General features: G+C 40.9%; 1 protein-coding gene across 1 annotated transcript; it reads right to left on the bottom strand.

Moving 5' to 3' along the window:
* Window positions 1–1,013: 1,013 nt before the first annotated feature.
* Window positions 1,014–62,058, bottom strand: LOC126092646 (nascent polypeptide-associated complex subunit alpha, muscle-specific form-like). The gene is given in 12 exon segments (XM_049908368.1): window positions 1,014–4,859; window positions 17,755–18,194; window positions 27,680–27,815; window positions 28,499–30,772; window positions 35,297–36,710; window positions 44,634–45,752; window positions 45,755–46,186; window positions 46,282–46,487; window positions 55,343–55,513; window positions 58,976–59,104; window positions 59,715–59,797; window positions 62,010–62,058. Coding segments are annotated over 10 exon segments (6,378 nt in total). The 5' UTR covers window positions 59,103–59,104; window positions 59,715–59,797; window positions 62,010–62,058; the 3' UTR covers window positions 1,014–4,800.
* Window positions 62,059–144,179: the final 82,121 nt, after the last annotated feature.

The raw sequence follows: 144,179 nt of genomic DNA on the forward strand, positions 1-144,179 counted from the left end.
AACTTCAACTGAGTTATCTTCACAATTTGCCCGCTCAATGAGATACCACATTAATAAAATCTGGGTACACTACGATTAATTTTTGGATTGCGGATTGCTGTGAAGTGTGGTTTGAGGGTGTGCTAGCACAATGGCTGTATGTATTACTGATGATGAACTGATCTCATCTGAGCAATAGTGCTCTTTCTTTCTTACTTTAGTAGCGTCTATAGAAGAGTATATTGGTTATGTGGTACTGAGATAACTATTTTGGGAAAAAATGATAAAGACATTACAATAAAACTACCATGCCTTATATGTAAAAACCAACCATTTTTCAAAGATTCTATGTGACATAAAAGAAGTTACAGCCCAGAATCTGAAGTCTAATAAAAACCTTGCTAATTTAATGTTAAGATATAAGCAAGAGGCTGATGGTGTCTCCCTGACAATTTTGAATTATTTAAATATCTTAAACAAGTGACTGTTTCTTTATCATTTGGTTTTGTGACAAAAACGAAATGCACTTCAAAAGCCATTAAATTACTTATTCATAAGCCCAGTCAATATAAGGTGTCAGAGAAGAACAATAAGCATGTGAATGTTCTGATGAAGAGTGTAAGCTCAAACATTTTTTATGTCCATGTCTATAGTTTACCATTGCCTCACAATAATGTTTTGCCTTCGATCCAAAATTTTCCCATAGCACATATAAATTTAAATTATCAACTCTAACTGTGCTCAAAATTTTGACTTTAGAATTCACCCGTCATCCTACATTTTCTTGTTCCACATGCACAATGATATCAGAAAATACTTGATTTGCATTTCTAGAATGTGTGGTTAAGCTTCTCTTTCAAATTCCTCCTCACTCCTGCCTTGTCACACCTTCCTATGCCATATTCTACTACTTTTCCCTCTATGATCAGTCGAATTACCAGAAATTGCAGAATATAACTGAACTATCCAGTATTTGCCGTGATAATTCAAAGAGGTTCTGTTCATATGCAATCATGAAAATTAAGGACACTACATAGGAATAACACAATTTCATCTTTCTATTAACAGAGAACTATAAGCTACAATGAGGTACAACAATCGCCACCATCTTTTGTATTTTTTATAGTTTAAATTATTTCTTTTGGACTCCACGCTACAAGAGTAATAATGACAATGTTCGTATGTACTAAAATACAAATAAACCTATAGAGCACTTTCTCTCTGTACAATATACATAATTTTTGCTTTTATCTTTTGAAACTAGCTTCACTTAATTATTTACAACATTATGTACATATTATTTCACAAGACTATATATATAATATATATATATAGAGATATACAGTGTTATGACAACTGAAATGACAGCAACAGAACAATGACTTAAAAGTTTCTGAAACAAAAAAATAACACACATGCAGCAATTACTCCAAGGACACACAGAAGACCAAAAATTAAAAATGCACCCATCCCCAATATTTCTTGGAAATAAGGGTCATGAGATGTATCCATCACATAAATGTATGTTTCTCAAAATATACAAATACTCAAACAGATGTAGTTTGAAAAATCTATCACAACTCTGAGGTGGGCATTTAATGACTATACTAATTTTATCCAAAGAAATATAATAAAACATGTAAAGTTGGCTAGTTTTTTTTATGAATTTACTCAGATATTTATCATTGTATTTTTCATAATAATATATATTAATAATAAAATTTATAAACCGCACAAGTCACTAATTACATATGTAAAGTTCGCTTCTTTTTCATAGAAAACTTTCGTTATTTACAGGTGTCTGTTACTTATCGCAAATTTTATTTCCTTTGTACAGTTCTCATATATATTATATATATTATTTATAACTCTCAACACTCATAAAAATGTCCAACAAACAAGTGGGATGAATTCACTGAGACAGAACAGTGATGAATAGTGAATCCCTTGTTCCGAACGCAAGACAAGTAACTAATTTACATGTGTTAACTATGTATCACAATTTATTTTTCCTCCATAGAAATGTAAATATAACAACATACATTTGTTACACACTGTGGTCCACAAGTGAGGATTGAAGGGTGCTTCCATCAACTGATGACTATTACAAAATATGTAACAACAAACTGTACAATCAAAGTCATCAGATATTACAATCACAGCATTAACAAAACAATCATGATCACAAGAACAACAAAACTAAATTTGCCAGTAACTTTCTTTACAAATAAATACAGATAGCTTTGTACAGATAGCATGAAAGTATCAAGAACAATAACATACTCTAAGTAGATTGCACGTCAAATCAACTAGACAAATAAAACAGATTAAATCAGACTGTTTTTTTCCTTCTAAAATTAAATATACAATGGAAGTTCTGGGCAAAGAACAAGGATAGCTGCTGAAAAATATTGTTTTCTTTACCAGTATGCTACCAAGCTGATTTAAAGCACATTCATGTAAAAGTGAGACAGGAATTTGTCCCCACACTAAGGTGTGTAGAAATTCAATTACAATTTCATTCACTCTTGATTTACAGCTACATATGCTCTCTCTCTCTCTCTCTCTCTCTCTCTCTCTCTCTCTCTCTGACACACACACACACACACACACACACACACACACACACACACACACACACACTAGCAATATTAATCCTTTGTCAGCTATCCTAGCTCAAACCCAGAAAGTCTCCAAGTTCCTTCATGCACCTACACAGCTCACAACACACAAAGACTCATATAAAAGGTATGAAACTAGAAGACTTGTAAACTGCTCTGAAGCAGATCATGGGCTATGTGCTCATGACATTTACAAATTCAGCAATCAGTTACTTACTTTGCATTGCTCAAACAAGGTGTACATAAAAATATTATATTGTTTCCATTTGTCCAATATACCCCTTAAAACATGCCTCGCCATTTTAAAAGCAACAGCAAAAAGTTTTCACTGTCCAAAATAATTTGAAAAGTATATTCAAGCAGACAATATCTGAATAAATGAAAAACACCACAAATAGAAGAGATAAGATTGCTAAAAATAATTAAAATACACAATTTTTACAGCCGAGTATACAAATAGCTTCATCCATATACATATATTTTAATGCGCAAATACACTCAAACATACCAACATACATTCTATAAGTTAATTGCTTGCAAAACTTCCTAACAGCCATATCAACAACAAATGTCAAAGTAAATAAAATTATCTGTATGTGTGGATTTATGTATGCTTGTATATATTATACAACATGTGTACGCATTTTACAGTACAAAAGTCTTATCACAAAAGCAAAATGTCACCGCACAAACATTACTCTGCGGAAAACTATTTAACATCTTGCATATATATATTCAGAGAAAATATCTCCTGTTTTAGCATCAGTTCACATGTATACAATATATATGTATGTAATATATATATATCTATTTAGTTTTATTTAAAGTTTGTGAATGTTGTACTGGCCAAAATAATCATATCCCCACCATAATAACACAAGCCACTAACTCTATTACTAATAGCATAAATGTTAAGAAAATAAAAGAAACCGAAGAAAGTGGAATAAAATCTGTCAGGTGATATGCATTTTCATAATGTAAAATTGAAGGTCTGCACTCATAAAAGTACCACAATTTTTTATTTTAAGAGGAACTAATGTAAGAAGCTATATACCTGTAGATTCCTTCTTTGATTACTTATCAGCACTGACTTTAAATTTAGGTAGGATTAAAAATATCAGAAACAGCATTCCAAAGAAAAAACAACGATGGTCATCAAATAAAGTGGTAAAACTAGGAGAAAACTGTACCCTCACCACTGCACAATACAGAATCAACATGTAGAAAGAAAAAAGTCAAAACATGCTGAAGTTACAGAACTGAAGAACAAAAGACTAAAGAAGCAAGAAAACATATCAAACCTGTCCATGTGAAAAACATGTCCGTCTTTTGGGGGAAGGGGGAAGGAGCAAAAGTTAGTTCTACACATCGAAATGTCAAGGAAAAATTTCAAAAACGAAATTTGTAATTATAGTTCATCCCAAAATCAACTTCATAAAAACATGAATATTAAAGAACTCTTAAAATGGTAACGCTGCACATATTGGCACAACCTCAGGACTAAAAGTTAATGCAGATGAACATCTAAAATTATTTTACAGTTCTGCAACAAAATCTGTACATAACCTGAATACAAAATCTGCAAAGCAAATAAATTCTGCCATTTTGACAAAGGTCACACTTCTCAAAGAAGCAATGCTATTGGTATATTAAAAACATTTTAAAAATTTTAAGCACTTTAACTTCATCTTGAATTAATATTGTGATTACTTTTTAGAGTCCTCGGAATTACAATGAACCAAAAAATAATTTGAAAGGAAGGGAAAAAATGACTAATTCATGTAGCGCACTGGCCGATTACAACTGTCAACATGGCATTAATGTATGGAACAGTCACTGCTGTTAACTGCGTACAAGACTATACATTTATATGAAAACATTTGGATGAAGATACCATTGGATAAAAATAGTGTTCTTAATAACTTTTTCAAAGCTATTTTCTTTTCACAAGTTTAACAAGAATTAGCTCATTTCAAGCAATAGTCCGTAACACGAATAATTCTTTGTAAGTAATGCACTTCCTTTAAAAAATTTAACACACAAGGTATAAGGCAATTGGTACAAGATGCTGTTTTTGATATTATAAAATCCATTCATGCAATTTTTTCTGCCACTAAAAAGCAAATATCCTTCAAAAGTAACTGTTTTACAGCCACAGATTTAATGTGTCCGTATCTGTGTCACTGTCAAACTCCAGCAATCATTTTCCATCTCTTGAAGATCTCCTCCTCTTACTCAGCATCATCTCCGACTCAGAAACTGAAAGAATAAAGACATCATCAATAGTCCAGTTTTTGTCCCTTTTGCATACTGTTTATATTAACATTTTATTTGTGATTTAAAGTAAAGTTTACAAATTAAAATATTTTCAGTGAACTGTACACTACATGCGTATCATCCTTAATGCGGAGAACAAATTTACTTGTAACAAAAAGATGTAACAGACTGCGCTTGAAACTTTCATTACATAACTTCTTGAACTTTTGGTTTGGCTGAAAAACAATTTGTATTTACTTTCTCAAATGTATGTATATATTACAAGGGCAGTTCAATAAGTAATGCAACACATTATTTTTCTCGGCCAATTTTGGTTGAAAAAAACCGGAAATTTCTTGTGGAATATTTTCAAACATTCCTGTTACGTCTCGTATAGTTTCATTGACTTCCGACAGGTGGCAGCGCTGTACGGAGCTGTTAAAATGGCGTCTGTAACGGATGTACGTTGCAAACAACGGGCAGTGATCGAGTTTCTTTTGGCGGAAAACCAGGGCATCTCAGATATTCATACGCGCTTGCAGAATGTCTACGGTGATCTGGCAGTGGACAAAAGCACGGTGAGTCGTTGGGCAAAGCGTGTGTCATCATCGCCGCAAGGTCAAGCAAGACTGTCTGATCTCCCGCGTGCGGGCCGGCCGTGCACAGCTGTGACTCCTGCAATGGCGGAGCGTGCGAACACACTTGTTCGAGATGATCGACGGATCACCATCAAACAACTCAGTGCTCAACTTGACATCTCTGTTGGTAGTGCTGTCACAATTGTTCACCAGTTGGCATATTCAAAGGTTTGTTCCCGCTGGGTCCCTCGTTGTCTAACCGAACACCATAAAGAGCAAAGGAGAACCATCTGTGCGGAATTGCTTGCTCGTCATGTGGCTGAGGGTGACAATTTCTTGTCAAAGATTGTTACAGGCGATGAAACATGGGTTCATCACTTCGAACCTGAAACAAAACGGCAATCAATGGAGTGGCGCCACACCCACTCCCCTACCAAGAAAAAGTTTAAAGCCATACCCTCAGCCGGTAAAGTCATGGTTACAGTCTTCTGGGACGCTGAAGGGGTTATTCTGTTCGATGTCCTTCCCCATGGTCAAACGATCAACTCTGAAGTGTATTGTGCTACTCTTCAGAAATTGAAAAAATGACTTCAGCGTATTCGTAGGCACAAAAATCTGAACGAACTTCTCCATCTTCATGACAATGCAAGACCTCACACAAGTCTTCGCACCCGAGAGGAGCTCACAAAACTTCAGTGGACTGTTCTTCCTCATGCACCATACAGTGCCGATCTCGCACCGTCGGATTTCCACATGTTTGGCCCAATGAAGGACGCAATCCGTGGGAGGCACTACGCGGATGATGAAGAAGTTATTGATGTAGTACGACGTTGGCTCCGACATCGACCAGTGGAATGGTACCGTGCAGGCATACAGGCCCTCATTTCAAGGTGGCGTAAGGCCGTAGCATTGAATGGCGATTACGTTGAAAAATAGTGTTGTGTAGCTAAAAGATTGGGGAATAACCTGGTGTATTTCAATGCTGAATAAAACAACCCCTGTTTCAGAAAAAAAAAAATGTTTTGCATTACTTATTGAACTGCCCTCGTACTAAGGTGAGGATGATGTGACTTACCAAAAGAAAGCGCTGGCAGGTCGATAGACACACAAACAAACACAAACATACACACAAAATTCTAGCTTTTGCAACCAACGGCTGCTTCGTCAGGAAAGAGGGAAGGAGAGGGAGACGGAAAGACGATAGGATGTGGGTTTTAAGGGAGAGGGTAACGAGAGCTAGAATTTTGTGTGTATGTTTGTGTGTCTATCGACTTGCCAGCGCTTTCTTTTGGTAAGTCACATCATCTTTGTTTTTAGATATATTTTTCCCACATGGAATGTTTCCCTGTATTATATTCATTACTAATGTGAGGAATGCATATGAAACAGGGAATCACAACAGTTCTAGAAAGAACATGAAGCTCAATGAAACCAGAAAGCAAAGTTATAATTCAGTCAATGGTGACATGAAGTATTCACAGCCTATGTAAGTGTTACACTCTGAAGCACATCCTGGTACCTGGTAACATGTAAAAGACAGATGTGAATCCAGAATGTAGACTGAATGCTTCAGTAATTACACTGCAGCTTGCCCTTTTCTCACATGATGCCGTGCAAATCGTGGATGAATGGTAACATGCGGATTTCATATTCCTAGATTTCCGAAAGCATTTGAAATGGTGCCCAATTGAAGACTGTTAACATAGGTACAAGCATATAAAAAAGGTTCCCAGATATCCAAGAGGCTCGAAGACGTCTTAAGTAATAGAACCCCGTATGTTGTCCTCACAGCGTGTGTTCATCAGAGACAAGGGTATTGTCAGGAGTGCCACAGGAAAGCGTAACAGGACCACTCTTTATTCTCAGTATACATAAATGATCTGATGAACAGCATGAGCAGCAATCTGCAGCCAGCTGTTTGCCGATGAAGTTGCTATATGTTGTCGTCGAGTGACTGTAGGATGATACAAGATGACTTATACAAAATTTATAGTTGGCGCAATGAGTGGCAGCTTCCTCTAAATGTAGAAACTAAACGCAGATGAGTATGAAAATAATCCCTTTATGTTTAAATACAGCTTTAGTAGTGTGCTGCTTTACACAGACACGCCAATTAAATATGTACGTGTAACATTGCAAAGCGATGTGAAACGGAACGATCAGGTTAAGGACAACAATAGGAAAGGCAGATGGTTGAGTTAGGTTAATTGGGTGAATTTTCGGAAAGGGTTGTTCATCTGTACAGGAGACTACAGAACACTACTGCGACCCATTCTCAAGTACTTTTCGATTGTCCGAGATCCACACCAGGTAAGATTAAAGGAAGACATCAAAGCAACTCAGACGAGGGCTGGTGGGCTGTTACATTTGTTACAGGTAGGTTTGATCAATTTGCGAATATTAGGGAGATGTTTAATGAAGTCTAAATGGAATCCCAGGAGGTCGATCAACACTCAAATATTAGGGAGACATTTCATGAACTCTAAAGGGAATCCCAGGAGGGAAGACGACATTCTTTTTGTGGAACACTACGGAGAAAATTTAGAGAAACGACATCTGACGCTGACAGCAGAATGATTCTACCACCACCAACGAATATAGCGTAAGGACCAAGAAAATAAAACAAGAGAAATTAGGGGTTGTATGGATGCACATAGACAGCTATTTTTCAATTGATTTTTGTGAGGGGAACAGGAAAGAAAATAACAAGTAGTGTAAAAGGTACCTCCACCACGCGAAAAGGTACCTTCACCAGGCAAGATACAGTGGGTTGCTGAGAATGTATGTATATGCAGATTCCACAAATCCTTTGAGGAATCATTTGTGGAAAGGTTCATCTTGTCCTGACGAATCTATCTCTTTATACAAATGTAGATCCTTTTCTCCCTTGCCTACATAATCCAGTACAACACTTCTCCTCATTTAGCTTTCGGGTGAAACCCTTCTTCACCAACACCACTGTCACCTCTAGGCACTAAGGCCTGACTGCGACTGCGTCTGACATGAGTATCTATCTAAGTGGGTTGGATAGTGTGGACACAGAAGATGTATGGAACGGATAACAGGACAGAGGTGAAGGAAGATTCTAGTGCTGTCCATGGGCATGGAATTTGGAATGACATGGTGGAGACATGATAGGACTGCTAGGTGGTAAAGGGGGGAAGGATGGGATTGGACAGAAGCAGAGAAGGACGAAGGACTATTTTGGTGTGATGACGGGATAAAAGGCAGGTGTGCTACTGGACTGGGAGCAAGGAAGGGGGTAAGCCGGTGGACGAGCGACTAAAATTAGGGAATGCCTGGTGTGCTGCTGGCATTCGGCTGACAGTGGAAACCAAACACGAGATGTCCCTCGTTTGCTACTTTCGAAATACCATATTGGATTCATCATGTTTAGTTGTTTCTGTATTATAACGTGTGTTATGACAGTATACCTTTTCAAGGCAGAGCAATGAAGATCTGTCATAAACACATCACTCTAGGTTCACCAGCTGCGACATAGTCGTGAATACAAACAGTGATCCAGGTACAGTCAAATGTTTTTTTATTCCAGTCCTTGAACACAATATAAAGTCCTTTGACGATGACTGATTTCAGTCAGTAATGACCATCTTCAGATCTGTTCTACACCATATCCTAATGTGATAAAGTAGTAATGGCATCATCAAAACATATAAATGTACCATATTCTTTGCTGAGTGTATTTATATGTTTTGTTGATGCCATTATGGCTTTATCACATTAGGACATAGTGTAGAACAGATCTGAAGATGGTCATTACTGACTGAAACCGGTCATCGTTGAAGGACTTTACCGTATTTACTCGAATCTAAGCCGCACTTTTTTTTCCGGTTTCTGTAATCCAAAAAACCGCCTGCGGCTTAGAATCGAGTGCAAAGCAAGCGGAAGTTCTGAAAAATGTTGGTAGGTGCCGCCACAACTAACTTCTGCCGTCGAATATATGTAGCGCTACACAAGCATGCTTTGTGGGCACAAAGATAAATACTGGCGCCAAAACCTTTTTTTTTTCTCCGCCCCGAGTTTCGACCACTGCATTTTCATACATTATCCAATGAAGTAAATACAAATTCCGTATTGTTCACCTTCGAATGTGGCGGAATTTCAATGTACTACGAAAATCCGACTGGCAAAACTGTTAGGGATGTTTGTCAATATGGCTAAGTCTACGTTCCGAGTTTTTTCCTACCTGTGAGAAGAGATGGTTGCTAATACCAACCTGATGAAATGTGAATCACATGCAGTATTCTCTTCACCATAAGAATAATACGAATATAAACATTTTGCCATGTATTCTTTCATGTTTGCTGCTATCTCATTTAAATCCTGTCTGCCTAATAAACTACGAAACTAGAGTGAGGCAACAGCAAACGCGGAAGAATATACGTATCGTGTCATGTTTATGTTCGTATTATTCTTATGTCTAATAGTGATATAGTCAGAAATGAAGCACGGCAACTGACTAGATTTTAAATGTAAGATGACTAATTTCTGTGAAGAATTTGATGTACTAAAGAAGCGGCCGCAAAGATTTTCAAACGGAGAAAAATTTGCGCCTAACTCTCGTTCAGAACATGTTCTATCATACGCAGTCTATTATTTGGTTATTGTTGATCATTATCAAAGAAAGCAGCAGTGTAAGTAACAACAAATAGCAGTCTCTTGCCATTGTTTCGCTAATGAGACGATTCCTCTTTTTTTTTTTTTTAAGCGGCGGTAGCGCGCACAAAAGCAAGTCATGCCGCGAGCGGCGACAGGCCGTAAACACGCACTATCAGAATGCGACAAACAATGCATGACACAGTACAGTAATGCATTTTCAGCTTAAGAGTGCCGCAAACACCTATAACAAAGAGAACGGCAATTATCAGATCAAAGCAAAATAAGCAATCGATTCAAACCAGACGAAGCACGTGAAAAAGGAAGGGCACCCGTATAAATACGGACGGAGGTCCTGACGCATAATAATGGCTACCTGGTAAAGCTTAACTGCTAAGCTTACGACTCGAACCAAACTACTGTAGCTGTATCGTCTTTCATTCGACCTAAATTGTGTCTCATGTCACAATGGACCAACTTTGTTTCGATTTGGAGGTGCGGCCTAAAACTTTTCTCTCCCGTTGAATTTCGAGTCTCAAATTTCAGGTGTGGCTTAAGATTCGGGAAATATTTTTTTCTTTTATTTCGAGTCTCATTTTTCGGGTGCGGCTTAGATTCGAGCGCGGCTTAGATTCGAGTAAATACGGTATATTGTAATCGAAGACTGGAATAAAAAACATTTAACATCACTCTAGGTGTGATTTGTTATAATTAAATGTTAGTTAATGACACACTGGTTGTAAAAGTTTTTAGGAGATGTTAAGACGAACAGCAATAATGCTCAGAATTGTATGTGATCACTGTGGTCACATTGGTAGACACGTGAAGTTGCAAAGTTGAAGTGTGTATGTGTCCTGCTATATACTAATATTTCTTTCATCTTCATTTTGTAACACATTCTGGGACTTTATTCTTCATGTAAGAGAAGTATGTTTTGCAATATTCAATGTTATTTACATAGTAAATGCGAACCCCCTCAGTAATGAGTTTCTTCAATTTCTTGACTTCAGTCTGACTAAAGAATAAAAAAGTACTGTGAGTGAAACAAACTGCAGGAACATTTATATCCTTCAAAGAATGGGGACTCCAGTTTGGAATATGAACAATGTTAGGAAATGCGGAGATTGCTTCTCACCGTGAAGGCGACACAATGAGTTGCAGACAGGCACAATGAAAAGACTGTTACACATTTAGCTTTCGGCCAAAGCTATCTTCAGGAAACGACCCCCCCCCCCCCCCCCCCACACAAGAAAGCACACCTCAAGCACAAAAAATGACCACCACCTCCGACAGCTTACTTGTACGAATATGTGTGGTTTCTTATCTGAAAAAGGCTTTGACTGAAAGCTTAATGGGTAACAGTCTTTTTGTTGTGCGCATCTGCAACGCTAAGTAGTAATCTATCCTTTTCCTAACATTTATATTCTTGCTTGTCACAAATATCTCACCACTTATTCCTCCGAATACATTGCAATTTCTGAGAGAATAGTTAGGCAGGAAATTAACAGCACACCTTACATGGCTGTGAATGAATCCTCAACAATTCTTCTATAAATTTGTTGTCCAACACAAAGATTGCACAATACAGTGAGTGAGGGAAGTTGTATGACTAATTACAGGTGAACACCATAGTACTTCCTGATTTTAGTCACTCGTGAGGACAGGACTAGAGAAAGTTGAGGCCAGGTGAGTTACAGGCTGAAGGAAATGTTGTAAGGAGAGTTCCCACCCGCACCGTTAAAAAAAAGTTTGTGTATGTTGTGTAGCAGACAACAGAATGTAGCATATCATGCTGGGCAGCTTGCTCTTCAACTAGGTGGTCCAGCTGCCTCTTGGCCACAATTTGGCAGTGGTCACTCATGCGAACATAAAATGCAGCACAGTTATTGCAGCTATTGGGCTTAAAATCTTGTCAACATTGAGGTCATTAGAGACAGAGCACAAGCTCGAATTTTGTCAATGTTGGGGGAAGAAAATCAGCAATTCCCTTTCAAAGGAACCATCCTGGCATTTGCCTGGTCTGATGTAAGAAAATCACGGATGGCTGGATGTGGGTTTGAACTGTCGTCCTCCCGAATGCAAATCCAGTGTGCTAACCATGCGCCACCTCGTTCAGTGTAGTAGATGCTTGTGACAGGATTGGCGTAGTTGGTTGTGGGAGGATGTAAGGGAGAGGTCTTGCATTTAGGTATATTGCAGAGATATGAACCATTAAGTAGGAAACTGAGAGCAGGGTTCGAGTATGGAGGGACAAGGATATTGTGTAGACTGGGCAGGCAGCAGAATACCACTGTGGGAGGGGTGGGGAGGATATTTCTCATTTCAGTATATGATGAGAGGTAGTCAAAAACATGGTGAGAAATGGCATGTGAGATCTGTTTCTGGTCAAGGTTGGCAGGGTAATTTCAGTCTGCAAAGGCCTTCCTGAGACCCTAGGCATATTTCGAGAGGGGCTGCTCATCACTACACATGCGACCACTATGGGAGGATAGCCTGTATGGAAGGGACTTAGTTGTGTGTAATGTGTGGCAGCTATCAAAGGTAGATATTGCTGACGATTGGTAGGTTTGTTGTGGACAGAGGTACTGATGTACCCATCCTTGAGATGGAGGCTTGACATCAAGGAAGGTGGCTTTTTGGGTTGAGGAAGATCAGGTGAATCAAATGGAAGAGACGGTGTTGAGGTTTCTGGAGGAAAGTTGACAGGGAATTCCCACCTTCGGCTCAAATCATGACAATATCTTTGTGAATCTGAAACAGGTGAGGCATTTGTGATTCTCTATGGTTAGGAATGATTCCTCTAGATGGCCCATGAATGGGTTGGCATAGGATGATGCCATGTGGGTGCCCAGTGACTAGGGGATGCCTTCAAAATAGAAGTAACTGTGGTTGAGGATGTAGCTGGCCATGGTAACCAGGAAGAAGATTGTACGTTTGGAGTCAGTTGGGCATTGGGAAAGGCTGTGTTCAACAGCAGCAAGGCCACAAGCATTAGAGATGTTCAGTTATGGCCACACTGGATGCACCTCACTTGTTGCCTAGGTACCCTGCGACTCGCATTGTGCCAAGTGCTCGGATGCTTGATGACCGCATCTGAGCACCAATGCCAGTCACCAAAGGTGTACGTCTGTTCCAATTATGAGTCAGGAAATGCTTCTGACAGAAAATATTTATTTGAAATATGATCTGGTGCAGAAACTGCCATCACGCGGGTTACATAGTATTAATTATGAGAGGTGAACATTGTGAATTCAACATGTTGTACAGACAATTTTGCGAGTATTGAGGCACAACTTTTGGTTGTTTACAAATGACTGTAAAATCATTCGACATCCTTCTCATTGCTATTGCAGAAGAACTACAAAAACAAAAGACTAATTATGGAGCTAGTGTATCTGCAGTTACATCGATACTCCACAATCCATATTCTGGCACGTAGCGGAGGGTACCCCATACCACTAATAGTCGTCTCCTTTCCTACTCCACTCACAAATAGAACGAGGGAAAAACGGCTGTCTATATGCTTTGATTTGATTTGATTTTAACTGGGAAGCTAAAACAGCTTAAGGTCCAACCCGCCACTGCCCGCACCGAAACTAAGTTTATTGTGTAGTATCGCTCCCTGTATATCTAGTAAAGCCAACCAATGCCCTTAAATAGTGCAAGGAGTCCCTCTACCAGTTTTTTGTTAGACACAATTTCTTCAGGTCTAGTTGTCCCGAAGATTCCGCATCTTTTACTCTCCAATGCCATGCATTCGAAGATTAGGTGTGATGCAGTCTTCACCCTCATCACAGATCCTACATTATGGTCCTCTTCTGTCATACCCATTGTGTGTAGGTGTTTTTTTAAATTCCCATGACCGGTCATCAGTCCAGTCATGAGTTTGATCTCTTTTCTGTTAAATCCAGGATTACAGAGCTTCTTTTAAAACATGGCATGGGCATCATTACCTTACCATGTTTTTGTTTGTGGACCTTGGTCCAATATCCTACGTGCTGTTTCCTAAGCCAGTTCCGTAGTTCCAATTTGATCATAGCCTTGGTGATTGTCAGGACAGGTTCCAGTCCAATAAATGGAGTTGTTGCCTCCATCCTAGCCAATCTGTCAGCTTGTTCATTACCACAGATCCCCGAGTGGCCAGGGACCCACATTAGGTTTACCCTATTGCTTCCCCCTAGCTCCACCAGAGCCCTGTGGCATTCTTCAACAATCTTAGATCTTGCTGCAGGAGCTGCCTGGCTGTCTGAATAGATGTAGATGCTACAGTCCTTGTGTCTATATGCCTTTCTCATATCTTACCTTCATGGTCCTTACTTGCAATATATGTTGGTGGCAACAGAAATGTTCTGCAGATTGCTTCAAATGCCAGTTCTCTAAATTTTCTTAATAGTGTTCATCGAAAAAAATTTCGCCTTCCCTCCAGGAATTCCCTCAAGTTCCCGAAGCATCTGTGTAACACTTGTGTGTTGTCTGAACCTACCAGTAACAAATCTAGCAGCCAGCCTCTGAACTGCTTCAATGACTTCATTTAACACAATCTGTTACGGATACCAAACAGTCGAGCAGTACTCAATAATAGGTCGCACTAGTGTCCTATATAGGATCTCCTCTACAGATGAACCACACTTTCCTAAAATTCTCCCAATAAAACGAAATCGATCATTCACCTTTCCTACCATAATTCTCACATGGTCATTCCTTTTCATACTGATTTGCAACGTTACATCCAGATAGCTAAACGGCACGACTGTCAAGCAGAACACAACTAATGCTGTAAGAACATTACAGGTTTGTTTTCCCTACTCATCTGCATTGACTTACATTTTTCTACATTTATAGCTAGCTGCTATTCATCACACCAACTGTTCGTTTAGTGACTAAATTAGTCACATGCTGCTCAGTGTGTCTGTACTCTTTTAAGTTCACAGATGTTTATTTAGCAAGGCGAGAGCCTTGTGTAGAGGGAGTTGGCATAAACAGCGGCAAGAAGGACACTGCGTGGTAAAGGAATAATAACTATGGAGAGTCTGTGAGGAGGTTAGGTTACAGGTAGGCTGAAGGTGTTGGTCCCCAAGGGCAGAGATTCTCTCTGTGGGGGCACAGTTACTATCTACAACAGGTCATCCTAACTGGTTACTTTGACACCATAGCTCACATCCCTGCAATACACCTAGATGCAAGATCCATCCCAAACATATCCTCCCAAGACCACCTATTCCAGTCCTGTCGCAAGGATCTACTACTCCATCAAAAGGCAGGGCCATCTGTGAAAGCAGCCAAGTGATCTACCAACTTAGCTGCATTCTACATGGGCATAACAACTAACAAGCTGTCTGTCTGCATGAATAACAACCACCAAATTGTGGCCAAAAGATAGATGGACCATCCAGTAGATGAGCAAGGTGCCCAACACAACACTTCACTTCACTGACTGCTTCAGAGCCTGTGACATCTGGGTTAATCGCACCAACACCAGCTTTTCTGAATTGCACAGGTGGGGACTCTCCCTGTAACATTTCCTTCATTACTGTACATCCCCCCCCCCCTCCCCACGGCCACAACCTTCGCCAGTCCCAGTCCTCCATCTGTCTACCCCCTTCCACGCTCCCACTTAAGTTACTACATATGCCTCCTATCTGACCAACGAATCTCTACTCTCCCATTTCCCGCCTCCTGCACAGCCTCCCAATACCACACCTAGCAGCCCTACCCTGTCCCCACCACGTCCATGCATGCTGCTACAGGCACCACTAGCATCTTCTCCCACCCGTAACTGATATTCATCCCACACCCTACCGCACACTTCTGTACCCCTAGTTACACTGCTGCTCATGTCAGATGCAGTCACAGTTGGGTCTTAACACCCAGAGACGACAGTGGCCTTGTGTGAGAGTTGTGCTCATGCGCATGCTTTTGTGTGTGTTTGTGTTTTCCAATTCTGTAGAAATGGTCTGCCTGAAAGACGAAATATTTCTAGCATTCTTTTTCGTTGTGCTTCTTCTACGTGGAGAATTGCAATCTGTCCTTTCTATTTGTTGTCATTAAATCTTTGACTATTTCCCTCAAGAATCCAATAAATCTATAATTAACAACAAACGCCAAAGGTACCCAAAAGAAAATTCTCATGCTTCTTAATGCACTGAGCAGTTTCAACATCAGGCTTACTGCTGGAGAAAAATAGGTTGAGAATAGGTCTCACTCAAAGAATCACCCGATTTTCTCAAATATACGAGAGATGTTTAAAGGTATGTTTAGATGAGCCCTATTTGGCTGTAACAGTCCTGCCATCAACACTACTGCAATGGAAGGCAATTTTACAATATAGCTGGGCAACATCTGCTGCTACACAATGTACTGCCGAGGGACTGACAGTGTTGTCCCCTCTAGAATGGAGACTATTTCATAGTGCAGGGCAATGCCTCTCTCTGCCCTCAGCTGTAAATGCTTCCCTCTAAATCTCACCTTTGTTTTCTACTTCTCTCACTGACAGTGCTGCAGTCACGTGTCTGAGTGAAAACAATACGGTTTCACTATATTTTGAAACGTTACACACATTAATAATGTAGCCACACATTTTGTAGTTGTTATGAGTTTGTTGTGTGCAGTAATGGAGAAATGGACAAAACAAGAGAACTACGAAGTTTATAAATGCAATTCATCTACGACCAGAGCTATTTGATGTTGTAAGTAACATATACGGAGATGTCTATCTGCAAACATCACTGGCAACCTGTTGCCGATGAGCTAGAATCACATCTGATGAAGCATACAAAAAATTCTGAACTCTGCAAACCTATGCCAAATACAAGGCAAAAAAGTTGCACAGGAAGAGTTCTGCCACACGGTTTGCATTTGTTGCCATGGGTCTCTTACCATGTCGATACATACCTGAAGCAGGAACTGACAGTCTAAACGAGGTGTGTGCTGGTGGGGGGTGGGGAATAAAAAAATATGTCCTTATTTCAAACTTCCCTTAATGAAATCTTTCAGTCCTATCACCACATTGCAGACATATGGTGTGAGGTTTATCGATAATAGTGAACTTTATAAGAGGTACATTAAACTTTTGTACGAGCTCTGGCAGCTAAAAACTGAAGGGTGACCATCAATCATGTTGTAACTGTTGTACAACCTCTCATACACACATCAGTTTTAGCAATTCTCAACCAACCAAAAACGTGTGACATTCTGGTAAATCCTGGAACAGGGGTGTATACAGTATCAGTTTGCAGGAAATTTTATGAAGCATTCTGCTTACTTAAAAATAGAATACATCCACGAAGCCCGATTACTCTCGTTCTTTCTAACTTGATTCCTGGTGTGATGTAGAAGCTCTAATGAACACTCACTTCCAGTGTTCGTCAATTTTGAGGTAAAAGGGTGACCCCTCATAAAATCTTGTGGCCTGGAAATGTATTGCTGCAAACAATGACAGGAAATAATGGCTGGTAATGCTGTTGTACATATGGCTGCAATGTTGCCAGACAACATTGTCATGATGTACTGTTAACAGTAAGCAATTTTTACGTCTCATGTAAACATACCTTAAGTCTATTACATCCTTAATATGGGTACGACACATAGAAACGCTGTCATTTATTTTCAGGAGCTACTGTCTTACAGTGTGTTCACAAACATAAGCTGACAGTTTTCTACTGATACAATATATCAAAGAAAGTTATATTGCACACTCCACTCACCTGGGCTGGCAGCTGCTCCACTTCTCGTTTTCCTACGGCTAAGTTCTTCACCGGTGTTACTTCCACTATTAGTTGCAATACCAGCATTACTGCTGCCAGTCTGCACCTGACGAATAACCGATTTAGTTGCAGTGCTTGCCACAGTAGGTGCGGTAGTAGTAGTTGTCACAGATGCTGTTGAAGTGCAGGCAGCTGTAGCAACAGATACCGTGGTGGCAAGCCTAGTGGGAGGAGGTGAAGCTCGTGCTGGTGTTCTTCCTGCCATTCCAAGTGTCTGGCGTACAGATCTCCGAGGTGTATCCTCCCCTGTCCCTGTGGCTCCAGTGCGCCGTACAGCGTCTTTCGAACTTGGAGCCACAGTCCCCAGTCCTGATCCACCAGGGGAGGATCTCGAGTTCACAAGGCGGTTGTTTGTTCGAACTTGCAGTCCCGCGGTGCTTCTGGAGGTAAAAAAAAGAGTTATTCTGTAAAATATACTTGACAATGTCTTTGAGGCTTACTACAAAAATACATCCTTATTCTTTCTTTTGATCAGAACATTAATATATGCATTTCAGAGATTGCCTCCTTTGTACATTGTTTACAAAGTACAGGAATAATGATCTGCAAGTATTCAGAATAACTTACTATACATACTTTTTTACTATAAACAAACAAACATATGAACGAGCACAAGTAATTTTGGTTTACTATGTGGAGACTGCTTTCAGAAATCCAGGAATGAAGCATTTACTGGTGACACTATGGATGTTAACAATATCAACCATTAGAAAAAAGATCCCTATTACTTTCTTGTCAATATAAATGATAAACTGCTAATCCATCACATTACAATCTAATGTAATAGGATAGATAAAAAAAATCTACTCACAGGAGAAAACACATATAAAGATATTGAAATTTGCGAGTATTTGGAGTTGGTGGCTCCTTCTGGCAGAAAAGCTGAAGGGAAAAGAATAGCGGTGAAGGAAAAGGTTAATGGGATGAGAAGGGAAGACTGATTATTGGGAACTGCACGAGAAGGGATTTGGAAACCTGAGGTCCAAAAGGTGGAAGACAGGGTGATATGCAAGACTGAGACTACTGACAAAACATTGTGCACAAGTTAATAAGAGCGTACAGCTAAGTGCACTGTATGTGGTAAGGTGGGGGACAGGGAAAAAAACAGGCAGGTCAAATAATAAAAGATACAGGAAACTAAAAGGAAATGAAGAAAGGAATAATTACTAAGAAGAAATAGTGAGGCCAAATAAATTAACATAAATTGCCTAGCCTTCATTTATGTTAATTTCTTTGGTCTCCAAATTTCTTCTCAATAATAATTCCTTTCATCACACCCTTTTAGTTTTCTATATCTTTTATTTTCTGACCTGCCTATTTTTCCCTGCCCCCTCCATCTCTACCACATACAATGGACTTAGCTTTATGCAATTTTTAACTACTGCAAAATGTTCTGTGTGTGTGTGTGTGTGTGTGTGTGTGTGAGAGAGAGAGAGAGAGAGAACTCTGTATTATCCTGTATTCACACGCTTTAGATCTCAGGTTTCCAGACCTAGTCCTGAGTAATTCCCAACAATCACTGTTTCCTTCTCATCCCATCCAGTAATGCCTGACCTGGGGTTCTGAGCGACTTTTCTGAACTCTCCCATTTCCTAAACCTCACCAGTCCTTTTCCTTCACCTCTCTTCTTGCCCCCTTCAAACCTTCTGTCAGAAGAAGGAGCTGCTGACTCCGAAAGCTGTGTTTCCTCCTGCCATTGCTTGGTGAACAGATCTTTCTTCTATCCAATCACATTATATTTTCAAAAATTGATTATTTTCATTGATACATTAAAATCTAAGGAATAAAAGTACCCCCCCCCCCCCCTCCAACACAGCATTACTATACGCACACTACAAGAACATAGTTGGTGAGGTGGCTACTGAGAGTAGATGAATTGATTGAAATTGACACATATCAATCAATATTTGGTGTTTTCTGGCACCACTGCCAAACTTAACTATCAGACAACACTGTTTTCACAGCCATCATGCCTATGAAAACAGAACAGATTCACTAAAATGTTATACATAATCAGTTTGAAATCATGTTATTTACTGAAATGTTACATTCATCAAAACTTTGGTACCTACTAGAGACTGAAAAGAACTCAGTAACGGTTAACGTACTTTGATCATTATTGATTATTCCGATAATTCCATCACTAGCTTGACGAGAGTTTTTCTTACATTCCCCTGGCACTGCAGCTCAATGTCTGAACTATATGATTAGTAGTTACCTTTGCTACCCCTAATGCTTGTATTCCAAACCTGGCCTGTCCCATACCACCAACATTACAAGCTTTTGATTGCCCTTGTTTTTTTTTTTTTTTTTTACTTATGTGCCCTTAATAATGATGAATTTAGCAAGAGATTAACGCAGTGAAATAAACTTTTCATGGGAACGTAGTCAAGTTTCTGACAGTGTATCCGATAACATTATAGAGGATGTGGTAGTTCAAAACAGCAAAATTCTCTATTTGCAATGAACTGTTAGTAGTGAGCATACCACCTGCTATCTGTACCACCAGAAAATGCTTAATTTAATTTAATCTATCCCTCCAATCCTATGACCACATTTCACTAAATATATTTTAGTACTGGCTATGCATTCGGACAATCAGCTGTTCATTCTCGTTCAAGCTAACATTGCCGCTTTCTCAGCGGGAAAAATAAGCCCAAGGGTGGGACATGTACTGCAAAAATAAGCACCAAAGCTGGAATGGTATGAAAGGCACTTGTTTGTTTAGAGAACACTCCACAAACATCAGTTCAAAAATGCTTTCTTCTTCAATAAGACGGTACTATTTACTCTCATAACAGTGGAACTGATACATTATTTGCAGTTTTATTAAAAAAACCTTTGTGGCTGACAAGACTGCTGTGGCAGAGGGCAGTGCCGCTGGCATGCAGCCAGCCATGTTTGACAAAGTGCTACATGCAGCTACGAAATGGACAATACAGTGAGTGTGTGGTGCTCAAAAAAGAATTACGCTTCACTAGTGGCTGACCCCCACCACTCAACTCACAGAAACATAAATCACAAACTCACTGTAATTGAACTATAGCATTGTAAATGCTGTAAACAATTCCTGACATGTTCAGTGAACAGAGTGTTTCTCAACAAATTAGTTTTCATCCCACAACTCATCAACAAATTCTAATTTCAATTCTCAAATTTCTACCACCCATATATTCAAAGTTACACAGGATGAATGCTGTTTCCAATAATGGACCTGGACTTAGGAGATATAATAACAGAGAGGGTGAGGATGCAATTATAGCACATGGGGTGATGGCCTCGTTGAATTACACCGATTCATTTTGACTGCAACAGAAGAGTGAAATACCAAGTGGTAAAGTCTGCCTGAAGAGTACAAAGGTACAGACTATTATTGTGAGCAAACACACTATTTCTCATGGATAGCTACTACTGAACCAGTGTACTGCCTCCATTTAATTGAATTTAATGACTGTCAATGTCATATGTTTGTTGTACAACAACAAAATGTATCTCTCAAACTCGTTGCACTTGCAGAGGGGGTGGGGAACTAAACACTAACTTCAAATTTTATAACTGTTGTAGATTAATGCTTCGTATCTTCTACATCATTTTCTTTACATATGTAAATGGTTACAGCCATAATTTAGTGTTGTGTCATCTAAACAAGACACAGCCAGGACAAAAGCATCACAGGCGCAAAAATGTGAGCTGATGCCAGTGCCAAAGAGACTTGCGCGAGTTCCACCAGTGCCATGGGCAGAGCTGAGGATGAAGGTCCAATTGCCGGCCGAGTACAATCCGTCAATGACCGGACTACAACGGACACAAGCCTACTCGGCAGATAGAAGGGCAGCTCTCGTCCACTTTGTTATAGATCATTATCCAGGACTAACTTAAGACATGGAAAATCATTTAGTGAACTCTTAGAAGTGAACAGATAGTAGTTGTAAATAGCACTCGCTATGTGCTGTGAAGTTTACCTACAATTATTTGCACTTACCACTGAGGGCCTTTTTTGTGTTATATTACATGCAGTGTTTCAGACATCATTACTCAACGAGTTGCAAAGATAAGTAAACCTTTTTAACTCATTTGTGTGACTTTGTTATTAATTTGTTGGAGTGTTGTAGAACCTGCATTCTCCTATCCTGTTACCTGACCCTGGGGCACAGCTGGGTAACAGTGGTAGGGAGAAATTGTCTTAGTTGTGTAGTGCACCAGAAGGCATTTCATGAATGCACAAACATGACCTACCATAACAACAGTGGCAAGTCGGCCTCCACAGCAGTAGTGACGAGGCCTTTACAAAACTGGTGACAGAGGTTTACATAATTTAGAGTGCCTGCTTAAAGCTCTAACATTAAGTCATGTGTTATCTCATTTTTATTATTCTGAGAAAAACTTAAAATCTTGAGTACGCTTAGACAACCTAGACCACAAATTTGAAAAAGTAAAACATCGTTTATACACATTTCAGTGCTGATTGTTTCGTATTCGGTCACTAGAAAGTACCTTGCCAAGAAACCACATTACATACATGGTACGACTTCATATTTACAAAGAAATTAAAAATGATTGAGTTTGAGGATATTTCAATGTCTAGTTCTCAAGTATACTTGGGTATTTTATTAATGATGATCTTCAAAAATTTGTAATTCATTATTTTGAGCTTTTAAAGTTATATTTATTTGTCTATATGTAACATAATTCAGTGAATGACATATTCAATTTATAAAAAGTACTATTTTTTGGAACACAATTTGTATAAACATCAAAATGTTTATAGGTGAAGTCCCCCCCCCCCCCCCCCCCCTCAAAAAAATCTTCAAATGTGAGTGAAATCTTAAGGGACTTAACTGCTAAGGTTATCAGTCCCTAAGCTTACACATTACTTAACCTAAATTATCCTAAGGACAAAAACACACAACCATGCCCAAGGGAGGACTCGAACTTCTGCCGGGACCAGCCGCACAGTCCCTGACTGCAGCGCCTTAGACCGCTCGGCTAATCCCGTGTGGCTTTCCCCAAAAACTGCTACACTTTTTACTGTCATTCTCCTGTACACATTCAGACATGTCTCTCATATTTAATTAAGCTATTGCTTTCAATTAACGCAAACAGTGATCTTAAGTTTAATGGTTGCATATGTAAGAGAATTCTTGTTCAACAATTGTCGATTTGATTTGGTGTGGAATGCGAATTTACTGCACTGTACCTGTATGCATATATACATAAGGAATTATCGCCAGGTTGAAAGTTGTAGGCACTGCGGTGTTCATACATTTACCACTACAGTATGTTTAGTTGTTTCTATCAAAGAAGTGAGCTCCACTGCCTAATGTAATGCTAAGGCACTAGATTCAAACTGAACATCTTGAATTCTTGTCAACAAATATAATCAATATAAACTGAAAGTTGTAGGCACTGCGGTGTTCGTACATTTACCACTACAGTACGTTTAGTTGTTTCTATCAAAGAAGTGCGCTCCACTGCCTAAGGTAATGCTAAGGCACTAGATTCAAATTGAACATCTTGAATTCTTGGCAACAAATATAATCAATATATGTTGAGAAATATCTTTTGTGTGGAGGATAAACTCTGGTTTGCACACTACTGTCAGTTATCTGCAACAGCGATAAGATTTCACAGTTCCTCTGATAGTGGTAAACTCATTAGTGTAGTCATAAGGTAGCTTTAAACTGATCATGTCAACTCCTCAGCATCAGCAGAAAGAAAGGTAACCAATATTATGTCAAAAACATCAATTTTACAATGAAAAATTGAAAGTTACATGCCAAGCACCAGAAATCTAGAACTGTTTCTGTCATGAAATTAAAAGAAAGTAACAACAACAATCTTTAACTAGTAGAGAAACCATGCTCCACTGGCAGCAAGGTTTATTTAACAGATTAGATAAAAAGTTTTTCTCCTGTCAGATTTCTTATTGCTATGCTTTCGTAAGCATTCATTTATTAGTGAGACAGACACAGCATATTATATACTATATCTATCATTATAATGTCGGAAAGTTTTAATGAAGCACAGTATCACACAAACCATACATGGCTCATGGATTATGGACATGTAATGAGCAGTATCCTCTGCACTGGTGTGTCACCTAAGCATGAAGCATTCACAATATACTAGCTTGATAATTAACAGTCCAAACATGCACATCTCTACTACAGTGAAACTGATATGTCAGACACTGTATAGGATGTCCACATAAAATCTCCCTCATTTCCAAATGCAATTTAAGACAACTATGAGACAAAGATACTTGTGGTTTGTGGTATCATGTAAAGCAACTCAAGTTTTGTGTAGATTTTTCTTGTCAATTCCTGTTCTTTTGCTTCAGCCGCTTGATAATTACCAGAAATACCTACACCTCGAGAGAGCACCATATCTGTGGTGTGGTATGTGGGAACGAAAATCCTCATTTCCATCCAAAGCAATTTCCGACACAAATTTCAAAGGGAGCCACAAGACACTACAACTTGGTATGATTAGTTTCCAGCCACTGGGAGCGTAAATAGGCAGTCACGTTCTATTAGAGAGCAGAGATCTGATAAAATGGCACAGGAAATCAGAGATACCTTCCAAAGAAACCCATCAAAGTCAGTTCGTTGAGCATCACAAGATCTAAGTCCCCACTCAACAGTTTACAAGATACCACATTAATGACTTAGTTTACATGATTACAAAATTAAAATCATGGAAGAATTGCAGCTTCACCGTCAATTTGCTACCAAAAGGGTTCACTGGATCAGGCAAAATCACAATTGTCAAGGAAATACCATTTTCACCGACAAAGCAGCCTACTATAACGTCTACATCGGGATTCAGAAAACCCCCACAGCTTTTGGGAAAGTGTCAGAAACAGTGAAAATATGAATGTGTGGTGTGTACTGATGAAAGATATCATATCTGGACCATATTTCTTCATGGAGCAAACAGCACCAGCAACTGTTTAGCTGGGCATGTTTGACGTATTTTGTTACCCTCACCTTGTTACCCTTCAGCTAAATGTGATCTTCCAGGAAGATGTTGCATCACCGCAATGCAGTTAACATATTTGTGTGTTCCCAGACCAAACATTTTCATAGCGGTGGATTGGACCGCAAGTAGCCACTGCACTTTACTGACAAAACCCTTCTGGCTCTCTTCCTGTGGAGGTATATGAAAGACACTGCAGATGCAACAGTGCCCATTACCTCAGACATTTTTAAGCACACACGGGTTGAGATAGAGTATTGATATCTAAGTGGTTTACTGGTTATGAAAGAAGTGCACGCAGAAGTGTACTAACTTTCAAAGTTATTTTACATGATGCTGCAAACCTAAAGTACCTATGTATCATAGTTTTTTTTAACTGCATTTGGAAATCAGGGAAGTTTCATGTGGACATATTGTCTTCTCTGCAAAAACACAACACAAAAAGCATCAATACATCAAGAATTCAACATCACATCATCACATAGCAACTCTGATCACTAATTTGTTAAAGTTAAAACAATGCAGCTCTTTGTTACACGATATACTAGTATGCAAATCTTAAATCTTCTCTGCCAGCAACATGAAACCTAAAAGGTTTTTCCCACCTTCTGGCCTCGAAAAGTGCAGCTGAATGCACAGCATTGTGGCATTTTGAAAATAGATAACATGTACTGTACTACATGCACAATATACCTCGAAGTGTCACACAATGTGAATTCAGTCAAACACAAATTGCAGAAGGCAGCAACCAAAAGGGAAAAGGATGGCCGTAATTTCCCTTTACAGCACTTTACTCCATACCTTGTTTCTTGATTAAGCTCTTAATGTTCTGTTTGTTTTCAAGCTCACACATATTATCTACCATTTTTTCCTACTCTCCATCTCATCTGAGTATACTGTGAATTTACACATTAACTACTCGAGTATGTCCTACGATGAAATATGTCACTTTCCTCTATCACTGACACCCCCCCCCCCCCACCCCCTGTGCTGATCTTCCATTTTTCAGGCAAAGGAGACAATCCACTGTGAGAGGATTTTACATTTTTTGTTAACGTGTAGACGAAATATTTCCACAAGCTATCACCCAGCAAAGTGCAGCAGGATGCCATGTGTTACACTAGTATCTAAGGGGCTTAAGTCTTAAGATGTGAAAAACAGGAGAAGCAACAGAAAATGCTATAATTTTTCTGTAGATAATACAATATGTTTAATGAAACAAACTGTTTTCTGATAGTAAGCTATGTAAGTTGCAGTGACATGAATGTTTTCTTATCTCCCTCGAGGGTTGTTCATGATGCACTGATGCCAGAGCGATGACTTTTCAATAGAAATGTCTGTCATAATTCATCACTATTTGGTTTTAATGAAGTACACTACAATTAGTCTGTTTCTTGCATTATACAAATGTGATTCAACAGAAAACTTCTTCGCAATTCAATTTTGTGTGATTAGTATCACCAGAGTGGTACTGTGATTTTCCATGCATTAAACATCTATTCCACTGTAACTGTTTATTTTATCTATGCTTTAATTTAGTCTTAAGTAATAGAATCAGATATAAATTCCACATAAATTTAACTACAGGGATCAGTAGTGGCAGGCTCCAAATAGTATTTTTATCTCTTGGCACTGCAGTCCCATTGCAACAAAAACAAATTAGAAAATCTTGCTCAACCTAAACTCAATGACAACATGAGTGATACTATTAACTAACAGTGGTGAAATATTGAAAATCAATTACAAACTGTTTGATATCTATACTTCTCAAGCATGCATCACCTAAATTTAAGCTGAATGAAGAAGGGCGACTTTCACAACAATCTTACAGATGTGCCTTATGTCATCAGGATTTCTGCTCAGCTGTTGTTCCTCCCCAATAACTGAACAAAAGCAGACAGTAAATTGAGAAAACTGAGTAAACACTGAAAAATTCAGGCAAATTACCACATCCCATGATTAATGTATCACTCGTAAAAGCTTCCATGCAATTGTGGGTACAGGTTAAAAACTTCCATTATTATACACTACGCAAGTTTGTAATTTAAGTTGCAGCCCAAGTTCTTGAAAGAATCACAAGTAATCACTTTTAAGTCCTATACGATTATTTTTAGTCATGATGTGAATGCCTGACGATCTATCTTTTAACTGTTTACAATGAGGTTCTGCTAATTTGTCAAAACCAAAAATGTGATGCACTATGATATTCTACTGTTTCTGATAAACTGTCTCCAAATACCGACAGATTACACATTAGTGAGTTATGTACAAAGCATCAATTAATATTGTACAGAACATCCCTCAGCTTTCACGTGTACACACAATTCGATTGCATATCTTAGGACCAAGCTTCTTTCCCCATTCACAGCACAATAATAATTACATAATCTACAACCTATTGTACAGGGAAAAAAGGCAAAGAAATTATGAATGAAAATAGAAGTAACTATCATATAAATAAAATGCTTCTGGGAAGGATGTCTGACAGTTTTCTAATAAGGTAGTGGTGTCAAATACAATCTCTTTTAATTAGTGCTGTGTGATAGCAAATAATGATACACCAAGTAATATATCCTGTAGCTGATGTGAGACAGCCTTACTCATCCCTGCCGCAGCTCAACAAAAGAAAAATGAAAAGAAAAAAAGATGGAAGAGGATTAAATCAAGGATTTAAAACTAATTTGTATTAAATTAAAGAACTGGTCCCATACAGGAAAGAACTGACGGGTACGATGAAACTTAACATTTTCTGCACAAGGCCAAAAGCTGATGCTTTTTAAGCTGGTAATTTTAGCATTTGTGCAATAATTTTCAAAATTACTGCCTTTAAGTTATTAAGCCTAACATACACAAATTTCGTTGGAATTACGGACAGCATGTAACATACCTGTTATCCTCATCCTGAGTCTTATTATTTATTCTGTTTTTCAGCTTCGGAGATGCCCTCTCCTCAGAGGCACTTCGCGCTCGACCCTTGCCAGCAATTTCAATGAGTGGTTCATCGTCTGAAGATTCCACGTCAGCTGAATCCAACAACATTATACTTGCTAAAGGCTGCAGTCACAATGCATATAAAATGTGTAAGAATAATTACAGTAAGTCTGGCAAAGACTGCACTCTGCAGTTGGACTGAGACATGTTATTTTGCCCTGCTCTAGATCACTTTAAGAGCACAATAACGGAAGCAGTGCTTTGTCTCCGTTAGGCAGCACATTCTAGGAAAATCTTGAGCACTGGTGATCTACTGTTAATAGAAACCTACAATTACGATGAAATGGCCTTCCAAATAATGTGTGATTATCATGACTAAATACAAGTGATGTCAAGGGTTAATGCTGCTAATTAGTCTGAGGAGAAGGGTTAAGAAACAAAAACAAATTAAAAAAGAAAAAAAAAATGAAGTTGAGAAGGATAATTAATGTAAAGAATAAAAAAAGTGTCTAATGCATACTGGGACTGAACATTCCAACACTGGGGTGGTAACTTGATAAATTCTGAACTAGACTGACACACAATAGTTCGCCAACTGAATCTTGCAGAAAGATCTTCCTGTCAGCAACTTCATCTATTGCTGAACTAAACCATTCACAATTTAATTTAAACTAATTCTTTATCTTAAGTTTGTTATTCATCAACAAAACTAAGCAGAATCATTGTATCACTTATAGTTGTGTAATAAACACAAATGTATGTTGCTACGACTCACCCCTCCGATGAGGTTTGCCAGAAGTCCTGCGGATCTGCATCTGGTCAGGCACGGACAGGTGAGACGGACCAAGGCTGGCAGATGGTCTCTTGCTGGGAATGTCCTCTAAACCCATGCACGCTTTAATGAGCTCAGCAGCATTTTCAGAACATTTTCGTTTTCCGGGACGTGGTTGAGGTTCCTCAGCAGCACTCTCCGATCCGTTGCGCCGCCTTTTCCCGAGGTTTGCAGTACGTCCAGAACCAGGACTCGCAGCAGCATTCGGAGGTGGTCTGCTTAGTCTCGCACTACGTGTTCCTGGGCCCCTTCGACTTGCAGCTGTTGAAATTGAACTTAATCCTTCACCACTTGCACCCTCTCCTGGAATTTCGACAAGAAGTTGTTCCAGTAACGATTTTCCACGAATGGGTGCAGGAACCTGACTTTCCTCTGGTGAAGGATCAACATCGTGGTCATCAGGTAAATTAGGTCGGCGCTTCCTTCTCCGTGGTACTGGCGGACCGTCTGGATCCTCTTCTTCGTCTGGTCCCAGTGCTGCTGGTGATGGGGTGTCTTCACGATGTTTTTCTGGATTTGAATATGTGTACAAGGGAGGTGTGGTGCGCACAGGTTGTGGATCACCAGGCGTTGGGGAACATATTGGATCAGGCACTCGTGTGGGAGATGCAGACATCCTGGATGGTACTCCAATGTCGTCTGAAGAAACTGCCACTGAACTTTCCGCATCAGTTGTAACTGCAGTCTTATCACTCCCTAATTCTCCTTCTGCACCACTGGATGGCTCTAACTGGTGATCTGTTGGTAAAACAGTAGAACTGCCTGCATCTTCTTGTTTGGAGTTGTCACTTTCTCCCAAAGCTAAAGACAAATCCGCATCATCTGGATCTTTATTTTCAACTTGAGCGGAAGGCATACCTGACCTGCAAGTCTGCTGCTCCTTCTGTGACTCTGGAGATTTTATGCTATCTACCACAGGTGTAAAGTTACCCTGATTTTGTGAGGCAGTGTTGGACCCAGAGAAAGACGAATCAGTCAATGAACTATCTTGGGGCACTGGGCTGTGTGCAGGGCTTGTAGAATCAAGATTTACAACTGGATTCTCTGAAACCCTGTTTTCAGGTTCTGTATTTGTACAGGTACTATGACTATCATTTTGGGAAAGATATTGTTCAGAACACCCATCATCTCGCCTTTCGACCACAGGTGTTTCTGTAATCGTGGTGACGGAATCTACAGAAACCTGTTGTATGGAACACTTTTTACTGCTATCGTTGCGAGCACATGGCTGTTGCTCACCATCTTTCTCTTCCTTACGACATGGGCTTTCACCTTGGTTTGGACTTTTTTCTGATAATGCGTCCATTGATTCTATACCAGAGTCCTCACCTTGAGTGTTTCCCTGTTCCCCTGGCACCCCTGGACCTGCAGGGCTGTCAGCACCACTCACACGACTCACACTTCCATCCGTAGGTGTCACACTGCACTGTCGCTCACTACTTGGATCTACAGGTGGACCGTCATCACTGTCTGCAGAAGCAGTTCTTGAAGCCACAGACACATCACTATCTTTTTTGTCTTCTTTTACAGCTGGCAACACTGTGAGAACTGTGTCTGTCCGAGGCCGCTTTCTCGGAAGAGGTAGAGGGTCATCTTCGAGCAACCTCTGTTTCACTTTGGCCTCCGATACATCTAACTCCCCAACAGGAAGAGTTGTTGCAATTTTGGGGGGAATACTGGAGTTCATTTCATTCTCTTGTTTGGCATCTATCTGCACCCTATTGACAGTCACTACACTTCTCATTACATTGTTCCTTTCTTCTGTGCCTGACCTATCTGCAGCAGGTTTTTTGATAGATAAGCTGCGTTTAGAATCACAGTTTGGAAGGTCACGATGCTGCTTCTTTAAGCAGTTAGCAACTAGAGGATTCTGCTGGAGATAATTCTCAACAAACCGAGTTCTCTCCTGCTTTATGGCACTATGCACAGCACTCTGTTTGCGATGGACATCATTTGAGATCTTTCCTGTGACTGTAAGCCTACCTGTGGGACTCGACTTGCCTGAAGTAAGCAGTTCTTCTCCCTTGCGGGGGACAGTACCGCGCTTATCACTAAGTATCACAGAATCACTGCCCACTTGTTTTGCACTTGATGACACTGGAGAGTTCTGTCTTACTACCCCACTGTTGAAAGTCTCCTGAGAAAGTCCATGACTTTCAGACACAGTTAACGTAGGGCGCAGCTTTGGTTTCACAGAAGATGCAATACCCTGAGACTCTGGAACAGAAAAACCAAGCAGATGTATTAAACTATTTTCAAAAAGCTGCATTTTTAAGTAACAAAAGCTATTATTTTTTAGAACTAATAATGCTTCTGCAAAGTTTTGATTCTATTCTGGCTTCTAAGTGACAATTAAGGATAGTAAATTTCATGAAAAACAGTAACGCTAAAAATTATACGAAATTAGCAGTTTTTGGCGAAATAAGGAGAAATCAGTAACTTTTAGGGCATATTGTTAAACTTGTAATTTTGCAATGTATAAAACTGTTTAAAAACAAGAATGTAATTAAAAAAACACCACCAAATTTGGCAAATGAACACCACTGAACTTGGGGGGGGGGGGGGGGGGGGGATGTACAGCAGCAAGCACACTGAATTTTCCAGTAAATAATACTGAATTTGGCAAAAAACAGAACTATTTTTTCCTGTCCCTGATGATAATATCATGGTAAAAATCACAGTTTTTACCCCTTGTGGAACCATTCTTTGGTTGCTTACTATCAAATCTTGGACTTCTGATTCATGTTTGTGTGTTAGACTGTTTGGACCAGTATTAGGTGCTACTGTACACAATTACTGTAGTGTAATTTAAGACATTTATGACTTACAGAATTTACACACAAATAACATTCTTATTTCACAATCTTGTGCACTATGATGAAGTGTTAAAACAAATTAATTCCTCATCTTTAAAGGACATTAACTGCAACTTACTCTGCAAATAATGTAAATGACACGAACTGTGTTATAGCATTTTCAAAACATTAGTTTTAACATTTAGAACTTGTTCTTGAGAATATCATAAATAGTTACTGGTATTATCCAACAATGTCTCGGACCACTTATCCACAACTGGTGATTAAAAAGTCATTATGTCAGTGCATCCCTTTTTCAGATATATGTTCAGTTTTTTGAAATGCCCACAATATCAAGTGCAAACAAGATGTGATAAAGAAAGCAACGACAAAAGTATTTTGTATCTTCAGTTTATTCACAATGAACAGGACCAACAACACAGACTTGGAAGAGCAGTTGAACGGAATGGACAGTGTCTTGAAAGGAGGATATAAGATGAACATCAACAAAAGCAAAACGAGGATAATGGAATGTAGTCGAATTAAGTCAGGTGATGCTAAGGGAATTAGATTACGAAATGAGACACTTCAAGTAGTAAAGGAGTTTTGCTATTTGGGGAGCAAAATAACTGATGATGGTCGAAGTAGAGAGGATATAAAATGTAGACTGGCGTTGGCAAGGAAAGCGTTTCTGAAGAAGAGAAATTTGTTAACATCGAGTATAGATTTAAGTGCCAGGAAGTCGTTTCGGAAAGTATTTGTATGGAGTGTAGCCATGTATGGAAGTGAAACATGGACGGTAAATAGTTTGGACAAGAAGAGAATAGAAGCTTTCGAAATGTGATGCTACAAAAGAATGCTGAAGATTAGATGGGTAGATCACATAACTAATGAGGAGGTATTGAATAGAATTGGGGAGAAGAGGAGTTTGTAGCACAACTTGACAACAAGGAGGGACCGGTTGGTAGGACATGTTCTGAGGCATCAGGGGATCACAAATTTAGCATTGGAGGGCAGCGTGGAGGGTAAAAATCGAAGAGGGAGACCAGGAGATGAATAAACTAAGCAGATTCAGAAGGATGTAGGTTGCAGTAAGTACTGGGAGATGAAGAAGCTTGCACAGGATAAGAGTAGCATGGAGAGCTGCATCAAACCAGTCTCAGGACTGAAGACCGCAACAAGAACAACAACAACAACAACAACAACAACAACAACAACGACTTCATCCACAATCTCTCTCTCTGCTTTTATTATTCAATTTATTGCAATTTTTTCGACTGTAAAGCATCACTGTGTTGAAGGCAAATAAAGAGAAAACATAGAAATTTATACTACTGTTGCTCTCATTATTCCAAAGCTTTCTGCACCAGAACACAATTGTTTCTCTTGTCAAGATTTAAGAGTTTTTGGTATTGACTGAACAGCCATCACTGATCTTCTTCATCATTTGTGGGATCATTTTATATCTGTTCACAAAAACATTATATGAAAACAACTGTCCTGAAAAATTCTTGGTGCAGTAAGGTCAGATTTATATATGCCACACAGATCATGCTGCTTTGTGTTTCTTATGAGCAAGTGGAAAATAGCGACAGCAATGATGTTATTAAAAGTGGAATGCAGCACATGCTAAAGAACAGGCAATTAAATGCTGGTTAGTACTTTGGTTCAACAACACTGTTCAAAAAACTGCCAATTTGCCAACATTTCTTAACAATAAAGAGACATTAACTACTCGTTCAGATGACTCCATTTTTTCTTCAAGTCTATTTGTAACTATCATTGGACAACAGCTCACTGTCATTATGGTAAGCAAAGATCAGTGGACAGAACATTTTATTGATCACAGGAGTGAAATCATCTTTAATTGGTTGAAAGAACTGTTTAATATTGATTTGACAAGAAGGAAAGGAAGTGAATGTTTTCGGTGAATCCGTGTTTCATTACACAACTATTCTGCTTAGCATGGAGATATGAGATCAGTACAGGTTATAAAATATCAAAGAGGGAAGTGACGGGCCAAAAGAGATAAAGATAGACCATAACTCCTTTATGAAAATTCTTTATGAGTTAAATCACATAACTGATACCTTGGATTTCTGGGAAGTTGTTTTATCACCCAAGAATTGACAGTAAGTGGACAAAAGGGGCCACCTTGCCAGTTACATGTAATTTCTCTTATTTCTTGAATATATTTTTGCACAAGAGGTAGCAAAATGTACTGTAAAACAAGAATTATTTTGTAATTAAGGAATACAAAAAAAGTTCAGTGCTATACTCCACTAACCCATCAGAGACAAAGTCTATGCTCAGAACGAAGAAGAGGGAGTACATCAATTCAATACGACGCCATCCACAATTTGCTAAAAAGATTTAGGGGAACAACCAAAATCTAATGTTGCATAGCTGAGCAGATTTTCAAACATTATCTGCCAAAAAACAAATCATGCCTTTAACAACAGTCATGTCTCTCTGTTTCCCAATTAGGGTTCAACCATGTTACAAACCAGATTGTGAGTGGTACACCAAGATTTATCTTATAGCGTGATAAAATAATTGTTGTATACAGTCATTACTGACAATGATAGATATTCACAATTACAGTACAAGACAAGGAACACCTCTATCTGCTTTACAATATAGGGGGAATCCAGTAATCTGACAGTGACACATTCTACGGAGACAATTAATGTATTCTCTGTTTTCTTAATCACTCCAGCATATGTTGGACATCACATAATAAATTTAAAAAATTCATAGACAAGCTTTTAGATGAAATATACCTAAATAACTGTGGAAGGCAAATTGGTTTTGGAAATACCTGTTACAAGGCAAAGTGACATGTCTTACAGAGTTAAGTGCACCTTAAGGGGTCTGATTTTTTGAATGATACAATTTACTGAATCTGAAACGTGTCATCACTTTTTTGATAAGTGTGATCGTAATTGTACTTCAGGTAAAATGGTACCCTGCAGAGATATTCCTGGAGTTCGATAAACTTAAGTTTTTCCCAAAGAGAGTCAATCAGACATCTTAACTAAACACACTAAATCTTATGTGATTTATGCTGAAAACATACGTTTGGTGGATCAATAGGTGTAAGACTGAAAATACACTGGACTGATAGGCAGTTGTTCCCAATTGTTCATACTCCCCCCCACCCTCCCCCTCCCCACACCAAAAAATTATCTTTTCTCTACCACTTAATATGAATCTCACCTACATCATATAAGAAACATTGAATTTGGCAATGATCGGATGCATGATATCATGACCTGTCCCTCTCCACGTAATAAGGCTGAACAGAGGTGATGTGCTAGTCATTCCACCAACATGTCAACAGGTGTTTGTATGTCCAAGGCTTATGTAGTTATAAATCAATATGGGATAGAATGAAGGGACAAGAACAAAAATAGCCCGTTCCTCTTAAAACTGCATGAAACTGTTGGATCATAATATCCCCATCAAAGTGGGCAGGACACCACCAACATTGCAGCACTGAATAATACAGTGCAAACAGATAGATAATTCAATACAGGACATTCAGTTACAGTCTAGTGATAAGGAACTTGGTATCTTAAGCATTCCTCCCATTCACAGCCAAACTATGCTAAAAATATTAGGTTTTGAATGATAAATCAACAGGATGATCACCCTTGCAGTAGTGTTTTGTGTGTGTGTGTGTGTGTGTGTGTGTGTGTGTGTGTGTGTGTGTGTGTGTGTGTGTGTGTGTGCGTGCGTGTGTGTGTGTGTGTGTGCGTGTGTGTGTGTCTGAAATACTACTTCCAATACAACCATATTTGCTAAAACACTGTAGTCACAATCCAACCTACAGATGGAGGATTATTCTTATTTACACTGATGATTTTGATTAAGTTACACTGCTCTTTTTTCTATATACAGCAGTTTCATAAAAACAAGTAATTCTGCACGAACAGTGACTTACCTGTGAATCCGAGTTCCCTGTCATCTGCATTGTGCCTGAGGCTTTGTGAAACACCATTTTCTACCTCAGGCACTGGGATTCGAGATGTCCGCCGCAATTCTTCAACTGCTGTGTGCCACTTTCCACTTGGAAGTGACTCCACATCACGATCACGATCCCTGTCCCTTTCCTTGTCTCGATCCCTCTCCAATGCATGATGCGATTTCTTACGTGACTCCTTGCGTTTCAACTTGTGTGGTGAAGGTTCAGGCCGACCTGGTCCGGTTTCAGCAGGATCGGGGGAAAATGCAGGAGACTTCCTCACTACACCAACATCTACACTTGGAGAACCATCTTGTTCTTTCAATCGCGCTTTCAATGGTACATCTTCAACATCGTGTTCATTCCGTCGTTCTTTGCACTTCACTTTCACTTTGCCTGCGAGATCACTGCCACCGACACTTGCAGCTGTCCTGTCATTTAAGAAATTACCAGTAGTATCCCTTTTTGATATATCACATTTTGAATAAGTTTTTGTTGAAAGTTTGCTAGTGAGTGCGGGTGATGTAGAAGGAGAATATGTACACGAGATAGCACTTGAATTTGGGGGTTTCTTGATGCGTACAAAAGGACCTGGTGAAGTTGGTGCATGTCCGTCTAAAATTTCAGCACTTTCTTGAGCCTTCTTGATCCTCATTACTGAACCAGGTGCATTCAAGCCATCTGGTACAGTGGCAGACAAGGTTCCTGGTTTCTTTAGTCGCACCAGAGGAGAAGCAGTTGGAGCAGATGTGTTCTCCAAACTACTCAAACTACTAGTGCTTGGCTTCTTTATCCTCATAATTGAAGACGGTGACACATGGTTGGTATTTTCGCTTGGAACTGATAACCCAGGCTTCTTAATTTTAACTACTGGTGGGCTACTCACTTGATTCATACCATCTGGAACCCCAACAACTTTCTTGAATTTTAAAGCCGATCCTGTGCCATCTGCTGCCAAAGCATCACGCACTTTTGAAGAGGAACACTTTAATTTGCCAGAAGAGGATGAAGACGAACGTTTTCCAGAAGCAACACTGGAGGCAGTCTGTGATGAGCCATGTGGTCCACTTATCACATCCTTGTTGGTACTGCCCTGCCACTTTCTGTCCTTGCGGGAGCCTACAACAACAGCAGCATTTCGACCTCTAAGTGATATGTGCAGAGGGGGTACACGAGGCTCTTCACTAGTCTGCCCACTAGCTGCTTGTCCTCCTTGTGCTCCAAAAAGCCGCCCTTGCTGAGTGTGTGCAGCCCTCACCTCCGCTGCTTTTCGGGCTGGGGGTACATTGACAAATGAGACGTCTACCTTGTAAGCAGGTTCACTCTTCTCAAGTTTTAGGCGTAGCCTGATTGACTCTCCCGGTGCAGGGCTTTGAGCAGAATCCCGTGATACCTGTAACAATAAGAATACTGATTAAATACTCACCATGGCAAGGTAGGTATCAATGACCAGAAGTGACAGACAATGAAGAAGTAAAATTGCCTGTTGTAATTTTGAAAGGACTATTGTTACTCTTTCGCAGATAAATTATAGCTCTACGCAGTCGTATACAGTGGTTACCATTAGTAATAGCAGCAAGAGACTAGAATACGGACAGCACTAGTGAATGCCCTTTTTCTTTCATTTAAATAGATCGGCAATGTGTCAGTTTTGCATAGACAAAGGAAAAATGATTATGCAATGAAAGAGAAAATGCATTGAGAGTGCCAAAACAAAAATGATTCAACATTCCTAGCAAATAATGAGGATGGTTCGGAAAATAGCCTCTGTTTGGCTGTACAGAAAAAATTATTATATGTATCTCGAAACTACAGGTTTTTGCTATTTTTCGACATAGCCACCATTTAAATTTAAGTATTTGTCACAGCATTTCGCTAATTTACAAATTTCTCCTCCATAAAAGTCTCCCGCCCTGGCTCCTGGTCAGTCTATCAAGGCATGTTTATGTTCATCATCATTGGCATCGAAGTGCTGCAACACAAGCAACTTCTTCATGTGAGTGAAGAGATGGAAATCACTTGGCACCAAGTTTGGGCTATATGGGAGATGATAAAAAATGTCCCATTTGAATTGCCTCAAAATCTCGAGAGTTTTTCGAACACTGTGCGGATGAGTGTTGCCATGCCAAAACACAACACTGGATGTCGGCATACTGTGATGTTTGTTTTGAATGGCTCACTTAAGTTTCTTCCTAGTTTCACAGTAGACATTTTAAGTGACTGTCATTCCATGCTCTATAAATTCAACCAGCAAGACTCTCTTGGCACACCAAGAAAACCCAGCCATAACGGGGCGGGTTTTCTTCAACTTGCAGGGAGAACTCTTAGGGCTCCAAGCCATCAACTGAAATTCCATTTTTTGTGTTTGTGTATGCCACCCACGTTTCGTCATCATTCACAATTCTCTTCAAAAAATTTCCTTTCATGTAATAGTTTGAAAGCACCTCTGTAAGTAACTTCAATACCCACCAAGCACAGAACTTTCATCAGCCTAAGTTACCAGTAACATCATACAAAACAGTACTAGAAATCTGCGAGAACTGTTTCAGAAAGTTCAGAGATGATGAATCTTTGATTTTCACAAACTGTTTAGTCAATTTTCTTGGAAAGACCATTACTCACAGCTGAAAGCCTAGCACTCTTCTCTACATCATGAGTGTCTGTCTTCTACCACTTTTAAAAAATCGGACCCATTGTCACACCACACCTTCACTCATAATGCCTGGACAGTATACACTACAAAACTATATATGTGTGCTGCTGAAATGTTTTGCACTGAAAGAAATCTTATTACTGTCCACACTTCGCATTCCATGGGATTTTTCTTTTTTATTACAGCTCTCTTATTTTGAGGTTATAACAAGTGAATGTGCAAAAGAACGAGGTTCATACTTTCACATCTGGACGCTTACTGAATACGGGTACATGCAGATGTGACGATGGCACTCCGCGCACGAATACTAGTGCCACAATAAAATGGTGGTTACTTTCTGGAAAACCCTTATTTCTTGTTACAGTGGATAATAAATAGTAGTATTAAACTGATACTGATGCAGGTTAGATTATCTTGGATTAGCAACATATCACAAGAAACGAAATAATTTGTATGCTTTTGGTGAAAATCTTGCAACTTTTAACAGTCTACAAGCACATGCTTTCCTAGTACATTGCTCCACAAACTATGTAACAAATGGCATTGGTCCACTTCTAGACTTACAGGAAAAACAACAGTCGTAATTTAGAAAATGAGTAAACAGAGGAGGGCAAAAGGAGATGGGGAGAGGGAGGGTGGGGGGAGGTAGGGGATAGAGAGGTGGGAGAAAAGATAAGGAGGAAGCAAGGGGGTAGGGGAGAAAAGCGACGATAGGACACGAGGTAGGGAGGGGGAGCAGGAGAGGAGGGAGGGAGAGGATGGGGAGGTAAGGACCGAGGGGGAGTGAAGGACCGAGGGGGAGTGAAGGACCGAGGGGGAGTGAAGGACCGAGGGGGAGTGAAGGACCGAGGGGGAGTGAAGGACCGAGGGGGAGTGAAGGACCGAGGGGGAGTGAAGGACCGAGGGGGAGTGAAGGACCGAGGGGGAGTGAAGGACCGAGGGGGAGTGAAGGACCGAGGGGGAGTGAAGGACCGAGGGGGAGTGAAGGACCGAGGGGGAGTGAAGGACCGAGGGGGAGTGAAGGACCGAGGGGGAGTGAAGGACCGAGGGGGAGGGAAGGACCGAGGGGGAGGGAAGGACCGAGGGGGATGCATGGAGGGAAAGATGGGGAAGAGGGAAAGGGAGAGAGAGGGGGGAGAGAGAGCGGGAGAGAGGGTGGGAGAGAGAGGGTGGGAGAGAGGGTGGGAAGAGAGAGGGGGGAAGAGAGAGGGGGGAAGAGAGAGGGGGAAGAGAGGGGGGGAAGAGAGGGGGGGAAGAGAGGGGGGGAAGAGAGGGGGGGAAGAGAGAGGGGGAAGAGAGAGGGGGAAGAGAGAGGGGGGAGAGAGAGGGCGGGAGAGAGAGGTGGGGAGAGAGGGCGGGAGAGAGAGGGGAGAGGGGGGAGAGAGGGCAGGAGAGAGAGGGGAGAGGGGGGAGAGAGGGCAGGAGAGAGAGAGGGGGGAGAGAGGGCAGGAGAGAGAGGGGGAGAGAGGGCAGGAGAGAGAGGGGGAGAGAGGGCAGGAGAGAGAGGGGGGAGAGAGGGCAGGAGAGAGAGGGGGGAGAGAGGGCAGGGGGGAAAGAGGGCAGGGGGGAGAGAGGGCAGGGGGGAGAGAGGGCAGGGGGGAGAGAGGGCAGGGGGGAGAGAGGGCAGGGGGGAGAGAGGGCAGGGGGGAGAGAGGGCAGGGGGGAGAGAGGGCAGGGGGGAGAGAGGGCAGGGGGGAGAGAGGGCAGGGGGGAGAGAGGGCAGGGGGGAGAGAGGGCAGGGGGGAGAGAGGGCAGGGGGGAGAGAGGGCAGGGGGGAGAGAGGGCAGGGGGGAGAGAGGGGAGAGAGGGCAGGGGGGAGAGAGGGCAGGGGGGAGAGAGGGCAGGGGGGAGAGAGGGCAGGGGGGAGAGAGGGAAGGGGGGAGAGAGGGCAGGGGGGAGAGAGGGAAGGGGGGAGAGAGGGCAGGGGGGAGAGAGGGAAGGGGGGAGAGAGGGCAGGGGGGAGAGAGGGCAGGGGGGAGAGAGGGCAGGGGGGAGAGAGGGCAGGGGGGAGAGAGGGCAGGGGGAGAGAGGGCAGGGGGGAGAGAGGGCAGGGGGAGAGAGGGCAGGGGGGAGAGAGGGCAGGGGGAGAGAGGGCAGGGGGGAGAGAGGGCAGGGGGGAGAGAGGGGAGAGAGGGCAGGAGAGAGAGGGGGGAGAGAGGGCAAGAGACAGAGGGGGGAGAGAGAGGGGGGAGAGAGGGGGGAGAGAGGGCAGGAGACAGAGGGGGGAGAGAGAGGGGGGAGAGAGGGCAGGAGAGAGAGGGGGGAGAGAGGGCAGGAGAGAGAGGGGGGAGAGAGGGCAGGAGAGAGAGGGGGGGAGAGAGGGCAGGAGAGAGAGGGGGGGGAGAGAGGGCAGGAGAGAGAGGGGGGAGAGAGGGCAGGAGAGAGAGGGGGGAGAGAGGGCAGGAGAGAGGGGGGGAGAGAGGGGGGGAGAGAGAGGGCAGGAGAGAGAGGGGGGAGAGAGGGGGGGAGAGGGGGGAGAGAGGGGGGAGAGAGGGGGGAGAGAGGGGGGAGAGGGGGGAGAGAGGGGGGAGAGGGGGGAGAGAGAGGGGGGAGAGAGGGGGGGAGAGGGGGGGAGAGAGAGGGGGGGAGAGAGAGGGGTGAGAGAGGGGGGAGAGAGAGGGGGGAGAGAGAGGGGGGAGAGAGGGGGGAGAGAGAGGGGGGGAGAGAGAGGGGGGAGAGAGGGGGGGAGAGAGAGGGGGGAGAGAGAGCGCAGGGCAGAGAGCGCAGGGCAGAGAGCGCAGGGCAGAGAGCGCAGGGCAGAGAGGGCAGGGGAGAGAGGGCAGGGGAGAGAGGGCAGAGGAGAGAGGGCAGGGGATAGAGGGCAGAGGAGAGAGGGCAGGGGAGAGAGGAGGCAGGGGAGAGAGGGCAGGGGAGAGAGGAGGCAGGAGAGAGGGGGCAGGAGAGAGGGGGCAGGAGAGAGAGGGCAGGAGAGTGGAGGGGAGAGAGGGCAGGAGAGAGAGGGGGGAGAGAGGGCAGGAGAGAGAGGGCAGGTGAGGGGGGAGAGAGGGTAGGGGAGGGGTTAGAGAGGGCAGGTGAGGGGGGTGAGAGGGCAGGTGAGGGAGGAGAGAGGGGGGGAGAGAGGGCAGGTGAGAGGGGAGAGAGGGGGGATAGAGGGCAGGTGAGGGGGGAGAGAGGGGGGGTAGAGGGGGGGATAGAGGGCAGGTGAGGGGGGAGAGAGGGGGGGTAGAGGGGGGGAGATAGGGCAGGTGAGGGGGGAGAGAGGGCAGGTGAGGGGGGAGAGAGGGCGGGGCAGAGATGGCAGGTGAGGGGGGAGAGAGGGCGGGGCAGAGAGGGCAGGTGAGGGGGAGAGAGGGCGGGGGAGGGGGGAGAGAGGGCAGGTGAGGGGGGAGAGAGGGTGGGGCAGAGAGGGCAGGTGAGGGGGGAGAGAGGGTGGGGCAGAGAGGGCAGGTGAGGGGGGAGAGAGGGCGGGGCAGAGAGGGCAGGTGAGGGGGGAGAGAGGGCGGGGGAGAGAGGGCAGGTGAGGGGGGAGAGAGGGCGGGGGAGAGAGGGCAGGTGAGGGGGGAGAGAGGGCGGGGGAGAGAGGGCAGGTGAGGGGGGAGAGAGGGCAGGTGAGGGGGGAGAGAGGGCAGGTGAGGGGGGAGAGAGGGCGGGGGAGAGAGGGCGGGGGAGGGGGGAGAGAGAGGGCGGGGGAGAGAGGGCAGGTGAGGGGGGAGAGAGGGCGGGGGAGAGAGGGCAGGTGAGGGGGGAGAGAGGGCGGGGGAGAGAGGGCAGGTGAGGGGGGAGAGAGGGCGGGGGAGAGAGGGCGGGGGAGAGAGGGCGGGGGAGAGAGGGCGGGGGAGAGAGGGCAGGTGAGGGGGGAGATGGGGGGATAGAGGGCAGGGGAGGGGGAGAGAGGGCAGGGGAGGGGGCAGAGAGGGCAGGGGAGGGGGCAGAGAGGGCAGGGGAGGGGGCAGAGAGGCAGGGGAGGGGGCAGAGAGGGCAGGGGAGGGGGGGAGAGAGGGCAGGTGGTGTGGGCAGGGGAGGGTGGGCGAGAGGGTAGGGGAGGGGGGGAGAGAGGGCTGGGGAGGGGGGAGAGAGGGCTGGGGAGGGGGGGAGAGAGGGCAGGGGAGGGGGGAGAGAGGGCAGGGGAGGGGGGAGAGAGGGCAGTGGAGGGGGGAGAGAGAGGGCAGGGGAGGGGGGAGAGAGAGGGCAGGGGACGGGGGAGAGAGAGGGCAGGGGAGGGGGGAGAGAGAGGGCAGGGGAGGGGGGAGAGAGAGGGCAGGGGAGGGGGGAGAGAGAGGGCAGGGGAGGGGGGAGAGAGAGGGCAGGGGAGGGGGGAGAGAGGGCAGGGGAGGGGGGAGAGAGGGCAGGGGAGGGGGGAGAGAGGGCAGGGGAGGGGGGAGAGGGAGGGCAGGAGAGAGAGGGCAGGAGAGAGAGGGCAGGAGAGAGAGGGCAGGAGAGAGAGGGCAGGAGTGAGGGGGAGAGAGACGGCAGGAGAGAGAGGGCAGGAGAGAGAGGGCAGAAGAGAGAGGGCAGAAGAGAGAGGGCAGAAGAGAGAGGGCAGAAGAGGGAGGGCAGAAGAGGGAGGGCAGAAGAGGGAGGGCAGAAGAGGGAGGGCAGAAGAGGGAGGGGGAGAGAGAGGGCAGGAGAGAGAGGGGGAGAGAGAGGGCAGGAGAAGGGGGAAGAGAGAGAGGGCAGGAGAGAGAGGGCAGAAAAGAGAGGGGGGAGAGAGAGGGCAGGAGAAGGGGGAAGAGAGAGAGGGCAGAAGAGAGAGGGGGGAGAGAGAGGGCAGGAGAAGGGGGAGAGAGAGGGCAGGAGAAGGGGGAAGAGAGAGAGGGCAGGAGAGAGAGGGGGGAGAGAGTGGGCAGGAGAGGGGGAGAGAGTGGGCAGGAGAGGGGGGGATAGTGGGCAGGAGGGGGGGATAGTGGGCAGGAGGGGGGGATAGTGGGCAGGAGGGGGGGATAGTGGGCAGGAGGGGGGGATAGTGGGCAGGAGGGGTGATAGTGGGCAGGAGGGGGGATAGTGGGCAGGAGGGGGGGATAGTGGGCAGGAGGGGGGATAGTGGGCAGGAGAGGGGGGGATAGTGGGCAGGAGAGGGGGGGATAGTGGGCAGGAGAGGGGGAGAGAGAGGGCAGGAGAGGGGGAGAGAGAGGGCAGGAGAGGGGGAGAGAGAGGGCAGGAGAGAGAATGCGGAGTGGGGGAGAGAGGGCAGGAGAGAGAGAAGGGGGTGACAAGGGAGGTGGGAGGGTAAGGAAGGTGAAGAGAGGGCAGGGGAGGGGGGAGAGAGGAGAAAGGGAGGGGGAGAGGGTGGGCAGGGGAGGGTTTGAGAGGGAGGGCAGGGGAGGGTTTGAGAGGGATGGCTGGGGTGGGGGCGGGCAGGAGAGGGGGGAGTGAGGGAGGGCATGGGATGGTAGAGAGGGTGGGCAGGGGAGGGGGGAGGGTGGGCAGGGGAGGGGGGAGGGTGGGCAGGGAAGTGTGGAGAGGGTGGGCAGGGGAGGGGGGAGGGTGGGCAGGGGAGTGTGGGCAGGGGAGTGGGGAGAGGGTGGGCAGGGGAGTGGGGAGATGGTGGGCAGGGGGATGGGGGAGAGAGGGTGGGCAGGGGAGGGGGAGAGAGTGTAGGCAGGGGAGGGTCGAGGGCAGGGGAGGGGAGCGAGAGGGGGTGGGCAGGGGAGAGGCCAGGGGAGGGGAGAGTGGAAGGCTAGGGGAGAGGAGATAGAGTGGGTGGCCAGGGGAGGGGAGAGAGAGGGGGTGGCCAGGGGAGGGGAGAGAGAGGGGGTGGCCAGGGGAGGGGAGAGAGAGGGGGAGGCCAGGGGAGGGGAGAGAGAGGGGGTGGCCAGGGGAGGTGGGAGAGGGCAGGGGAGGGGAGAGAGAGGGGGTGGCCAGGGGAAGTGGGAGAGGGGGGAGGCCAGGGGTTGGGGGAGAGGGTGAGATCAGGGGAGGGCAGAGAGAGGGGATGGCCCGGGGAGGCGAGAGAGGGGTCACGGCCAGGGGAGGGGAGAGGGGGAGGGCAGAGGAGAGGGGGGAGGGCAGGGGAAAGATGAGGGAGGACAGGGGAGGGGAAAGAATGGCGAGGGCAGGGGAGGGAAAAGAGTGGGAGGGCAGGGGAGGGGAAAGAGTGGGAGGGCAGGGGAGAGCAGGGGGTGGGCAGGGGAGGGGAGAGTGGGGGGAGGGCAGGGGAGAGAGGGAGGGCAGGGGGAGAGAGAGAGGGAGGGAGGGCAGGGGGAGAGAGAGAGGGAGGGAGGGCAGGGAGAGAGAGAGAGGGAGGGAGGGCAGGGGGGAGAGCGAGAGAGCATGAGGGAAGGGGGGAGGGCAGCGGAGGGAGGGAAGGGGGGAGGGCAGCGGAGGGAGGAAGGGAGTGAGAGAGAGGGGGAGGGAGGGCAGGGGAGAGAGAGGGGGGAGGGCAGGGGAGAGAGAGAGGGAAGGTGGGCAGGGGAGAGAGAGAGGGAAGGTGGGCAGGGGAGAGAGAGGGCAGGAGAGAGAGGGGGAGACAGAGGGCAGGAGAGAGAGGGGGAGACAGAGGGCAGGAGAGAGAGGGGGGAGAGGTTGGGCAGGAGAGAGGGCAGGAGAGAGAGGGGAGAGAGAGGGCAGGAGAGAGAGGGGGAGAGAGAGAGCAGGAGGAAGGGGGGGGAGAGAGAGAGAGAGGGAGAGAGAGAGGGAGAGAGAGAGAGAGAGAGAGAGAGAGAGAGAGAGCAGGAGGGAAAGGGGGAGGGAGAGATCATTTACCTTGGAACGTGGATGCCTAGATGGCATGGATGATTCACTGCCAGTGGAACGAACAGTAGCTTCTGAGTCTGACTGATCAGTAGTTGTTGTGTCAGCTCTCCGTGATACTGTACTGCTCACGTCGTCGTCATCATCCGAAAACACAGAGTTGGACCGATCATTGAGAGGAGATGGAAAGCAGAAGAATGGGTCGTCTGCAGCCGCTGTAGATGCCTCTGTCTCGCCGTCTGAGCCACTGTCACTAGCTACTGGCTCTAAGTGGCCTGTCAGTGGATTAATGAGGAACTGACGTTTCTTCCCAGATGATGTTAGTTCTGATGGAGGTGACGCTGGTGGTTCAGGTGCTGATGGTGGAGAAACTGGTGGTGACATGGCTGGCCTTGGCCTGGATTCAGTGGAAATCCGGTAACTGTAAGGTGGAGCTGTCCCTCGTGGCCACTGACTGGGAGCACTATGTCGAGCTTTCGAAGCTTCAGGCACAGCTGGTCTCATATCTGCAAATCTTTGAAAATCTGCGCCTGGCATCTTCTGTGGTCGCAACTGACTTGCTGATTCTTTCGCTGGGATTTGGTTGACACGCTGCTGTTGAGGTCGGATGACCGGTTGAGCAGTGCGAGGATACGGTGGGGGATTTGTTGGTAGTGAATTCTGTTGCTGCTGAAATGAAGATCCCTGAGGGCGAGGAGGTGCAGGACTGGGAGCAGGCAAAGGTCGTTGCTGGGCACGGGGAGCCTGAAGGGTGTGTAGGGAACCACTATACGTTTTCTGCTGCTGTTGCTGTGCAGATTGTTGAGGCACTGGTTGCTGGTTCTGTTGAAGTGAAGTGCCTGACACAGGTGGTGCCTGTTGCAGACGAGAATGACCAGAAGGAAGTGGATGGGAGACAGGGCCATCAGCTGGAGGTGATGCCGGAACACCCGCAAAGGCAGAACGAGGGTGATGTGCGAGTTTTCCCGGCGGGGCTGGAGATGCTGGGACCTCCGAAGGCACAGAAATGAGGGAACCGTCAGACTTTCGCCGAACAGCAGTATGTAACTGTTGCTGCTGTTGCTGTTGAACAACCAGTGCTGCACGAGCTCTGGCCTGCCTATCAGCCAACACTGTGGAGGCATTTTGGCAGGTGGGCCTCCACTGCCATCGTTCTGCAACAAGTTGACGAGCAATGGACTCGATAGAGCCACATTGGCAGCAGTCACAGGTGCAGTACCAGGAACCTGACAGTTAGGTGGCTGCCTGAGACCTGCAGGTCCTGATGATGTCTTGTACACAGCTTGCTGTTGTTGAGGCTGGGTTTGGGAACCTGGATATGGAGGTGGAGGTGGTGTTGCAAAATTATGGTGTGCTGCAGCTGGGGCAGGAACTGCAGCAGATGAAACAAAAGGCTGGTCACGCACAGCAGCATGTGCTGCATGAGTCATACTGGCAAATGGAAAGGGGCCTGGATAAGCAGGAGCAGGACCTGCAGGTACTGTGCCACCTGCTGGTGCAGACGAAGCTGCTGTCAAGGAGGCTGTTCCAGGTGGTGTTCCCGAGATGCCAGGTGATCGTCTCGGCTGGGGAAATGGTGGTATAGGTCTCCGTCTGTAGGTGCAACAACATTTGGACTGCGAAATGTGGATGCAGGAGGTGGTTCCGATTTTGATGCTACTGCTTGCTGCAGTAGATGCACAACACCACGTGCTAGTCCTGCAGCTGCCACAGCTGCCGTGTCAGGACAGCTTGCACTTGATATTCCAGATGTTGATGGTACTGGTTGCTGCAGGGAACCTGTTCGTCTGCATTCCCTGGAGCTGTCTGAAGGACAATTTCTTGACTCTCTCCTCCAAAACGACTGGCAATCCTCAATGATATTACCTGCAAAATAGGAACAACTATAATTAGTAACTTTTAAAGTAATGTTTCCTCTATTGCAAAAAACTGTATACATATAAAGGAAAAAAATCAGATTCACAACTAAACTGAACATTACACCCTACTGGGTTTTTGCCTTTGAAATGAACATCTATATCTGTCTAATTTGTGGCTTGGTTGCTAAAGTGGAAAGGTGTAAAATTACAAACCCACAGGTTCACCAGACAATCTTTATTTGGAACTGTCACCCATTACTTCCTTCACACCAGCAATGATTTGCATATATGAAAAATGGCAGGTTGCACTATGGTTCGGAGACTGCATTAACCTTCAAGTCTCCACCAAAAGGCTGGGTAAGTTACTTAATAGGTCACAGGATAACAAGGACATATCATCTACAATACGGCCATGCCTAGTCAAACTGCAGTGTTCAAATTAAACTTCCAGTTGGTTGACGAAAACTTTTTACCACAAAAGTTTACAAATGTATCTTCTGATTTTCCTTTTTGGACAAATTCTAAGCCCACAATGGGTGTTACTGATTTTGTAATGACAAATGATAAATACCTGAAAAGTGACACATTAAACATTAGTCATTTCATTCCTACAGCGTACAAATAAGGTAATGAAAAATTTTTAATGAAGGAGTAAAGGTTACAGCTCACCACATCATTGAGGAATTGATGATCAAGGTACATATACAAGACTGAAAACATACCTAAACTTTCGGACAATGCCTTTTCGTAGCTAACTAGTACAGAATATAAATGTCCACACACATACATACGCCTGCACAATTATACTGTACCAGCACTGCAACTTGACTTGTGTGTGGTATTCTATGGGTAGAATGAGTAATGGGGGAAACAAGGCAAGGGAAAGGGAGAGATCTGAACAGACGGATTCCTTGAATGTGTGTGTGTGTGTGTGTGTGTGTGTGTGTGTGTGTGTGTACTGGGCAGATGTGTTAAATGTAATCCTTGGGAAGGCGGAGGGTAAGCTACAGATGAAAATGAATTAGATGTACACAAGGAATTACAAATGCTGCTACAATAACGTAAATACTGTTACAGGATAAAAACAGTCTTTTAGTGCAGAAGTTTGGAGAAAGTAAAAAATGAGTTGGATATGTGAATTAAAATTTGAAGAGACCAATAAAAAATGTTGTAACAGTAGGAAAACTTTAATTTCAGGAACATAAAATCAGGTTACTGTATTCTACAGTAACCTGATTTTATGTTCCTGAAATTAAAGTTTTCCTACTGTTACAACATTTTTTATTGGTCTCTTCAAATTTCCTATATTCATAACGAAAATTTGCACCCATTTTTGTGTTAACACAATTACAAACAGGAAAACAACTGTGTGGAAGGCATTTAGTTTGATGAAGGAGCAAACTTTTTTACAAAATTAGAGTTTTCCATCACCAACCACTCCTTAAAACGTGGCTTCTTCCAAGAGGATCAAGGAAGTGGATTTGGTCAAGAGATTTGGGTAATTACAATGATAACTGAAAGTTTCCTTATTATGTATATAGAAAAAGTTGCAGCTGAAGGATTCAGTGCAAGATATCCTGCACATTGTTGACAAAATTGCGACTGTTGAAAAGGTATGTCTGTGTACTACATGGTACGAGGCTAATGTTCAATACGGGAATCGGAGGGGGACGGAAAGAAAGCACAGCGTAGGAAGGATTAATGTGTTGATGTGAATATGATGTTGATAAAAGTGTGCCTCAAACTGTGGATGTAATTCCAGCCATAACTACAATAAAGGAATTAAAACACTCCATAATTCTAACATTTAAGGAAAAAAAGTAGTATCTAACAATGTACTAATTTAGTATTTAAGTTATGTTTGAAATTAAAGGCCAGTAACATAAATAAAATATTCTTCAAAAGTAATTTACCACCATTTTTTGAAGTTCCTTAAATAGTGTAGAAGAGCAGTTTCACTACATACATATTTTCTCCCCATCTTCAATAATAATAATAACAACTGCTTGTTAGCGTGTGTTGTCAGCCATCTAGGCCCAGCAGAGACACATTCATCAACTGCCGCCTGACATCCATTGCAGGGTGTATGTTGGAATCTGACTTTTCAATTCATTATGATCTTCAACTATAGAAATGCACGTTGCTCTTGCATGTTTTCTTATGTCATCAATCTATTTGGTACTAGACTGCATACTCTGTCTTTCCTTATCTTTTGGAATATAATAAAGTAAAGAGCTTCCTTGCTCCATCTAACACCCGTTCACCTGGACTTATAATTCTGACCACACCAATTTCATTTTCACTATAGTTACATGTTTTTGTTCCAGTTATTACCCTAATATATTTTTGTTTTCTTATCCCTCCTAACAATTTTCATCTCCTTACTGTTTGCTAAGCAACACTCTATTTCTAACGTCAAAGTCAAAACTGGTACAAACATGTTTATTACACACCATAGTCAGCCAGCAAGTTACATTTTGAAAAACATTTTTAGTTGATCAGAATTACTCCAGGCAACTGTATCATCATCAGGTTCTACAAATTAAATGTAAACTTCCAGTATTTTTTGTCCAGTGTGTTGATTATATACTGCTTTAGTCTACTCATATTTCACTTTCTGTCTCTGTTTAAGAATTTGAAAATGGACTGCTGTAAAAGGCTTTAGTGACTTAGAATCTCTATGATTAACTCCTCTTTCCAATTTGAGTTTCTCACCATCATGATTAAGTCTACTGGAAGATACAGGATTTACTTGTTTAATATTCGGCAGACTAACACAGTTAGTAGGGCCAATGGTTTATTTCTCAAGGAGTTGAAGTTCAGATTTAGTTGAAACTGTGTGAAAACTTTCTTGAAATCTCAGAATGCCAAGACAGAAAAACTAAACTAACTAAGAGTCATTACTCATTCTATAATTTTGGAATATATCTGTCAGTGTGGACTAAGCCTGCACACCCCCCCTCCCCAGCCAAACCTAAATAAAACCGGCAACCCTGTCCCAGATGTGGTACCCTCCCACAACCAGTCAGTTCTGCCTCCTATATGTACACACAATACCAAAATTTTGGGAGTGTACAAAAATCTGAAGTAATTTAATTGCACGTATGTGGTTTTTCACACAAGAAATGCAACACACAAAGGCAAGTGTGCCTAAGAATGGCTGCATTTATTCATAAATGAATGTTGGAAGTTTAATGTAATATATTGACAAGCCATCCTTCTAAAATCACTGCCACATAAGGGAGACCAAGGGAAACCAAGGGAAAGGGTAGGAAATGAGGGATATGCAAGAGAGCGATGGGAGGATAAGGAAGGAGGGATAAGCAAGGCATCAAAAGGGAGGATATGGCAGGAAAAAGGGAGAGACGCAAGGGGCAAAAGAGGGGAAGGCACAGGAGCAAAGAGGAGAACCAAAAGAGGGGTAGACAAAGGAGCAAAAGGACGAGAGTAAAAAAAGGCTGAGGATGAGAAGTCACAGGATGCCATGGGTGGACATTGAGGGATGCCAAGGATGGAAGAACAGGGATGTAAGCATGTAGAATGCAGAAGGCAGGCGGTAAGGAAGGGCAAAAGGGCAGGAGGTGGACAGTCGACAATGACCTGGACGGAAGAGCAAAGGGATAGGTTGTGAGTAGTTGAGGGAGGCTGGGAACACAAGAGCAAGGGGGCAGTGAGTAGATACCCAAGGAAGGCCACACGCAGAAGGTGAAACGGAGCAGGCGGTAGATTGTAGGACAGATGGGCAGGGGAGGTCTAGTTGACGGCAGAAGGGCTAGTGAGGTTAGGCCGACGGAAGAAGGGTGAGGAAAGTTGGGTAACGACATAAGAGCAAGGAAAAGTCGGGCCTACAGCAGAAGGGCGAGGAAAAGTCGGGCCTACAGCAGAAGGGCGAGGAAAGTCAGGTTGACGGATGAAGGAAATCTGGACAGCAAGGTCAGACAGATGGAGGACGGCGAGGTCGGACGGACGGAAAGGTCAGAAGGACAGCGAGATCAAGGACAGAAGGGCAAAGGATGTTAAGGATGGTGGGCGATGGACATCGAGAGTGGGAAGGCAAGGGCGGCTGGGCGAAATACATCGACAGCGGTGGTCTGAGGGACATAGGCGGTGTTGGGCCGACGGACATCGACGGCGTTGGTCCGAGGGACGCCGACGGCGTTGGCGCGAGAGATGCTGACAGCGGTGATGCAAGGGACATTGAAGAGGAAAATCTTATACAAACTGTCAGGTACAAGATAGTTTGACGGCAGAAGGTCAGGGTGGAGATAGATAGGTGGAGGTGGAGTCAGTAATGCAGGGTAGAAAGAAGTGGAGCGGCAGGAATGAAGCTGCAGGTGAGTTAACCTATTAGGGGAGAGGTTATGGCAATGGGGTAGGTATTAGTGAAGTGGGTAAGTACTGTTAGAGGGGTCATCATCGGGAGGGTAGTACGTGGCATGGGAATAGTGCATAGCAAGGAGAGTATGCACAGTGAATTTGGGAGTGCACATTGAAGGGGGCAGGTAAGACGAGGGGGAAAGGTTTAGTCGGATGGGGAGGCTACAATGAGGGGGAAAATTGTGTGAGATGGGGAGGGTATGGCGATGGGGAAGGTTTAGTGAGTGGAAAGTGTACAGCAACGAAAGAGCGAGGCATGGCAATGTAGGACGATGGAGAGGTATGCCAAGGGCTTATAAGGGACAAGGGTGAAGGGTCAGTGAGGCTGGCAACAGGCTGAGTGTAGAGAACAAGCAATAGTAGAAAGCGATGGGAGTGTGGCTTATGGAAGACCAGTTACGGTGGAGGGGGCTGGGAGTGGAGCTCATGTTGGGGTGGCGAGGAAGGAAAAATGGCAGTGAGGGTGCCAAATGTCTGCTTGTGTATGTGTATGTGTGGTTGAATATGTGTGTGTGTGTGTGTGTGTGTGTGTGTGTGTGTGTGTGTGTGCGCGAGTGTATACCTGTCCTTTTTTTCCCCTAAGGTAAGTCTTTCTGCTCCCAGGATTGGAATGACTCCTTACCCTCTCCCTTAAAACCCACATCCTTTCGTCTTTCCCTCTCCTTCCCTCTTTCCTGATGAGGCAACCGTTGGTTGCGAAAGCTTGAATTTTGTGTGTATGTTTGTGTTTGTTTGTGTGTCTATCGACCTGCCAGCGCTTTCGTTTGGTAAGTCACATCATCTTTGTTTTTAGATATATTTTTCCCACGTGGAATGTTTCCCTCTATTATATTCATTAAGTGCCCTGATATTCATTGCATATTTCTTCACCAAGGCAGTCGTCGATGGTACTGTCTGGTGTCACTTTGCTGTTGACTTTGGTTTTACAGCATTTGGCCTGTCTGGTGGTTTCTAAACTATTATAAGGAACTTTCTTTTTGCTTTTTTATGTGTATTACTGTGTGTAAAAACTGTTATCACCTCTGATCCACACACAGACACAAGCAGACATTTGTAAAGGCCTGTCTTGTCTGCTTGTGTCTGTGTATATGCGGATGGATATGTGTGTGTGTGTGTGTGTGTGTGTGTGTGTGTGTGTGTGTGTGTGTGTGTGCGCGCGCGCGAGCGAGTGTATACCTGTCCTTTTCCCCCCTAAGGTAAGTCTTTCCGCTCCCGGGATTGGAATGACTCCTTACCCTCTCCCTTAAAACCCACATCCTTTCGTCTCTCCCTCTCCTTCCCTCTTTCCTGACGAAGCAACCGTTTGTTGCGAAAGCTTGAATTTTGTGTGTATGTTTGTGTGTCTATCGACCTGCCAGCGCTTTTGTTTGGTAAACGAAAGCGCTGGCACGTCGATAGACACACAAACAAACACAAACATACACACAAAATTCAAGCTTTCGCAACAAACGGTTGCTTCGTCAGGAAACAGGGAAGGAGAGGGAAAGACGAAAGGATGTGGGTTTTAAGGGAGAGGGTAAGGAGTCATTCCAATCCCGGGAGCAGAAAGACTTACCTTAGGGGGAAAAGAGGACAGGTATACACTCGCGCGCACACACACACATATCCATCCGCACATACACAGACACAAGCAGACATTTGTAAAGGCAAAGAGTTTGGGCAGAGATGTCAGTCGAGGCAGAAGTACAGAGGCAAAGATGTTGTTGAAAGACAGGTGAGGTATGAGTGGCGGCAAATTGAAATTAGCGGAGATTGAGGCCTGGTGGATAGCGAGAAGAGAGGATATGCTGAAGGGCAAGTTCCTATCTCCGGAGTTCTGACAGGTTGGTGTTAGTGGGAAGTGGACGGTGTAACACTGCGCCAAGATGTGCTGGCCGTGCACCAAGGCATGTTTAGCCACAGGGTGATCCTCATTACCAACAAACACTGTCTGCCTGTGTCCATTCATGCGAATGGAAAGTTTGTTGCTGGTCATTCCCACATAGAAGGCTTCACAGTGTAGGCAGGTCAGTTGGTAAATCACGTGGGTGCTTTCACACGTGGCTCTGCCTTTGATCGTGTACGCCTTCCAGGTTACAGGACTGGAGTAGGTGGTGGTGGGAGGGTGCATGGGACAGGTTTTACACCGGGGGCGGTTACAAGGGTAGGAGCCAGAGGGTAGGGAAGGTGGTTTGGGGATTTCATAGGGATGAACTAAGAGGTTACGAAGATTAGGTGGACGGCGGAAAGACACTCTAGGTGGAGTGGGGAGGATTTCATGAAGGATGGATCTCATTTCAGGACAGGATTTGAGGAAGTCGTATCCCTGGTGGAGAGCCACATTCAGAGTCTGATCCAGTCCCGGAAAGTATCCTGTCACAAGTGGGGCACTTTTGGGGTTCTTCTGTGGGAGGTTCCGGGTTTGAGGAGATGAGGAAGTGGCTCTGGTTATTTGCTTCTGTACCAGGTCGGGAAGGTAGTTGCGGGATGTGAAAGCTGTTTTCAGGTTGTTGGTGTAATGCAATCTAGAGTCATTTCAATCCCGGGAGCGGAAAGACTTACCTTGGGGGGGAAAAAGGGACAGGTATACACTCACTATATGTCTGCTTGTGTCTGTTATGTGCGGATGGATGTGTGTGTGTGTGTTTGTGTATGTGTGTGTGTGTGTGTGTGTGTATGTGTGTGTGTGTGTGTGTATATATATCTGTCCCTTTTTCCCCTCAAGGTAAGTCTTTCTGCTCCCGGGATTGGAATGACTCTAGATTGATATACTGCGGTAGTTAGTGGATTGCTGGTTCAAGTCCCATGTTGGTCTACTTTTTTGGTTCAATTTGAAATACTTACATCTCGTAATTGTAAAATTCATTGTCATTTTTTATGAATAATGCAGGTCTCCTTGTTTCTAATTACATATCCCACGCAAAATTCTTGTTTTCATTTCAAATATAAATTCTTAATTATCGATGTTTTATGAAAGGCTGTTAACAAAGATTCCTTAAATTAAGAGAACATGACAATTCAGTTTTTTTTTTTTGAACAAAAATGAAAAACCAATTACTCGTTACTTGGACTATGTAAATTATTTTATACCACAGATGTAGTCTCACAAGACCCAGAGTGAATAAGTGTTGTAGAAACATGAAAAACAATCATTTTCACAACCCAAGGTTGAAAATACTACTATAGTTGTACGGTTCTTTTATTTACAACACGACCGGTTTCAGGCTCTTATACACACATCGTCAGGTGTTACACTGAAAATAGCAAGAGATCAGAGGTGATAACAGTTTTTACACACAGTAATACACATAAAAAAGCAAAAAGAAAGTTCCTTATAATAGTTTAGAAACCACCAGACAGGCCAAATGCTGTAAAACCAAAGTCAACAGCAAAGTGACACCAGACAGTACCATCTACGACTGCCTTGGTGAAGAAATATGCAATGAATATCAGGGCACTTACACTTCGTGCTGTGAGCCTGAGCACCAAGGTGTACAATTATGAGTGTAAGTGCAGGATTGGGAGTGAATTTGTTGTGTGAGTGTATTATGATACGGTATAAGTTGAGTGGGTGACTGAAAAATACTTTGGATGATGAGGGTAGGATACTCTCATCAAAGGGCACTGCAAGAGATAGCTCAAAACCCTGATGAAGGTTACTGTTAGCTTTTTAAAGGCTTGCATGAGGTCAAGTGATTGGGGGAGCACCAGCTGGTGACTTGTCAACATAGGAAGGGATTTGTTGTTGTCACAGAAATAATTGGCGTAGGTTATCTTTTTCTGAACTAACTGAAGAGGAACTTGTCTGCTTGCAAAGGCTCAACACATGGGTGTTTGCTGGTTTGATATGAAAGTCATCATGGAGTCATCTAAGTGGTGGACATCAACATTTAGACAAGGAGCTAACAGAGCTGACAAAGACCAAGTGATGCAACTTGGGAAGAGACTTTGGTTTCTGGAGGAAGTAACAAAATGCCCTTCTCACCATCTAGGTCTCGAAGGTATCAACAATGAATCTACGCCAATGTGTAGTGGATAGGAAGACAACCACTAGGTGATCCACGGAAAGTTAGAGAAGATGGTACTACGCAGGTACCAACAGCATATCCAACAATTTGTTTGCAGGTCTGACCTTGAAAAAAGAAATGATTGTGTGTCCCACTGTGATAGTTCCAAGGGGTTAGGAAATAGGTGCTAGGTGCGCTATCACAGCACAGAGAAATGTAGTGGCCTTGGGTGATATCAGATAACAGGAACATAGTATTCGTAATTCTTACAAAACAAGTCTCACTTTCAATACTGAGGAAGGTCGAAGTATCAAATTTTATTTCTCTGTACGTGCATATGAGCATAGAAAAAAAAGAAAGAAAGAAAGAAACAAAGAAAGAAGAAGAAGACAAGGAGGAAGAAGAAAGAAGAAGTAGTAGTGCATGGTATTTGGGCCATATAGCAACAAAATAAAATGTACCGTGCACATCAGACACACTTTCTTCTATCTCATTTTACTTGCCTGGTCTCCTTCGACCTGCACCGACAGTATACCAAGCTGTGTAAGAGCTTGATCCCCCTGCTGTGCGAGCTGCCTCAGACGAAGTGCTGCTTCCCTTGGAATTGTGAATGTAACACGCACAGAGTTCCATGGCTCCACCTTTGATACTCGAAGGGACTCTGCTTTTCCTATAAAACAGCAACGGGAAGCATTAGACAATGGTATTGCATATCTTCAACATTAGTCCAACAGTGACTACGAGAGGGACTATGAGAGGGAAGGAATGGTATTTTGGTAAAATAACTTATATAAGAAAACATTTTTTCCTGCTACATGACAGCACAGAATATAGCTGTAAGTCACCATAAAACTGCAATAGAAGCGATTGATTTGTCTCCTGCAAGCTGTTGGAGGCGATTTTTCTCTTCCATATCTACAAAAATGATATCATATGTTATGGGAACCTTAACTTGAGAGTGTAGAGGTTGCAACACTAATCAGGATACCTGGCGTTGGATATTTGTCAACCCTTTTACTTTTGTTTCTCGTGTGTGTGTGTGTGTGTGTGTGTGTGTGTGTGTAAGGGGCCAATTCTTCCGACAAGTGGACGAAGATCGCAATATTACCATACAAGAAGATTAAATACCACTCAAACAATCAGAAATATTCCTGAACGATTTAACAACATCTTGCGATTCTAAATTGTTCAAGTTACAGAGATGACAATTCCAACTTCAGTTCAAAAAGTGCAAGATTTTTTTAATCGCATAAACACTAAATAATCAGCTTGATATACCGCAACAGAATTTATGGCGACAGTTTTTACTGCAAATGAAAAACTAAATCCCATTTTCACTACACAATTTTCACTGTGACGAATTATTAAGAACTTTTCAGTTAAAATAATGATCAAGCTAAATGTATGAAAAGTGCCAGGTATATGGGTAGTAAGATGTAATGTAGAAAGACAAAGTATTCAATCGTGATCATCATATGATACTCTAAGGCTTTTAATAGTTTATTCCTGGGTGTAGAAGTGATACCAAAAATGTGACAATAATTCATCCTCCATTCCTTTGGATATGTACCTGGAAATAATCTCTTGTCAGCCCAATACTATAAAATATGACGAAACTTATAAATCACCTATAGTTTGACAAGACAGATCGTATGAAGTACAACATTCAACAAACAACATCTCCATCACTGTGTCCAGTTTGTCCTGACAAAAGCTTCTGAATGCATAGACTGTAAATGAAAGTTAATTTGTTACCATTTTTTAGCTTTTAGAAGAAAAGTATGTGGACACTTTACATAGGTTTGGAAAGCTTACATCAGTTGCAGTTTTATTGTTGCTTTGATCAGTACTGAATAATAACAGAAAATAATAATAACAAATAAAATACAATTGTGCGTTTATAAATGTTATACCCACAAGGGAGGTACTAAGATCACAGCGCACAAAAATAAAATGAAGTTCTTGGGTCACAATACAGAAAACAATGCAAAGAAATGTACTGATAAATAATATCTACATATACAAGTAGGGTAGAGGAAGATGATTTCAAATATAAAGTAACAGAGATAAAGAGAGACGATGTGCTAATAATGAAAAAGGAAATGGAAGAAGCACAAAGCAAATCTCACATTTTGACTATACATCTGTGTGGAGAGCTGGAAAAAAGAGTCAATAAGAAAACACAAGGAAATTGCCACCTTTCCAATTGTACTCTGGAACATGCAATTAACATTTTGTCATAAATGTGCAACTAACAGCACTAGTTACACACTTTATGCATTATCAATAACATAGCTTTCCATCTGTGCTACATAATAATAATAATAATAATAATGATGATGATGATGACAGAAGTGGTATGCAGGGAAGATAACTTTGTTACTTGCAAATACAACCCACAAACCCAATGAACTAGATAGAATTCTACTGACAGATAATCCATAAATCATAGACAAAGCAGTATACTAAAATAAAGAAATATTGAAATTAATTAAGAGTAAATAGATATGGGAAATGCACTAAACAAATAATATGTGTTTTGTTCATTAAACGTTTTTCCTAAATGCAAACTAAAACACTATTACTTGAAGTAATTTTCTGTACAATATGAGTGAAAACATATTACATATGTACAGTTATACTCTAAAACTCATTGCCCAGTAAGCATCTGATTGTATTTTATCACTAATATCACACACACTTCCTCAATCCCTTTTCACTGTTGTATGAATGGTTCTCTACACTTCAGCTGTTGTCACTTGGAATCTCTGTCAAGTTCAGTAAACTCTGCAGTTGTGCTGACAACATTCTCTTTTTCAAGTACAATATAACAAACATGTTCCTCTAGTTTGTGGCAATATAGACTTTAAAAAAAAAAAAAAAACATAATATTTAAATGACTAAGGCAAAATCCTCAGAACCTTTCCCAAAAATGTGGTTTCTTATGAACATCAAATCATAATATTTAAATGACTTAAGGCAAAATCCTCAGAACCTTTCCCAAAAATGTGGTTTCTAAAAAGTCCCATGATGTGTGCATTTAATAATAATAATAATAATAATAATAATAATAATAATAACAACAACAATAGCAAACTGCTACAGATATGTAACTACAGTATAAATGAGATGAATGAACTGAATGTAAGAAAATGCTCTTTGAGGGAGGGACGAGGGTGAGCACAAGTAAGGGGTATTACAAGCTGTTGAAGAGGCTTGGATTGACAAGAAAATAAACTATCAGAAGTAAATTAGGAACAACACATTACAGTAAATTAAACAAAGTATGGATAACATGCAGAGTGAGAGTGAAGAGGAAAAACAGCTACTAATGACTAAACAAAAACTTTTTTGTGTGAAACACATTTCAGCTGTGTCCGTCCAATCTCCTGTCTCGCCCATTTGTGTGACTCTACAATGGTTTACTTCAAATACCACAACTGACTGTAGCTTCTGCCTGAGCTCCACAACTTAATGGAACAATATTACATTCATTAATAAATATCTTGTTGTGCTCCTTAGTCCAAAGGCTGGTTTTATGTACTTGTGCATGCTGGTCTGTCTTGTACAAGCCTCCTGATCTCTGCATAGATAGTGTAATCAACATCCATTTGAACCCACATACACTCAAAATTTCCAAAACTTTTAGGTCACAAAAATTTACAAATTAACAAAAAGAAAATTAGAATGAAACACCTGGACCACATACAAGTGCAACATTTCAATGTGATATACAACCAGATGATGGCAAACATGACAAAAATGTAATGTAGCAAATGTGCTTTACTTCTTAAAGCATTGAGTAAACAGAAGCAGGGACATTTATTGAAAATGACAGGTGTTTGACACTGCATAGCAAGGCCATAAAAAATTGAGCAGGCACAGTGAACAAGACATAGTGAGTAACAAATACTTTTATACTGGTCCAAGCAACTGTAACAAATTATTCTCTCCTTTAACTGCTGCAGTAAATATGGCACAATAAATCCTACAAATATATGTCCATCAATATGGGAAACACAGTAATTAAAATATTTGTATGCAGGAAGACTGAAATACTGACATAATATTGGATGAGATATTCAGAAGACTAGAAAAGAATTAATTAATAAGTGAAACATGAAAATAATACCTTCACACAACAGCACACGTAAACGCTGCACTATGAGCTTGAACTTCTCAGGGAAATAAGGATCTTTGAGGTCTCCTTCACATGTCACAACTGTCTCAATTAGATCACCATCGCTATCTGCAGCCATCTCTAAAATGCAATCATAAAATCACATTTCACTAAAAATGCAAAAATAACAAAAGGTAAATGGGGGAAGATTATAGTAATATATCAAAATTTTTCCTACATATATTAAAACAAACATACACAAAAATACCTTTTCCATTTCTTTCATATCCAACTACTGTTTAGCTAGTATAAATTTAACTAGCTGACACAATTTGCTGCATCAAATGGGTATGTGCAGTGTTCTAAATTGTCACTAATTGTTATGTAATGCTGTAATAGCATACCATATATGCTCTGTACCTTCACACTTTTTGCAAGGGATGCTATGGACAGAAGATTGGTTAGACACTCTTACATTTGGTGCCTACTCGGAGCCAAATTACTACGGATACTCACTACACAAGCATTCTATCTTGGCACCCCGTGCAGGGATGTTGGAACCAGTGGGATACGCAGAATCCCTTATGGTTGTACCCAGCATCCCTTGCATGGAGTGTCAAGTTAGACTGTGTGTACAGTAGTATTCATGAAACTATAATTGACCAAGGAGCTCACAATATTCATTAATGGAATATATGGCTAGCAATTAAAAGTGAAGGGCTTTCAGAAGTAAAAGAAAATGGTTGCTTACCTGCCAATCAGACTCACATGCTCCTGCTTTTGGTAACCCTCCCTATCCTCACAGCCCCACAATGGGGCACAGGGCTAAAAAACCTGCAAGAAATACCAGATCTTCAGAAGTCTAGTTAAACATTTTAAAATTTGGCATTTCTACCAGTTGCCTTAACCTGAACATTGCAATTTCAGCACACATTAAGAACAAAAATAAAAAATACTGCAGCTCCAAAGCACTACGTATCAGCTACAGTATTGCTACACCTCCCCACCCCCCCAGTAAATTTTTCCAATGAACAGAATGTTTACAATAATGTCGAAAATTTAAACACGAGCAATAAAGTGCTGGTAAGACTTAAGCTTACACCTGCCGGCTGAAGATAGTTGGAATCAGCTGGATTAAATTAAATAAACAAAACAAATTGATAAAATCACCATCACGTGGGGGGGGGGGGGGCATAGTAAGCTGAAATATGGCTATACAATAGTAACAATGCAAGGAACATAATTGATTCAACGAGAATCTGAATCAATAAACTGGTATTAGTACTGAAATTCTACAATAAAGCACTGACACAGAAGTAAACAACACATTATCTATGTCATATATCCTGCGTTTTCTACAAATTGGATATATATTCTAAATCTGCTGTAGGTGTTAAAAAAAATCAGTTTTCAGGTCAACTGAAAAACAATTATTGCCAAGCAGCCTGACGGTAACAAAATTAATATTCTATTAAATGAGAGCAATTGTTAAATCGAAAAATATATAACTCCGATGGTGACAACCCTTACACAGTACAGCCTACAATATGTAAACAATCATTTTTAGGGGTACATTTAATGATCAGTAAACACGACCAAGAACGAAATGTAAACAAAGCAATCTGTAGCAATCTTAGCTGTGACTCGAAGATGCTACTTCGCTACTTCACACAACCTGTTATCAACATTAAAATGATAGAAAATCTAATTCGTACGGCAACTGTTGAGTCATAACAAGCACCACTCTAGGCAAACTACTAAAACAATTTCCATTAAGAGCTTACGAATGGCCTGAATATCTCAGGCAACTGGGACGTACAGCAGAAATGACATGCATTCAAAAAAACTAAACAGAGTAATTCATCACCAATATTTCGGTAACAGCACCTGTTAAATAACGTATGAAATAATCACTCCGCATTTAATATCAAGGTAAAGAAGTTATTGCTCTAAACTACGCTTTTATCTCGTATTCTATACAACCCGACAAACTATTTAAATCATTATTCGACACATTTCAAAACAATCAATGGCCGGGACAAAACACTCGAAATTCACAACCACTATTTTCCCTCTATACATGTACAAACAATCGTACATTGATAACAATATGCATACTATTACATTCGTAAACAAACCAAATGAGTGGTAGAAAAATCGAAATCATTCACCATATTTTCAGTTTACATTGGCTTCAACGAAGTTCTAGATTATTGTGAGTTTCATGTGCTGTAAATCATCCATTTCTTTCACCTTCTGCAGTACGTGATAATGTGCACGTAATAAAAAGTCTTACTGTTTTGTGCTGATATTGACACATTTTACAGGCGATTCGTTAACACACACTATCTGCATTTCTTCAAGTTTGTGACACACAATTTGACAATCCGAAAATCCACTATAAATAAACTACTTTAATACATCATCATCAGTTTTCTTAATCCTACGTTGTTCACTAAATCTAAACACCAAACAAAATACGATGGCTCAAATATTGCCCTGCCGACGTACGACCGACACATATGATTCCGCCACGGAACGCAAATAAATACCACTCGAAGCACAAATATAAAGGTTTAATACACGACCCTTGTTAAATTAAATCATATTTGTATCCTCGTATCGTTGCCAAAGTCACACAAATCCAAACAACTAACAGCAAGCCGTACAAGGGGATTCCGACCTCCATTTTGTGACATGGGGGAGTGGAAATCAGCTTTTGCAGCATGCTTGTAAAGTTCCGTCAAATCACAGTACCGCAGGCGTTTGAAGAGCAATACAACACTGCTAAAGCACTTATTATGCATTAAATATCCACGCACAAGACGTAGAAACCATTGTACATCACGTTAAATGAAGCATCCGCATGTAATTTATTCATCCTAGATTCGAAAACTGATCCTCGGTAGACGGAAAATCTCACCTTACCCCACTTTCAGACTACCATATACGGCTTCAGAAGACGCACAACCTACCTCCAGATGGTTTAAATAAAAGTAATCCACATCCATTGCGACGAATTCTTTGATCACAGGTCCCAACTTACCTATAAACGAAGAAAAAACGGACATAATTTGGACGAAGTCATAAACGCCATGGAACAATAACAAGAGCCGCCATTTGCAATGCTCGAAACTGACATGCGCAAATGAGTCGATAGGAATTGTGGGTAAGGCTTCCCGCCGTCCGACAGGTTGAAATAGGCACTTCAAGAAATACCATTGGTTAAGTGTCGTAAAGCGAACTGTAGAAGGGCGAACGGTGAAATGATCAAAACATTGAAAATTAACTTATTTGAACATTGGACAAGCCTACAGGACTATAAACGGCTATATATTTCGTGTCAGGGAGGTTCAGCCCAGCCCGCCATTTAACCTCTCATTCACTCGAAACCTAAAATTTATTAAATTTCTTGCAGCTTTGCTAGGCTGTTTGTAATATTATTGAAAGATGCAAATTTGGGTACTATTTGTGTAATATACCCAGTTCTTGAATTTAGCAAATATTGGATTTATGTTTTATCCAAATCCGTGCGTTGCACAGTGCAATTAGTTTACAATTTAATACTGGATTATGGCATTGGAAAAGGGAAAGGATTTGGAGCCAGTTTGGCAAAAGAAAAAGTTACAATTATCGACCAATTCTTTATTTACAATTTTAGAACAAATATTTTTAATACAATTTATATCTTCCGCACGGCAGAGACAAGAATGATATACATTATTGCATGGTACTACAATTTATGACACTCTTCAAGAGTCCAGTTTGCCTGAAACTAAAACACCAGCTTCCACCATCCTCTTCAGCTCTTTCTCAGCATCATATGTCCTAAAAGCAAACGAAAAATGTTAATTCCTTTCAGATAGCTTCATACAGAAATAAAGGCCTCTGTCCTTTATTGTGCAACAAAACTTAAAAATCTGGTACAGAGTAAAAAGGTACAAACAACAATCTAATAGCATAAAACGACAGGAAAACAAGTGCTTTTTTGAGAAAGAGTACCTCAAACAATAAGTGAGGAAATCAATGTAGCAACCATTAACTGAAAGTTTCTGAATCAAACAGATCCTCACAAGTTACCTATTCAAAAATTCTAATCAACTACAATATCTAAAGCATAGCAAATTTATTAACATGCACCCTAATTCATCAAATTACAAAACCAATAGATGCCTCAAATTCTTTACAACACATTTTATTGGTCACAAAGATATATGCTTAACTTACTGAAAAACTACAAGTTCTCATTTATTTAGCTATTAACACACAATGCTGACATGGTAACTTTGAAGTTCTTGCCTTTGGACAAAATAACCCACTACATACAGTATGTGGAAATTATTCAAAAACAACTGAAATATGCCAAAATATTTTCATTCCAAGTATAGTCAATTATGTAAAATATCTTTATGGAAAGTGACCAATGTTTTAAGAGCACAAATTTACTCACTCTTAGAACACTGACAAATACACTACAGGTGTACCTGATCAAAAGGAAGAACTTCAATATAGAATGGCAGACTAAATATCAGTGCCTTTTTACCTCAAATTAATCTGTATCACCCAACTTTACATCGACATCCAATGTGGATTTATACACAAGTCCACATATGCTGTTTCTGTAGAAACTATAGAACACGTAATCCAAAAATGCTTCAAACATTAAACAATTTATTCTTTTTCACATACGAAAATCAACAAGTCATAAACCATTTGGTGATTTGTGCTTAAATACATGTCTTTGAACGTTTTATCTCCATTACGACCCAATTTGGAAAGAATGAGTACTTACAGTGAACTTATCTTGCAGTACAACCAGTAACTGAAACCTGCTAAATAAACTATTAACATTAAATTGGACTGCTTAATCAGTTTAACTGGGTCTGCTGCAACACGACCTTATGTATAACACTGTATAGAAACAAAAATAACCAGCTTACTTGAAATATTACACTGAGTTCACGATATGGGGCAATTCCTTTATTCTCGTCCAGCTCGAGAGAAATATTGGTCGTCTGAACCGAAATTTAACATTCAATGTGTGTGTGTGTGTGTGTGTGTGTGTGTGTGTGTTTCAGTTTCACTAATTGTATACGATAACCCCACTTTCACTATTTCATTTACAATTGAACTTATTTTATCCTAATAACATGCTCTAATATCAGAGTATAAAATAAACTGGGTCTTACTTATAGAATTCCGCATATCTTCGCTTGCGGCCTTCTCCAACAATGAATTTATATGCTAGTGCAACGCTCGCTGCGAGAACCAATCCAGCTCCAAAAACAACTTTGGACTGATTGGTTAACAAATTCCTCATTTGGGGCTTAGGGAGCTTTTTCGTTGGAACTGCAGAAGACATCTGAAACAGAGGTGCAACATCGGCAATGCTACAGTAACGAACATAACCAGTACTACAGTGTTTTCATAAAGGTTCCGAAATTCTTTCATATACTATATAACTACAGCAGACGACGACGACTACTCATAAAGTCTAACATTCACTTTTAACTGTCAATAACATCATCACAGAAACATTCCATTTCTATAATCTTGCTCAAATTATTGATATACATCTACCTTTCTTCACGGATTATTAACCAATCGAGTTAACACTTCGGAGGATCCACTACCCTGTTCCGCAAATTGTAATCGCGTGCAATGGCGGAGGAAGAACATTAACAGTGTAGCCAACACCCGTACATGTAGTAACAACCAACAGAATACAGAAGTATTGCAGAACATGAAACAGTAATACTTATCATACTGTGTAATAAATAATAAAATTATTTACCAGTAAATGTTATACAAGTTTTTGAACTTACTAATTAATTTATGACTGTCAGTATTCACCTTCATCTCTAAAAGAAAATTTGAATGAACAGTGTTGTATAATATAACTCCGAAACACCGCGTAATTGACAACAAGTATTCAGTTTGAACTTTTATGAGCACTAATGAGTGCATAAATATGACCAATAATGACTACGTATGTCTAATACTACAGACTTGAAATTTGCTTGAAACATTCTGGAGACGCGTATTTAACTGTCACATTTTCCCTTTGTACCTATTTTATTGGAGGTTAAGCAAATGTTCCACTCTAAATTCTGATGACACCACTGATTACTGAATCGAATACAGATGGTCTTGAGCGCTTGAATCAAGTTGCTATCGCATAGAAAATAGTACAAGGTTATCCGAATGCGTGATATGGGGGGAAAAAAGACAAACATGAAAATTATGTTTCGCGAAAGTTAGCTCTGAATATTAGGCTACTCCAGCCAATCATTTCAAATTTTATGCAAACTCATCCATACACATGCAGTGAAATGTGATATATTGCGTTTGTAAGTTGAACAAATGCCGTGGCAAAGTGGATAGGACAATTACGTGTCGAGGTAAAGGGTAGAGACGTATACCAATATTTATGAAAATACTGCGAGTATGGGTACAGGAGTGCGTCCTACTGTGAAGAATCGCGTTAATAATATTCTCAGGCAGTTACACAACAACTGCAACTCCCATTTCCCTGGTCTTGTGTAATAATTCGCCGTTTCTTTAACTACGCGAAATTAAATTATGATTTAGTATTCTTCAATTACTGACCATTGTAGATCTGAAGCTGTATAGACTGAATGTACATTATAATTTTGCAACTACTTCTGTTTGCCAGTGATTTTAAAAATGAAGTTTGTGCATAGCCATTCGCTAAAACGCAGTTAATATTTTATGTTTACTTATGAAATGGGGGAGCACATTAGCTGCCTGTGTCAAGCTACACAGTCTTCTTGGCATGTACACAAATTTAATTTTTATTGACCACAGAAATCCTAACAATAGGACATACACACACTCATATGGGAAATGTCACAGGGGAGCTGTATATATTATTCGATTAATTTAGTCATCTGTGGTACAACACAGAATTGTTTTAATTATTGAGTTATATGATGCAGATATTGTTCATAGTAAGTCAGTATTCTTACAGTGTTTTGCACGAGAAGTGATAAGACATGGCAGGTACAGGATTGAAACACCAGTGCAGATTCAAGGTCCTGTTCAGGTGGGGAGGGGGGGGGGAGGGAGAATGATACAGTAAGTTACAGTCTGTGCCCTCCCCTTCCCCCTCCCTTTAATTTGCAAAAGACACATACACCTTTAATCATCACTATACAACAACAAAACAATAACCATTTTAAAGTAATGGTAATATTAATGAATTGATTCATTATCAGTATTTTTTTATTTTTCATCTTTTTCAGTGTGGTGACTGATTTGTTGCAGCTCTCAATGCTCACCCATCCCATGCAAGCCTCTTATTTTCTGCATACCCACTTTGAATAGCATTAACCAGTATAGTGATAGTTTATAGTATAGTATCGTATATATTTAGACGGTATACAGAGCAAGGTTCTATGCTGCCTTTGCCTCATGTTAATTCATACCTAAGTTATTCCACATCCTTACATGTTCTACTTGATGATGGGATCAATAGAACATGATAAATGAATTAATTAATGAATAAATGATCCATTTGATCCCACTTACTGTATTCAATTTTTGGCTTCACTCTATAATTTTTACCTCCCACAGTTAATTCTGTTACCAAATTGATGACTCCTTGATGTGTCAGGACATGTACTGTACTGCTCCCTTCTTTTGGTCAATTATATGCCATAAATTTGATTTTGTACCTCCTCATTAGTTGTATTGTATTGTATTTTTATTGATCCAGGCAATCATAGTATTGTACAGCTGTACATATGATATTGGATGGGTCAAGAGAGCTATTTACAAGTAATTTTTACAAATTGATTTTTACATTATTTTGTAGCAAGGAAATTATCTATCTTAAACAAAGCAGTTAATACAAATCACAGAACTGTAAGGTTGTACATACAATATTGGACAGGTCAAGGGAACATATTTACAAGTAATATTTAATAAATTGATTTTACATTATTTTGCAATTAGGAAGTTAGCTATCTTTAACAAAACAGTAAATACAAATGTTGTATGGTAAAATACAAACAGCCAATACAAATGTAACAGTAAAGTAGTCCAGTGTATTTCATAGACATGCACAGTATATAATAATCCAGTATATTTCATAGACATGCACAGTATATAATTTTCAGACCTAATTGAACATTTCTCATATTGTTTACATTTTTAACCCCTTTCAAAAAAATGATCAACTGCATAAAAACAATGGTCCAAGAGATATTTTTTAACTTATGTGAGAAGGCTCTTGGGTTCTTTGTTGCTTTGATTTCATTGGGTAAATTATTATACATTTGTATCCCAACATATAAAACACTTTTTTGGTAGCAGGTAGTTCTGGACTGAATCATGTGTAGGTCAGATTGCTGCCTTGTTGCATAGTTATGAATATCTCCATTGAATTTTAGTGTGCGGTCACTGTTTAACAGGTATGACTTGACAAATGAGACAATATTATAAATGTAAGCAGAGGGCAGTATCATAATGCCATTTGTTTTGAAGTGTTGTCTGCATGATTCGTTATGTCTTAGATTACATATTATGCGTATTGCCTCTTTTTGCATTTTGAAAATATATCTACCTCCAGGTGAGTTCCCCCAAAATATGATTCCATACTGTAATGTAGAATGGAAGTAAGCATAATATACATGTATGAGAACAGATTTTGTGACTGATTTTTTGAGTATTATTAAAATGTAACACACAGTTGAGAGCATTTTTGAGATATAATTTGTGTGAGTCTCCTACTTAAGATTTCCTTCAAGCCATATGCCAAGAAACTTGACAGAGTCCACACACATAAGCTCTTGGTTATTTAGAATCACATCAGGCATTTCTTGTTTTTGGGATGAGAGTCTGAAGTTGATGTACATTGTTTTCTGTATGTTTATAATCAGTTTGTTCTCGTTGAACCATTTGCTGAGTGACGACATTAGCGGTTTAATTTTTAGGTTGAGGTCCTCTGTATCAGTACCTTTTATTAGTATACTTGTGTCATCGGCAAATAGTGGGGTATGTCCTGTAGCAAGCTTCGTGCTTATATCATCAATGTATAGCAGAAACAGCATGGGTCCCAGGATTGAGCCTTGTGGCACATCATATCTAATGGGCATTGTGTCAGAGGAGTGGACAGTAGATCGATGGGTGGTTGTATTCTTTTTTTCAAAATTAATTTCAACTTTTTGAAATCTGTTTGACAGGTAAGATTCAAACAATTTGTTTGCAATTCCTCTTATGCCTTTATTTGCTAACTTCTTAAGGAGTATGGTATGGTCAATTACATCAAAGGCTTTGGATAAATCTAAAAAGGTACCAGTAGTGATTTCCTTATTATCCAGTGCTTTTAAGGTTTTGTTGAGATACTCATAAATAGCTGTGGTAGTTGTCTTTTGCTTTCTAAAACCATGCTGGTGTTTTGTCAATAAGGATAGTTTATTAGTAAAGTCTTCCAATCTGGTGTAAAATAATTTTTCAAATATTTTTGAGAATGAACTGAGTTGTGCTATGGGCCTGTAATTGGCTACATCATTTTTAGAGCCCTTTTTGTGAAGTGGGGTAATTTTAGAAGTCTTTAGTAGGTCAGGGAAAACTCCATTTGTAAAGGATGCATTTGTTATGTGTGTTAGGGGTTCTACAATGGATTCTCCACATTTCTTTACAATTAAATCAGAAATGTTGTCACTGCCACTGGAGTAGTTATTCTTTAGTCCTTTTATAGCTGTAAGTACTTCAGTATTGGAGACTTTGTGAAGAAACATTGATGCCTGTACTGGTATGGTTTCTATTAGTGTTTGGTGTTGAGTATTTGGTCTGTAGCAGTTGTTCTTTATCAGGTTTTCTGCTATTTTGCTAAAATAGTCATTAAAACCATTTACTATTTTTTGGGGATCTGATGTGACTTCATCATTTAGGTTTAGTTTTAATGTTTTGTTTATAACCTGCTACTTACTGTTTGTTTCATTTTTTTACAACTGTCCTCAAGCCTTTCATTTTATTGTTAGATTCCTTTATAAATTTATCATTGTATAATTTTTTTGCTTGTTGGATAACTTTTCTGTAGATTGCAAAATAGGTCTTGCAATATGACCTAAACTGATCATCGACGTCATTGTGTTTCATGTGATTTTTTAAGTCACGCTTTGTTTGGCTGGAAATCCTTATCCCTTTTGTTACCCATGAGTTTGTGTGTTTGTTTCCGATTTTCCTGGATTTCAGTGGAAATGCAATATTGAAGTGGTGGAGAAATGGTTCATGGATGGAATTAAATATGTAGTTTACATCATTTTCTTTATAGACCTCTGCCCAGTTTTCAGCCGTTAACAGATAGTTAAAAAGCCTTATATTATCATCATTAAATTGCCTTTGCATTTTGGTTATTGTGGGATATTGTCCTATGTAATTTAAATTTGCTGTTAGTATTTGGGATTCATGGTCACTGTAACCTGTGCTGATGACTTCGATTGAGTGGTGTAGTTTGTCTGCGTTTATGAAAATCTGATCTAGAGCTGTTTTTGAATTTTTTGTGATCCTGGTTGGTGTGTTTACAGTTGAGGATAGGTTGAATGAATTTGTAATATTCAACAATTCATCTTTCTTTTTTCCAGGTGTGAGGAAGTCAATATTAAAGTCTCCACTTATTAATAGATTTTTGTTTAGTGAGTGAATATTTGTGAGTAGTGCTTCGAGGGAGTGTTTGAAAGTTTGGATGTTCCCATCAGGGGCTCTATATACATTCAGTATCAATAGGTTATAGTCCGTTAAGATAATTAAGGAGAATTCAAAGTCTGTTTCTATTTGCATATTATTGTACTTTGTGAGGCTTTTGTATCTTAAATATTTTTTGACATAGATTGCTGTACCACCTCCCTTACTTTTGTTCCGACAAGAATAACCAGCTAGAGTAAATTCGCCAAGTGGCGTTTTTTTAAATTTTGTCTTCTGTTAACCAGTGTTCAGTAATACAGAGAACATCTAAGTGTGGCTTTGTTTTTAGGAAGAGATCTATTTCTAGTAACTTATTAAACATTGACTGCACATTATGGTGTAATATTTTAAAGGATAATAGTGACTGTTTCCCAATGGAATGATTTTTGACACCACTCATCGGGTTTTCTTGTAGTTTTGGTTCATGAAGATTTTGCTCTGCACCTGTTTTCCTTTGGTTTGCTGCTAGCAGGGAGCCACTAGTGTTCTTGCCCATAAAAAATCCTGGCTGTAGGCTGGAGGTCTGCGTTTTCATGTTGAAGATCTTGTCACAGTTTCCAGTGGTACTGATTTGGAGTGTGGCTGCACATTTTTTGCTGTTTCCACTTGGATGTCGTGGGCTGACTGATTTGTGGCACTTGACGAGATATTTGCATAGGATGTTGGTGGTGACTTAGTGCTGACTGTGGATACCTTCTTCTTTTCTAAAACTGTTTCTGATGTTTTCCTTGACGACCCTGACTGCATATTCACTTTTGTTGTTGTTACTGATGGCTCTTCAGCTCCTGGTGTTGCTGTTGGTTCAGCTGCAGTATTGCTCATTCTTCTGAGATTGTCCACAAAATTAGCTTCATTTGACCACAAATATGTTTGATGTCCTGGTGTAACATGTTTTATGGCACTTCTTGTTACCAGTGGGCTTTTGATGGCATTCAGCAGATTAACACACAGTTTCTTTTTCCCATTTTTATGTAAGTGAAACCCATGCCTGGTGAAGTCTTTCTGTTGGAGGAAGCTATTTACATCTAAAGCTCTGATGTGTTCACTGTAAGATGCCTTCTGCATCAAGTAACTGTTCATTTGGTAGATCTTGCAGTTTTCATTTGGCATGTCATATCTATACGGTATTGTACATAGAATTAGTTGTGTGTGACTAGTTTTTGCGATCGTTTCATCTAGTGATGTCATAAAACCACGTTTTGATCCATTAATATCGTTTGCACCAGCTAAGACGACAACATAATAATTTTGTCCTAGACTAGAAGTTTTGTTTTGTATATTGCATGTCGTTTCTTTGAATATAGCATTTGGCTTTATCAAAGACGTAAAATTATAGCTGGTTGTTGAAATTTCGTTCAGTACTTTTGCACAGTTCCTACCGTGACTATCTGAAAGTAACAGTACCTGTTTTTTGTTATTTGTACGCTGACTCATGTTTGTGTTTGTTTTCAACTTACTGCAGTCATTTTTCTTAACCATTTTTAAATTACACGAGAAGTGTTCAGAAGCACTTTGTAGGTTACCTGTATTTACTGTTTCACATTTTTCATGTTCACTCTTACCTTTGTTTACTGTTTCACATTTTTCATGTTCACTCTTCTTCAATGGAGCGTCATTTCTTTTGTTAGTACAAATATTTAAAACAACATCACTGTACAAATTTTGAACTTTTTCCTTATGTGGCGGTTCAGAAAGGTTTTTGATCATGCTTTCCAGTAGCAGAGCATGTTGTCTTGTGGCTTGAAGTTCTTCAATCTATCCCTTTAATTTTCAATATTCTCCCTTAGCAGCACATTTTCAAAGCTTCTGTTCTCTCCTTTTCTGAACTGATTATCATCCATCTATTAATTTTCATACAAGGCTAAACTCAATACAGATAGCTCCATAAAAAACTTCCCAACATTTAAATCTATATTCATTGTTAACAAAATTCTCATTTTCAAAATGGTTTTCCTGCCATTGTCATGCTACATTTTAAATCCTCTTTACTTTGGTCATCAACTGATATTTTGCTGCAAACCTATCAGAACTTATCACACACTCTCAGTGTCAAATTTCCAAATGTAATTCCATCAGTTAACGTAATTCAATTACTTTCCATTACCCAAGCATTACTGTTGTCAATATTCACCTTAATACGTCTTTACTGTCCATTCTGCTCATCTGATCTTGCAAGTCGTATGCCATCTATGGCAGAATTAAAATGCCATCACCTAACTGCAAAGTTTTTGTTTCTTCTCCCTGAATATTAATTCCCTTACCAATTTTCTCCTTGGTTTCCTTCAAAGCTTGCTCAATGTACAGATTGATTAACATTGAGAGTAGGCTACAACATTGTCTCACATCCTTCTCAACTACTGCTTCCCTTGCATATCATTCGCCTCTTTATAAGTACAGTTTCGTTTTTGTAAAACCTTTTGCTCCCTGTGTTTTATCTCTACTACACTCAGAATTACAAGGAGTGTAGTACAGTCATATTGTAAAAACATTTCTACAGATCTAAAATTGCTGCACAGCAGAATAGTAATTAAGTGCAGGAATAAAATTTTATTGGAACCAACCGGGACTCTTAACGGGAGCATGCCTGTCAAGCATGCAGCGATGGGTTACCATTGTCGACCCCCAGAAGAACCGCAATACATACAAGCAGGGAGCTCAGCACATTACCTCAGACTGCATGACCGATAATGTCAGGAACACCAGATTCAGCACTTGGAAAACACTGCAGAGCAGAACAAATACTCTTCTGTAACGGGGATACATGTAGTAACTTCACATAGGAATGAAACAAGAACTCAGCCGGCTGGTGTGGCCATGCGGTTCTAGGCTCTTCAGTCTGGAACCGCGTGACTGCTACGGTCGCAGGTTCGAATCCTGCCTTGGGCATGGATGTGTGTGGTGTCCTTAGGTTAGTTAGGTTTAAGTACTTCTAAGTTCTAGGGGACTGATGACCACAGATGTTAAGTCCCATAGTGCTCAGAGCCATTTGAACCATTTTGAAACAAGAACTCATTTCAGGCTGCAAATCTTGCATAAAGGAATGCTCTGAAGTTAAACACTAGCCTTGCCAAGAGTGCCGACATCAGAAAATGAGAGCACATTCGGTCACCCACATGTGGGCATCATGTCATTGACTGCTATAAAACCCCTCCATTTCTTTCACTTATTCTCAGAGTCTGGCCACTCCATCTGTACCTCTGATACTGACGAAGTCTAGCTCTACTAGTTGCAAGATGACCTGGTGAATATGATGAAGTGTCACCAGCCACCACCAGCTTGGAGTCTACTACATATCAAGTCTGCAGCTGTCTGACAGTGAAGGGAACTTCAACTCTGCAAGCTGCATTCCTGCCAGTCACACCCGTGTCTGTCCAAAGATGAGGGCCAGGCCAATCTTCCATGAATGGGAACCCATCTGCCTGAGTGCGAGCAGTTTAATTTTGGTACAGGTCATTTGCGTTGCCACTCCTGGGTAGTACAAGTGCTGCCCTACTAGCTGTTTTGCTGGGACTGCCTATCGGGCCATCCTCCATGTCGCTGTTGGGTCTTCCGCTTACACATAATCTCGTCAACCAGTAATATTAGCCTGCAGAGTTCTGGAGCTGAGACTATGTGCAACTTCACTCCATGAGAGCACTAAGGCTTCAACAGACATCTATTTGTATTTGTATTTCTTTATTGGTCCTGTAAATCGTGTTTGGCTACATATTTTGCACAAATGATATAGGACAAGTCAGGTTGGTACAGTATACATTGTTATAATAATAAATAATTAAAAATTATTCAATACATGTTGAATATTGATGACAAATTTAATATAATGAAATAAAATGATGGACTTATTAAGAATATTTGAGCAGTTTCACTACACTTTTCTGGTACTCTAAAAACTCGGAAACAGAATAGAAGCAGTGGTCAAGCAAGTACTCTTTCAGTTTCACTTTAAACTGTTGTAAATTTTGCATCTGTTTCAAATAGGGTGGCATGTGATTGTACAGCATTATGCCAGTATGACACACTCCTCTCTTACAAATGTTTGTACTTACTGTATTGACATGCAAGTAATGCTTCTGCCTAGAATCATGAGGGTGGTAATCACACTTATACTTTTGAAGATGTTTCCATCTTTTAAAATACTTCCTTTTGTTAAATTTAATATTTCATGCATATATAAGCAAGGAAGAGGCAGTATACTTAGATTTTTAAATATTGTTCTACAGGTGTCTATGTACTTAGCATGGTTTATTATTCTAACAATCTTTTTCTGTAGCCTAAATGTTTTGTTTGTACCTACGGAGTTCCCCCGAAAGATAATGCCGTACATCAGCAGTGACTGAATACTGCCATGGTACATTGTATTTTGTGCAAGGATTCTTACTGCGCACGTAAGTGTGTTTAGCTTTTTATTTATATGGTTAAGATGTGTCTCCCATTTTAGGTTTTGCTGAATATGTATACCTAAAAATTTTGTGTCGCTCACAGATGAGACAGTTTTTCCATCAATTTTAAAAATTGGTCTTGCAGGATGTAGTTTCTGTGAATTGTGGAAATTGACTGTCACTGTTTTTTCATTATTTATTATCAGCTTGTTTGTTCTGAACCACTGCGTCAAATTTTGTATTATACCTGTAGCTGTTTTTTGTAGGCTTTCTTCATCACGTGAATTGATAAGGATATTTGTGTCATCTGCAAAAAGTACTGCTGTCCCTTTAGTTATTTTTTCTGACAAATCATTAACGTAAAGAATGAAAAGAATTGGCCCAAGGACTGACCCTTGAGGAACTCCATATGTAATGTTTTGTGCCTTACTGTAAAAATTACAATTTTTTTGTGTTTTTATGTCTTTGTGTTTTATTTGAGTGATCTGTTGATGGTCACGAAGGTAGGAATGTATTGTATTGTATTGTATTGTATTGTATTGTTATTGATCCAGGCAATCATAGTATTGTACAGCTGTACATATGATATTGGATAGGTCAAGAGAGCTATTTACAAGTAATTTTTACAAATTGATTTTTACATTATTTTGTAGCAAAGAAATTATCTATCTTAAACAAAACCGTTAATACAAATCATAGAATTGTAAGGTTGTACATACGATATTGGACAGGTCAAGGGAACATATTTGCAAGTAATATTTAATAAATTGATTTTACATTATTTTGCAATGGGGAAGTTAGATATCTTTAACAAAACAGTAAATACCAATGTTGTATGGTAAAATACAAACAGCCAATACAAATGTAATAGTAAAGTAGTCCAGTGTATTTCATAGACATGCACAGTATATAATAATCCAGTATATTTCATAGACATGCACAGTATATAATTTTCAGACCTAATTGAACATTTATCATATTGTTTACATTTTTAACCCCTTTCAAAAAAATGATCAACTGCATAAAAACAATGGTCCAAGAGATATTTTTTTAAATTATGTGTGAAGCCTTTTGGGTTCTTTGTTGCTTTGATTTCATTGGGTAAATTATTATACATTTGTATCCCAGCATTTAAAACACTTTTTTGAAAGCAGGTAGGTCTGGACTGAATCATATGTAGGTCAGATTGCTGCCTTGTTGCATAGTTATGAATATCTCCATTGAATTTTAGTGTGCAGTCATTGTTTAACAGGTATGACTTGACAAATGAGACAATATTATAAATGTAAGCAGAGGGCAGTGCCATAATGCCATTTGTTTTGAAGTGTTGTCTGCATGATTCGTTATGTCTTAGATTACATACTATGCGTATTGCCTTTTTTTGCATTTTGAAAATGCATCTACCTCCAGGTGAGTTCCCCCAAAATATGATTCCATACTGTAATGTAGAATGGAAGTAAGCACAATATACATGTATGAGAACAGATTTTGTGACTGATTTTTTGAGTATCCTTAAAATGTAACACACAGTTGAGAGTTTTTTTTTTTAGATATAGTTTGAATGAATCTCCCACTTAAGATTTTCTTCAAGCCATATGCCAAGAAACTTGACAGAGTCCACACACATAAGCTCTTGGTTATTTAGAATCACATCAGGCATTTCTTGTTTTTGGGATGAGTGTCTGAAGTTGATGTACATTGTTTTCTGTATGTTTATAATCAGTTTGTTCTCGTTGAACCATTTGCTGAGTGACGACATATGCGGTTTAATTTTTTGGTTGCAGTCCTCTGTATCCACTTGTTTGGCAGGCCTCGTATTCCATAATTACCTTGCTTCTGCAACAGAGTATTATGATCAATTACATCGAAGGCTTTACTAAGGTCAAGAAATATGCCAGACACATGTTGCTTATTATCTGCTGTAGTTAGAATTTCATTTAAGAAGGTATAAATAGCTGACTGTGTTGATCTGCCAGTTCTGAATCCATGTTGCGCATCACTTATTACGTTTTCTTTATTTAGAAAGGCTGTCTGCCTTCTAAGAAATAGTTTTTCAAGAATTTTACCAAAGCCTGACAATACTGATATAGGTCTATAGTTTGCAGCTTCATGTTTGTCCCCTTTCTTGTACAGTGGTGTCACTTTTGCCATTTTCAGATTTTTCGGGAATATACCACTCACGAATGATGAATTGGAAATATCCGTTAATGGCTCTACGATAGATGTTACACTTGCTTTGATAATAATATCTGGTATTTCATCAGTACCTGCTGAATACCTATTGGGTAACCTTTTTATAACGACAGATAATTGCTCAGGTGTTGTTGGAGACATGAATAGGGTTCTTGTAAGAATTTTTGTCTCTGACTGGAGTGTATTGCTGTCTGGTTGTGAGTTGTAATGTTACATTCCAGGCTGGAGTGACATGCCGGGTGCCATACCTTCCTACAACAGGGTCATAGCACTGACTTTAGTCAATGCCGGAAAAGGACCTGCATTTTTCTAATCAGGTGCTGATGAACTACCTGATGCCTCCATGTGACATGGGCTTAGGACAGTGGTCGCAGGCCACACTACGAAGAAGTCAGAGTAATTGTAAAACCCTCAGAAATAGATGATTGTTAATTAAAGGGTGTCTCATTAGCACTCCGACACTCCACAGGACCACATCTCAGCTATCCTACACCAATGTAAGAGACCACATCTGGTGGGTTCCTACAAGTTTTTGCCAGAAGCTGTGATTTGTGATGCCCTTCAAATTTAGAGTCAGGAGCGCTAACATCAGTTGTCGCTGATGTCAAGGAGCCACACGTGCACATCGGCAGCCATTGACATCTGTCATCATTTTTCTTCACCTGTTGTCTTTTTCTTTTAGTTTGGGGGCATGTTGAGTTGCAAGGATCTGTGGAGGAACTTGAAAGTGATATTGTTTAGACCACAAGAACCAGCAGACCTATCACATTTCCAGGGTAACTGTTGGGAAGAGTACTTACAGTTAGTTAGGTGCCAGTATTGCAATTTATCAGGGCACGAGTTACTTTGTACTAAGGCAGTGCCAGTAATGTGTGAAACTTGTAGATGGTTTGGACATGATGCATGGCAGTGCAGTGAGTCCTGCTGGGCCATGATATGTAGGAAATGTTAATACAGTTGTTTTTGCATATTGATTTTGTCTCAATATACTATATTTCCAGTTGTTCTATTTGATTCAAAATAGAGGTTACACAACAAGCAGAAATGCATGCAACAACTTGAAGTGAAGCCACTGAAATTTGAAACTTCTGGTAGCTACGATATTACAGGATGAAACAGAATGATGCCAGGGTAGCAAATAGATGCAAAAGGCACTAGAAGGATTAAGTGCCCTGACTGGGTTGACACAGTCGTAAGAGGGTGATATAGAGACTGTAGTGAATGTACCTGTTCTATCCATTGATCCTACAGCAGATTGTCTCATTATGCTTTTTTTCTGGGAAAGCATCCTTAGATGTATCAGCCTTTCTGGGTGATGTGAGGAGAACAGCTCAGTTAGGGAATTGGTATGATGCAACATATCTGTCCAGGACTAAGTTATGGGTGTCCATCCAGAACTAAGTTACAGGTGATGCTAAAACCTATGTCACATTCCATGAACCTCTTAGTACTTACTTGACTTACTGGCCAAAGGGCTTATCGAACACTATTGCAAGCAAAATAGTGCCACACTTTTCAGGGAAAAGCTCATGGTATTAACACAGAAGCACAGTGAGTCAGTAGTGGCATTCTAGGATAGAATTCGTTAGGTAAACTCGAAGACTTACAAATTGATGTACGCTGCAGAAGCGGATATAGAATCCTCTTGCAAGAAGCAAGACATATTTGTGAGGCGTATTTTAGCAGATATGTCACAAAGGGCGAGGACAGAAAATCTTAGGCATTTGTCTCCAGCTATTAAGATTGCTACACAGCTGGAGGAGAGAGATATTGTGACTCAGAAAAAGAGTGACCATGGTGTCATCTCCTCTGATGTAAAATGCAGCAGGTGTGGAGGAGGAGGGCATGTGAAGAAGCAACGTCACCAGCCACTGTGCTTCGAATGTGGTGAGGGTGGGCATAAGGCACATGACTGCAAAAGCAGTAAGCAAGATAAGTACAATAAAAAGGATTTGTTAAATGCGAACAGGAGTGCCTTAACAGTCAAAAGGTAATACCCAATAAAATGATACACTGCAAGGATGTGTGCAGAGATGGAGTGTTGCTTCCTTGGCACAGTAAATAATAAGAAACATAAATTCTTGGTAGACAACTGATGCACATGTTTCTGTTGTGGGTCAGGACCTGTTGCGTAGGAAGAGACTTCAGTTTCCACGGTATAGGTTACATGGAGTGGGAAACAATAAAGTGGAGCAGTCGGCAACTGGCAGACCGCAGTCCAGGTCCAGACCACAGAAGATTGAAAACTGGCCCACCAAAAATATTTTGAAAGTATAAATTACGTACTCAAATTATTTTAAAAAATTCTTCTATCAATAACAATCCGTTTGAGCATCACACTTATAATCTTTTCTAGTAGGATACAATTAACTGCTGAATAATTAAAATACATAATGGTTAGTTATAGGTAGAGTAAATACATAGTTCCTATGCCGTGCAGCGTGGTATAGCATGCTGAAGAGCAGGGAAGGAAGGGAGCAAGCTGGCTGGCACAGCACGTTATGTCAATCTGCATAAAAGCTCTGTAAACACAAATGCAACATAAGAATTTTATTTAGTGACCAAGGAAATTATATAAATCGATTTCAGACTCTGGCAACCTCTGAAACCACTATTAAATCAGAGAAGGCAAATTCATTTAAACCCAATTTTTTGTGTTCATAACTTGAACAGTAGATTAAAGCTAATGTATGAAACTTTGTGCGAGTTCACTTGGTGATGGCGATATTTGAAAATGAAGTGCCTCGTTTGCTAAGCTGCAGCATACACTTTTGACACTGAAGTAGCTCCTTTGCCTTGCATCGGCATGGGCTGTGTCCCATGTGCGGGTATTTTTATAAAGAATGATATGAATATAATAGAGGGAAACATTCCACGTGGGAAAAATATATCTAAAAAGAAAGATGATGAGACTTACCAAACAAAAGCGCTGGCAGGTCGATAGACACACAAACAAACACAAACATACACACAAAATTCAAGCTTTCGCAACCAACGGTTGCCTCATCAGGAAAGAGGGAAGGAGAGGGAAAGACGAAAGGATTTGGGTTTTAAGGGAGAGGGTAATGAGTCATTCCAATCCCGGGAGCGGAAAGACTTACCTTAGGGGGAAAAAAAGGACAGGTATACACTCGCACACACACACATATCCATCCGCATATACACAGACACAAGCAGACATTTGTAAAGGCAAAGAGTTTGGGCAGAGATGTCAGTCGAGGCGGAAGTACAGAGGCAAAGATGATGTTGAAAGACAGGTGAGGTATGAGCGGCGGCAAATTGAAATTGGAAATTAGCGGAGATTGAGGCCTGGCGGATAGCGAGAAGAGAGGATATTCTGAAGGGCAAGTTCCCATCTCCGGAGTTCTGACAGGTTGGTGTTAGTGGGAAGTATCCAGATAACCCGGACGGTGTAACACTGTGCCAAGATGTGCTGGCCGTGCACCAAGGTATGTTTAGCTACAGGGTGATCCTCATTACCAACAAACACTGTCTGCCTGTGTCCATTCATGCGAATGGACAGTTTGTTGCTGGTCATTCCCACATAGAACGCTTCACAGTGTAGGCAGGTCAGTTGGTAAATCACGTGGGTGCTTTCACACGTGGCTCTGCCTTTGATTGTGTACACCTTCCGGGTTACAGGACTGGAGTAGGTGGTGGTGGGAGGGTGCATGGGACAGGTTTTACACCGGAGGCGGTTACAAGGGTAGGAGCCAGAGGGTAGGGAAGGTGGTTTGGGGATTTCATAGGGATGAACTAAGAGGTTACGAAGGTTAGGTGGACGGCGGAAAGACACTCTAGGTGGAGTGGGGAGGATTTCATGAAGGATGGATCTCATTTCAGGACAGGATTTGAGGAAGTCGTATCCCTGCTGGAGAGCCACATTCAGAATCTGATCCAGTCCCGGAAAGTATCCTGTCACAAGTGGGGCACTTTTGGGGTTCTTCTGTGGGAGGTTCCGGGTTTGAGGAGATGAGGAAGTGGCTCTGGTTATTTGCTTCTGTACCAGGTCGGGAGGGTAGTTACGGAATGCAAAAGCTGTTTTCAGGTTGTTAGTGTAATGGTTCAAGGATTCCCGACTGGAGCAGATTCGTTTGCCACGAAGACCTAGGCTGTAGGGAAGGGACCGTTTGATGTGGAATGGGTGGCAGCTGTCATAATGGAGGTACTGTTGCTTGTTGGTGGGTTTGATGTGGATGGACGTGTGAAGCTGGCCATTGGACAGGTGGAGGTCAACGTCAAGGAAAGTGGTATGGGATTTAGAGTAGGACCAGGTGAATCTGATGGAACCAAAGGAGTTGAGGTTGGAGAGGAAATTCTGGAGTTCTTCTTCACTGTGAGTCCAGATCATGAAAATGTCATCAATAAATCTGTACCAAACTTTGGGTTGGCAGGCCTGGGTAACCAAGAAGGCTTCCTCTAAGCGACCCATGAATAGGTTGACGTACGAGGGGGCCATCCTGGTACCCATGGCTGTTCCCTTTAATTGCTGGTATGTCTGGCCTTCGAAAGTGAAGAAGTTGTGGGTCAGGATGAAGAATGAATCTAAATAAAGTACACAAATTTTATTGCCAATTCATCAGTAGTTTCTGCGATCTCATACAGAGCATTTTGTTACTATCGATGCTTATAATGTTTCTTTTGGATTAATATGGATCCTAAAAAGTTTAAAGCTGATGGTGGAAATATGATGTTTTTGACTGAGTGGACCGAACAGTATTGTTTTACGCAGCCTGATAGGCCTGGAGCTGTTCCAGTTTGCCTCATATGCAACAGAACTGTCACTCTTGTTAAAAGTGCCTATTTAAAACAACACTACGAAACAACTCATCAGCAGTTCCATAAAAAGTTTTCTCTGTGTAGTGGAGTTCATAAAAAAAACTCAAGGCATATCTAGCTTCTTACAAAAAATCACAACCTTCCTAGTTCGCTCTATGAGTGAGGAAGAAAAATCTGTTGTGCTTGACCTTTAATAAATACCAGAAGCCATTTTCAGACTGAGATAGTCAAAAAACATATGTTGGAAATGACCATGCACATTTTGAGGAGAAAAAGATGTTTCTGCAATTGAAGGTATTCCATTGTTGGTAAGTAGTAATACAAGAAGAACTGAAATTTTGGTTGCTGACAATAAAAGTAGTTTGCTTGAACTCCTGCAGAAGGCACCTTGCTACGCCATAGCACTAGATGAATCATGCAACATTGTTGAAGAAGAACAAATTTCCATTTTCGTGAGATTTTTGGATATTGAAAGTAAAGAATTTAGAGAAGAGTTGCTAACAATATTGCCATCGAAAGGCAAGACTCATGGAGAAGATGTATTCAAGACTTTTGAATACTTCATGACAAAATAAAACATTAGCTGTGATAAAATGGTGTCTCTTTCAACTGATGGGGTCCCAGTGATGATCGGCAAATAAAATGGACATAGTAAAGAGAATCAAGGATATTAATGCTGGGCTTATCAGTGCATAAGTCTCTAGACAGCCCTTTGTGGAAAACTTAGTGGTACTCCAAAAGAGGTAATGGATGGGCTGGTCAAGTTGATCAATTTTGTGAGGCCTCATTTTGCTCTTCAACACAGACAGTTCATAGAGTTTCTTTCTGACTGTGATTCAGTGCATTCTGACTTACTGCAGTACAACAATGTTTCTTGGCCAAGTAAACATCAAGTGATTGAACATTTTTGGAAAATAAAAGGAGAAGTAGCATCCTTCTTAGAAAATTTGGATTCACAAGCAGCAAGAAACCATTTGGAGTTCCTAGCAAACAAGTGCAGTATGCTAGCTGTGGCTTTCTTGAAAGACATTCAGAAACAATCAAATGCACTTAGTACCAAGCTACAAGGAAATCGGAAATTAATATGCAATGTGATACAAAGTGTGTCTTCCTCCCGTTGAGAGCTGGATCTCTTTGAAAAAGGCATTACAAGTCAAGACTTTACAACAAATTTTAATATAAAAATAATTCTGAAATAGAGTTTTCATTATTCTCGAATTGTGTCAGATCTTAAGACGAAATTTGCAGCAAGATTTCATGACCAGTGGTAGAGGAGTTGTTGCAATTCTTAAAACCACCTTTTGAAGTTTCTCCAGTGGCAGAATGAACAGGTGTGGCTGCAAAGTTTTTCTGCCTTTCAAAGCCTTTACTCCAAATGGAGATAATAGACTTGCAGGAAGGCTTCACCTTGCAAACACATAAAATTGCAGCTGCTGAAGAATTTTGGAATACACACACCCCAGAAAAATACGAAAATAGGCAAAAAATTAGCCATATACCTGGCTACTATGCTTGGCTTGAGATATATTTGTGAAATTTCATTTTCAGAAATGAAATTTTGTAAGAAAAAGTATTTCTCAAGGTTTATGGTTGCCCAGTGTGAATACACTATTTGCATAAGCATGCTCCACACGTGAACAGAACTTTAAGAAACTGGCTCAAGACCGAAAATGTAATTTCTCCCATCGATTTTTCATACAAATATACCTACCTGTCTTCTGTACTTAATATTTTGTGAGTGAAAATGAAAATAAAAAATAACCTTGAATATGCGTTTCTTTTCTGGATTTTTCAATATGCCTATTAATCATATTTCATATTTTTTTGTGATTGAAAATAAAATGAAAAATAGTGAAAAAGGTAAGTTTTCTTGGATTTTTCAGTACAGTTATGCCTGTCTGTCATCTTTCAACTTAATCTGAGAGTGAAAATTAAATTTCAAATTAAAAATTAGTAAGGAATATGAGCTTTTTTTCCAGATTTTTGAATACAAAGATACGTCTATTGTATTTCATATTATTTTTTGAGTGAAAATTGAATAAAAAATTAGTAAAGAATATGATGTTTCTCTTCTGGACTTCGATAAAAATTTTCCAAAGCGTCCGGACTCCATGTAAAGTTACTTGCCGACCTCGGATAGGGACAACACTCCTCACTTTTAGCATTAGGGCTGAAAGATTTAAGGAACATACGGAGGTGTTGCCACATGATGGTGAGGGGTACTGTGCAATTTTCGGACTTGATTTTCTGGATAAACATCGCACTGTAACTGATATTTTGTGGCATATGATTGAAATTGGTGGAATTTTGTTTCTTTTAGGGGAGAGAGCCACCAGTTAAAGAATGTCACAAGATGTGACTGTCATGAAGTGATACCAGCTAAACTGCATACATTTACACTAAAGGCTAATTCATGGGATGACATACTAACAGTTACAGAAAAATTGAACTAGGGTAATGTAGGTACAGACTTCCAAGGCAATCATTGTGCATGTTAGAAAAATTGGAGTACAGTGAGGGATTAGATAAGTTGCATTTAATGGTGTGCAGGAGTGTAGTACACATTACAGACATAGATGGAGAATTTATGTTCTTGTGAGTTTGGACAGTTTTGGCATAGACAAGGTAAGTCTGCCAAAGGTCCTAATGGTTGGCAGTTTGAGTGTCTTGGAAGAAGACGATATTGATAGGTCGAGAGATGATCGCAGCCACAAGCATACCATACCATTAGCAATCCTGCACTGTGTGATAAAGCCAAAAATTTGGAAGGAAAAGAGAGGGAAGGCATGGAAGCTTTATTGCTTAGATTCACAGAAGTCTTCACTCCCTGGGTCCACTACCAGTGACACCTATAGCATGGCATAGCATACAAACAGAAATAACACACTAGGGTATAAGAAACCATACAGGATTCCAAAGCGTTAACAACCTTCAATGGAGGAATTTATTGGCTAGCAGTTGATGATGGAATCACTGAACATAATGGTAGTTCCTGCAGTGTGAGTGTTGTCATTGTACCCAAAAAGTCATCACATGGTACCAAGAAGTAAAGGTTCTATTGTGATTATCACTTCCTAACCAAAAAGACTGTCACCAATGTGTATCCCATCCCAAAACGTATGGAAACACTATGCAGTTTGGGTCAATGTAAATACCTCTCGATCATGGATTTGAAGTAGTTCCAAAGAACCAGTTTAAAATAGCTTTTTCCACACCATGGGGACATTACCGGTACCACAGGATGCTGTTTGGACCAAAGAATACGCCAACTACATTTTAGAGACTCTTGGATGTGGTTCAATTCAATTCAGTTTATTAGCGTCCTTGTAGTACATCATCAAAATGACATAGGACTTCTCAATAAACATTACAATTTAAAATACATGTACATGAAAATTTGCAATTGAATTTACTTGTCACTTAGACATTACAATTTTAATAGAACTATAAGAACATTAATATAAAAATATACAAGTAGGATAACAACATACAAAAAAAACAAAAAGCTAGTGATTCTCACATCAAAGATTATTTCCATTCTTACATTAACACTGTTTCACACTTTCATAGAAACAGCAAGTATTTAAATGTGAGCAATTACACATATTTATTATGTCAGGGAAATATTAACTGCACTTTTATTGTCAATGATCCATAAACTCTTCAATACTGTAAAAACTATTGCTCAATAACATGTTTTTTAATTCTCTTTTAAATATGTGCAGTTTTGGTATTATTTTTAGTTCTTTGGGGAGAGCACTGTAGAGGATTTTGGGTTGGTATAGTACACTTTTGTGATACATAGCTGTTTTATGAATTTCTCTGTGGAAATCATTCCTATTCCTTGTTTCATAGTTGTGAAATTCTCTGTTTAATGTAGAAAATTCCTCGTGTTCTTTTAAGAAACGTATGCTTTCATATATGTATAAGGATGGTAGTGTCATGATTTTTAATTCTTTGAAAGCATGCCTACAAGAGTCTCTATATCCTACACCTTTTATTATTCTGACTGCCTTCTTTTGTAGTCTAAATGTATGTTTTGTTAGAGTGTTGTCCCCCTAAAACTGTACACCGTATCTTAATAAACTGTGCATGGATGAGAAATAAACACATAACACTGTTTTAATATTACATGAGCTTTTAAGCATTCTAAGTATATAACATGTTTGACTTAATTTTTGTTCAATGATATTACATGCTTTTCCCATCTTAAGTGTTCATCAAATCATGCTCCCAAGAATTTAGTGTATGATGCTTGTTCAATCTTACACTTACCCAGTTCTACTGTAAGGTTAGTTTTTATTTTATTTGTAATATGTCTGAAGTTGATTCACGTTGTTTTTTTGGCATTCACAATGAGTCTGTTTTCATTAATTTCAAGAATTTTATTCACCATAGATCATTTTACAATGATATTGGCTTCGTCATACAAGATGTACTAGTACATACAGAATAACAAAATAAAATTCTGTCAATACATTATAAATACATTTGAAGCATGGCAGTGTACCAAATTACAAAGGATAGCTTTTAAAAGCTAACGCAACAAGCTATCTTATAATCTAATATAATATGGTATTTTATTGTTTATAGTATAAACTTTGTAATTACACATGATTAACCACCACACAAAATAATATGTTTAACTACAGACAGCTTTTAAATGCTTATATTCTCCTCAGGCATCTCAAAGAATTCTTTAATGTCATAGAATGGATGATCTGACAGCCAGCTGTACCACTTAATTTTAAAAGAATTTGTATCTATAGACTGAACATGAATTGGCAGTTTATTGAACATTTTGAGTGGGTTAACTTTGTGGGAATTTCCTGTTCTCGCTAGTCTGTGGCGCAGTATGTCTAAATTACCGTTCGCCCTGGTGTTGTTATGTTATGTTATGTGTTATGTGGTTTATTCATCTCATTACATACAATTTTCAAATCATTTGATTTGATGTACAGGAGACATGTCAAGGTTTACAAAAGAAACTTTTTTCACTTTTTTAAGAGAAATACAAAAGTTTACATTATATTTTACATTTCTAAGTTACAGCTACACATGTACATAAAATAATAAATGTATTACAATCCCTGTGTTCAGATTGTGAAGCTGTCCTCAATGAATTCATCGACAGAATAATAACACTTTTCCACCAGGAGAGTAAAGAGCAATCTTTTCAGTGAACCAATCTCCATTTTAAATATATTACTGCCTTTTATTTTATTGAAAATTTTTAACCCCATATACTCTGGCGTTTGGGCATAAAGTTTTAAACGATGTGTTGAAAGTTTGAAGTTATCTCTGTGGCGAGTGCTGTAGTTGTGGTCAAAACGGAAATTGTCTAGTGTATGTTGATTTCTATATAGGAACATCACCATCTCATATATGTAAAGTGAGGGGATAGATAGTACTTTTAAATTTTTTAACAGTGGTCGACAGGATTCCCGTTTTTTTGTAACACACGTTTCTAATTACTTTCTTTTGTAATACTAGGAGCCTAGTGACATTTGCTGAATTTCCCCAGAAGATTATGCCATAACGAATAACTGACTCAAAGTAGCAGTGATAAACTATCTTTCTGGTATCCATGTTTGTGGCACCTGACAAAATACACATTGCAAGTGCTAAGTTGTTCAGTTTATTTGCTAAGTAATCTATGTGTACCTTCCAATTTAAATTTTTGTCAAGATTTAGGCCTAAGAACTTCACGTGGTTTGCTTCTGTGATATCCTGATCATTGCAAGTTACCTTTATTTCACTCCTTTCTACTGATTTAGCTTCAAATTGCATCATTTTGGTTTTAGTTACATTTAGTTTCAGTCCATTTTGATAGAACCAAGATTCAAGTTTTTCTAAAGTATTTTTGGCTTTTTCTGGAATATTTTCAGATACCTCATTTTCAATTAGAACTGATGTATCATCAGCAAATAAGACTGAATGAACATCAGTAGCAAGTGGTAGGTCATTTACGTAAAAAAGAAACAGATAGGGACCCAATATCGAACCTTGTGGGACTCCTTGGGGAACTGTTTTCCAGTCTGATGAATAATTGGTTCCATTTGAAGTTAAAATTACTCTTTGTTTCCTACCTGACAGGTAAGAGCTAAACCATTTTAAAGCAGTGTCTCTGATTCCATACATCTGTAATTTGTGGAGGAGTAATGCATGGTTCACTGAATCAAAAGCTTTAGTCAGATCACAGAATATACCTGTGACCTTTCTACCCTTATCTAATGTGGAGCATATTTTTTGGATAAACTCATTTATAGCATTCGCAGTGTTTTTACCCTGTTGGAATCCGAACTGGTTTTTAAAAATTATATCATTTACAGTAAGAAAGTTATTAATTTGTTTTGCTGCAATCTTTTCAAACACTTTAGAGAAGACCGGCAAGAGAGAGATAGGGCGGTAATTCCCCATATTTTCTGTCGATCCTTTCTTGAATAGAGGTTTGATCTCACCATATTTCAATACCTCTGGAAAGCATCCCTGTTCATAAGATTGATTTATAATAGTTGACAGTGGTTGGGAAATAATGTACACATACTTGATTACAGACGTTGTTATTTCATCCCACCCATGTGAGGTTTTGTTTTTTAGAGACAATATTTCCTTTTCCACATCCCTTTGCATTATTTTTTCAAATTGTTTAAAATATGTGTTCTGGCTGTTTTCCAAATTTGTGATGCCCTGATAGAATGTCATATCCACATCCGATCTTAACTACATTTAGGAAGAATTCATTGAAACAACTTGACATCTGAACAGGGTTTACTATAATTTCATTTTCATGTCTAATTTTCAAAATCTCATGAATTTTTACTTTGGCTCCTAGTTCAGACTGAACAACTGACCACACTGCTTTTGTCTTATTTCTGTGTTCTCGTATGAATTTATTATTTGCCATTTTTTTAGCTGCCGCTACAACTTTCCTAAATACAGCTTTATACTGTTTGACATAAATAACAAAATCTGGATTTCTGTTTGATTTTAACTCATTGTGGAGCTCTCTCTTTCTGGCACTAGAGATCTGTATTCCTGTTGTAATCCATTTGAGTTTACCATTAACTTTCTTTTGCTTGTGTTCGTGTATTTCCTTTCTGGCAATAAATTCTGAAATATTATTTTTAATATAGAGTACAGACACACAGATGTATAAATTTATGATTGTAAGTATTCTGAGTCTGGAAAAAAGAGGACGCCAGTGCTCCCTATGACCTCTTTTACACATTATACGTATGACTTTTTTTTTGTAATTTCAATACGTTTTTGATGTGAGGGGAGTGCGCCCATATAATATGACCATATGAAATATGTGACTGGAATAGCCCAAAGTATGTCACCCTGAGGTACTCCAAGCTCACTACCTCCCTTAGTTTCAAGAGAAGGTATGTCACCCGAGATATTTTTTCACATACATGATTGACATGTTCCTCCCAATATAGTTTTGAGTCAATGTGAATACCTAAGAGTTTTACTGACTTATTGCCTACTTCATTTGATGTTACCATTAAAAATTGTTGTGTTTTGTCAGGGTTGCATAGAAGCTTATTGGCTGCAAACCAGTCCAGGGCCTTATCTAGTGTTTCTTTCGTTAGGTTATTCAGATCTGAAATGTTCTGATGTGTGGTAAGTAGTGTTGTATCGTCAGCATAACACACAACAGGGTGAGCTATATTTTTAGGTAAATCATTAATAGCGACAATGAAGAAGAAGGGTCCAAGGATAGACCCTTGTGGTACACCTGTGCTGATTTCCATGATGGAAGAATTTAAATTTCTGACTGAAACGAATTGTTTTTGGTTACTTAAATAAGAATTTATCACAGATAAAGTGCTCCCTCTCACCCCATAAAACTCTAGTTTCCCCAGTAGTACGTCAACAGGAATGCAATCAAAAGCTTTGCTTAGGTCACATAATACCAGTGATACCATGTTATTATTTTCAAAAGCTGTTAAGGTTTGGTCAATGATTTCCAAGATGGCCCCTGTTGTGTTCTTCCCCTTTCGAAAGCCAAACTGATTGTTACATAGGATATTGTGTTTTTCAAAGAAGTTGCTTATTTGTGTGTGTATCAGCGCCTCAAATACCTTTGAGAATATTGGAACAATGGAGACTGGTCTGTAGCTTTGGGGGAGATGTTTGTCTCCTTTTTTAAAAATTGGGACAACTTTTGATACCTTGAATGCATCCGGAAAAACTCCAAATTCTACACATTTATTAAAAATATAAGCTAATGGTTTGGCGATTGAGTGTATTGTCTTTTTAATTATGTTATTTGATAACCAATAACAGTCCATACTTTTAGAACCTGAAAATTTGGATACAGCTTTTATAACATCAGCAGGTGTGACAGCCCTCCATTGAAATGCCAGGTTAACAGGCAGTGGTGTTCCAACAAGGTTCAGTGCAGATGAATTTGTTGCTTTGATACTGTTACTTATTTCTTTAACTGAGTTTAAAAAGTACTCGTTTAATTCTTCAGGATCAAGCAGAGCTGTTCCTGTGCCTTTCGGTGTATTCTCTTGTTTTATTATTTGCCAGGCTGCCTTGTGTTTATTGGGAGCTCTTTCTATATAGTTCTCCACTGCTTGCTTTTTTGCCAGAAGAAGTTTAGCTTTATAGTATTTTTTGCATTTCAGATATGACCTATGAATGTTCACACTCTGTTCTGCCCCTTGGTCAGAGGCTTGTTTATGCATCTGGTACAGCATATGCAAGTTTCCTCTAATTTCTACTAGCTCTTGTGTGAACCAGTTCAGACTTTTCTTTTTCATTTCATTTGGATATCTAATTTTTTTTACTGGTGAGCAAGAATACCATAAATCTGTGTACTTTTTAAAGAAGTTATCAAAGCTAATTTCAGCTTCCCTTTTTCCAGATTGACAATTATATATAAAGTCCCAATCTGCACTTCCTAATCTATCAACAAACATATTTATGTACTCTTCCTTCTGTCTTCGTACCACTACTACTTTAGATTCTTCAGTTTTAACTGGCTGCCTCTTGCAGAGGGTAAGGAGTAGTGGCTCATGATCTGCAAGTCCACTTCCTGCAAGTCTAACTGTAAAATCCTCCCTATGGAAATTCACAATAATATTGTCTATACAGGCATTCTTACGTGTGGCACAGTTATTTGTACAATAGAGGTCTAATGATCTTAGCATATTCAAAAATGTCCTAGCAACTGGTCTCTGTGTGTTTACCATTTCTATGTTGAAATCACCACATATAGCAATTCTCGTTTTACTCTTCAATATTTTTTTGATTATTAATTCACATTTTTCAATAAACAAATTTACATCACCATCTGGCGACCTATATAGACTAACTACCACTATATTTTCATTCATTAGTTTTACACAACTAAACTCCCCATCTAGCTCTGAGGAGTATGTAGATACATCAATTCTGCAAAACATTATTCCTTCTTTGACAAAAATTCCCGCCCCACCATTCTTTCTCTGTTTTCTACATATCATGTCTCCCACAACATACCCATGGGGAATGAACATATTTACTTGTTCTTGTGTTAACCAGTTCTCAGATACACATATAACATCTACATGCTCATGCCCAGTGTTACATAAATGTTCTAATTCTAAAATTTTATTTCTAATACAACATATGTTAACTTGTAGAAAAGTAAGTAGTTTGTCTCTGTCTGTATTCCTCTGAGAGCAATTTGACTTTATATTTGAAGTTGTAGGTTCCGTTAATGTCTTTAATCTTGATGCACTGTGATCATGTGTGTTATGATAGTCACATACCTGTTCATCCACTTGATGACTTACTTTGTTAACTGCTTTCGTCTGTGAAACCACTGCTGATTCCACCAAAAATCCTGGTCCCTCGGTTGTGGTTTCTTTTTTCAGGTTGACTGCCGTACTCCATGTGTTGGTATTCTCATCCCTTGAGCTTGATTTGCTGTTCTTCTTTTTGCAAGTAGGTCTCTCTTCTTATATGGTGCCTTCTTTCATGCCACCTCATTTGCTGCTTCTTGAAACTTTTGCACTGTCCTCTTGAGTAAGTTTATTGCTTGAGTAATTGTCCTCTCCCCACAAACAGAGTTCACTTTTAAGAATTCTGTTGTTATTTGTGCTGGAGTTGTGTCATTAACAATTCTCACTGATCCTTTATCTGAGACTACAGTATCCTTCCATTTAAGTTCTATTGCTGTTTTGTACACTTTCCTGTTTGTTTCCACTGATTCATAAATCCTTGTGGCAATTAGTTCTTTACCAGTTGCATTAAGGTGTTGTCCATGTGCTGTATAAAGCTCCTTGTTACTAGGAGTATCAATAAAACAAGTGTTATGGAAGCCTTTCACTATTTTTTTTTTTTAGTTTTCTGTTGCAAATTGAATTTCTTGGTTTACACAAGACCATTCAGGCAGGTCATGTCTATGTGGTACACCAACTACAATCACTTTTGTATTTGTATTTTGTAATGCTGACAAGGCTTTATGTAGTGAACGAATTGCCAACTTGGTTTCATTCTTTGCTACATCGTTAGCCCCTGCCCAGATAACTGCAAAATCTTCACTTGTCAACTTATGGAGGTCATTGAATTTTTTTAGTATTACACTAGTGGGGGCACCTGGTATCACCTTCCCTTCAACATCATATTTATTTGAAGCTAAGTTTAAGATGTTTCCTGCACAGTCTCTGCCATGGCTATCTGAGGCAACGAATGTTTTGGGTCTCCTATTCACTGACTGACTCTCAGGAGCAAAGGTTTGCATTTTCATTGCTGCACCCATAGATTGATTTCCTTTTTGAACTGCGTTCTGTGTTGTGGTATGCACACTGTGTTGTGAATCATGATTTATGTTGGGTGCATCAAATCTGTAGTTTTTGCACATTTCTATCTTGCCTGATTCTCGCTTCTGTACTTCGTTTGTTAGCAAACATATAATTGTTTTCGAATACTTAAGTTCCTTTCTTACTATTCTGAGTTCATTCTGTAACTTTTCGCACACACACGTTTTTAACGGGTCTGTTTTGATTTCGTCCATATCGTCACCGTCAGTACGAAAACAATCACTGCATTTCCAGCTTTTCACTCTATTCGTTGAATTTACACACGAGTAATGGAATTTCCTGTTACACTTTACACAACACACGCCTTTTCTTGCTGTTTTGTTACAGGAACATGGTTTATTCCACGCTTCCTCACTTATTTCGTAAATAGAATTCAAATTTTCCGAACTGGTTGGGGCCATTGTGCACTAGTTAGTTTCAAAGCACAATATGTCCCTATTCTTTCAACAGATCGCCGTATTTTTGTTACTCACCGAGAACAATTACTAATCCACATATACACACCATAATATGTTTAACTTAAGCTCGTTAAACGATCAAAGTAACTTATTTTGTTCACACATTTATCAGTACACACTATACAGCCATTCCAAAGCACTTAACTATCTGTCTGCTTCGTATGTTGCTAATGTGACTTTTTCCTGTAAGTCAGCTTCACTATTTGCTTTAACAAACAAACTTGTATCTTCAGCAAACAGTACTGCCTCTGCTTCAGATAGTTGACTTGGTACGTCATTGATAAATATTAAAAACAATAATGGCCCTAATACAGATCCCTTGGGTATTCCGTAAAAAACTCTCTCGAATCTTGATGAATATGTCCTATCTGCATGGCTTATCTCCACCTTCTGATACCTGTCTGACAGATATGATTCAAACCATTTGTGGGTAACTCCATGTATCCCATAGGCATATAACTTTCTAAGCAGTAACTTATGGTCAATGACATCAAAGGCCTTTGATAAGTCTAAAAACAATCCACAATTTAATTTACTTTCTATTTGTGGAATTTAGAACAAGTTGTAAGAAGTTGAAGATAACTGTTTCAGTTGATTTATTTTTATGGAAACCATTTTGCGCATTAACCAGTATTCTATTCATAATAAGAAATTTTTATAGTCTATGATACATTATCCTTTCTATTATTTTTGAGAAGACTGAAACAAAAAATGCTCAGCTTATCTTCATGATGTAACTGTATTTGCAAAGTGTATAAAACAACACATGAAATGATTGGAAGAAATTTTTAAACTACTAAAGGCAGCACACCTAACACTCAGTGGTGATAACTGCCATTTCACTCTAACAAAACCAAACTGGCTGGGGCATGCAATCCACTAGAAAGGAGTAAAGACCCATCGGTAGTTTGTAAATTTGTACTGCCAGAGACTACAAAGCAGCTGCGCTCATTTTTTGGCTTCTATTATAAAGTGTATGAGGGATTTTGTGAAATTACCAAGCCCTTGAATCATCTGTTAAGAAAAGTGTGAAATTCGAGTCATCAGCAGAAAGTCGAGCCATGTTTGAGAAATTAAAACATGCTTTTGTATCTAATCCTGTGTTGGTATTTCCTAACTTTGGCAAAGAGGTCACCCTGTCCTGTGATGTGAGAAATGTGGCTTTTGGTTGTATTTTGAGCCAAATTGTGGATAACAGGGTACTTCCAGCCGTTTCTGCTTTGAGACAATTTAACGAGGTTGAACACAACTATTCAACAACAGGAAAAGAAATGCTAGCTGTTATTCATGGTATTATGTACTTTCACTGTAATTTATCCAGACAAACAGTTCAGATTGTTGTTGATCATGCTTCCTGTAAGTGCTATTGGAATGAAAAGACTTTAATGCCATGTTACCGCCCAGAGCAGTCTATGCATGAGATTGTTTTCGGACCCAATCATTTTAACTTGGACCATTGTTTTATAGTAAGTTACTATTTTTATTGCTTTGACAATGATTGATGGAACATGGTTTAATTGTTTTTCCTGTGTACTACAATGATTTAAAAGGTAATATCACCTGATAACGTATTTGAAGAATGCAAAACCAGCCATGACTTTTCAGTAAAGGACTTTTAACAGCCGGAGTGGAAGACTTTTAATTCAGAATGCAGTATTTTGGCTGTGGTTGTTTGAAAGTTACATGTTCTATTTTGGTCTTGTCCTTGTTTCAGTCAGTCATTGTCTAATGCTCACTTTGAAACTCCCAACAACCTCTGGTTCTTTCAACTTATCCTGGTCACATCTCCTTAATTTTCTTTCTTTCTTCAAGTTTTTCAGTTTTCATCTACAGTTCATAACCAATAAATTTCGGTCAGAGTCCATATCTGTCTCTAGAAATGATTGACGCTTGTTAAATTTGGTTTCAAAATATCTGCCTTATCATTATGTAATCTATTTAAAATCTTTTTGTGTTGCCAGGTTCTTCCATGTACACAACCTTCTTTCATGATTTTAAAACAAAGTATTATCCATGATTAACTTGTGCTCGGTGCAAAATACAGATAGGCTACTTCCCTTTCTTTCCTCTCTGTCAGGCCATGATCTCCTACTATTTTTCCTTCTGATCCATTTCCTAATATTGGCTTCCAGTCCCCCATCACAAATTTTCATCCCCTTTAACTATCTGAATAATTTATTTCATCTCATTACACATTCTGTCCATCTCATCATCACCTGCGTATGTAGCAGGCATGTAAACCTGTTAAGTTTGTGAAGGGTGCTGGCTCGGTTTCTGTTGTGGCTACAATGACGTGTGCATTATGCTATTCATAGTAGCTTAGCTGCTTTCCTATTTTCTTATTTATTAGCAGGCCTACTCCTTCATTCCCCTATGCATGCGTGTCCAAAGGAACAATGCATCATACTTCTGAACAACATAGGCAGTGCAATATCATATTTATCCACTGACATCGGGCAGTGACTTTCAACTAAAATGTTTCCCCTGTAAGGGAATCTACACAATGAATGTATGAGGGCAGACTGTAGACACATCATTGATGACATATGGAAGCTTGGGTCTGACTGTGAGATGTGCTCAGAGAGCGTAATGGTAAGGCGACCACTGGCGATAAGTGAGAAATCCGAGTTTGAGTCCAGGTCAAGCACAAATTTTCATTGGTAATATGTTCCATGTGTTGATTGCTTTTCATCGGGCTCTCGTAAGATGTTGCAAAATTTTACATCCAGCTTGGCACTTCAAGCAGTCACCTGTGTTGTCTTAAACTGGTCCTGTAAGGATGTAACATTCTGTGCTACAACCCATAACACACCAATTTTCTTTCTGCTCTGCATGTTGCTCATAGTAACTTATAAACCTTCCTATTTTATTATTCATTACTAGACCTACTCCTACATTATACCTATTTTATTTTGTATTTATAACTCTGTACTCACTTGACATGAAGTACTATTCCTCCTGCCACTTAACTTCACTGATTCCCACTACTATCTAACTTTAACCTATCCATTTCACTTTTTAAATTTTGTAACCTACATGCCCAGTTAAGGGCTCCAACCCGAAGAACACATATTGTTACTCCAGATGGCAACACCCTCTAGAGTAATCCCTGCCTGGAGATTCAAATGTGGGGCTATTTTACCTCCGCAATATTTTACTCAGTATAATGCCATCATCATTAAGCCATACAGCCGAGCTGCATATCCTTGGGAAATATAACTGCTTTATTTCCCTCTCACCTTTCAGTTGTTTGCTGTCCAACAAGGCCCTGCTCACTAATGTTACAAGGCCAGATCAGTCAGTCATCCAGACTGGTGCTCCTGCGACTGCTGGAAAGGCTTCCCCATAACCAGGAACCATATGTTTGTCTGGCCTCTCCAAAGATATCCCTCTGAGGTGGATGAGCCCCACGGTAAGACAAAGGCACATAAGCCACTCCACTGAGGCAAGATCTATAGTTTGTGTGAAAAATTGTTTTAACAAAATAATAATAATTTGCTTACATCAATGCTGAGTACACTGACATGTTCTTGTAGTGCAATGCACGATCTGCTAGCATATGAGACAAGAAGGTGATTCGGAACAGGATTGTATTCATGCTACAGATTAAGGACTGTGGTGTCTGGTGCATTGGCCATCCTGAGTGTGCTGTTTAGGTACTTCCCCATGTTTGTTTAGGCAAATGCTGGGGTGGTCCACATTTTCCACCTCAGAAAATGTGATGCACAAACAGTTAAAATACAATCACACACAGAACAATGTTAACATAATTCGCAGATGCAGACAACTTCCCTCTTGTAGTGAACCGACGGCTGAGGTGACAGCCAGAGCATCCAACTGCCAAGATCAATAAAATAAATTTGCCAAATGATGAGTACAGTAGATGGGATTAAATTCAGGGACAGAAGAATTAGTACATAGTACATAAGTTTGGCATAATTTCGAGGAAATTTCAATACTATAGCATTTGAAAAGCATTTATCTGAAAATCTGAGAAATACACGTGTAATGCAAATGACCTGAGAACTATAATAGTCACAGACTCATACAACTTTGTCAACGTCATAATTTCCTCAAAATAAAATTGAAGATGATTCTCACCATTATCAATATTTCACTGTCCTGTGATTGTGAAGTTGTTTTACAGGCTCATAAATAAGGAGTGTGTGGTTCCTTTCAGCTGTTTCTATGTGCCTGAATTGTTGATGACAGTATGTACAGTCAGGACTGTGAATGTGCACCTTTTCCTGGCAGTAGTGTTCTCTACAGGCGTTCAGGCTGGAGCCCGTCCGTAATGGATTGGTCCATGCACAAGCAACTGAAAAGTATCCCCTTATAAAACACATTTCTTAATTCTAGAATTCCACACCATTTTTGAGACTTGTAGTTTTCATGTCATTTTATTCTCTGAAAGTTTGCAGAGTAATTTGTAAATCGATACATGGAAAAATAAAAATGATTTTATGTTTTTTTTTTTCCTTGTGTGTGTGTGTGTGTGTGTGTGTGTGTGTGTGTGGAGGGGGGGGGGATATTTGTGACCTTCACTCACTGCCATCCTTTGGAGCCATGCCTATTAGAATGATGTAATGCACTTCACACAGATATACCATCTATAGCAGGTTGTCATATTTCTAAATAAAACATATTATCAAAAAAAGTCAGCAGTTACAGGTAATATGAAGCAAATAAACCAAGTAGAAATTAATGTTTATTGTAAGGTGACAGTGTGGTTTGGATTATTTATTTATTTATTTGTTTTGTTTTTGCCCGTTCTGTTGATCATATTCCTGACAATTTCCCATGACTGATGTGAAACATATCATTATCTTCACAATAAGATATATTTTTGTTTCAATCTTAATCTTCATCAAAATGATTAGAACAAGTTAGTTAGTTACAGGTAGGAGTTTTACAGTAATTAATTTAGTTAAAATGTGAAGTTTTATTGGGAGCCAGAAGTCGTATGTGTGTTATAGCCTGTTGCACAGCTCGGTGGTATGGTGCCATGACACAAATAGGTTTATGGGGCACTGAGTTAAACAACACAAAGGAGAATACTGTCTCAATGGCCAGTGGAGGACATGACAAGAAGCAGCTCACCGCATGCCAGGATGTCAACATTGAGGGGGATAATCAGGTTAGTTACACCAGCCGAGCAACACCAGAATATTCCACAGACCTAATGGGGAAGAAAAATCGCAGACATCAGTGGCAGACCTAATGGGGAAGAAAAATCGCAGACATCAGTGGCAGAAAGCCATATTTAAGTACCGGTAGCCAGCTCGTCATCTCTATTACCTGGTAAGGGCCAGTATATCATGACACAATCTTCTTAGTTTTCCCATTGGGCACACAGGGATTCACTAACCAAACCCATTGACAAACATGGTACATAGGTAACACTGTGTTCACATTAGTCACCCATTCGTATTTCTCTAAAGCCTTAGTATTCATTTTTTGCACTTACCTCCAAATAAGTTTCACTCTCCTAGCAAAATCCTTCACTGATGAGATGTCTCCTTGCAGTGGTGCTTTGCAAAACTCAAAGGGTGACAGCATATTGTGCCCAGAAGTTACTTCATATGGGATTAACCTGTGCTCCAATGAATTTTTGAGTTGTATGAAGCAGTGAACTATGCCCATAGGATGTCCCAATGGTTGTGCTGGGAATTTATGTAAAAACTCAACATTTTTGCAATTGTTCTGTGGACTCATTCCATGCGACTGTTAGCTTGAGGATACAGACTGCTTGTCCATAATTTCTTAATGAGCAACAGCTTGTATAGCTGCTGCATTAATCTGAACACAACATTTATGTCCTAATCCATGATTATGGTTTCAGGTATCCCAGATTTAAGCATCCACTGGCAGACTAGTGCCTGAGCCACTGTTGTGGCTTGCTGGTCCAGTCAAGCTATCACACAAACATGACGAGAAAAACAGTCACTAATGGTTAATCTGTAACGATTCCCTGCTGTTGTTTGTCCTGGGGATCCTAGGATGTCCAATCCTACCAGTTGGAAGGGTTAATCAGTTTCTGGTAACCTCTGTAGTTTAATTTTCTGGTGGATAAGTTCTGCTCTTTGAGCATACAGAACACAATTTTTCACATAACAGTCCACATCCTGCCTATGCGTCATGCACCAATAATTCTGCACTACCCTTCTCCACATTGCTTTTCAACCCGAATGTCCTTCTAAAATTAAATCATATGCTTGCCTCAACAGTCACGCAAGCTCTGTGGTACTAGTAACCGGAGCCCATTTCACGTTATTCAATACAATACTCCATTCTCCATACAGAACTGTTGTTGTTTACCAAACCACTGACAGTTCAGATCAGCACTTTGTGCTGCCCTCCATTCACTTATATCAGTGCCTGTGCATTTCAAAGTGCATTTCAAGTCGCATTAGCATGCGACCTTGAACTCACTTAACTGCACGGCCCATCTTGACAACCTGCTCATTGTATCTTTAAGTCCTAAAAGCCACTGTGTGATCAGTCACCACTTCAAATTGTGTACTAAATAGGTAACAACGAAAGTCCCAATTCCAAAAATCACTGTGAGCATTTCCTTATCCATAGTGGAATAATTTAGTTCAGAATTGTTGATCTGCCTTGAAGCATACACAGTAGGGTGCTCTTGTCCATTTACTTCCCAACTTATAATAGCTCCTAGTGCAAAATTGCTCAAATCAGAAGGAAGAATAAATGGCTTTTCAAAATCCAGATAGACCAAAATGGGACTAGGTGTTAACAGATCTTTTAACATCAGGAATGCCACCTCACACTCAACTGTCCAATGAAACTACAGTTCTTTGCATAGAAACTGCATGAGAGGTCTTGCAGTTTTTGAAAATTTTGGAACATATCCACAGTAAAATCTTCCATAGTTGGCTGTAAATGACTTGGAAATCGACAAAGTTGCTTTTAGATGGGCGATTCACTTCCATAGGAATTTGGTGCTGAATAAGCAGTGTTGTGGGTAATTGACCCGATGGATTAAATAGTTCCACATACTCACTCAAGAGTTTTTCCCACTAAGCTGTATCGTGCACTTCAAGATGGGCTACCTCTCTCCTTAGCACAGACCCTCCCAGTATTGTGTAATTTGCTGTAAAATCAGTCTAGTTCATCCTCATGTAACACTACTACATTCACAGCCAGTGACCCTGTGACAACTTTACTTCCTTGGGGCCAAAATTATCATGACTGATAGGCACTACACTTGTGCCACCTACCTCCTGTATATAGGACATGGTGTGTCATATAAAACAACTAATTGCATCTAGTACTTCATTATCTGCCAAAGATTCAACGATACACAAGTTCACTGGCAGGTCGGTACCAACATCAGCCCAGACTACCTTCCCTGTACCTTTCAGTAACTGATTCTAAGAATTGACCTTAAAAGACCTTGTACACAGTTTAACTGGTTTTCCCTGGCCATGGGGTGGACCTTGCAACAGTGAAGGTATTCTGACTGCAGAACCTAGCTGAAATAAAGTTCCATCCACTTCCACAGTATGCCATTCCAGGTCAATTACGGTACGATGTGCAACCAGGAAATTAAGCCCAAGAATAACCTCCTGCCCAAGAATAACCTCCCGCGAACCATGGGAAAAACTTCTGCATCCACTTGGAAGTTAACCTCCTGTACTCAGAACTTCGACACTCCAGCACTGAGCGAATTTACATGCACTGCACATACGCCACTTAACATCTTGGTGCACTTAACCTATTTGTCCCTAATACTTGCTTACTTTCAACTCGTAACACTTATATTGATTAAAAGTAGGTTTATATTATGTATCTGTAACCGTGTATCTGGTCCTTGATTTGTGACAGGAAATTTAAATGATTGTTTAAAATAAAATTGTTTAAAATAATAAAGTTTTATAATATGTGTTAGTTTATAAGATAAACAACGTGTATTGGAAGCTGGTTCTTGCTTGGGGCACTTGTATTGTAAAATGTAAAAGACATAGGGAAGTCCTTCTTCAACGGAAGTGGCATGGCGTGATGTAAAAGGTGGTTTTGGTGGTTGAAGTGGACGGCTCCTTGGTGGGAATGGCACGCAGTCAGTGGCTAGCCGTTGCACAGTACACATCAGTGGTGCCAAGGGAGGCAGTTGGAAGCCATTTTGCAAGGAAGTTTGCCTCGGATGTGGATTTGGCTGTTGCTTGGTACTCTCGGCAATAAGGAATGGCTGTAACACAGTAAAAAACTGTCACCAAGAAGAAATTTTATAGAGCATTCAAACATCAAGAGCTGTGAGTACAGTTTAGCCGCCACGTCGCTTGCCACCACAACTGTGCCACTGCTCCATCAACTTCATGTATATAGATATGTATCACAGCATGGACCAGTTAATATGTGTGAGTGAATTTTAATAACATTCCAAATGCTATAAATCTGGGTTTGGAACCAAAACTTATATCCTGATCATGAACCTATGCAGGGTCCTCTCCTAAGTGTTTATAAAACCGAGTATCCTGTTTCAAATGAACGAGTGATTTATTTACATTGGTCAAATGTGCAAAGTTTAGCAAAAGTGAAGTTAGTTAGAAATTTGCTACAGTACTCTCAGTTTATTGCAAAGTATCGTTTTGCAGAAATACAGTGCCAGATTGTGTGAAACTTACAGTCTAAAATACCTGCTACACAGGTGATATAAAAGGCAAACAAGTTAAGCTCATTTTAAAATTGCTATTAATTACAATATATTCAAAATTACAGTCCGATACCATTATCCATTAGTCATACATGCAGTCAGAATTTCCAAAATCCTTTCAGAGGGTAACAGTAGCTTGTATCACAGCAGGTTACTGTTATAAACTGATACCTGAGAACCAGACAGAGCCGATCTGAAAAAAGTCTGCCACTGCTTTTTTACGTGTGCTGTCTCTTACTGGGAACATGACACAGTGGAAACCCTGTCCCCCCCCTGTGCCGTTTAACAGCTGCATGTAAGATCTAACCTGTGATTGAAACTTCTGTTGTTGTTCATTTCTATTATGGCATTGCTGATCTGTGTGACCAGATTTCTTATAATACCTGCAACATTGCTGTCTGCAGCCTCTTTGTACATGACCCTTTCGTCCAAACTGAAAACAATTAATGTCCATACTAAATACTGTCCAGCATTCATGTGACCTAGTCAATGGTTCAATTTCCTCTAATGATAATGCAATATCCATTGCTCCACTCAAATACTTAGGAAATACCAAACAAACTGTTCTTGACATTTCCGGTTGTAACCTCCTCAAAAATGCATCAAGAGCACTCTGCTCTGCTTCCTGCAAAACTACGGAGTTAACCCTGGCATCATCCCTAAGCACATAGACACTTACATTGATTTTGCGAATACAGTTGGTGAAACTTTCAGTTGATTTATCCTTTTGTGAAAAAACCTATTGAGTTGTTCCTGACAATATCTTTGTGTGTTCTTCTTCCAGTGTCTCTCCATTAACCTTTCTTGAAAACCCTCAAATGTTGTGTCCCCCTCAGATTCTCATTACACATAAAATGTGGTCTAGCATCTCCCATTAACATCAATCTAGCAACATATAATAAATGCTCCTTACTCCATCCCCCCAATCCCAGCTGTAACCAAATTCTCAAAAAAGATAAGAACATCTTCCACCTGTTTCCCTGAAAACAGGGTAACTAGTCCCACAGCAGTGCCATCCATGGTGCATGGGTAGGTATGTGACTGTTCCCTCTCCACTGCTCTGAGCTCATTTGCATCTATCTGTAATTTACTTACCTGATCCCTAACCTCAGTGGCTGAAAGTTCCTTTGCCATGATGACAATTTAATCAAGAGAAAAGTATACCCAAAGAATACAAAAATGATCCCAGGCAAAAGACAGGAAAAGGGACAATCCAACAGGCTCAAAACTAAAATAACTGAAATCGGCACTTACTTCCTTTGCTGCATGGCACACCATTGCAGTAGGTGCTAATACTTCTGACTCCTAACTCCATGAGGTCTGTCCTCCACAATGCCTGAGCAGTCTTTCTGACACAAGTATATAAGCAGGCACAGGATTCCACTGTCCATTGCTGGATTCAAACATGGGTTCTCTGCTGGGTGTGAGGAAGAGGAAGGTGGGGGTGTGTCCATGGATGGCTCCAGGTGACAGAATAACATTAACTGATCAACTGCAGTGTATTGGTTGTTGGCCCTCTGGGAGAGGTTCACTTCCGCTTGTAATATTTTCAGTGGTGATGGAGGTGGCCAGCGGATGCTCATATGTGGTCCTGCTGCGACAGTAGCTCAGCTTGCATAACTGACCCGATTACCAACCTCGATGTTGATGCCCAGACATGCTCCAAGCTGCTACTTGTCATGTCCTCCCCTGGCCAGTGACACAGCATTCTCCTTTCTGTCGCATAACTAGGCACTCCACCAACCCACTTGTGTCTCCGTACTATACCACTGAGCTGTGCAACAGAATGTAACACACATACGACTTTTGGCTCCCAGTACTTCTTCACATTTTAACTAACTTCATACTTTAAAACTCCTACCTTTAACTAACTTATTTTCTCTAATCACTTGATGCTCAGCAATCTAATCACTTGGGGAAACATACCGTCACATCATTGGCCAGTGTTGAAGTTAATGTAAAATTGCTACAATTGTTTGCGCTATCAACTGTGATGCTTATTATTACAGTACATTGACGGTGTCTTTTCCATCCTATCCATGCACTGGCATGCTGTTGGTTACCACATAATGATTGACTGACAGCACTTGTCTGAGTTGGCGAATGAGTTTTGTGGATGGACAGCACCTTCTGAGCGTTGCTAGCAATGGAAAAGTGCTCACATACATGATTGCAATATGAGGAATCAGTTGAAACATAGAGTTATTAGCTATTCGATCAGTGTGAGAGCCGAGTCTAAATGAAAAGCTCGTGAATTACCTTCAAACTGTAGTTTGGAAACCTACGCCAATGCTGTAAAACTCTTCCGGTTGCCTTATGTTGTAACTGTCTTTTATTTAAAATCAACCGAGGTGTGGTGTGTTGTGTTATGGTATCCGCCGTAAGAACATGATTTACACCGTGCAACGTCTAGTTTCCTGGGAAAGGCCGTGGATCAGAACTTCTTAATGTCAGTTTGGAACCTGGCACAGGACTCGAAGACGTGGCAGAAAAACGAAATGTTTGGTCTTGTACAAAGCGTGTTAGAAAACAGTGTTTAAAACAACTAAACAGAACCAAAGGGAGCGTCTTTTGTGACTTAGTATAGTCTGTGGGATACGAACATTCGCCTAGAGAATAGGTGATCACACTTTAAAGTGGCCTCTGCAGTGCCTATATATTTAATAGGATCATAGCGCACAGGCAGCAGTAGCACCGGCAGTTTGAGGTGTAAATTCGGTGATGGACGAGGTACACCGTTAGGAATGCTTGGAGGGCTGCACGCCGCGCTATTCTGGGGAAGCATTGCGAAATCTCTTTCTCTGCGCTGGAGCTGCACCACAGCTTTGCATCACTCACAAGCAATAGCGCCTAGGTGAGTTCTATATCGGATGAAGTTAGTGGAACTTCTACAGTTCGAATTTTTCTCTGTATGGGGGTAGAGAATAACGATGCTAACATGTTGTGGTGATATATTCGAATGGACGCAGATCTGTAGTACTTGTATGTAGTTTGTGGATGCACCACAATGGATGCACCAATGGTTAAAACAAGGTCCTGTTGCACTAACTCGGGTCATTCTGTTTCTACATGTGTTGCGGATGGTGGTGGGTAGGGACTGGTTAAAACCAGGTTGTAATTTTTCTGTAGTAGCCAGGTTCGAGGAAGGTGACTCGTTGCCAGACATGAGAGTGCCAGAAATATGATTCACTTGTGAGTGTGATCCGATGCAGGTATGTGCTTGAATGGAAAGACCTGTTTCCAAATCCCAGACATCATTTCTAGTGGATAGCGTAACACTAGAGATTTGAGAAGCTAGTGTACATTTTCTTACGACCTCAATCGGCATATCATCTACTACTACTGTTTGTGTTCCTTCTCAATCTGTCATCACCTATAACTCAGTGGATATATCACAGAACCTCTGATATGGTATGGAAACAGAACGTGCTACAAATACTATAGAATTATCTAGCTGGGGTGGCATGAGGAAGTCACAAATACCACTTACATACCATGTTCCTTAGCCGAATCACTTTCAAAATGCGGTAATTTTATCATGAGGTTGCATCATGGGCTACGTGTTGAGTCTGATAATACACATTCGTATGATCACCATCACGGTATTTGTCCGGAAAAAACCACCACACATTCAGAGGTAATGTCGTACTTTGACTTGTAAAGCGGGTATAGCTTTTAACATGGATACTTGTGTGCACCTGTAGAACCAAGATCGCTTGTGATAGTAACAACCAGTAGTATTTGCGATCGGATTTTTTAAACATCTTCCCGATTACGTCTCTCTTTATAAGACACAGTGGTAGCACTTGCAAGAGAAACCTAAGGTACATGCCCACCTATTGTTGATTTTCGGTCAGTATTATTGTACATCGTGTGGAATAATTTATTGGTCAAGTATTATACTTAGTAGTAGTGGACGTGCATGATATGTTCACATTTGAGCATTAGGCTTATAATGTACGTGTTTGTGTTCCGACATGTGTAAAGGAAATGACCATGTCCAGTCGTAAGGAAGGTACAGATATTTCCATTTTCAGAGCCTCAGCCTTCAGCAGGGCATATTTCCGATACTTTGCTCATTGTCGAATGACGTTCAATTGACACTGCAATCATAACATTTATTTGTAAGTATAATGATAAAGCATATATGTGACCGGTGTTCTAGAATGATTCCGTGTATGCGTGGATTGGGGTGGTAATGATTCAAGTTTCCTTTTAATGGCAGCAGCCGTCCGAATGCAGAGGTTCAAATGGCTCTGAGCACTATGGGACTTAACATCTCAGGTCATCAGTCACCTAGAACCTAGAACTACTTAAACCTAACTGGCCTAAGGACATCACAGACATCCATGCTTGAGGCAGGATTCGAACTGCGACTGTAGCAGTCGCGCAGTTCCAGACTGAAGCGCCTAGAACTGCTCAGTCACACTGGCCGGCTTGAATGCAGAGGCCTGTAGGAATGTATCCGAATTAACTTTGCCATCGTCTAGACGACCGAATAGTGAACTAATACTCAGTATGTGTTGGGCGGCTTTCATGATCAAGTGAAAATTTGTGAAGATTCTGAATGGAGATGTGTTTGCACTGGAGCGTTATTGCCTTAGATGTAAATAGTTCAGTTGACTGCTTCTGCACAATTCGCGCCTTTATTTAGTTGTGAGAAGATCGATAGTGGTGTGTGCATCTAGCATGTGCAAGACATGTTTGCCTGTTCTCTAGACATGGGAAAGACCTTAGTTGCTTGTAAATTATAGGGATGATTTGGAATATGTTACATCACTAATATCGGTATTCGAGATTGGACATATCAGTTTCCTCTATTTCTTTCTAGTTACTTAGCGGTTTACAGCAAGCTGCACCTTGCTAAAGCTTGGGGTTTGTAGAGATATAATTTCCAGTCTACATCTTGGGATTTATGTTGTGCTAGCAGTTGGCAGGATGTTGCCTAGTGCTTGATATCGAGAGGTATCGCGAAAATGTTATAATATCATGGCGAACCATGCGAAAATATGTGCGTTCCTGTAATCCCTGGGTCTGGAGATGTGTGTAGAAAAGCAAGCAAGCATGGAAGCAGGTTCGGATCAGAAACAGTAAGGCGTTTGTGCCGAGGGGCGACAATCCCGAATTTGCAGAACAGTTCTGAGTGCGACTTTGGTCCGCTGAGGGTGCTCTGATGTAAAAGGGATGATTTTGTATGCGGAGGATATGAATTGTATGTCTACTAAATCGACATGGTACGCGGTGATATATTGCTGGGAGGGATGTCAGTTTCACACTCTAATATTCAAGCTCCTGTCCTCAGTGGGAGAGCAGTGTAATTGAGTAAGAGTCTTTCCGTATTTGACGATGTGTATGGCACTTTTTGTGAGGTTTAGTTGGTGGTGCAATATGGTGATCAAACTAAAACAGTTTATTGCCGGTGAATGTCAAGTCTGTGGAAAGAAAGAAAAGGCTGACAGTGCTTCCCTGGGGCTGAGGAGCATCGTGTCATATAGCCGGTGTGAGTGCAGGCGTACCATAATTTTTTTGGGTGCTGTACAGATATAAAAGATAACTACACTGTCTGTGTAAAATGTATATTTATAGTATTGTAAAATTCTGTGGCTTGTGTTGTAGCATGACTAGAGAAGATTAGTGTGTGTCTTATCACGAGGGACATATAGATTCAGCACATAGATAACTGCGATGGTATGAGAGAGATTTTTAAAGTGGAAAATTATGAGTTCTATAGATATGAATATTTGTTCCGAAACCACAACCATCAAGAGCAGAAATTAAGTGTATATCGATTGGTGTCAAGACTGTTGCAGCAATCGTAATAAAATTTAATTCATGTTAGACCAGTAAATATGTTCCTGGCTTCTGGTATTCTTGTAAGTCTAGTATGTACATATTTGATGATCAGTAGAGAAGTGTTGTAGGTTTAACTGTGAGTGCAATTTAGCGATCTATGTAAAATAATTTCATTGCTTAAAGTCTCCTCTGCAGAAAACAATGCAGAGTGTGAATTGGATGTCACTGCCTCATGATTGCGGGCAGATGTGCGTGATTTGGCACCTGAAGGGCGTGTCAATTCGCTGGTAGCCTCCAGTGTGGTGCAGTGGAAGGGCGATGCAGGTGGTTCTTGAACGTGTCTGTTGGATTATTTTGTGAGCAGGTCTTTAGGCCGTGCTCTGCATTATTTGAACAGTTTACGAGTTGATTTCGCACCCGCACATCAGTGTACTGAGTTATTTATGAGTGGTGGAACAGTTTTTGTATAGCACGATCTGTGACGTCCGTATCCACGTCACTCACACACACGTCACGAGCGGTGGAACAGCATGATCTGTAACATCAGTATGGGCATCACACGCACGTCACTAGTGGTGGAACAGCACGTTCTGTGACGTCGAAATCTGTGCGTCAGAGGTGTCCCATTAGAATAGCGATAGAGAGAAAGCGGTCGAACAGATGAGAGTGATGATAGCACGCTCTGGTGGTGGTGCTGTGCACTAGGTCAGTTGGGTTTGGAATTCATGGTGAACACACTGTATGGTGGTAGTGGCTCAAATTGTTTAAATAAAGACTGGTGCATGATTTCGACATTTGATGATTAACAGCATGTTTGCAGAGTCTTTTAGTGGTTTGTATGTCTGTAGGCTGTATGATGTGACCCCAAGCATGTCAGAGCGTGTGTTTTGTATCAGTGTAATAAATATACTCCATCCCTAAATAAATTGTTCCAAAATAAATAAAGTACACTTCTTTCTCCCTCCACCAGCCCAGTGCAGGATGAGTCCTTCTCCCGCGAATCCCTAGGAGCAGGTGGCGGTTGGGTGACTTAGGTTAGTGGAGGTAGTCCAAGTGTCCTTTCCTTCACGTCATTTTTTTAGGGTAGCAGAGGTAGCCCAATTTACCTACCTTCCTGCCAAAATTCAAACTTGGCGCCAGTTCCTACAAAGAGGTCAGATGACGTCGGTTAGTGGGGGTAGCCCAAGCGACATATTTTTCCTCGATTTTCTTAGGTTAGTAGAGATAACCCTGGTGTGATGCATTATCCTGTTGGCATCTGAACACTGTTTATAGAATATAAGTCATGTGGTAAGAATACGTTACCACCGCAAGTAAACGTCATGAATAGTGAGAGCTGGCAAGATACCACTTAGACGTCTCACAGAAATGTAAACGTCAAATTGATGCGTGTGATCTATGATACAACAAAGGAATTCTAGAGTCAAAACTTACAAAATGGAACGCAACTTCAAAAACGTTGAAAACATGTTTTGGCAGAGCACAGAGAAACTGTGTGACTGTGAAACTGTTATGTTCATTTGTTGCAGGTTATGTGACAAACTATTATGTTTTCGCCATTTCCTTGACAGTGATCACATCCACATTCATACGAACACCTAAATCTCACAAGAAGGCAATCTCACCTGCTGGGCGTACAAATTAGGTGTGTCCTGTCATATGAATTTCAAGAATTTCAAGAATTTTATTCACCATAGATCATTTTACAATGATATTGGCTTCGTCATGCAAGATGTACTAGTACATACAGAATAACAAAATAAAATTCTGTCAATACATTAGAAATACATTTGAAGCATGGCAGTGTACCAAATTACAAAGGATAGCTTTTAAAAGCTAACGCAACAAGGTATCTTATAATCTAATATAATATGGTATTTTATTGTTTATAGTATAAACTTTGTAATTACACACGATTAACCACAGCACAAAATAATATGTTTAACTACAGACAACTTTTACATGCTTATATTCTCCTCAGGCATCTCAAAGAATTCTTTAATGTCATAGACTGGATGACACACATACTGTTATTAATGCCGTGTATGACACACCATACATGTTTTCCAGTGGAGGATTCGGTTGATTTGTCGCTTTGTCACCAAACATTAGAGGTTCCCATTCGAAAGCCACTTCCTTTCGGTTGCTAATAAAATACACTCCTGGAAATTGAAATAAGAACACCGCGAATTCATTGTCCCAGGAAGGGGAAACTTTATTGACACATTCCTGGGGTCAGATACATCACATGATCACACTGACAGAACCACAGGCACATAGACACAGGCAACAGAGCATGCACAATGTCGGCACTAGTACAGTGTATATCCACCTTTCGCAGCAATGCAGGCTGCTATTCTCCCATGGAGACGATCGTAGAGATGCTGGATGTAGTCCTGTGGAATGGCTTGCCATGCCATTTCCACCTGGTGCCTCAGTTGGACCAGCGTTCGTGCTGGACGTGCAGACTGCGTGAGATGACGCTTCATCCAGTCCCAAACATGCTCAATTGGGGGACAGATCCGGAGATCTTGCTGGCCAGGGTAGTTGACTTACACCTTCTAGAGCATGTTGGGTGGCACGGGATACATGCGGACGTGCATTGTCCTGTTGGAACAGCAAGTTCCCTTGCCGGTCTAGGCATGGTAGAACGATGGGTTCGATGACGGTTTGGATGTACCGTGCACTATTCAGTGTCCCCTCGACGATCACCAGTGGTGTACGGCCAGTGTAGGAGATCGCTCCCCACACCATGATGCTGGGTGTTGGCCCTGTGTGCCTCGGTCGTATACAGTCCTGATTGTGGCACTCACCTGCATGGCGCCAAACATGCATACGACCATCATTGGCACCAAGGCAGAAGCGACTCTCATCGCTGAAGACGACACGTCTCCATTCGTCCCTCCATTCACGCCTGTCGCGACACCACTGGAGGCGGGCTGCACGATGTTGGGGCATGAGCGGAAGACGGCCTAACGGTGTGCGGGACCGTAGCCCAGCTTCATGGAGACGGTTGCGAATGGTCCTCTCCGATACCCCAGGAGCAACAGTGTCCCTAATTTGCTGGGAAGTGGCGGTGCGGTTCCCTACGGCACTGCGTAGGATCCTACGGTCTTGGTGTGCATCCGTGCGTCGCTGCGGTCCGGTCCCAGGTCGACGGGCACGTGCACCTTCCGCCGACCACTGGCGACAACATCGATGTACTGTGGAGACCTCACACCCCACGTGTTGAGCAATTCGGCGGTACGTCCACCCAGCCTCCCGCATGCCCACTATACGCCCTCGCTCAAAGTCCGTCAACTGCACATACGGTTCACGTCCACGCTGTCGCGGCATGCTACCAGTGTTAAAGACTGCGATGGAGCTCCGTATGCCACGGCAAACTGGCTGACACTGACGGCGGCGGTGCACAAATGCTGCGCAGCTAGCGCCATTCGACGGCCAACACCGCGGTTCCTGGTGTGTCCGCTGTGCCGTGCGTGTGATCATTGCTTGTACAGCCCTCTCGCAGTGTCCGGAGCAAGTATGGTGGGTCTGGCACACCGGTGTCAATGTGTTCTTTTTTCCATTTCCAGGAGTGTAGTTGTCCTGAATCAGCTACCATTATAGGTCCCTTCCTTACGCTGTTGCAAATGGACACTGCACAACAACAGAGACACAAATATGAAAAAAGCGAATAGCGATAAAAAAAATTAGTTTGCGGCAGTCCACCATTGTGAACACTGAACACTTTTTTTTTTTTTTTTTTTTTTTTGCATTTTGACCGTTATTGTTTGTTGTGTTTGGTCATAGGGGGTATCCATTGAAAGTTGTTGTTTATCCCTTCACTCAGTTTTTTATTACAGAGACTAGCCAGCTCTCTGGCCGAATACGTTGAGCTACCATGTCTGCGTTAACCGTGACGCCGCTGCGACGATCAAGGGTGTCATACGTGCAACAGATCATGAATGATGTTGGATGTAACACGTAGGTGGAAATGAAGAGGAAGGCAGGCAGAAGTTAGCAATGGCGCTATGCTGCAAACCAACCTCAGGGTTGAACACTAACAGAAGGAAGAAGAACGCCCCTATACACAAATTACACAACAAATTACCGGCCGGTCGACCAATTTCGTGGTAGCCTACACACATTCCAACTGACTGCACTCAGCTAAGGAGTGGACACCAGGGGTCAGTCTGACACTGGAGTTTTTTGTTTTTTACTGTTCCTGCGTCACTGCACATACACAGCCCGCTGCCACCAATGTACATTCAGGGTTGAATGAGATTTAGTACATAACAGATGTTCGAAGTTGTGAGACGTTGTTTAATTTGACAAATATTTTGTGAAGGCTCACTGTGACCCTGAAGTACACATTGAGTAACTGTTCTGTCGCTGTGTGTGTGAAGTTCATTTATGTGAAAATGATACGTAGGAATGACATTGTACTAACGGAAGAATCTATCGGGAAGCACTGTTAGAACAACTCTGTAACGTAAGTGCTGTGGCGGATTTACCAACAGGCCGAGTGTGCTGGAGCCTAGGGCGGCAGATTTTAGGAGCGGCAAATTTGGGGCCAAAATGTTTTTTTGTGTCTTCTGGAGGTTAACAAGATTCATATTTATATATCTATATGTTATTAGGTTGACACAGACAATTCGACAAGACATGTGTTTCAATACTTCGACAAATTTTACTACAATTTGCGTAGTCGCGTCTGGTTGTGGCGCTGGAATGAGTGACGACCGTTCACGAAGTATGTCTGGCCGAATTAATTGCAAGAGCTTGGCGCGGCCGTATTTACTTCAAAAGCAAAAGAAAAGGTGCCTACGTTGGTCGCGTCCTGCAATTTCTGGTACCATAAGTCTGAATATTTCTCTGGCACATTTTTTCTGGTTGTATGCTGTCAAAGTGTTTCGTGGATTGTATGAATAATTTCATGACATAACATTACCGGTGCGTACAAACTTATAATAGGTAAGTAATCATACAATAAACCATCAATAAGGAATGAGTAAGATGTAATTGATAAATAGTGGAAGCTATGTAAAGAAATTTCGATTTTTTTGTTATGTGATACTTAAATAAATTACTCATACTTTTATGAGGTCATTATTCAGTGTCTGAAGTCTGAACCAAGGATACTGCTAATTAAGTATGACTAATGAAACTCCCAATGTAATCTTTTTTTTTTTTCAATTCTTTGATGAGAAGCTGTTAGATTGAGTGATGAGAGAAAGCGAGTTAGTGGAGCTGAGTATAATAAGAAGACCAAAACGAAAAAAAGAACAAGAAGACATAATACATAAAACGATAAAAATTAACAGTTTTTTAAGTGGAAGTGGTGTTGAAACACCAGGAACATTAACAAAATGCACTAAAGCAACCCAACCTGGAAAGATGAAACGGATTAGAACTCTGAGGCCCATCAGCAACCATCATCTGTCAACAGCTACTTTTGAAAAAAAAAAAAAGAAAAAGAAAAGAAAATCGCGGGAAGATAGGTCGCTTGGGCTGCCCCCACTAACCTAAGTCGGGACCACCACCTCTTCCTCTCTTCCTAGAAACTGGCGCCAAGTTTGAATTTTGGCATTAAAGAAATGTCAATTCACGTATCTCTACTACACCAAGAAAATGGCACTAAAGAAAGGACACTTGGACTACCTCCACTAACCTGTCTCCCGACCGCAACCTCGTCCTGGGAACTAGCGTCAAGTTTGAATTTTGGTGGCAAAAGCTAGGTCACTTGGGGTTTCTCTACCAACTAAAGAAAATTGCTGGAAACAAAGATCACCTCCACTAACCTAAGTCACCTGACCGCCACCTCTTCCTAGGGAGTGGTGGGAATAGGGCTCAGCCTCCACTGGGCTACTGGAGAGAGAAAGGAGTGTACTTTATTCATTTTGGAACAATTTATTTTAGAAAGTAGTATATTTATCAGAGTGATACAGAACACACGCTCTGACATGCCACACATCATACAGACTTGCAAACTATTCCTAAATAACTCATGTATAATGTTCTACACACATGCTTGCTAATTTTAAACTGTCAAAATAACACATTGCACAGCCTACAGACATGCAAACCACTCATAAATAATGCAATACATTTAGGTCCAGAGAGCCAAACAACTCGTAAATTGTCAAAATAATAATCCATGTAAAGGACTCTGGAAACATGCTTGCTAATCGTCAACTGTCGTCAGCCTCCAGTGGCTGAGTGGTCAGCGCAACAGAATGTCAATCCAAAGGGCCCGGGTCGATTTCCGGCTGGGTCGGAGATTCTCTCTGCTCAGGGATTAGGTGTTCTGTTGTCGTAATCATTATCATTTAAACCTCATCGACGTGCAAGTCACCGAAGTGGCGTCAAATCGAAATTCTAGAAAGCGGCTTACAGTCTACCCGACAGGAGGCCCTAGTCACATGACATTTACGTTTATTTTATTGTCAACTGTCGACATCATGAACCAGTCTTTACTTAAACAATTAGAGGCAGCACCACCCTCCAGTGTGTTCACCACGAGATCCGCACTCCAACTGACCTAGTACACAGTACCACCACCAGAGGGTGCTGACGTCCATTCCGTGATGTAATCCTAGATGGCAGCCATGACATCAGCTGATGACGCAAGTACCATTATCCAAGATGGTGGCAAACAGTGTGTTCACCACAAGGTCTAAACCTAGTACACAGTACCATTACCAGAGAGCACTGTCGTCCATTTCGTGACATAATCCAAGATGATGGGGGGAAAAGGTGGGAAAAGGATCCTGCCTGTGCTGGACATGAGTCCTTATTTTCCAGACAGCTTCTCCACCATGAGATCTAGAGTCCAACCTACTTAGTAAACAGTACTGCCCAAAAGAGGGTACTGTCATCCCTACTGTGACATAATCCAAGATGGTGGTCTGGAGGGGGACAATGGCATGAAAATGACTCATCCTGCACTGGGCTGCTAGGGAGAGTGAGGAAGGAGTGTACTCTATTTATTTTGGAACATTTTATTTAGGGATGGAGTATATTTATCACACTGACGCAAAACACTCGCCCTGATGTGCTTGGGGTCACAATACACAGTCTGCAGACCTGTAAACTACTTCTAAATAACGCTCTCCAGATACGCAAACAACTCCTAATTTACCAAAATAATTTCAGCACAGAAATGCAAACTTTTCCTAAATAACGCAGTACATTGATGTGCAGACACAAAATCAACTCATAAACTGTCCAAATAACACATAGCACAGCCTATAGACACGCTCGCAAAATAATGCAACAGACACGCAATCAATGCGTGCAAGCACCCTCCACCACCTCTCCACTAGACTGCACAGGAGGCTAGAGGCAGCCCCAGCGAAGAGATGTGCCTGTCAGCTGTCAAACAACGCACAGCTTCCCTCAAGCATGAGGCAGCGACATACCTTTCATACTGGATGCCTGAGATATTCCTCTCAAAATATGTGTTCACCAGGGCACTGTTGCTGAGGCGAACTGGCGGGAGCGCAGATGCTACTGGGGCACGTGCGCCATCACAGCCAGGAGCCGCTGCTGGACACAGGTGAAAGCTGTTTCTATTTTAGGGTATACAGTAATTGTTATACTAACATCACAGAAGTCCAAGGCACGCTCACGCCGGTCTCAAACGCGAGACGCCTCTGGGCAGCACGTGTCTTTACAGTTGATGACAGAGTAGCACAGGGCGCACTGTTCCTACTGCAACATGGGAAATGCGTCTAACCATGCTTAACTGCCCACCATGACTGATGCAACGCCGCAAAGTGCACGCGCACGCTACAAACGCTTGCAAGCGCATCTAACAAGGTTCTCAATCTTATACTGATGTCATATGACTATGTAAAAATAAGAATCGTGTCGACTTCGCGGAAATTGTATAGTGACCCAGAAATAGTTACCGCTCAGCTTGTATTCATGGAAATTCTTACCCTAACAGAACCTTTTTACGAAAATAGCGCAGAATAACGTCAAATGCAGTCTTTCTCGCTGTCATAATGTGGTACCCCGCCCATCACATGTTAACCTTCCTGCTTCCAACACACAAAAACGTTCTCTCCGCTATGTAGAGGCTCCTATATCCCAGCACAAAGGATGTGAATGAATCGAGCATTATTATTGGCTCTTATCGAATTTACCCACCGAATTACTGGTGCCGCCAGTATCTGAACACCATCCGCCTTTTTTCCTTCTCCAGAAGAGACTTTCAGCGGTTATTTTACACAGATCGCCATATTGCACTGGCAATTAAATCTTACAAACTACCATACATATCGTCAAATACGGAAATACTCTGACTCATTTACACTGTTCTCCCACTGAGGACAGGAGCTTGAATATTAGAATGTGAAACCGACCTGAGACCCCTCAATATGTCACCGCGTACCCTACATAACGTCAAATTCGGAAAGACACCTACTCAATTACACTCCTCTCCCACTGAGGACATGGCCGAGCAGTTCTAGGCACTTCAATCTGGAACCGCACGACCGCTACGGTCACAGAATCGAATCCTGCCTCGGGCATGGATGTGATTGGTGTCCTTAGGTTAGTTAGTTCTAAATAGTTCTAAGTTTTTGGGGACTGATGACAACAGATGTTATGTCCCATAGTGCTCAGAGCCATTTTAACCCACCGAGGACAGGAGCCTGAATATTAGTGCGTGTAACCGAACTCCAATCCAGCAATATATCACCGCATACCATGTTGATGTAGTAAATATACAATTCGTAGTGTGCGCCAAACAAAATCATCCCTTTTACATCATTCATACAAATACCATGAAAATGGACAGTACCATATACAGGGTTATTACAAATGATTGAAGCGATTTCACAGCTCTACAATAACTTTATTATTTGAGATATTTTCACAATGCTTTGCACACACATACAAAAACTCAAAAAGTTTTTTTAGGCATTCACAAATGTTCGATATGTGCCCCTTTAGTGATTCGGCAGACATCAAGCTGATAATCAAGTTCCTCCCACACTCGGCGCAGCATGTCCCCATCAATGAGTTCGAAAGCATCGTTGATGTGAGCTCGCAGTTCTGGCACGTTTCTTGGTAGAGGACGTTTAAACACTGAATCTTTCACATAACCCCACAGAAAGAAATTGCATGGGGTTAAGTCGGGAGAGCGTGGAGGCCATGACATGAATTGTTGATCATGATCTCCACCACGACCGATCCATTGGTTTTCCAATCTCCTGTTTAAGAAATGCCGAACATCATGATGGAAGTGCGGTGGAGCACCATCCTGTTGAAAGATGAAGTCGGCGCTGTTGGTCTCCAGTTCTGGCATGAGCCAATTTTCCGCGGGCTACGCGTGAAACTTGCCCGCACGCGTTCAACCGTTTCTTCACTCACTGCAGGCCGACCCGTTGATTTCCCCTTACAGAGGCATCCAGAAGCTTTAAACTGCGCATACCATCGCCGAATGGAGTTAGCAGTTGGTGGATCTTTGTTGAACTTCGTCCTGAAGTGTTGTTGCACTGTTATGACTGACTGATGTGAGTGCATTTCAAGCACGACATACACTTTCTCTGCTCCTGTCGCCATTTTGTCTCACTGCACTCTCGAGCGCTCTGACAGCAGAAACCTGAAGTGCGGCTTCAGCCGAACAAAACTTTATGAGTTTTTCTACGTATCTGTAGTGTGTCGTGATCATATGTCAATGAATGGAGCTACAGTGAATTTATGAAATCGCTTCAATCATTTGTAATAGCCCTGTATATACTCCTCTCAGCACTAGACTTTTTCCCGCAGCGGACGATCACAAGTCATCCACCCCCAACGCACGACCAGAGCAGCCACAGCAGACTGAAGTTGCTCTCAGAGCTGTTCTACAAATGCGGGATCGTTTCCCTTGGCACAAACGCGTTACTGTTTCTGTTCCGAACCTGCTTCCTTGCTTGCTCACTTTTCTACACACCTCTCCAGACTCGGGGATTACAAGAACACATGTATTTTTTCTCATGGTTCGCCATAATATTATACCATTTCCGTGATACTTCTCGATACCAAGCACTAGGCAGCATACTACCGATCACCAGCGCAACATAATTCCCGAGATAAAAACTGGAAAGAAGTTCTCTACAAACCCTAAACTTTAGCTAGGTGGGCCATGCTGTATTACAGACTAACTACAAACTTGTCACATCCGTGAAGACATTTACTCGGCAACTCGAAACAAATAGAGGAAACTGATATTTCCACACTCGAATACCGATGTCGGTGATTAGTTGATTCCAAATCATCCCCATAATTTACAAGGTCAACTAAGGTATTTCTCATGTCTAGAGAATCTGCAAACATGTCTTCCACTCGCTAGATGCACACACCACAATCGATCTTGTCTCAACAAAATTACGGCGCGAAATGTGCAGAAGCAGTCAACCAAACAAAGTACATGGGTGGGGATAACGATCCAGCACAGATGCACCTCCATATTCACTCTTCTCAAATTTCCACACAATCGCAAAAGCTATCCAACACATACTATGTATTAGTTCGCTATTTGGTCGTCTAGAGGACAACATGGTTAATTCATCTACATTCCTACACTCCAACAGGCATCTCCAGTCTGACAGCTCCTATCGTTAACAGGAAACGTGAATCACCCCCACACAAGGCACCAGCATTGCAGACCGAGCTCATACAGGTAGAATGTTTATCTAAGAAATCGGTCACATATATGTTTTATCCCTGTACTTACAACTAAACGTTACGATCGCAGTCTCAGTTGAACGACATTTGACAACGAGCGAAGTATCGGAATACACTCTGTTGATGGCTGTGGCTCTGAAAATACTACCATTCTTATGACTTGACATACTCTTCCCATGCTATCACAGTACTCCACGTCAAATCCATACCTTCCTTAAGACTCGACTTAGTCACTCTCTTTACACATGTCGGAAGACAAACACATACTTTATAAGCCTGATGCTCAAATGTGAACATATCACGCACCCCCTACTACTATGGATATAGTCACTCTCTTTACACATGTCGGAACACAAACACCCCTAAGGCTACAACGTTCTACACTTAAAACAGGCTATAATGGTAGATCGCCTGCATTTCCAACCTATCAGTCGTATGGAATGTAGCGCTGTTAATACTACAATGTAAGAAATATATTTCAAGCGCATGACATACATCCTTCTTCCCAGTTTCTCTACGATAAACTATGATATCGAACCGTAAAACGAAAAAACTACTTCTGTAAATCATTTGCTCTGCATGATACAAGCAGAATATAGTTTTCTGGAGATGTAATAGTGTCCAATGTTCACGTCCGACCACGGTTCAGAAATTATATAATGCCTGCATCAGACCTATATAAAATGATCGTTAGTAGCGGGGATACAACCTACAAGGAAACAGATAAACGCATAGCAGCAGCGTCCAACATGTGAAAATTACAAGTTATCCTGTCACTAACTCTGAAAACAGCACATCTGTCAGGCAAATGTGTACATGGGGATTGCAGCACATCACAAGCACCTATCGCTAACTTCGTTATGACGCTGAAGTCTCTATTTTACACCCAAGATGCGACAGGGGCGATGGAGTATATTGCATAAATCAAAGTCAGTTTAGAGGAATGTGTCAAGTTTCGTCACACATGAGATGGAAGGCCTCTGATGACCGACGGGTTTACCGTTAACGATCGCAAGTAGACAGTGCTTTAAATGATATACAGAATACGTGCTGTATATGAGTAGAATGCAGGCTATGTCACGTGACTGTTGCATCCGGACAGAACAGTAGAAAAATTGACCTACAGCAACTTCACCTTCTCTAGAATGCACCAGTCAACCATTAAATCATACCTCGTTACAGCTTCACCTCAATCGATCACCCTGTCCACTCTCTGTTATCCTCTAACACATATGCATGTAAGTTCAGAGGTGAATGGTAATCTGTCTTCCTGAAAAGCATCAAATACAGCAGTCAACTCGCGTGTATCACTGATACCTCAATAGACGTACAGCATAATGTTGCCTCGATGGAGAAAAATTGACTGGCTCCCTGGTTCCCTTCATTTCAATGCCAACGTTTCCTCGGATTCCTCTTGTTGCCACATACTTCTTCCCCTGTACTAATTGTTCAGGGCAAACCAGAAGATATGCAAGTACTTCCCTAATTTCCCATCATTTTGGTGTATATTCGGTCAATTTATACTTTTTCCCTCCTCATTTTTTGCAATTCTATCGAGTTTATGTCGGATCTATCCATGCAATCATTGCTAGTAAATGTAGCACAACTGCCAACACCTAGCCCAAATGTACTGATCGGGAGGCGTAATATAGCACTGTACTTGACTGTATCCAGTCACCTCCACATTTGGAGAGCATTTGCTCTGTTTTCTGTATGTCTGTGTATATACAGCCAGTGTAGGATGAGTCATTTTCGCACCATTGTCCTCCTCCAGGCCACCATCTTGGATTATGTCACAGGAGGGATGCAGTACCCTCTGGTGGGCAGTACTGTGTACTATGTCAGTTGGACTCTTGATCTCGTGGTGGAGAGGCTGCCTGCAAAATAAAGACTCATGTCCAGCACAGGCAAGGTCCTTTTCCCACCGCCTGCCAGTATGGCCGAGTGGTTCTAAGCGCTTCAGTCTGGAACCACGCGACCGCTACGGTCGCAGGTTCGAATCCTGCCTCGGGGATGGATGGCTGTGATGTCCTTAGGTTAGTTAGGTTTACGTAGTTCTAAGTTCCAGGGGACTGATGACCTCAGATGTTAAGTCCCATAGTGCTCAGAGCCATTTGAACCATTTGAACCTTTTCCCACCATTTCCCCTCACCATATTGGATTACATCACGAAACAGACGACAGTGCTCTCTGGTGGTGGTACTATGTACTAGGTGTAGACCTCATGATGAACACACTATTTGCCGCCATCTTGGATAATAGTCCTTGCGTCATCAGCTGCCATCTTGGATTACGTCACAGAACAGACGACAGCATCCTCTGGTGGTGGTACTGTGTACTAGGTCAGTTGGAGTGCGGACCTCGTGGTGAACGCACTGGACGGTGGTGCTGCCTCTAATTGTTTAAATAAAGACTTGTGCATGATTTCGACAGTTGATGATTAGCAGGTATGTTTACAGAGTCTTAGAGATGGATTATTATTTTGACAATTTACGAGTTGTTTGGCTCTCTGGACGTGAATGTATTGCATTATTTACGAGTGGTCAGCCACAGAATGCTGACATCACAGCTCCCACAGAATTGTGTTTGTAGGCTTTGTTTATAGGTGGCATTGGCTACACACGGCACACTTTTTTGGGTGTGGTGGAGGGGGTAAGGGGGGGACGGCTGGTCCTACCCACCCGACAAGGAGTGTTCGCCGGTCGATCGCTCAAAACGAATACGCATGTCCAATTTGTCGGTCCCTGTACACATCCCCCATACAATCCCAATCTCTCCTCGTGCGATTTCAATACTTTTGGAACCTTGAAGGAAAATATTAGTTGCTGTCAATTTGCTTTGGACGAAGACGTGCGCTCCTGGGTATCCAGTACACTCATCTACATGTTACGATCTGAACATCGCTTTTCTGATTTCGTTCAACGTTTTGTCAGTCACGCCTATTTGATAGGGGCTACAAACACAGGAAAAATACTCTAGAATTGGTCGCAGTAGCCTCATACATGTAATTTCCTTTAGAGAGTCATTGCATTTTCTCATATCCCTTCCAAGCCTTCCATTCGCTTTCCTTAAAAGTGATTTTACATGATTGTCCCATTTCAATGTGCTTACAGTCATCATTTAATACATGCGACACCCACAAGATGTCCACAACTAATAATGTAATCTGATTTTATCAGTTTCTTTCTCTTCATTATGGGCATTACAGCAATTGTTAGAAAGGTCTTGAAATTCGTTAATATTTAAAGATCCTTCAGTATCTCAGAAGATAATAAGTGTTAACCAATACCAAAATAGCCTTCTACTACTTTTAGAGTCTCGGTAAAATTTAGAGTGGTCGTCATTCTATCAATACTATAGGGTGCAGCAGAACCGACTAAGCAGTTTCTATTGATTACCTCTAGGGCTGAGGTGGGGGTAGGCAGTTGCACGTGGTCTGCCTTTGTTCAGTCGTTGACCCCATTTCAGTAGTTAACATGGTCTGGACCGGTGCACATCGTTGTTTTGCCTTTCGCACTTATTATGAAAACAGCAGATCTGTGATCGCTACACAACGAGCTTTTCGGTGACAGATCAATATTCCACGCAACAATGCCATTCCTAAGGCAAACACAATTTGGTCCTGGGTTCGCCAGTTGGAAGAAACTGGTAGCACACTAAGAATAAATACACATGGCCGACGCAGGTCCAATCAGGACGCCAGAAAATGTGCAGCAGGTGAGAACAGCAGTTCAACAATCGCCACAACGTTCTGCTCGAAGCATGCTGTTGCATTGGGGATTTCAGACCGCAGTTTGAGAAGGATTCTGCAATGCTATTTGAAGTTCCATCATATCAAAATAATGATTGCTCAAGAATTACACCCAGCAGACTACGACAACCGCCAAAATCTGTGTCAGCAAATGCTTGCTCAGATCCCTCCAAATGCAGCTTTCTTCAGCAGTGACGAGGCACATTTTCATCTTAGTGGGTGCGTGAACAAGCAAAACTTTCGCTACTGGGCTGAAAATAGCCCCCGAATTATTCATGAAAGACCGCAACATTCTCCTAAATTGACAGTGTGATGTTCCATATTACAACTTAGCGTTGTAGGCCCTTACTTTTTTGAGGAAGGAGTGACTGTGACAGTGAATTCCACATATTATGTTTCAATGTTGTAAAATTTTCTGCAACCCAGAATGGACGAGATTGTTGAAGAACGTGGACTTGGGGGACTTGTGGTTCCAACAGGACGGAGTTACTGCTCATACAGCTCGAATTTCACTTGTTTTGAGAGAAATGTTTCTGGGACGCCTCATCTCTTTGAAGGTTGATGTCGGGTGGCCTGTGAGGTCACCAGATTTGAGCATTTGTGACTACTTTCTTTGGGGATATCTGAAGGAAAAGGTTTTCAAAATCCGACCTCACACCCTACCAGAATTAAAAGAGTGGATTATTTATAAAGTGAATGCCATACATTGCGATATGTGTGCAAGAGCTGCTCGAAACTCCAAGGATCGTCTACAACAATGGATTGATGCTAACGGCCGCCATCTTGATGACATTATTTTCAAAACTAAATGAATGTAAGATGGTGTTTTGTACTTATTTAGAATATAAAAACATTTTTCTCTATACATCCAGATTTAGTTTTTATTGCCCCTTAAAACTGCTTAGTCGGTTCTGTTCCCAACTGTACTACACGCATCAAAAAAGGTTTTGCATCACCTCAGTTCCCAGAACTCCTGAAGATAGACATTGACTGTGGATACTGTATGACAGACACAGTACCTTTGACTGTTCAGAGATGTCACTAAAACCGTCCAAAGGTGTAAACAACAATGCATGAGCAGTGCCTATTAAATGGAGGGGGTCCGACAGCCAGTCAGTTCCAGTAATTTTACCAGGAAGGAGGTACACAGCTCATGGTGTCTGTAGTTCAACTGTGACTAGACGGTCAATACCGCGGTTCGATCGCGTCCGCATTGTTACTTTGTGCCAAGAAGGGCTCTCAACAAAGGAAGTATCCAGGCGTCTAGGAGTGAACCAAAGGGATGTTGTTCAGACATGGAGGAGATACAGAGAGACAGGAACTGTCGATGACATGCCTCACTCAGGCCATCCGAGGGCTACTACTGCAGTGGATGGTCGCTACCTATGGATTACGACTTGGAGGAACCCTGACAGCAACTCCACCATGTTGAATAATGCTTTTCGTGCAGCCACAGGACGTCGTGTTACGACTCAAACGGATCGCAACAGGCTGCATGCTGCACAACTTCGCCCCAGATGTCCATGGCGAGGTCCATCTTTGCAACCACGACACCATGCAGTGCAGTACATATGGGCCCAACAACATGCCGAATGGACTGCTCAGGATTGGCTTCACGCTCTATTCGCCAATGAGTATCACATATGCCTTCAACCAGACAATCGTTGGAGACGTGTTTGACGGCAACCCGGTCAGGCTGAACGCCTTAGACACAATGTCCAGCGAGTGCAGCAAGGTGGAGGATCCCTGCTGTTTTGGGGTGGCATTATGGGGGCCCCGACGTACACCAGTTGTGGTGATGGAAGGCGCCGTACCAGCTGTACAATATGTGTATGTCATCCTCTGACCAATAGTCAACCATATCAGCAGCATATTGGAGAAGCATTCGTCTTCATAGAAGACGATTCGCGCCCCCATCGAGCACATCTCGTGAATGACTTCCTTCAGGATAATGACATCGCTCAATTAGAGTGGCCAGCATTTTCTCCAGACATGAACCGTATCGAACATGCCTGGGATAGATTGAAAAGGGCTGTTTATGGACGATGTGACCCACCAACCACTCTGAGGGATCTACGCCGTTGAGGAGTGGGACAATCTGGACCAACAGTGCCTTGATGAAATTGTGGATAGTATGCCACGACGAATACAGGCATGCATCAATGAAAGACGACGTGCTACTGGGTATTAGAGGTACCAGTGTGTACAACAATCTGTACCACCGCCTCTGAAGGTCTCGTTGTATGATGGTACAACATGCAATGTGTGGTTTTCAAGAGCAATAAAAAGGGCAGCAATGACGTTTATGTTGATCTCTATTCCAATTTTCTGTACAGGTTCCGGAACTCTCGAAACCAAGGTGATGAAAAACTTTTTTTGATGTGTGTATATGAACAAACAAGGACCATACCTTATGCTTCAGTGGTTTCCTCTTTTTTGGAATCACTATATAAAATCGATGTCACCCACTTAATAATCTCCTACTTTGTAAAAGAAGTTGACGCGATTGACCTTCAGATACCGATTGTTAGATGTCTTTACCTCTCTGGACTTGGGTGAACTGCCCTTTTTGAATCGGTGTTGCCAACGTCAACACTCCCGCGCTTTTACGTTTCTAACTGTTGTGCATTCTGTTATCAATTGATAAGCCAGTGCTATGTAATCAGTTCTTATAGGAATGCTTAAAATTAAATACATTGTGCTAATTGTTACACACTGCCAAAAAATTCCTGTAAAAAATACAAAGAACTATTCAAAAGATAAAGTTTCAGCTGTTTGTTGAATTTAGACATACCCCAATGGTTGATTTAACATGAAATGCACGTTCATTGTATCCTTTTACGCTTCAATAATGTACTCCTTTCTGTACCATACTGATATTTCTTATATCTTTGTCAAGATCATGTTTGCTTCTTGTATCATGAAAATGATATTCAGTGTTTGTTTTGTAGATGGTATAATTATTGTTCACAAAGAACATTAGTGAAAACTGTACTGAGATGGCATGGTAAGGATCCAGAGCTGTTTGAATAAGTTTTTACAAGAGCATCTGGGGTTCTCTCTAGCCATAATTGTAATGACTCTTTTCTGTGCAATTACGACTTTGTTTGCTCGTGACTGAGATTGTAAGACAAATTCTTATACGGAATGTCTTCCAGACAACTAAACATCCCAGTAGCTTACTCTCCACTTCGTTTAAGCTCTTTATTGATGTCTTCCAAGATCTCGATTTCCTTTCGGTTTTCGTTTATTTTTGTTGGTAATCTTTCAGGTTAATTCTTTGTAGATGTATGTTTAGTTTCTGTATAATAATATTTCTGATTGTTCCTTTGTATCCCTTCACACTTCTTACACATCTTCGTACTCTGGATATTTATTGCTTGCATATACACACATCAAAAAAACTTTTGCATCACCTCGGTTCCGAGAGTTCCGGAACCTGTACAGAAAATTGGAATAGAGATCAACGTAAACATCATTTCCGCCCATTGTTCTGTTAAGTGCTTTTCCATGTCAACCTATTGTTCTCCTTTGATTGACAGGTACTTAACTTATTGTCCTGTTAAGTCGTTTACCATGTCACTGCACTTAACATACTGTCCCTGCCCATCCAAACCCGCCCCCCCCCCCCCAACTGGTAGTACAGCTACACTTTCAGGTCTGACTTATTAGAATAGCCCCCCTCACTCTTTCTATTTGATTGACTACTTAATTAAGTTGATCAATTGATGAACCTCACCCCATCTCCTCCCTCCCGGAAAATGGTACGAAAAACACTCAGTTGATCGGTCGTTTGGATGGAAATCATTTGCTGTGTATGGAATATTGTTTTAGACGATTCAAGGCAGTGTACGTAATATATGGAAAGGGTATATTTCTTATTTATAAAAAGTCATTTTTTGGCAGTTGGATTTCTCTTGCTCATCATTCTGTGCTGTTTGGAAACATGTACGTCTCGCAAGTAGCAATTACATGGGGCAAACATGTTGCATAACTTAATGTTAGGCACTGTACTCTGGGTGTCTTAACCTAATGTTCAGATCTTTGTCGGCACTTAACCTATTGTTCTGTAAAGTTTTTTCCATGTCACAGCACTTAAACTATTGTACCACCTTTGATACGAAATTAAGTAATCAGTTATGTCCTCCCACCATTTTCTGGTACAGTTTTCGATTCATTTCTCCGCACTTAACCTGCTGTTCTGCTCCGTGTCACCCACTCACACACACCACCCCATTAACTATTGTATCGCTAACACCACGTTGATATAAAAAATTTATTCAAATTAGTTAAATCGATATGCATATATGTAAGAAAAGGGGTTCGCTACACTGTCAGCTACTTTTCATATATGTAAGAAAAGGGCTTCACTATACTTTCAACCACCTGGTTTCAAGGTCCAGACCGCCACTTCCTCCTACGAACTGGCGCCAAGTTTGAATTTAGGCAGTAAACAAAGCTCACCTGGTGTTTCGCCACCAACCTAAGAAAACTGTTGCAAAAACGAAGCTCTCCTATACTAATCTAAGCCTCCAGGGGGGCGCAACCTCTTCGTAGGGGTTGCTGGTAAAAGGACTAAGCCCACACTAGGCTGATGGAGAGAGGAAGGAATGTACTTTATTTATTTGGGAGCAATTTATTTGGGGATGGAGTGTATGTATCACAGAACACACGCTCTGACATGCCCCACAGCATACAGACCTGCAAACTGCTCCTACATAACTCATATGTAAGGCTCTACACACACGCTTGCTAATTGTAAACTGCCAATAATAACGCATTGCACAGCCTACAGACATGCGAACCACTCGTAAATAATGCAATACATTTACGTCCAGATAGCCAAACAACTCCTAAATTGTCAAAATAATAATTCATCTAAAACACTCTGCTTCCTAATCGTCAACTGTCTAAATCATACACCACTCTTTATTTAAACAAGTAGAAGTCGCTGCAAGATGGCCGCCGAGTAAGTGACGCCAGAAACCACTTCCAGAAAGTTAAGTGATTTAGACAGGAATATAATTTAGTTTAACGCCGACAACAAATTAAATACGTGCATTAGTGTATCGTTTAGTCTTGCCGTTAAAGGTTTGACTTTTCTTTGCGTATTTTTTCAGAAAACACGAAAAGATCGTAACTTCGCGAAGTCGCGCTTAGGCTTAAATTTTGTAAACGTGTTTGTTTCTTGTTTCACGGTAATTTAACTAGTTTCTCGGTAACAAATAAGTAAACTACCGTAAATAGCGTATAACTTCATTGTTTTAATACAGATTTTAGAAAAACAGCGTAATTTTATATCATAAACTTGCCTATATACATTTGTTTATAGGCCTAATTCTCGTAACGTTTTTCGAGAATCAAAGTTAAAGTATCTCGTTTAATTGTCCTTTTTTTCATTCCATCGAGTGAAATATATAATAAATAGCGTATACCTTCGTTGTTTTAATACAGATCTCAGAAAAACAGTGGAATTTTAAATCAGAAACTTGCTTATATACATTTGTGAATAGGCTTAATTCTTGTAACGTCTTTTTTGATTTTCGGTAATTTAATTGATTTATTCTAGCTAAAGTATTATTTTTGCCATGAGTGAGAAGTGCCTGACTTGCCGTAGAATTGTTAGTTCCGGGGTTTGGTGTGATGGATGCAGTAGTTTTTTTCACTGGGGGGACTGCAGTGGCGTGGGTGTTGGGAAAGTGGATCAGGCTCATCAGTGGTTATGTAGGATTTGCAGCAGAGATAGGAAGATAGTGGAACAGGAGGGGAAAATTGCTGCCCTTCAGGCTGAGCTAGATCAGGCTAGGGAAGATCTGGACAGGTTAAGGAGGGAGAAGGGCAAAGAGAGGTGGGAAGTGGCAACAGGTAGCAGAAGGAACAGGCCTAGAACTAAGTCTGACAGTTTTGTGGTGAATGTCAAAAATAAGTTTGACCTGTTGCTTCAGTTAGAAACTGATGAGCCTCAAGCAGAGGTAGGTGTAGACAGGACACAACAAACTTTCAATAGGAAATTGAAAAAGAATGTAGGAAAGTCATCGAAAAGGAAGAAAGTTTTGTTGTTAGGCAGTTCTCATGCCAGAGGTGTAGGCCAACTTCTGCAGGAGGAATTAGGACCAGAATACCAGGTCACAAATTTTTTCAAACCAAGTGCTAGTCTGGATCAGGTGACAGAGGATTTAGGTTCACTCTGTAAAGGATTTACCAGGGAAGACACCGTGGTTATTGTGGGAGGGCCAGGGAACAGCATCGACGAGATCCTGGGTACAGTATAGAGTGTGACCTGGTAAAGATTGCGTCGGCATCGAGACACACCAATGTTGAGTTTGTATCTGTCCTGAGACGCCATGTCCGGCCTCATTTGGACTCTTCTGTTGGGAGAGTTAATTTGGAGTTGGAACGGCTGCTTGGGTCAGGTGCGGGGGCTCATATTGGTGTGGTTCCTGTTGATTATCTCAGTAGGTGGGACTATACCAGGCACGGCCTACATTTCAACAGGAAAGGGAAGGGGAAACTGGCTGGGGTAATAGCAGGAAATTTAAGGGGGGGAGGCACTGCCATGAATGGTAAAATACCAGTGGTTACAGGTGTTGGAGCAGCATCTTTTTTAGGATAGGTAAGACAGAAAGATGTCAAGTTCTACGAGAGGTCAGGATTGAAACAAATCCTCAGTTTAAGAAAGAAATTAAACAGCACAATTCTAGCACATTAGATCACCAATCACAGCTACCAATTATAAATTTTCACCAATCACCAGAAATTTTATCTCCACCAAGTTGTATCTCAGTCCTAGGTAATTGCATTGATGAATTAAAGTCACCCAGCCCAGTTGACATAATCTGCCTCTCTGAACACCATGTGACCACTGGTATAGGAACTAGGCCTAAGCACAATGAGAAACTCAGACAGGAGAGTACTGCAAATGTTAGAATAAGGAAAGGTTCTCATAAAAGTATAATTAAAAATAATGTAAGTATATTTCATCAAAATATTGGGAGTTTAAAGAATAAAGTAGATGAGCTTCTGGTTTGTTTAGAAGATTTAGAAGCTGAGAATGAAATAGATATACTATGCCTGTCTGAGCATCACATTGTTACTGATATGGATAAGGTAAATGTAAGTGGTTATAAGCTCTCTGCACATGTAATGAGAGAAAATATGGAGAAAGGAGGAGTTGCCATATATGTCAAACGTTATCATTGTGCAAAAAGTATAGAAACAAAAAAGTTTTGTGTAGAGAAACATATAGAAGCATGTGCCTGTGAGCTTAAATTAAATAAAGGCACATTTATAATTGTAACTGTATATAGGTCCCCATCAGGAAATTTTCATCTATTTCTGAAAAATTTGGACTCCTTGTTGTGCTATCTGTCAGACAGGGGGAAGCGAATTATTATTTGTGGGGACTTCAATGTAGATTCTCTGAAAGAGGGTAATAGGAAAAATGACCTTGAAGTATTACTCGGTTCTTTCAATTTGACACCCGTTATTGATTTTCCTACTCGGGTGGTAAAGGATAGCAGCTCACTGATAGATAACTTCTTTGTAGACCAAGATAAGTTTAACCAGATAAATGCGCAGCCTGTTGAGAATGGTCTTTCTGATCATGGTGCACAGCTAGTTACAATATATGACATAGCTCCATTCAGCAATACTAAACAGTCCTCCAAAGTAGTACGTTCAGTCAACGATTTAACAATTGCAAATTTCAGGGAAAGCCTACAGCAGTTAGACTGGGATGAGGTGTACCATGAACCTGATGCCAATTTAAAATATAATTTATTTCATGACATTTTTGTAAATGCATTTGAAAACTGCTTCCCCAAGAAAATAGTTAAATATACTCGTAAGAAACCTTGTAACAAACCATGGCTTACTAAGGGTATAAAAATATCTTGTAACCGGAAAAGGGAAATGTATCTGACAGCAAGAAAGAGTAGTGACCCAGAAACTATAAAAAATTATAAAAACTACTGTGTTATATTAAGAAAAGTTATTAAAAAATCCAGGAGTATGTGTATCATGTCTGAAATCAGCAACTCTGATAATAAAATTAAAACAATTTGGAATATTATTAAAAGAGAAACAGGTCAACCAAGAGCAGAGGAAGACAGTATTACCATCAAATTGATTGAAAGCTTTACGAACAAAAAGTCAGAAGTTGAAAATATTTTTAATAATCATTTTCTAAATGTTGTGGATATAGTAGGATCCAGGTGTTCATTAGAAGATGCTAGGCTGTTAATGGAAGAGGCCATACCTATGCAATTTGATACAATTGAAATCTCACCCACTTCTCCCTCTGAAATTAAGAAAATAATAAACTTGCTTAAAAGCAAAAACTCACATGGAATTGATGGCATTTCCAGCAAAATACTAAAAGCTTGTTCTCAACAGATAAGTAAGATTCTCAGCCACCTGTGTAATAGCTCTCTGGAACAGGGCATTTTCCCTGATAGACTGAAATATGCTATTGTTATATCTTTACATAAAAAGGGGGATAGATCTGATGTCAACAATTACCGCCCAATCTCCCTTCTAACAGCTTTATCCAAAATTTTTGAGAAAGTAATGTATTCAAGAGTAGCTTCACATATCTGTAAAAATGAAGTACTAACAAAATGTCAGTTTGGTTTCCAGAAAGGTTTTTCAACAGAAAATGCCATATATGCTTTCACCAGTCAAATTTTGAATGATCTGAATAACCGAAAACCACCCATTGGGATTTTTTGTGATCTCTCAAAGGCTTTTGATTGTGTAAATCATGAAATTCTGCTAGACAAGCTCAAGTATTGTGGCATGAGTGGGACAGTGCACAAATGGTTTAATTCGTACCTAACTGGAAGAGTGCAGAAAGTTGAAATAAGTAGTTCTCGTAACATGCACAGATCAGCACATTCCTCAAACTGGGGAACTATCAAGAATGGGGTTCCACAAGGGTCAGTCTTGGGTCCTTTGTTGTTCTTATTATATATTAATGACTTGCCATTCTATATTCATGAAGAGGCAAAGTTAGTTCTCTTTGCTGATGATACAAGTATAGTAATCACACCTGAGAAACAAGAATTATCTGATGAAATTGTCAATACTGTCTTTCAGAAAATTACTAAGTGGTTCCTTGTAAACGGACTCTCACTGAATTTTGATAAGACACAGTACATACAGTTCCGTACAGTGAATGGTATGACGCCACTAATAAATATAGACCTTAATCAGAAGCATATAGCTAAGGTAGAATATTCCAAATTTTTAGGTATGTCCATTGATGAGAGATTAAATTGGAAGAAACACATTGATGATCTGCTGAAACGTTTGAGTTCAGCTACTTATGCAATAAGGGTCATTGCAAATTTTGGTGATAAACATCTTAGTAAATTAGCTTACTACACCTATTTTCACTCATTGCTTTCATATGGCATCATATTTTGGGGTAATTCATCACTGAGGAATAAAGTATTTATTGCACAAAAGCGTGTAATCAGAATAATAGCTGGAGTCCACACAAGATCATCCTGCAGACATTTATTTAAGGATCTAGGGATATTCACAGTAGCTTCTCAGTATATATACTCTCTTATGAAATTTGTTATCAACAACCAAACCCAATTCAAAAGTAATAGCAGTGTGCATAACTACAATACTAGGAGAAAGGACGATCTTCACTATTCAAGATTAAATCTAACTTTGGCACAGAAAGGGGTGAATTATACTGGCACTAAAGTCTTTGGTCACTTACCAAATAGTATCAAAAGTCTGACAGATAACCAACAAGTATTTAAGAAGAAATTAAAAGAATTTCTGAATGACAACTCCTTCTACTCCATAGAGGAATTTTTAGACATAAATTAAGAAAAAAAATTATTAAAAAAAATAAAAAAAATAAATAAATAAAAATAAAAAACACACAAAAAAATAAAGTTGTTATATTAACTTAAGTATGTTGTTAAATTAACCTAATTATGTCATGTATTGGAAAATTCGACTCGTTCCACATCATTACGAAATATCGTATTCATGATACATGGAACTAGTATTAATCTAATCTAATCTAATCTAAAAATCTAATCACCACCACCAAGTGTATTCGCCACTGAGTCCATATCCCAACTGACTTAGCTCATATCAATGCCACTAGAGGACGCTGTAGTGACGTCAGGTGATGACGCAAGTACCGTAATCTAAGATGGCGCCACCTAGAGGCTTCACCACGAGCTCCAGACCCCAACTGGCTTAGTATATTTCGTCGCTGCCAGAGGACGCCACCGTGACACCAGCTGATGACGTAAGTACAGTTATCCATGATGGCGGCAAACAGTTTGTTCTCCATGAGGTCTAGTACTCAGTACCAACAGCAGAGGACGCTGTCGTCCGCTTCCTGATGTAAACCAAGATTGTTGGGAAAATGGTGGCAAAACGACTCAGCCTGCTCTGGGCTGCTGGGGGGAATATGGATTGACTGCACTCTATTTATTTTGAAACATCTTATTTAACGATGGAGAATATCTATCACACTGATACAAAAGATCCACCCTGATGTGCCTGGAGCCATGTTGCACAGCCCACAGACAAGCAACCAACTCGTAATTTCAGTACAAAATAGCAAACTGCTCCTAAATAATTCTTCATACTGATGTGTAGACACGCTCAGTACTCGTAAACTGTACAAATAGCGCATAACTCGGCCTACAGAGCCACTCGCAAATAATGCAATCAACATACAGAAAGTAGAGCAAATGCTTTCCGAATGTGGAGCTGACTGGATACAGTCGAGTGCAGTGTTTATTACACATCCCGATCAATGCATTTGGGTTAGGTGGTGGCAGCTCTGCTACATTCACAATCAATTTTAGAGCACAGAACGAGATGTTATGTCATGATCGCATATATATATCTGACCTCAAATCGATAGAATTGCAACAAATGTCGAAGTAATTTGCAATCTTCTGGTTCGTGCTGAACAATTTGTATATGGGACCAAGTATGCTGCAACAGGAGGAATCCGGGAAAACGTGGACATCGAAATGTAGGGAATAAGGGAGGCAGTCAGTTTTTTCCCACTGAGGCAGCATTATACTGTATGTCTATTGAGGTACCAGTGATTCCGGATGCATCAGTCAAGTGACATAGCCTGCGTTCTACTCGTATACAGCTACGTGTTCCGTATGCGTTTTAAAGCACTGTCTACTTGCGATCGTTGAAGGTAAACCTGTCGGTCATCAGAGGACTTCCATCTCATGTGTGAAGAAATTTGACACACTCCTCTAAAGGAGCTTTGATTTATGCGATCGCCCCTGTCGCATCTCGGGTGTAAAATCGAGACTTCAGGGTCATAACTAACTTAGTGGTAAGAGCTTGTGATGCACTGCAATCCCTGTGTACACATGTGATTTGATTTGCCCGACTGATGTGCTGTTTACAGAGTTAGTGACTAGTAATTTTCACATGTCGGACTCTGCTGCTATGCGTTTATCTGTTTCCTTGTAGGATGTATCCTCGCTACTAACTGTCATTTTATATAGGTCTGATGCAGGCATCGTATAATTTCTGAACCGTGATTGGATGTAAACAATGGACACTATACGTCTCCGCAAAGCTATATTGTGCTCATATCATGCAAAGCAAATGTTTTACGATGTGATAGGATAGTTCAGCATAGAGAAACTGTGAAGAAGGATGTATATCTGGTAGGCCGGAAAAGTATTCGCTCTAACATTATAGCCCGTTTTTAAGTGCAGAACGTTGTAATCTTGAAGTGTGTGTGTTTATGTTCTCTATCTTACCAGTATCTTCCAGGTACAGATCCCACACTCTAGAACAATAATTTAGCGTTGATAACTTCGTTGATTTAGGTAAAAAATGTGTCAAACTCGATTCGTGTCAAACTCCATCGCGTATAAAAATAAGTCTTTTCTTGTTCTTCTTAACTGTATTCTCTTACATTAAGGCACTTTGATATCTGTTACTATACATCGATAAGGAGTGCTAAGCTCCTCGACGTGAAACCTCTCGAGAAATCTTGTGCCCTTGGATGGGTTGGGACTTGGAAAGCTATATTCATTCACGAGATGTGGAGAGTAGCGCTCTTCTTCTGATCGATAGGAAATTAATTCTCTAACGGTACTGCAGGGTGGGTTGGTCAATGACTCTGTGAGTTTGGTCTTTTACCATGAGATGGGTAGAATGCTCTGTGACTCCCGTACGCAGAGAGATGGATCGTAAATTAAGTACTATGCTCGAGGTCTTAGAAATGTGTAGAGTGCTGTCTGGTATACTTTGATGATTTAAGTATTCGAGAATTAACTGTGAATGGGCGTACTCAGTAGTCATATATCCATGTTCGCGATGATACTCCCAAAGTAGAGAAGAGGTGGTTTAGTTATGATATTGAAACTGGGTGAACATGCTGTCACATGATAGGCCGGTGTTGAAGTTAGTTAGGAAACAAAGAGTGTCAGTGCAAGGGACTAGTGAATTAAGTCATCATGAGAATGGGAAGAAATTACATATGGTGTCCCACAAGGATCCATCTTAGGGCCATTGCTTTTTCTTGTGTACATTAATGATCTCTCATCACTTACACTGCCAGAAGCAGAGTTCGTTTTGTTTGCAGATGACACAAGTGGTGCAATAAATAGTATGTCGAGTGTAGTTCTGGAAAGATCTGCTAATGATATTTTCATGGATATTAATAAATGGTTTAAAGCCCACTCACTGACATTAAACTTCGAAAAGACTCACGATATGCAACTTAGAACCTGTAAGAGGTTTCCACCCAGCATATGCATAAAGTATGAAGAAGAGCAGATAGAAGAGGTTGACGGTCTTAAATTCCTGGGATTACAACTTGATAATAAATTCAGTTGGGAGGAGCACACCACAGAACTGCAGAAACGCCTTAACATATCTGTATTTGCAATTCGAGTGTTAGCAGGCATATGCGACATAAAAATGAAAAAGCTTGCATACTTGGCCTACTTTCATTCCATAATGTCATATGTTATAATATTTTGGGGTAACTCTTCAAGTCAAACAAAAGTTTTCAGAGTCCAAAAGTGTGTAACATGTATTATTTGTGGAGTAAATTCACGGACGTCCTGTAGAAACCTGTTCAAAGAACTGGGTATGCTAACTACTGCCTCTCAGTATATTTACTCCTTAATGAAATTTGTCCTAAATAATATACCTGTTTTTCCAACAAACAGCTCAGTTCATACGTCCAATACCAGGAACAAAAATGATCTGCACAAGGACTTAAAAGCACTTACTTTAGTTCAAAAAGGGGTCCACTACTCAGGAACACTCATCTTCAATAATTTGCCACAAAACATAAAAAATTTAGTTACAAATAAAGATCAGTTTAAAAGGTGCTTGAAAGACTTACTAGTGGCCAATTCCTTCTTCTCTATTGACGAATTTTTTAATAGAAACAAATGATGTATTGTATATACTCATACTATTAGTATTGTTGTTTCAGCTTAAAAAAATTATGTATTGTATATACTCATACTATTAGTATTGTTATTTCAGCTTTTTAAAAAAAATTGACGTGTTCCACATCCACGCGGATCTCCTCAGCACGGATCTATGGAACGAAAAACTAATCTAGTCTGTATAGAGGCATGCAACTTTCACCGCTGTTAGACGACGCTGGCTGGGGGACTGTGACGGAACGCGCGGGAGCCGAGCTGCAGTAGCCTCACTTCGAGGGGGTTGTGGCGCGCGCGGTCCTAAATGGGACGTATGTGAGGGTTTTGACAGCTGACGGCCGCGTCGACCGTACGTGCGATCGCGTCATCATCAGTGTCTAGCGGATAGGAGTTTCTCAGGTGTTACATATGAATGGTGGTGCCACCACCTCATGCTTGCGGAAGCCGAGCAGGGGCCTGTGCGCGGTTTGACATCTGACTGATGTGTCACTTATCGCTACCTCCTGTGTACTCTACTGGACAGGGGGCGGTGGACTGTGCTTGCGCGCGTTTTATTTCGCGAGTGGCTCTGTAGGCCGTTCTATGCGCTATTTGGACAGTTTACGAGTACTGAGCGTGTCTAGACATCAGTGTGAAGAATTATTGTAGGAGCAGTTTGCTATTGTGTATTAAAATTACGAGTTGGTTGCGTGTCTGTGTCTGTGGGCTGTTCATTCTGTCGTGTAGCTGTTGTAGCTCAATATTCAAGAAGCTCCTGCCCTCAGTGGGACAACAGTGTAATTGAGTAAGAGTCTTTCCGTATTTGACGATATGTATGGCACTTTGCGACGTTTAGTTGTCGGTTCAATATAGTGATCGGTGTAAAATAACCGCTGAAAGTCTCGTCTGCAGAAGGAAGAAAGTCGGACAGTGCATCGATAGCGGAGGTATCAGTAATTCGATGGGTAAATTCGATAAGAGCGAATAATAATAATGCTCGACTGATTCACATCCTTTGTGCTGGCATGTATTGTATTGTACTGTATAGGAGCCTCTACATAGCGTTGAGGACGTTCGCGTATGTTGAGAGCAGGAAGGATATCACGTTAGGTGCACTGGGACGAGTGAATTCGATGTTATTTTCGTAAACAGGTTCTGTTAGGAATTTGCGTGCATACAAGCTGAGACACGAAAAAAGAGAGCGTTAACTATTTCTGGGACAGTATAGAATTGCCGAGAGGTGGAGTTGGCTGTTATTTTTTACAAAGCCATGTGACGTAAGAATAAGATTGAGAAAATTGGCATTAGTTGGCATACAGCTTCTCACTGACATCACTGTAAGAGGTAAGCACTAGTATTGCCACAATAAAAATTACACGCATTCCATCTTCTGTCATAATTTATGCATGTTGAGAACTGTGAGAAAGGAAGGACTGAAAGTTTTCTGGTTCATTTACACAAAGTTTTCATTATTCTGTGAAAGCCTCAAAGACGTAGAAACGTTTAGCTGTAAAAGGTGGCAGTGTCAATAATAATTGTATCTGAATGTTGAATTGCTTCATAAAACTTTTCTGATACAGTGAGGCACCCATCTCACCTAAAAAAAATCATGTTGGGGCAAGTTGGTATCTTACCTTTGGGACATGCAACACAAAGCACGTCATGTATGCAACCTTAAACCTTTTTTATGTAGATATAAGCAGTCATATTTTTATAATATGTCTATTATTTTACATGTGACTGTTCTGCTTCCTCGTTACTGTCCTTCCATCTCATTTCCCAGCGACACTCCTACTCCAAGTATACCATTGTTATTGTAAATTGTGTCGTGAAAAGAAATTTGCTCTTTACTGAAAGCAAGATCACAAAAGCAATGTTAACTGTGGCAGGGACGAGGAACAACCTGCTGTTTTGACAGGCACATCACTAAAAAATGGTAGTGGCAATGGAAGACGCCATTTAGTAAACCTTTAAATAGGGCAAAAACACAAAATTCAAAAGATGGAGATCAAATGTTCACATGGAAATGATTCTGGAATGACAGGTTAGGCCTTATAAGCTATGCTGACTCTGAGGATAGCATCAGCTTCCAAGGGGTTGAGAAGGAATATAAGCCCAAACTTTGAGGATGCTGACAATGTCTGCTTATGCTAACTCCAAATGAGAACACCACGAATGTAGTTTGGCGAGGTCATCCACAGCAACATCGCATGGATGACTTGAGGCTGGAGAGGTGCTGTATCCGGCTTTATCTTGGAGAGATATTGGAAATTGATGGTAATGAATTATTTGTCCCCACTATGAGGGAGGAAGAAAAGATTTGGAGATGACCAGATATAGCCGACACAATTTGAAATAACCACATATCCGCAATGAAAATGTGTGTGAAAATTAAAACCACCAGTTCAAGTGAGCAATCAACTTACTTTCATAGTAGATGTGGACTGAGTGATGCCTTCCTTTTTCTTTTTTTTATGTAAATTTTGTTTGTACATTCTTTACTTTAGTTAATTTTAAGACTGCTGCTTAACTTCATCATTTTTACAAAGCCATGTGACGTAAGAATAAGACAGAAAATTTTAGATGGCGAGTCGCGACGCAGACGTTTCGCGGGTACGCACGGCTGAGTGCACCTCGTACGTTCCGTTAGGGGGAACTTCCAGATGAGTCAGATGTCAGCTCGCGGCTGTGCGCGCCCCTGGCCGGGAGTCTAGGTGAACACGTATTTGGATAGTAATTTCTCAGAAATGATGTATGAAAGGGACGTAGTCGCCTCATGCCCGCGGGACCCTAGCGGGAGCCTGTGCGTGGTTTGACAGCTAACGAACGCGTCACTTCGCGATCCTGTGGACAGGGTGTGGCGGAGTGTGTGCTTGCGCGCGTTGATTGCATTATTTTGCGAGCGGTCCTGTAGGCTGTGCCATGCATTATTTGGACAGTTTACGTGTACTGAGCGTGTTTGCAGATATGTGTACTGCATTATTTAGGTGCATTTTGCTATTATGTACTGAAATTAAGAGTTGTTTGCTCGTCTGTGGGCTGTGCAACATGACCACAGGCACATCTGGGTGGGTGTTTTGTGATAGTGTGATAGATATACTCTATCGTTAAATAAGTTGTTTCAAAGTAAATAGAGTGCTGGCAATCCTTACTCTTCCCAGCAGCCCACAGCAGGCTGAGTCGTTTTACCACCATTTTCCCTAACAATATTGGTTTACGTCAGGAAACATCATCCATAACTTACAGGCGTCATCAGTTGGTGTCACTGTGGCATCCTCTGGCATCCTCTGACGGCGAGAAAATGTACTAAGTCATTAGGGTCTGGATCTCGTGGTGAACCCACTAGGTGGCGCCATCTTAGATTACGGTACTTGCGTCATCACCTGACGTCACTACAGCGTCCTCTAGTGGCATCGATATGAACTAAGTCAGTTGGGCTGTGGACTGAGTGGCGAATATACTTGGTGGTGTTGCTGCCTTTAATTGTTTAAATAAAGGTTCGTGTAAGATTTCGACAGTTGACGATTAGCAAGCAGAGTCTTTAATATAGATTATTACTATTTAAAATTAAAGAGACCTTTGGAGAACAGAGAACCACTTGTATGAATATCAAGAGCTCAGATGGAAACCCAGTTCTAAGCAAAGAAGGGAAAGCAGAAAAGTGGAAGGAGTATATAGAGGGTCTATACAAGGGTGATGTACTTGAGAACAATACTATGGAAGTGGAAGAGGATGTATATGAAGATGAAATGGGAGATACGATACTGCGTGAAGAGTTCGACAGAGCACTGAAAGACCTGAGTCGAAACAAGGCCCCGGGAGTAGACAACATTCCATTAGAACTACTGACGGGCTTGGGAGAGCCAGCCCTGACAAAACTCTACCATCTGATGAGCAAGATGTATGAGACAGGTGAAATACCCTCAGACTTCAAGAAGAATATAATAATTCCAATCCCAAAGAAAGCAGGTGTTGACAGATGTGAAAATTACCGAACTATCAGTTTAATAAGTCACAGCTGCAAAATACTAACGCGAATTATTTACAGACGAATGGAAAAACTGGTAGAAGCCGACATCGGGGAAGATCAGTTTGGATTCCGTAGAAATGTTGGAACACGTGACGCAATACTGACCCTATGACTTATCTTAGAAAATAGATTAAGAAAAGGCAAACCTACGTTTCTAGCATTTGTAGACTTAGAGAAAGCTTTCGACAATGTTGACTGGAATACTCTCTTTCAAATTCTATAGATGGCAGGGGTAAAATACAAGGAGCGAAAGGCTATTTACAATTTGTACAGAAACCAGATGGCTGTTATAAGAGTCGAGGGGCATGAAAGTGAAGCAGCGGTTGGGAAGGGAGTGAGACAGGGTTGTAGCCTGTCCTCTATGTTATTCAATCTGTATATTGATTAAGCAGTAAAGGAAACAAAAGAAAAATTCGGAGTAGGTATTAAAATCCATGGAGAAGAAATAAAAACGTTGAGGTTCGCCGATGACATTGTAATTCTGTCAGAGACAGCAAAGGACTTGGAAGAGCAGTTGAACGGAATGGACAATGTCTTGAAAGGAGGATATAAGATGAACATCAACAAAAGCAAAACGAGGATAATGGAATGTAGTCGAATTAAGTCGGGTGACGCTGAGGGAATTAGATTACGAAATGAGACACTTAAAGTAGTAAAGGAGTTTTGCTATTTGGGGAGCAAAATAACTGATGATGGTCGAAGTAGAGAGGATATAAAATGTAGACTGGCAATGGCAAGGAAAGCGTTTCTGAAGAAGAGAAATTTGTTAACATCGAGTACAGATTTAAGTGGCAGGAAGTCGTTTCTGAAAGTATTTGTATGGAGTGTAGCCATGTATGGAAGTGAAACATGGACGATAAATAGTTTGGACAAGAAGAGAATAGAAGCTTTTGAAATGTGGTGCTACAGAAGAATGCTGAAGATTAAATGGGTAGATCACATAACTAATGAGGAGTTACTGAACAGAATTGGGGAGAAGAGGAGTTTGTGGCACAACTTGACAAGAAGAAGGGACCGGTTGATAGGACATGTTCTGAGGCATAAAGGGATCACAAATTTAGCATTGGAGGGCAGCGTGGAGGGTAAAAATCGTAGAGGGAGACCAAGAGATGAATACACTAAGCAGATTCAGAAGGATGTAGGTTGCAGTAAGTACTGGGAGATGAAGAAGCTTGCACAGGATAGAATAGCATGGAGAGCTGCATCAAACCAGTCTCAGGACTGAAGACAACAACAACAACAACAACAACAACAACATTATTTTGACAACTTAGGAGTTGTTTGGCTATCTCAACATAAATGCTCTGCATTATTTATGAGTGCTTCACATGTCTGTAGGTTGTGCAGTGTGTTATTTTGATAGTTTACAGTTAGCAAGAGTGTGTGTAGAGCTTTATACAAGAGTTATGTAGTAGTAGTTTGCAGGTCTGTATGCTGTGGGGCATGCCAGAGCTTGTGTTCTGTGATACATATACTCCATCCACAAAGAAATTGCTCCCAAATAAATAAAGTACACTCCTTCCTCTCTCCAACAGCCTAGTGCGGGCTGAGTCCTTTTACCACCCGTCCCTAGGAAGAGGTGACTTAGGTTAGTGGTGGTGGTGAGCTTCGTTTGCAGCAATTTTCTTACGTTGGCAGCGAAAGTGCAAGTGATCTTTCTTTACTGCCAGAATTCAAACTCCGCACCGGTTCCTAGGAAGAGGTGGCGTTCTGGTCCCTCAAAAGCAGTTGAAACTAGGTAGTTGAACGTACAGTGAACATCTTTTCATACCTATACAAAGTCGAATCACTTGGCCAATAGCAGTGCAACATTCTAGGGGTGGGGTGGCGAGGGTGCTAGGTCATGAATGGACACCGCACTGATAGTGGGAAAATGTGGAACTTCTCATTTGATCATTGAATATTGAAATTGTAAATTGAATTATTGAATATGATTAAAATTGAAATGAAATTACGTACTGAGGTAATTGATAGGTTGGATGCATGATGTGGGTTATTTTAGTTAGCATATTTACAGAAGTCTATGTCCAGCGTGAGTATGGAGGTGGCGGGCGAGGGTGTGTGGCTTAAGCAGGCCAGTGGCGGGGCCCGTGTCCAGTTATAACGCGCATGCGAGACAGCAGATGATCTTGTGTCATAGCGTGACGTTACGGTAGCGTCCTCTGGTGGTCACAATATACGTGGTGGATACATTGTGTGCAACCATTTTGAATGACAGTACTTCCGTCATCACCTGTCGTCAGGAGAGTGCCCTCTGCTGGCATCAATATGAACTAGGCCAGTTGCAGTCCAGCTGCAGTGGAGAACGCACCTGCCTGAAATTTGTTAAATAATAAAAACAAGTCCATTTTTCCCGCCATTTTGCTAGGTGTGATGCATTATCATGTTGCAATTTGAACTTCCCGCCATTTCCTGGGGGGTGGGGGTTAGGTTAGTTGAGGTAGCACAACTGACCTCCTTCCCACCAAAATACGCCATCTTGGATGACGTCATGGTGGCGATCTCTGCTGGCGACAATATCAACTAAGCCAGTTGGGTTCTAGAGCCTGTGGCGAACACACATGCTTGAAACTGGTTACATAATAAAGACATGTCCATTTTTCCCGCCCTTTTCCAAGATGTGACGCATTGCCATGTTGGAATTTGAACTTCCCGCCGTTTTTCTGGGAGGGGGCGTGGCACTTTCCCGCCAAAATTCAAACTTACCGCCAAAATCCACCATCTCGGATGACGTCATTGCCTCCATCTTAGATAATGGTACATTGCGCTAGAATGCAGGTTGTTCCAATACTGACAGTGTCGCTTGATGCAAACAGTCAAATGTGCCAGCGGGGCAGCAGCTGCCCGTGCCGGCGCCTTTTATGCGCGAACGAAGTCGGGTAAAAGATAGTTGCACAACAAAAATGTACAAAGTAAAGATGTCTCTGGCACCAGTTACAGACTAACAAAGCGCGTGAATAGTCTCAAAACTGTATTTCGCGGGAAGTGGTGCAACAAATACGTGTACAGGAGAGCGGTTGAGTGTGCGTGTCACTGGCTTTTTTTTTTTTAACGACCGTTGAACGAAACTATGCACACAACTGTCACCATTTAGTAAATTTTTAGCAAAGAGTGTTTATTAATGTTTTGTTTTCAATCATTCTAATTGCTTCGACAACACAAACAAGTCCGGGCTTATCTCAGACAATTTCTCCCTGCAATGGACAGCCTTGGATGCGGTCAATGTGAAGAAAGCCAGACTTGTGACAACTCTAAACTAGTAGGCAACCTTCTCCCACCTGGTTTTGTCGTCATTACGGAAACGATAGACTCTTTAGTTCCATGTTCTTCATTCATTGACAAGGTTTTGTGACCCAAAAACTTTTACGAAATGAAAACTAATCTACTGTAATCCTATACGATTTTAGAAAACACGTCTTCTCGCGACATCCGTCATATGATCCCCATAAAACAAACTCTGCTTATCTCGTGCTCCTAGTATGCACGTCGCTTCTTTTAAAAGTAGAAACAGAGGCGATAGCATGTTTCGATCTGCAGATATCGTAGCTTTATGTTGTATTACTGCCGTACAGACTGCACGAGTGTGTCGTCTTTCGTCCCTTTTTGATAGGACGACGACCATACGTGTTTTCTAAAATGAAAATAGCTTATACATATTCTGTCGATCGAAAACTCACATAGGCATAGTGTTTCTTTAAAAAAAATTTCACACACAGTAAATATGGCTGATTCGGAACGATACCTAGTTGTTTCGTTGTCGTAAGATGAGTTACCTTTCGCACCACAACAGAACACCCACGTAACAGATTATTTTAACAAATTGGGCCAACTTGTATTGTGGCTATAACGTCCCATTGCTCAATACGTTAACGTCACCTACCGTCACGTTATTGTAGCATACGATATTACATTATGTAGATCGATTATGTTGACCTTTAAAAACATTTTCACACGCGTACATCGCTTACTGTTAATTTACAGATGGTTTTTGTTATAACAATTAAAATATCTTCTTAATGGCCTTCAGAGATTCTCTTCTTTTTGGTCTTCCAGAAGGTGACAGACAGTTTCATGTACACCTTCGCTATCATCATTTTAAATCTTTAAATCTGCAGCACAGTCTTCATTATCATTTCAACCACTGGAGATTGTAAAGAAGCATCGAACGTCAGTCCATTTGCATCTTCATGTGGAAAGTTGTCTATTATATCTGCAACTAAACTGAAACACATAAGTAAGAGCGCAAAGAAACGCCTATACATTTCCATTTGCATGTGAAATAGCCGAAAAATAATGATTTTAGTCAATCGCCAGCCGGAGTGGCCATGCGCTTCTAGCCGCTACAGTCTGGAGCCAAGTGACCGCTACGGTTAGATTAGATTAGTTTTTCGTTCCATAGATCCGTGCTTAGGAGATCCTCGTGGATGTGGAACATGTCAATTTTTTTAAGTTGAAATAACAATACTAATAGTAAGAACACATACAATACATCATTTGTTTCTATTAAAAAATTCATCAATGGAGTAGAAGGAGTTGGCCTCTACTAAGTCTTTCAGGCTCCTTTTAAACTTATCTTTATTTGTAACTAAATTTTTTATGTTTGCTGGCAAATTATTGAAAATGAGTCTTCCTGAGTAGCGGACCCCTTTTTGAACTAAAGTAAGTGCTTTTACGTCCTTGTGCAGATCATTTTTGTTCCTGGTATCGTATGAATGAACTGAGCTGTTTGTTGGAAAAAGAGATATATTATTTAGGACAAATTTCATTAAGGAGTAAATATACTGAGAGGCAGTAGTTAGTATACTCAGTTCTTTGAACAGGTTTCTACAGGACGTCCGTGAATTTACTCCACAAATAATACGTATTACACGCTTTTGGAATCTGAAAACTTTTGTTTGACTTGAAGAGTTACCCCAAAATATTATAACATATGACTTTATGGAATAAAAGTAGGCAAAGTATGCAAGCTTTTTCATTTTTTTGTCGCCTATGCCTGCTAACACTCGAATCGGAAATACAGATGTGTTAAGGCGTTTCTGCAGTTCTGTGGTGTGCTCCTCCCAACTGAATTTATTATCAAGTTGTAATCCCAGGAATTTAAGACCGTCAACCTCTTCTATCTGCTCTTCTTCATACTTTATGCATATGCTGGGTGGAAACCTCTTACAGGTTCTAAGATGCATATCGTGAGTCTTTTCGAAGTTTAATGTCAGTGAGTTGGCTTTAAACCATTTATTAATATCCATGAAAATATCATTAGCAGATCTTTCCAGAACTACACTCGACATACTATTTATTGCACCACTTGTGTCATCTGCAAACAAAACGAACTCTGCTTCTGGCAGTGTAAGTGATGAGAGATCATTAATGTACACAAGAGAAAGCAATGGCCCTAAGATGGATCCTTGTGGGACACCACATGTAATTTCTTCCCATTCAGATGATGACTGATGACTTAATTCACTAGTCCCTTGCACTGACACCCTTTGTTTCCTGTTAGTGAGGTATGACTCGAACCATTTTACAGCACTGCCCATGACACATAGAATTCTAATTTATTT

This window comes from Schistocerca cancellata, chromosome 7, assembly GCF_023864275.1.
Source record: "Schistocerca cancellata isolate TAMUIC-IGC-003103 chromosome 7, iqSchCanc2.1, whole genome shotgun sequence".
In the NCBI taxonomy this organism is placed as follows: Eukaryota; Metazoa; Arthropoda; class Insecta; order Orthoptera; family Acrididae; genus Schistocerca; species Schistocerca cancellata.